The sequence below is a fragment of the Prunus avium genome, chromosome 3, assembly GCF_965620075.1.
Source record: "Prunus avium chromosome 3, drPruAviu1.hap1.1, whole genome shotgun sequence".
Classification (NCBI taxonomy): domain Eukaryota; kingdom Viridiplantae; phylum Streptophyta; class Magnoliopsida; order Rosales; family Rosaceae; genus Prunus; species Prunus avium.
The window spans coordinates 13,464,056-13,599,863 of NC_142286.1; the positions used below are offsets into that span (position 1 = coordinate 13,464,056).

The 135,808-nt window shown below is 37.5% G+C and overlaps 4 protein-coding genes, 1 long non-coding RNA gene and 3 pseudogenes across 8 annotated transcripts; 3 read left to right on the top strand and 5 right to left on the bottom strand.

Moving 5' to 3' along the window:
* The first annotated feature begins 4,745 nt into the window (after positions 1 to 4,745).
* On the top strand, positions 4,746 to 6,002 carry LOC110769180 (putative O-methyltransferase 3). Its single transcript, XM_021973110.2, has 2 exons — positions 4,746 to 5,508; positions 5,700 to 6,002. Exons 1-2 carry the CDS (start codon positions 4,747 to 4,749, stop codon positions 6,000 to 6,002), a joined length of 1,065 nt encoding a protein of 354 aa, XP_021828802.2. The 5' UTR covers position 4,746.
* A 9,029-nt stretch (positions 6,003 to 15,031) lies between these two features.
* LOC110769177 (protein RRP6-like 2) lies at positions 15,032 to 24,955 on the bottom strand (annotated as a pseudogene). The gene is made up of 12 exons (XR_015834568.1): positions 23,680 to 24,955; positions 22,222 to 22,377; positions 21,202 to 21,360; positions 21,037 to 21,120; positions 20,762 to 20,841; positions 20,554 to 20,604; positions 19,797 to 19,905; positions 18,474 to 18,556; positions 17,083 to 17,128; positions 16,621 to 16,708; positions 16,345 to 16,514; positions 15,032 to 15,608 (listed from the first exon to the last, which is right to left on the bottom strand). The product of XR_015834568.1 is annotated as a protein RRP6-like 2 (transcript).
* A 7,143-nt stretch (positions 24,956 to 32,098) lies between these two features.
* Positions 32,099 to 35,113, bottom strand: LOC110769175 (protein SINE1 pseudogene; annotated as a pseudogene). Its single transcript, XR_015834347.1, has 2 exons — positions 34,796 to 35,113; positions 32,099 to 34,324 (listed from the first exon to the last, which is right to left on the bottom strand). The product of XR_015834347.1 is annotated as a protein SINE1 pseudogene (transcript).
* Positions 35,114 to 54,306: 19,193 nt separating this feature from the next.
* On the bottom strand, positions 54,307 to 58,304 carry LOC110769176 (uncharacterized). Its single transcript, XM_021973106.1, has 2 exons — positions 58,187 to 58,304; positions 54,307 to 56,729 (listed from the first exon to the last, which is right to left on the bottom strand). The coding sequence occupies exons 1-2, from the start codon at positions 58,302 to 58,304 to the stop codon at positions 54,307 to 54,309; spliced, it is 2,541 nt and encodes an 846-aa protein (XP_021828798.1).
* A 14,641-nt stretch (positions 58,305 to 72,945) lies between these two features.
* On the bottom strand, positions 72,946 to 73,641 carry LOC148295671 (uncharacterized). Its single transcript, XM_088250565.1, has one exon. It carries the CDS (start codon positions 73,639 to 73,641, stop codon positions 72,946 to 72,948), a length of 696 nt encoding a protein of 231 aa, XP_088106691.1.
* Positions 73,642 to 88,614: 14,973 nt separating this feature from the next.
* Positions 88,615 to 89,794, top strand: LOC110769179 (putative O-methyltransferase 3; annotated as a pseudogene). The gene is made up of 2 exons (XR_015834631.1): positions 88,615 to 89,386; positions 89,474 to 89,794. The product of XR_015834631.1 is annotated as a putative O-methyltransferase 3 (transcript).
* Positions 89,795 to 116,531: 26,737 nt separating this feature from the next.
* On the top strand, positions 116,532 to 118,163 carry LOC148295672 (uncharacterized). Its single transcript, XR_015834443.1, has 4 exons — positions 116,532 to 116,565; positions 116,809 to 116,880; positions 117,148 to 117,216; positions 118,052 to 118,163. It is a non-coding gene; the product is annotated as an uncharacterized LOC148295672 (long non-coding RNA).
* Positions 118,164 to 119,681: 1,518 nt separating this feature from the next.
* On the bottom strand, positions 119,682 to 120,441 carry LOC148295673 (uncharacterized). The gene has a single exon (XM_088250044.1). The coding sequence runs from the start codon at positions 120,423 to 120,425 to the stop codon at positions 119,682 to 119,684; it is 744 nt and encodes a 247-aa protein (XP_088106170.1). The 5' UTR covers positions 120,426 to 120,441.
* Positions 120,442 to 135,808: the final 15,367 nt, after the last annotated feature.

Sequence of the window (135,808 nt, forward strand, 5' to 3'; positions counted from 1 at the left end):
TTGCATACGCTAAATGCAATCGAGTTACCTACGAAAGTGGTTTAATTAACTTCTTGTTTGTTTTTATCTTTGTTTTCCTTTTGTTTTGCTCGAGGACTAGCAAAATCTAGGTTTGGGGGTATTTGATCGGTGCATAAATTACATATCATTTTGTACCCTTTTAACTTATGATTTGGTTATGTTTTTGAGTTAAACTTGTGCTTTTAATCCTTTTTGTGTTTATCTTTCAGTTCATTGAGCTTTAGGTAATAATGATGGCTTTAGAGAGCATAATTCATGCAATTCAAGCATGTTAAGGCCTAATTTGGATGAATGGATGAAGAGCTTAAAGACAAACTCATTTTGGCTACAGCCCCCTGCCAGTCCAGTTCCGTAGGTCATATTGCAAGCATTGTTTCAACAACCTACATAGCTCGAATGAGGCCACATTCTTCATGAAAGTTGTTCCAATGGGTGTGTAGTATAACATATCCAAATTTCAGCCGCATTGGATAAATATGGAGTCTGTTACCTAGCAAACACAGAGCCATGCTCAGGATGGATTTTATCAGCGTGCAAAATGAGTTAGCAATTTGTTTTGGCCTTAACTTCCTCCTCCGACCTTGGATTGGCCCAAATAATATATGGCTGGAAAGAAGACATTCTGAACTTCAATTTCGAGTGCTTAAAGTCCTAATTTGATTAAGAGAAGCCCAAGTTGTAAGCCCTTGAAGTTGCTGGTCATGCTGACCTCAGCATGTGCTGGTTGGATGCTTGGTCATGGTGAGCTAGGTATGAGCTATCATTTCTGGTTGGAAGCTTGGTCATGGTGACATGAAGATGAGCTAGGGCTGCTGGTGGGATCTATTGGTGAAGTGCATCAACCAATTCAAGATTTTCTAATACAAGTGCATCACCCAATTTAGATTTTCTAATACAAGTGCATCAACCATTTCAGATTTTATAAAACAAGTGTTGTATGCATTAGCCATATTGAATTCAGATTTTCACTTCCCCTAGGCCTATAAATAGGGAGGTTCTCTAAGCTTGTAAACACACCCCAAGGGGGGGAGCTCTCAAGCACTTCTCTAGACCTCCCTTCCCTTCTCTCCCTCAAATTCTCTTAGTTTCCCTTTGTAGTTCTCAATTGTTGTAATAAGATCATTCTATTAAATTTTCTTTGTACTAAATATCAAACACTTTTCCTTTATCTTCTTCTAAATTCTTCAAATACTCTCTTCTCCAAACACTTCCCAAACACTTCTCCCATTTCCTTCATCAAATTCTCTAAAGCTTTCAAACACATGTTCTTCCAAAATCCTCAAAGTTCTCAAACATCTCTCTACTTCCCTTCTCTTCCAAAAGTCTCCATGTCTCAAACACTTCACAAACACATTTCTCTTCCTTCCCTAAGTTCTCAAATTCTCCAAGTTCACAAACATCCTCCAAGTTCTCAACCACTCTCTTCCAAATTCTCAAAGTTCCTAAACACTCTCTTCCAAAATCCACAAAGCTCTCAAAACACCTCTCTACTTTCTTCTCCAAATCCTCCAATGTCTCAAACACTTCACAAACACATTTCTCTTCCTTCCCTAAGTTCTCAAATTCTCCAAGTTCACAAACATCCTCCAAGTTCTCAACCACTCTCTTCCAAATTCTCAAAGTTCCTAAACACTCTCTTCCAAAATCCACAAAGCTCTCAAAACACCTCTCTACTTTCTTCTCCAAATCCTCCAAGTTCTCAAACACTCTCTTCCAAATTCCCCATGTCTTAAACACATTCCCTTCCAAAATCCTCAAAGCTCTCAAACACATGTTCTTCCAAAATTCTCTAAAGTTCCCAAACACTTTCTTCTCCCTCCTCAAAGTTCTCAAACACTTCCTTTCTTCCTCAAAGTTCTCTTAGTTTCCTTAATGTTTTCTTAGTTGTAATTTATTTTTCTTGTAATGTACATTCTTTCTTCTTGTTTTGTTCCTTTTGTTTTCATTTTTGTTTTGTGTAGGAAAATTGAATTGGATCATTCAATCACCAATCCCTGTGGAATCGACCTCGCACTTACATATGCTAAACTACCAACGGCTCGTGCACTTGCGAGTATCACAAGTTGAGGATGCAGCTGAATCCATTTTGGTGCAGCTGAATCTACGCAACACATACCGGCCGATCATCTCCTCGCCTTCGGCTAGACGGGCTTGCAGTTCATCTAGTTGAGCCGAGTCGAGCAGACCGAGCGCCATGGCCGTATCCAAGCAGGACCTAAACTCCGTAATCGCCCCAGCGGCGGTCATTTGCCGAACATCAAGGAGAAGGAACTCCCGGAGCCGTTCAATAACGGTCTTGGAGTCCTCGTCCAAGGGAGCCGAGGCCGAGCTTCCCCCTTCCTCATGGAGGCTGGCGTATAGCTCCTCAAGATCATCGGAGGAGGTGGCCTCCTAAACATAAGAGGGAGAAGGGGTAAGAGATAATTAACTAGGACATAAAGGGATAAACAAAAAAGAAGATCGAATACTCACAGGGAGCGAAAGGTCGGTCGTCACCGCCGAAGTAGTCCGCAGGAGACTCGGCACACTCACGACCGTGGCTCTAGTCATCGCTGGCTCGGCCACGACCATTGAGTCCTAGAACGACGACATAGGAGGCATGTTCGCGGCAACCATGACCAGCGGCGGCGACGATTGGGGAGGCTAGAGACAAAAATTCGGTCAGAAGTGTAGAACAGATCAAAAGAGAACGATAAAGCCAAGTGTATTGAAGGCGGATTCCTACCGAGCGAAAGGAGATGCCACTTGGGCGACGAGGGTTGGACGGCAAAGGCCCACTTGGCACGTCCGCAGCAGGCTCTTCGGCGGCCTCGTCGGTTGCTTCCTCAGCGGCCTCTTCGTTGGTTTCCTCGCTGCCCTCTTCGGCGACTTCCTCGGCAATCCTTTCGGTCGCCCCTTCCGCAGTCTCCTCGGCAGGCGGCACGTCTGCGGGCGCAATCTCAGCATCCGGCGCCTCAGCCACTTCTTCGGCAGCGGCCGCCCCCTCAACCGTCGCCTCTGCGGCTCCCACCTCCTCGACCACCATGTGGGCAGCGGCCGCTTCCTTTACGGACGACACCTCGACCGTAGCCTCCTCCTCAACTCTTGCCACGTCCTGAGGAAAGAACCAGATTACCAGAATGCACAAAGAGGGAAAAAGGATGCCAAGGAGTGGTACTTACGATCGCATGGGGGGCCTCACTCACGATCACAGGAGGAGCTTCCTCCTCACCTCTGCCCTCCGAGGAGGTAAAAAGGGTCCTCTTCCTCGGTCGCTGCGGGGCCGCCATTTCGGCCGCGGCACTCTGGGCCGGTGCGGCCTCGGTACCCGACACCTCTCGACTCCTCTTGCGATCTGAGGCTGCGTACACAAGGAAAAGAGACAAGAGTGAGATGACCAGAGATAGAACTGGTTTAAAAAGGCCGGTGAAGAATAAATGATAAATGGAAAAATTAGGCGAGGCTTACCCGCAGTAGTGGTCGGTTGAGCTGGCACAGAGGACGGCACGGTCCTATGCGCCAGCGTCTTTCGGGCCCCCACTACAAGCGTCGCCCTGGGAGCTGGGGCCGCGGTCAAAGATGGGGCCGCGGTGGAGGCCACGGCCGCTGATCTAGCCAGGGGAGGGGCCGTCACCCTGGGGGCGGCCACGGCCGGGGCACTTGGTCGAGGCGGCCCAGCTGATACCTTCTTCACTTTGCTGCCCTTGGGGATGAGAGGATCCCAATCTGCATTCGTCAGGGCCGCCCTCGCGGCCTCTTCAACAGGCCGAATAAATCTGGCCGAGATACACTCCTCATACCAGACCCTTCCATCTTCGTCATACGCATTCCGGCGCGACCAAGGCGTCAGAGTCAGGAAGGTCATTCCCTTTTGGAGCTGGAAGGTGATCTCAGCCACATCGTGCTGCTGGGAGACGTCGGCCCTCCAGGACGATAGCCGGTTGGTTGACAGGGGGGGAGTGGGGCCATTTGGATTAGGCCGAACTGCCGTGCCACAAAGTTCCCAGATACACCTCGGCCCCGCCTTTGGACAGGCCGCAATGGAGGTCGCGCGAAACCAGGAAGGAGCCCCAGATCTCCTTCAGATCGTTCTACGTCTCAACATCAGGAACGACGGAGAGGTTGTGAGTCAGGAACAGAGGGAACGGCCGAGCAAGGCAGACTCGGAATTGCGTACCAGACTCTTCCTATAAATACAAGACTCGAGCTACATTCAAAAGGTTCAACACCAAAACAAAGCCTCCCACGGAGCAACTTATTTTTTCCTGTAATGCACTTTCAATATCTTTACTTGCTTTCCTAGGAGTAGTGTTAGATTGTAAGGAAAATCCATTCATCAATATATCATACGACCCTTGATTTTCAAGGCGCCGGAGCACCATCCTTGTTGTTCGTTCACTCACCCCATATATCACACGACCGTCGCTCCCTGAGCAGCGCGCCGGAGCACCGCCCAAAACCCACCACCAACACCATCACTCAACGGCCTTGTAGTTCAGGCCGTGAACCTAACAGCCGAGACCAGTTCCTCTCTCGGCTACAATCGTTTGATTAGGAAGACGAGTTCAAACAGGCGCACCACTTATTCATCCAACACTCATCAACACATCGACGCACGGTAGACCGTGCTGGCACGCCCGCGCACAACCGCACCGTACCCAAAAGCAGGAAACCGCGTGTTAACGCACATCCCCTCGGCCCGGAACTCCAGGCCGTGAGATTTGCGCGGCAGACAAATAGCAAGGCATGGGTAGTGAAGTGAGAGCAAGTCATGAGCTACTCCAAGCACAAGCCCACATTTGGAACCACATTTTCAGCTTCATAAATTCTATGTCCCTCAAATGTGCAGTTCAATTAGGAATCCTAGATGTCATTCAAAAACATGGCCAACCCATGACTCTTTCCGAGCTTGTCTCCGCACTACCAATTTCCCCAACAAAAGCTCATTTCATCCCACGCCTCATGCGAATCTTAGTCCACTCCGGCTTCTTTGCTCAAGAAAGTCTGAGTGGGGGCGAACAAGGTTATGTACTAACAGACGCCTCCGCGCTCCTGCTGAAAGACAATCCCATGAGCGCAAGGCCCTTCTTACTTGCCATGCTCAATCCCATCTTAACCGATCCATGGCAGTCTTTGACCACTTGGTTCCAAAATGACAATCCTACGCCATTTCACGTGGTGCATGGGATGACATTTTGGGATTATGGGAACCAGGACCCATCTCTTGCGCATTTTTTCAATGACGCCATGGCTAGCGATGCCCGGTTGATCTCAAGCTTGGTGATTGATGAGTGCAAGAGGGTGTTTCAAGGAGTGGATTCGTTGGTTGACATCGGCGGTGGGACAGGAACCGTGGCCAAGTCCATTGCTGATGCATTCCCTCATATGAAATGCACTGTACTTACTCTCCCTCATGTAGTTGCTGACCTAAAAGGGAGTAAGAACTTGGAATATGTTGCAGGGGACATGTTTGACGCTGTTCCTGCGGCCGATGCTATTTTTTTGATGGTAAATCATCTCATCCTTAGTGATATTATATTGTTAAATACAGATTTCCATTTGTAGATCAATACAATAAATGTGAAGCAGAGTATGCTTTCCAATTGGACTTTAAAGTATAAATCAAATTGGGTCCATAAGTAATTTGATAATTGTCTTAGTATTGATGATTTTGTTTGGTGATTTTGCATGACAAACAGTGGATATTGCATGACTGGAGTGATGAAGAATGCGTGAAAATACTTGAGCGATGTAAAGAGGCAATTACAAGAGAGGGCAAGAAAGGCAAGGTGATTATCGTAGATATGACGGTGGAGAACAAGAATACAGATAAGGAATCTGGGGAAACACAACTTTTCTTCGATATGCTGATGATGGTTATGACTACAGGAAAAGAAAGGAATAAGAAAGAATGGGCTAAGCTCTTTTCAGACGCAGGTTTCAGCCACTGTAAGATTACTCCATGTTTGGGTTTAAGGTCTCTCATTGAGGTTTATCCTTGATTTATAATGAAGCACACCTGCTTAATATGTTATGTTGGCAGCATGTGGTGTATTGTATAATATTGTTCAGCGAAATTAATGTTACCTTGTTTATTTAGTATTGTATTAAATGCAAGTTTGTCAATTTGGGAGCTGCTCTAGAAATTCTTGGGAACATGTTGGAGTTAATTCTTGTTATTTGGGGACTTTTATCTCTTTGCTTAGAACCAGTAATCAACACGACCTCTTCTAACTATCTAGTTCTCTCTTCGTCATTTGGCAACTGTTCAGATTTCTCAAACTCCTTTTCTATATTAGGCAAAACCTCATTTTTGATCCCTGTGGTTTATCACTTTTACTACTAAAGTCTTGTGGTTTCAATTTGATCATTTTCGGCCATGTGGTGCAATTCAAGAACATTCTCCAATTTTGTTGTCAAATTAGAGTAATTGCGGTTACTTGTTGAGGAGCATCTCGGTCCAAAACAAGAAAGATAAAAAAAAGAAAAAGGAAAAAGGAAAGAAAGAGAAGGGAGAGAGAAATCCTCCGCACCACCACCCTCCCCAACCCAACACAAATCTGCCACCGCCATCTCTCTGCCCAAAGTAGAAGCCACAACCACCCTTCCAGAAGCCCAATGGGAACTTACCATTAGATTCCACTCCCCCAACAACCTTCACATCTCCATTTTCTTCTCTCTTTTCAATTCCTCTCTAAACTTTCCTTTTTTTCTTAATTTTCTTTTCGTTCTGCAATTTTCTCAGGAAAGTTATAGAGAAACAACAACCACCCAATTTCTATTTTCTATTGATTTGTTCGGTGAAATTTCACGTGCTTGGCGAATTTTATTTGTTTGGTAAATTTTTTTTTTTTTTTTTTTTGATAAATCTCAGTTCTTTGTTCATATCACAGTACAACAAATATTAGTTTTGGGGGATTTTCATGGGTTTGGCAAATTCCAAGTTTGTGTCACCGCAAATTTTGGATTCTCTAATGTTATGGAAGGTTGTAATATTTTGCAATGGTTGTTGTTCAATAATTTTAAATGTGGTGGGGGAGGAGGAGGAGGGTTGGTGGTGGTCGTGATGAGAGAGGTGGCTAGGCAACTTGGTGGGAAGGTGGGAATGGGGAGGGAAATGCCCCTCCCTTTCTTCTATTTCCAGCATCTGTTTCTGGACCGAAATTCCCCTTAACAAGTAACGGTAGTTACTCGAGTTTGACACAAATTGGAGACGTTCATGAATTGCTTAAATTCAAAGCCACAAGGGTAATAATGGTCAAATTGAAACAACATGGACCTTAGTGGTAAAAGTGATAAACCACATAGACCCAACAAAGTAACTTTTTGCCTAGTTATTAATGTTATTTTTGATTAATTATATCGTAAAATGAAACCTTCGACAACATTAGACGACGGTTTTATTAAAACTCAGACGTTTAACTAATAAAAGATGACACAAACACAAAAGAACAGACGTTTAAAGAATATTACATGTCAATATTCACAAAGGAATAGCCGTACAGATAATTATCCACGTCCCTAATTGAAGGAAAAAAGATTTGTATAAACTAGAAACCGTCGTGGTTAACATACCCTACGTTAACTAAATAAACAAACCGACGTTTAACTTGTAAAAAATGACGTATATACAAAAGAGCAGCCATTTAAATCATATTACATGTCATTAATCACACAAGCCCGAACGTAAAATGGTGTAACCACGACATACAGGTGGAAAAACGTCGCTTATATGATTATCCACGTCGGACTGTAGAGAAAAAGGCCTTTTTAAAAATATTCCACGTTCATCTCTTAAGAGAATCGTCGTTTGACTTATACAAAGAAGTCCCTTGGACAGAGTTATACGACTCTTTTTCTACAAAGCAGACGTCTGAATATTTTAAAATGACACAATATTACTGAATACCGCCGTAAAAAGAAATGACGTGGATTATATTTTGAACGTCGGTTTTTGTAAAATAGAGGACGTGGTTAATTCTTCACTACGTCACGAGGATTCAATCGTATGATGTTGTAATTCTCTACCATGGTGGTTTCTAATACATATTGACGTGGTTGGGTTTTTAAAAGTCGCTTGTGTTACCCTCCTTGACGTATGTATTCTTTGAGACTTCAGATGTTTTAGAATAACCGACGTGTAGAAAATCTATCACGGTGTTGGGCTGTGCAAATCTCACGGCCTGGTGGTCCGGGGCGAGGGGATGTGCATTAACACGTGACGTCCTTCTTTTGGATGCGATGCGTTTGTGCGCGGGCGTGCCAGCACGGTCTACCGTGCGTTGAGAGGGTGATGTGTTTGGGTGAATGGTTAAGTGGTGCGCCTATTTGAGTTCGACTCATAATCAAACGATTGTGGCCGAGAGAAGAACTGATCTCGGCCGTCAGGTTCACGGCTTGAGCTACAAGGCCGTTTGGTGGTGGTGTTGATGGTGGGTTTTGGGCGGTGCTCCGGCGCGTTGCTCAGAGAGCGACGGTCGTATGATATATGGGGTGGATGAAAAAGTAACAGAGATGGTGCTCCGGCGCCTTGAAGATCAAGGGTTGTATGATATATCGATGAATGGATTTTCCTTACAATCTATCACTACTCCTAGGAAAACAAGTAAAGGTATTGAAAGTGCATTACAGGAAATGAAAGACAGGAAAATATAATTTACTCCGTGGGAGGCTTTTGGTTTGGTGTTTGAACCCTTGGAATGTAGTTTGAGCTTGGTACTTATAGGAGGAGCTCTTGGAGGAGTAATCGAGGCTGAAAATCTACATGATGGGCCTTATTAGAGCAAGTGGGTGGTCAAATCGGCATTTGGGATCGTGAAGCATGGTGGTGTGACCCCATAAATCCCGGCCGCCGCCCTGATCGTAGGTCCTGCCTTTGGCCGTGGGGACGCATTTAATGCTTTGTTCTGATGGTTGGTGAACTAACCCTTCAAGTGGTAAGGACGTTTGCGCCTAAACACCCTGATTTCCATCACCTTGACTCCAATCACTTCCCCCTTTTCTTGGCTCATTAATGCCCTTACGTGAATCATGGGTTTTCTACTGTGATCAGAGGCACTACTTCATTAAATGGAGCGTAGGACCCTGACGCCACGTGGCGACGTTGCTCGACCTTTTACCTCGGCCATTGGTTTGAGGAGTAATCGCTCTATTCGACCTCGGCCTTAAATGCCGAGGCCGTGGGAGTTCCCTCCTTATCTTGGTTGCGAAAAACGAACGCCACCCTGCCACTTTTGTCTTTCTTGGGTAGGTGCTAAGGTTGAGAGAGAGTTCCCTCGGTCGGCCCTCGTGGCCGAGATTTATTAGGCACAAACACACGGCAGTTAATAGAACAGAGATGTCTTTATTTCTTCCTTAGACGACGGTAGATTTTAATCGTGGAAGTAGTGTTTTACAAATTCGTCGGTTGGAGTACTGCAACGTCGTGTTATAGTGAAATATACGTCGTGCGTTGTTTTGTAGGCCGTCATTGATGTTTATTACACCCGCTTGTGATTTAATTTTTAACAAACCGACGTGTTTTCGTTTTCAGATGACGATTTTTATTTCTTTATGGTCTTTTGCATTTTCTTTCCACGACGTTGATTTTATTTTAGACGTCTGTTTTTCCAGGTTTTTAACTGGACCGTCTTATTTCCCACCTTTAATCCAGTATTTTAAATTTTTGATTTGTCGTGCCCAAAACTTGCATGATGAAAATGTGATCAGAATTAAAATGATATATAGAGCTATTAATTAATGTCATACAATTAACTGCATAACTATAATGTCATACATTACAACAATCAATCAATCCATATATCTTCACACCCATCTCTAATATTCTCACTCCCAAACTCACCCACTAGGTCATCAAATGTGTCAACATTTGGTATCCCTCTAGTAAATGGCTCACACTCAATTCTAATATCACCTAGCACATCATCACCAATAACATCATTATATTCTCTTTTAGGCATTGATAACACTACCGGCCAACCACGATGCATTGGGTCGTCAACATAAAATACTTGTTTGACTTGAGAAGCCATAACAAATTGGTCATTCCTATGTCCAATTTTACTCATATCTACAAGGGTAAATCCAAGTTCGTTGACTACAAGGCCCGAAGTGTTATCTATCCAATCACACCTCAAGACTGGGATTCTAAACTTTTGGTAGTCAAGGTCCCAAATTTCTTGAATAACCCCATAAAAACCCATATTGGAGACAATAGGGTTTTTATCCTTGGCACTAGCAACTTGCATAGTATGTGCAAGTAAATAAACTCCACTATTTTGGACAGTTCGCACATCATCTTGTGCCTTGGGGTTAAATTTAACACCATGAATAAGATAGCTCCTATATGATGGCATTGCCATGCTTGGACTAGCTGCTAGCCACCTCAAATTTTCTGATACGCCATTATTCTCTTCTCCATTAAGTTCACTTTGAACCTGCAAATTAATAATATATCTTAATTCAATCTAACATATAGAAAGAAAGAAAATTGAAAGTTCAATATGTCATTCAATAACATATATACCTTAAAGCGTAGCCATTGAATGAAAGTGCTATTGTGCTTATCTTGTAGCCACTTTGTTCTCTTTCTAAATTTTGGATAAGTGGCCTTGATGTGGATCATATGTTGTTCCCTACAATTGAGAAGAAAAAATCAAGCATTACAGTCCCTTGTATATAAGATAAACATAAGGAATAATAATATTTAAAATGGCTACATATGAAAAATTACTCATATGTACTCGATATAAGGTAGGACTTCCTCCGTATTCTCCAAGACATATAGATGTGCCTGGTTCAACAAGTCCAGATCAACTAAGCTCTCTGTGCAACCTGATAATGGCTTTGAAACTCCCATCTTCTGGCTTGAAGGCACTCCAACCGTACTAACATCAGATAAATGCTCGGTACAAAACTCTACAGCTTCTTCAGCTATATACTGCTCAGTAATTCTGTAAAACAAACATCACTCATCCCATGTTTTGCTTCAAGAAGGCACTCCAACCGTATTTCCTTCTGGAAGCAAATCTCCTTGAAGTATCAATAATTTTGTAAAACAAACATCACTCATCTCATGTTTTGCTTTCAAATTATATAACTTCACCAAAGCCGACAACTTCATGTACTTACTGCAACCAGGGTATAAGGGTTGATCTCCATCCCCAATCACATTGGCAAACTCATAAGGATCATATCCAATATCGCCTAAATCATTAGCATCCATCCCTAATTCTTCAGAAAGAAAACTGAACCTACTTTGCTTATCTTCTTCCACATTTCTACTAGCATTAGTAGTCCATTCCCAAGGTTCTCCGTGCCATGTCCAAATCTTATTGCTTTGGTCAATTCCATTAAAGTATAAGTGTTCCCTTATAATTCCAACCCCAAACAATCGAATATTCCCACATTTAACACATGGACAATGAATATGAGTTGTATTTCCAAGATTTTCTACAGCAAAATTCAAAAATCCTTCCACCCCTAACTCATATGCCTTCGATCTTCTATCCGCATGCATCCATGACTTATCCATCTCACACACTATAAAATCATATATATAATAAAGTGAAAAGACCAGCAATGAAACACTATTATATTCAAGGGTAAATTACAGTTTAGTACCCTGTACTTACACCGTTAAGGCATGTTAGTCCCCGTATTTTTAATTTTTACAATCGCATACCCCGAGCTTGTAAATTTTTTACAATCCGATTCCACCGTTAGCATTTGCGTCATTTGTTCGGTTAGCTGCTGATCTGGCACTTGTGAGGCCCACTTTTTGCTAGTTTCGAAGTCCTTCCAAGGGCATTTTCGTACTTCCATTTTTGGCTCTCCCGCCCTCACGCCCTCACGCCCTCCAACACCCTCCAACTCGTAAACCAAAATCACGCACCAGAACCAGATAACGAAAAAAATCTTCCACACTTGCAAATCTTCCACTTGATTTCGTTCAATCGTTGGAGAGGACGACGACACAGAGTCGATTGAGAGAAGGCTACGATGAGTTGGGAGCCACGACCACCTGGAGAGGACGACCCAGTTTATGGTATGTGGGGATTGAGGTTTGATTTGAATTTTTTTTTGTAGATAAAGGTTTCCAAGTTGACATATTTGGATATTAGGGTTTTAATATTGATTTATTTGGGGGTTAGGGTTCTGAGTTCGATTTTGTGGGGAAATGGTTTAAAAGGTCGCATATTTGGGGAACAGGGTTTGAATATGGGGTTTTTTTTTGGGTTAGGCTTCTGAGTTCAAAGTTTTGGGGATAAGGGTTTCCCAATTCGCATATTTGGGGTTTTCTGGTTGTTGTCAGTGGCTTTTATGTAAGTAAAGTTGGTTTGTGGTCCGACTGTAGCCCATGTGGGTGTTTGGCTTTTGGTCTGGAAAGTGACTTTACTGTATTGAATAATTCAAAACGTGGTGATATAGTAAACTGCATTGTAAAAGTGTTTTCTTGGATTTTTGTTAGTGGTTATTGTGTAGTTGGTGGTTTCTGTGTATGTCTATAAATCCATGCAAGGTTTAACAGTACCCTAATGTTGGATCATCTATGTATGCAGACGATGATTGCTTATTTAGCATCCGAATGCACCATGGTGGAAGACTAATACACAAGTACTATTTAGATGGAAATGTTACGTACTTTGATTATGTGGATAAAGACAAGATGTCTTTAACTGAAATAGACTGCATGGCTATTTATTTGGGCCACATAGGTATGATTGATTACTGGTATAGGGTATTACATGTTACCACGTCTTCATTTTATGCATAACCGGCGTTGTCGGTTTTAAAAGTCAATGGCCTTAGTTTACGAAAATGACGTGGTTATTTATATTTATACGTCTCCAATTATTACCCACGGACGTCTATTATTTCAATTTGACGTCGCTACATGTAATAGAACCGACGTGGATATTGAAGATAATTTGTATAAATATGATTTTTTTGCGCGTTCTTTAACTTTCAGTTTTCAATTAGGGTTCCAACTTCATCTTGCCCTTGGCTCTGTCTCACCTCTTTGGAGACAAACACGCACACATCATCAACTTCTAAAAAATTGTCTTTCTGAAAGCAAATGTGGACACTTTAGCTTCTTATACATTTCAGATTTCAATTGGATAGAAGCTAAAGTGTCACTAGAAACCATTTGAAGGGGAATTTGGGGCCTTCAAATTCAACAACTCCTTCCGACGTCACTTTGGTGGTTCAATTATGATCAAGATCCAAAGATCTCACTGGTAAGATTCCATACCTCTTGGAATCTCATTTTAATTTTCATGTGACGAAGGTTTTCTATATAAGCCGTCGTGATTTTTCTTGGAAGCAATAAAAATTAATTGTCTTGGAAGTGGGTTTTGCTGCTACTTTCTCGAAAGGGGTATTTGAGCTTGTGATTACTTCTGTAAGTGGGCAGCCAACAGAAAAGGTTTTTGTTCCCCCTTTGACAAAGAAATAAAAGAGAAGTGTTCAAGACAAGAAAAGCTAAGTGCAAGAAAGGAGAAGGCAAGAAAGAAAAGGGAGAATGTAGCAAAGAGATTATGGTTCACATACATGTTTCTGTTTGATGATCTTTTGTGGTTTTCTTATTGTTTGTTTTTGGCTGCTGAGAAAATGTCAGAAAAATAAGAGATAAGTGGTAGTGTTCCCAGTCTATGCAGAAATGCAATAGACGTTTCCCTTATTTGTATTTCTTTTTGTGTTCCTTATTTCCTTGTTTAGTTGTTTTGGAGACGGGGTTTAATTTTGATCTAATTGATTTTTCTTTTCTCTTTACTGAAGGTTTGAAATGTCTTACAGTACTTCAGAAGATATTAAGAAAGATATTAGCAAAGTGTTAGAGCGTAGGCTACCAAAATTAAAAAAATAAATAAATCTTAAAAAGCAATAAAAATTAAGACGGTGGTTGACAGAGAAGGCAGACATATAAATTGAATAAATACGACGGTAATTTGAACTTCATGATGTGGTAAATAAATATTATACGTCGCTAATTGAACAAACCGACGTGGTTATTACTAAATATTATACGTCGTATAAGAAATAGACATCGGCAAATTACGACGTGGAATCTTATTTTAACGTCCCTATAACTAAAAAACCGACGTGGTTTTTGAATAAATAACCGCCGTGGTTTTGTACAATTAGACGGTGTTGGTCCGCAAATCTCACGGCCTGGTGCTCTGGGCCGAGAGGATCTGTGTCAACACAGGTCGTCCTTCTTTGGTGCGGTGCGGTTATGCACAGGCGTGCCAGCACGGTCTACCGTGCGTTCAAGGATGAGGCGATTGGGTGAATAGATGAGTTGTGCGCCTGTTTGAGTTTGACTTTCTAACCAGAGCGATTGTGGTTTCTGCAATAGACAGTTCACGATTGCACTCCATAGATGTTCCTGAGGCCTCGTTTGGTTCACGGAATGGATTTGAGGGGAAATCACTTCCCATGTCATTTCCTAAGGAATGGGAATGAAAGATTCATTTCCCACGTTTGGTAATGTTGGGAAAGTAACCGGGAGATTTCATTTTGTTTCCTTTCCCATGTTTGTTTTGATTTGAGTAGAAATGGAAAACGAAGTTTGTATAATTTTCTAATTATACCCACATTAAATCAAATAGAAAAAAAAATGCATTTAATGATACGTTGTATTGGAGAAAGAGGAAGGTTCAGATGTAACTTTCAAGTTTCATGCTCTTCACGAGTGGTAATACCGCTATATATTGTAATTGGAAAGAGGAAGGTTCAGATGTAACTTTCAAGTTTCATGCTCTTCACGAGTGGTAATACCGCTATATATTGTAATTGGACTCTAGCAGGTGCAAAAAGTTCGGACTTTTGCCTCTTGCGGTTCTAGAATTATAGTGAACTGGCATAACTTAATTTAACCCGTGTTTTACGCAGATTAGAATTAGATGAACCCTAAAAATATTAATTTCATAATTTGGAGAGTTGAATATTTTACGGTCAATTTTAGGCAGCTTTACCAAATAACCTCCTATTAACCCCGTTCTCACCATTCTGAAAATTGAAGCTCTTTAAAGACACTTATAATTTTCTTTTTCTTCTTTCAATTTCATTCCATTTCTTTTGACAACTAAAAACATTCTGTCACTTGTGTAATACAGAACAAATCTATGCCCGAAACTTAACGAAACGTTGCAATTCTATTTCCACTTGCTGGAAAAGCTTGTCGTCGTCCACCTTGTGCTAGTTCTTTTGACCCATCATCATTTGAGACTATACCGCCTAAAGATTTTTTCTTCCCTCCTGAATTCAGGCTCCTTACACCTTTCCCCAGCTCCGGCATCTTTAACTGACTTAGCTCCAAAAATGACCCCTCTCTTTGCTGCTTCATAGTCAAAAGGCTTCACCTGCAAACCACAGGATTCTAGGGATTTCTTCACTTCTCTGGGTTTCCTGTTTCGCTTACGTGACTGAAAACAATTTTGGAAGCTCGAGGACAAATCAGAGAGAGGCCCTTCAGAGTGGGGAATTTCGGAACTTGTAGCTGGTGCTTTGATGATTGGCTTTGATTGCTCACTGCTTCCCGTAAATGAGGGGAAAGGAAAGTTCATTGACGACCTAATTTGCTCCAACTTGTCTTCCTTGTTCTATAAAGAAAATCATGTAGCAAACGAGTTAGCAAAGTACAGGTTACTAAAGAAGATTACATTAAATAACATGTAAAAATTTTCACCAATAATATATTATTCAATTACAGTTTAGACAAGAGGAGGAATATGTATTTTGCAGCACTTAGCAACCTGAATTGCACAGGACCCATAGAGCCAGTATATCTTTGTAAACATTTATTTCTTTTCATGGAATGCCACAAATTGGTAGCCCCATGATCTCAAAGGTCAATTGAAAAAAACCAATGCAGATTATTAACTGACAATGGAATACAAATGTTTTATTTTTTATTTTTAATAAAATTTATGAAAATGCACAGTTTAATTTCCCAGTTCTAATCAGATTCAACAGTTCAGCACAAGGAATTTGGCATGAAGTATTTAACAAAGCATAATTTATAGCTAATCATTTGGTAAAGTATATTTAATGACTTTAAAGTGCTTCAGTTATTAACTTTGCAGCTGAATTCCTTACAAAGTTTTCTTCCTCCCCCACCAATCTTTCCTAAAAACCGCAGTCATCATGATAACATAGTCAATGCAATCCAATATCTGCAATAGTCATAATTTTTTATCCATCTCACCCCATAGGAGGGATGGCTTGTCCTATGATCCAAAAATATACGGGTCACCAATGAATGCAAGCCTAATAGAGAAAAGCAAACAACGATGCCCAGTCACCATGATCATCAGACTACTAAACATAAGGCCTTACCATACCCACACGTCCCAATTTCAGATGTTCGACCGCAGGCTCTAAAAAAGCAGCATTTTGCATAGAAAGCCCAATGATACTAACCACAGAAGCAAGATTGTGCTCAATGTACGGGTGCTTTGATTTCACCAATCGCTTTAACTTGCTAGTAGTGACAGGCATCTGTTTAGCTATTACCAATAAATAAATAAATAAATGAGTTGAATGTCTACCGTTTAAACATGTTGAAAAAAGAGAGACATATTGAGATGCAACTTTGTGCAAGTTTCCCATTACCAATTTCAAGAAGAGTTTTGTTTGGTAATATATAGCCAGTACTTTCATCCTCAAAACGAGCAACAACATCCCGCCACTCACAAAGACCCTGAAAAATTATTTTTAAAGTACATCTAGAATTAGTAGCATACAACCATTAATATTACACATCTACACATTACTTAAGAATACAAGTGCCTCTCGTAAAATATAGTAGATATTACATTACTCAATAAGGAAACAACAGATTAATGCAAATGAATGTGACAAAGCATTTAACAATTCTCCTTCATGCAATCATTTTAACATTTAAACTAGTCTTCCTACATGAAAAATCATTAATGATAAACGGATCAGGGGTACCACACAATGAAAATCGTATTGGAATAGCAGAGGGGGTATCTTCAGTGTTTTACAGTTCAAGTGAATCAACAAATGTTAAAATTTGAATGATACAAAGAAGAAAATAAGAAGGCAACTTACGGAAACAATTGCAAGCTGCTGAGCATTGAAACCAGCACCTTGCAACCTGGATCAAAACAGAAAAGAATATATCTTAGTCATTATAATATGTTATAATATATACTAGCCAGTTGGCACCCTCCCCCATGTGACATTTTTTTTTTCCTTTTTTATTATTTTAGCTTTTTCAAATTAAATTCTTCTGTTGAACATTTTGGTTAACCAAGGGCATTCACTAACCTTGTGAGGTCCCCTACGGGTTCAATGATACAAAATCAAATTTCATTTAAAGATCATCCTTGAAAAAACAATTAGACAAACTGGAAACCAAGAAAACATCTTAGTTGTGACCAAAAAATAGAAGAATGCAGTGTTTCAAGAAAACATTAAAATTAGAGCCAAGTAATTGAGTGGTTAAATGGTATTGAGTTTGAGCAAGTTTTGCAGCGATGATCTTTGAGAGAAGACCTAAAACTAGACGGTTCGGATCATTGAAGTACAACAAAAAGGGGGCCCTACAAATGTGTCCCTCAAATAAGCTCCCTTATGGGAAGGAATGAAGATAGAGATGCTAAATGCTAAGGCGATTTTTATGGTAAAAGAACCGGACTCCTGTCATTTTCATATATTATACTCCCTCAATTACCACACGTAGTTGGATAAAGGTCATGTCACCAATTTTACTTGAAGGCTCAAGACCCATAGGGTACTCCTGACGGAGTTAGAACTGCAAACTTCCCTCCCTGACAGATCCAGTAATCATCTACTCACACATATTAATCTCTAGTAGGTTTTCAGTTTCAATCTGGTCTAACGGTTCAATTTTCTCGCAAAAACCTCAACCAATTAATGGTAATCAATTAATTTGATTGAAAAAGTTTTTCACTGTATGGCAGTTTAGGTCCGAGTTGTGGACCTGAAGAGGACGCACATAACATATTACATTGTTTTGGCGTTTTACAGATATGGTTTTGTTAACTGGGTTGGTAAAGGTTTAATTTTTGAAGGTGGTACCACACAACTTGATGTTGGATGTTAAGCAACAAGATTTCTGTTTCTAGTTTAGGTATTTTTGATCTGTTTGGATTAAAAAATTGTAACGGGGATAAGGAAGAGACAGCGACTTGGGCTTTATTGGCTTACCCCAGTTTTGAACGTTTGATAATGGGATCCAGGGGATAGGGTGGTGGAGGGTTTGGGCAATAGCAACTGGAAAAGATGTAAACTCGCTGGAATTCAGAGGTGATCTACCATCCCAGAAGAAAATGAAAGGAAAGAAGGGAATTCACAGGTGATCTACCATCCAAGACAAAACCCCAAAAAAAAAAAAAAAAAGATAAGATAAGATAAACAAAGAAAATAAATAAGGTACACAGTATGCTAGCCTTTTAACCTGAAATAGAGAAACACACCCATATATATGGAGATAGGAATTTTCTGTCCAAAGCTCTTTCTCATACAGATGCATGCATATATCATAACTCCGCTTGTAAACCTGTCAGGAAATTTTTTTTAAAGGGTCTTCAATAAAATTAATAAATGGAAAACAATGTGTGTGTGTGTGTATATATATATACAAGATAATGTAATTTAAAGAACCATTTTCTAAGCTGTATCAACTAATTTACCATGAAGACATATTTACTTCATATGAAAGAATACTCAGCTCAAATCATACTAGAAGGGTTACCTACACAAATAATAAAAACACCAACTCGAACAATCATCCATCTGCATATGTTATAAACAACTCAATTTTAACATACTTTTTTCGCTCAAGGGACTAGAAAAAGCACTAAGAACGCCATCTTTTTAATCTTAAAAGATCAAACAAATTTCCTTTTAAAAAGAAACAAATTTCCTTTTAAAAAGAAACAAATATGCCATTCCATCATCAGAACCACAAGCCAATTGGCTAAGGCCTAGATCAAATCAGCTACAGAGAAAAAAAAATAACCACACCTGCAGAAAAATTATTCCAAACTAATAACACTTGATGAAAACAATACAAAAATTTTAATAGCTCCACTAGATGGACCCAAAAGACGCTTCAAAAATAACCCTCTGCTATCTTTCCCTTAGACTTTAGATCATTCGTAACTACAATGCAAGGTAATAGAGTGCTAAGACAACCAAAGACAACATCTAGCAGAATATTTCAACCTTCACACGACCACAAATTATCAAAAATTACATGATGCCATAAATCATCTCCTCAACAAATACATTGGAATGAACAATTAATTAACAGGGTGGCTTTCTTGATTACTTGTTAATCTTTGGTGAGACATCGCTGATGCATTTCATGAGCATTTTCACAGAGCTCATAAACGTCCACGCATAGACATTAAATCAAATTTGACCAGATCCCACAAGCATTCAGAAAAAGGAATAAAAATAGAATTTCAACATCCCATATGGTCAACTTCAACGCTAGAAATGGAACAACAAGGATCATTGCATTAACCACCAAAAGTATGCAAATTAAATAATGAAATTGCACTCATATAAAAGCAAAACAATGACTTGGGAACAAGTCACAGTCTTGCAGGAACAATGAGCACTCTAATGGAAATTAAAAGTATACTCATCCATAAGCCATAAATCAAAACTAGCAGTTAGCTACAAAAGTTTACAATACATAAAAGCATTAAGAATGTGTATAACACAAAAGATTAAAAACATATAATTCCATGAGAGTAGAGAGAAGCATGGGATCCTCATATGTGCTATACCTCTACTAAAGGAGTGTCCAAGTTTTCTGATTCCTTTGGCATCAAACATAACATTGTTCTCATTAAATCATACATGTGCAACAGATAGTGTGTATCTTCTCTGGCATATCTGTCAAGATAACAAAACTGCTTTAGGTAATTGGGGACCTTAAACTTCATCACCTCAAAGTAATCTAAAAAGAATGGTCCCAAAAAAAAGGCAAAAATAAAATAAATACATAAGAATAAAAGAAATTTAAAATTTCTAAAGCGGGATCTTGTTATAGTATGAGTTGAGGACCTTAACGTATATGGATAGATCTTATAACGGGGTCTCGAAAAACAAGTCATTTCTGCTGGGCCTTTATCCTTTTTTTAGGTTCATTAGGGTTTTTATTGGTTGGAACGTCCATGTGTGCAGACTTCGTGTAATAAGTTGTCCAATCCAATTTTTTCAATTTGGAGGCAATCTTAATCATAAAACTAACTGCTATCCACAAGCCATATTATCCTTAACAATCAATCAGTCGTAACTGGGACAAACATTTTAACATCAAACACCAAGCAAAGTATATTAAAATGATATTAGGAAGAAACCACCTAACTAGATTTTGGAATTTTCAGTTTCAAATCACTCTCATATATAAAGGCAGAAAGTTAAAGTTGCATTGAACAAAATTGAGAAAGAACAATGATTTACAGACTTGTAATATATAATTGACTAAACTAATACTAGCTATATTACCCAGTAAACATATGCCATAATCCACATTTTTACCTGACCATCTCCTCAGGAAGAGGGCGTAATCTCCAATCTGCATTCTGGTATCTGCAAAGAGTTCACTAGTCAAGCTTGAAAAATATGAGCTGGAGAAATAGGTGACAGTCAAGGCAGCAACAAGCAAATTTTTTGAAAATATAAATAATAACAAGTATTTAGAACACTTAGAAGATTGAAGAAATTAAAGTAAAAATAAAACACTTACTCTTTGTTAGCAGTAACACCACATAACTGATGTAAAAGATATTCCAAACTATTTCTCTCCATTTTCAATACCCTTGAGGCCTGAAGATTAAGACAACCCCATTGTCCTTGGTTAGCAGCACATTATGAAGATTAAAATATATTTTGAGTAAAAGGGCTAAATTATAGAAAAAAATAGTACAGCTATGATACTTTTTCCAAATTAAGGAAACAGAATTAAGTATTCCTTTACATGATAAGTGAATCCATTTGTTCAGTGGTTTCAAAGTAAATCACCTGGTTAGTATCAAACAAATTGCAGATATAAATGCCAAAATCACGTTGGAGCCACATGATATCTCGATCTGCTCCATGCATCACCTAATGAATTATAAATTTTATCAGAAAAAAAATTAGCTGATATGTTACGAACTGAGAAATGCATATGAGCATGATACAAACCTTTCTCTTGGCAGGGTCCTTGAAAACTTCCCTAAGATATGGACCAACAAGAATTCTAAGCTTCAAAGTATCTACTATAAAATCTTCAGTTCTAGTACAAATTTGCATCAAGCAAGTCATTCCTTGAAAGGATCGATATTGATTGTGTTCCAAATCAACCTACACAGCAAAGGATAGAGGTTTAAAATGCATGGAAATGAATGCCACATTGAAATGTCTAAAGTAAATGAAGTAACCACAATATTGAGATGCCAACTTAAGCAATTTCATGGCAGGTACCAGTGAATACATTGTGGAAACTCAGTTTTGTCACACACCTTAGAAGCAATATTACAGAGATCGAAGGGAAAAGGCTAAATGAAAGTAACTTCATGCAAAACTTAAAGAACAGCCAAAGAATATATATGTGCATATATATATATATATATATCTTATGTTATTAAAGAGCAAACTTTTATGAAAGAAAAGTCCCTAACAATACATATAAAATAAATAAATAAATAAAAGTTGAAGGGAAAGAAACAAATAGTTATTACATTTAGATCTGTGGTCTTTACAACTTTCCAAATTGCATGTGGACACAAAAAAGGGCTAACTACATTTTATCACACCATCGAGGTTTGGGGTGATTCTCAAAATGGACCTTCATTTTTGAACTTTGTCACATCACACCCCCAGATTTTGAGATTGTATTGCTGTTGCAAGTATAATTTGTATGCTAGTGCCTATGACTATAATTGCAACAAACTTCCCCAAACATTAATGACTTTGATATACAATCTAGCAATGATGATAAAATTAATATAGTGTAAATGACCATGAAATTCAGATCGACTGACAATAAAAATTAAATCATTGCACTCATGATTATCACGGTAACTGCAAGTGCAACAAACTTCCCCAAACATTAATGACTTTGATATACAATCTAGCAATGATGATAAAATTAATATAGTGTAAATGACCATGAAATTCAAATCGACTGACAATAAAAATTAAATCATTGCAGTCCAATTTTACCGCAAATTCATTAACACCACGCAGCTTAGCTGCCAGCTCTTTCAGATCTTTGACCTCCTCCACGAGCTTGAATGGTGTAGACTCTAATGAGGGTGGTTTTACAGGCTCAACATCCCCAACGTCAGTGTCAACAAAATCCAGAACAGAAAGCTTCTCCTATATTCATTCAAGAAAACAAAAATTAGAAGATGAAAGGGAAAACAGGTATTTTAATTTTAGCAAGCAAACCTAATTATGCAAGGTAAAGATAAAGTTCCATTATCCAATGAGCATAAATAAAATATAAAATCTATCACTTCATGCAACCAAAAAAGTAGTTCAGATTAATACATCAAATGACAAAAAACTTCAAACACACTATTCCATACAACTATGTCGAAAAGAACATAAAAATTTAATAATGCTCAACAAATCCATGGTCAGAAGAAGATAACCATGTAGTGAAACTAGAATAAAAGTTAACAAAAAGAATGGACAAACTAGCATCTAGTGTGCAACTCAATGCTTCTTTTGCCATTTTGCAATAACAAAACCTAACTAAATAACAAACTAAGAGCTTCAAAAATTATCAATGTATACTCCTTTCCATACAGACAGCTATTGGCTTTCCAGGTGTTTTTATTCAGGCCAGATTTGTTTCGCCGTCTGTTAGCTAATGTACGTTTGTGTTTGTAACAAAAAAAGGTACATGAGCTTTCTTAGCTAAGTCATGAGTCTACAACTGGTGGTCTTGAGTAATTATAGAAGGAATACTATTTGGTTGAATAAATGTGTTTATACACTCCTCTACGGACACATAAAAGTTTTTTGTCTTGATTTAAAAGACGCTTGTAATGGTGTGTCAGATTGAAGAAGATGGAGAACACACTCTAGAAAATGAAATAAATGGCAGGCCCAGAGTTCTTGCCTCGAGCAGTACCATGTAAATAATAAATAAAGGATATTTTATAGATGGAAAATGGTAAATTCCAAATTTTTCACTCAGTTATCATTTTTAGACCAGCCATGCCTTTGGAAAACCCCTTAGGATAGAGAAATGTCGGAAATATTTGTAACTCAAATTTATATTGGTAAAGCCTGCATATAGTTCCCAACACTCCATCCATCCTCCCTCATGACTTTAAACATTAAGGGAAGGGAACATAACATGATAAACTTGGTGCAGGGCACCCCATTAGTGTATAGCTTCCCACACTGTCAAAAATACATCTTTCTCTCAAGACCCATTTTTTGACAGAATAGCCCCAAAATGATTTGACATGTATTCTAAAAAATGTAACCATTTTCAAAACCATATTGAGTAATGGCACATCTACCAACACAAATCATGTTTTATTTTCCAATTCAAAGAATTTAATTGCAGTAAAGAATCATAAAGAATTCCTACACCACTGGCTCCATGGGCACAGAAAACACCATAATGTTTGAACAGACTAAAAACATCAATTAATGACTTACAAGGGGATGAAGAAAACGCTGATCGTCCTCACTTCTCTGCAACCAAGCATGCTCAAACGGCTGGTTTGAATTATTAAAATAAATGTTGAACTCCTCCTGAGGCCTCCGAATTGTCGGTATATGAAACGGTACCTTGGGCTTCGTCCCCACAGTCTTCTTGTCCTTGGTAGCCACCTTCACGCTCGAGACCTGAGTCGAATCACCATTGGCACTCGCCGAGCCACTGGGCCCCTTCTTCTTCTTCTTCCCACAGACCAATTCAAACACATTTTCCGAGTCAAAATCCGCAATCATCGGCCGCTTGGGCTCCTCTGCCTCATTCCTGATTCTCTTGAACTCCTCCACCGACGAGTCAAACCTCTCGAGCACCTCGTCGTTGACGTTAACCAGCCAATCGTACTCGTGGTCCAAGTCTTGGGGTACAGCCATCTTTTTGCCCCAAATAGGCGCCGAAGAGCCAACGGAGCCGAGCATTGACTGCGACTGTTCTGTGATTTGTTCGATCGGTGCCTTGAATTCGTCGAAGTTGCGGTAGAAATAGAAGTCTAGGTTGGAAGGTATGCCTCGCGATGAGCCTGAGAGCTTGGATATCGACGAGGAGAGAGGACCTTCGGTTAGGGTTTGGAGGGCTTCGGTCCTCGGTGGCTGAGGTTGGTCCACCTTCATGGCTTCTTCGCTCATGGTGGTTGTCAATGGCAATTTCATGGTTAGGGTTTTGCTAGGGTTTCATTTACAGATAATTGCCTCCCTGGTGATCACCAATGTTTCGTTAATATGCCGTTGTTTGTAACTATCCCAGGATCTCACGTGACGTGCGCACGGATCTGCTTGATTTGACAAGTTGGACGCATACATTGATAATGAATTTCTGTTTTGGTGAGGATCAAGGGATATACAGCAAGGGGGGAGGTGGTCACTACCCCTCCTTCCCTCCCCCCTGATACGCCTTTCATTTTCCAATTTCCATCTTCCATCTTCCTCTTCATTCCATCTATGTTACCATCCATCTTCCATCTTCCTCTTCACTCCATCTCTGTTATCTTCCTTTCTTTTTTTAAATTTCCCAGCTCCCTTTAAATTCCTCCCTTCTATATGGCTTCTTCAAGGACTCTACCTCCCTCTTGGATCTATCGACCCCCTTGGGCTGTAGCGACTAATCCCAAACACGATTTTTCGTGTCTCCTTCGGAAGATGTGTAGAGCTCTCGCTTGGGTGCTTGCACCACCTCCTTCCATTCTTGGTTGTTACCACCTCCTTCCTTATTTAAAATCACCACAATGGCTTAGAAGAAATCACCGCAATGGGCTTCTTATTTAAAATAACATAAGGGCATCGTTAAAGTAAAATGTGTCACCCAACATAATTTCACTACCACTACCTAAGTAATGGGGCATTATTATTTTTAGGTTCGTCTCATTCGACACAAAGTGTCTCTTAATTGCAATCCCTTCATATAAGGAAATACCCTTTGATTCCACAAAAGAAATAAACATAAATAAAAAATGTGTTTGATTTTGTGGTTGGTCTTAAGTAGAATCCTAGGTTGCCTACGTATCCGTTTCAGTAATCAAGCCACTGATAATTTAAGGAATTACAATGAGTGAATGACTTATTGAAAAAGAAATTTGAGGTGGATTTGCTTGAAAAAGTGTTTTCGTAAACTTGGGTGGAGAAACCAAAGAATTGATTTAGGATTGCGATTGCATCTAGAATCCCTAGTAACCATAACGAATCAAACCAATATAGTTCAAAAGATTTGGAAATTAATGAGTAAAGGACCCATTAATTGAGAATTTGTGTCTTTGAGACATTTGAAAAGGGTTTAAAATCCTTTGAAATAAGTTTGAAAATTTACTCGGAGATTTTGAACTGAATTTTATCTTATTGAAATTTGCATGAGTAGATTACCCATGAGGAAAATTTAGGATTTTTTTTTACCATTTGAGAACATTGGAATTTGGAGGTGAGAACATTGGAATTTGGAGGTTAACGAGATTTTTTTGTCCATGTTAAGAGTGGTGTCAATTACTTATCAATTTACACTTGGCACTTTGGACCAACCAATCCTATTTTAAGGAGAGGTCCATTGGGCTTTATTGGACTTTCTTTCTCAAATAACATGCTTTAGCCTTTTAATCGTTACAACCAAAAGTTGTAGACACAAGGACAAAAGAAACGCTATGATATACAATGCTTTATGGTCAAGCAATTAAAACTGTATTCTTTAGCTCATTTAAATTTATACTTAACATAAAAGGGAGCATTTCACCAGTCGGTGACACCCACATAGAACCGTATGCATCAAAAGGTGCATGTATGGTTTCTAAGGGATACAACTTTATCCCAGTCAACTAACTTTATCGAGAAAGATTTACTAAACTTTCATTTAGGCTTATTATGATCGAAAGACAAAGGTTTCTTTGAATTTTTAGTCATTATATTTATTCATTGAATAAGTGATGATACTTATAACATAATTAAAATTGTCGCATACTTATCATATTATTTCCAAACTTATAAACACAAAAGGAAAAGGAAAGGTAAAAGCAGTGGGAAAAACATTATAAATCTAGAAAGCACACTTTGTACAAGCAAGTGTGTCTTTGTTCATGTTATGCCTTTGGCATTGTTATTATATTGAATTTGAAGTTTTCCATTGAGAAGTCTTATGCAATTCCTCAGACTTCTTCTTGAATTGTACACCGCTGTTATATGATTATTGTTTCGCTCTTGTGCTTCATTGTTTTTGGGAGATTAGTGTATATGTTAGATTTGCTTGCTGATTCTCTCTCTTTTCCATTTCTTGTTTTCTCAAACAATCTCAAGCACAAATAGTTTACCGTCTACCCAGGGACTCTGATTTGTAGCTAGATGAGCAAAACAGCTTCTATGCATTTTTCAGAGGAGAATCATAAAGAAATTTAGTTGTAAATGAATGATGTTTATAGCAGATTCCTCTATTATACTACAAGCCCAAAATAGATGAGCAAAACAGATGCCATCTACAATCTGCTAAAAGAATTGTTTTGCCTGTGATCTGTATGTTGATCACTAAGTTAAGAAAAAAATTAACTGCACTAACAGAATCTCAACCCTCTAGTGTACTTTATACATGAATACTGGTACAAAAGTTGAGCCCAGCATGTGAAAAAAGTAGTCTCCCATGTTTGTGATGTGTACTCAGTCCCCATGGATGGTATAACGCTCCCATTTCATCGTTGGATCATATATCTGCCATTAAAATGGACAAAACGGGTAAGTAAAGAAAACTGAAGGAATCATTACACAATTGCACTTCATAAGCAGCACAAATGCCTAATGCAGTAGAGATTAGCTGACATAGTCAAATTGTTGTCGCACCCAATGTGTTTGAGTTTGAGTATTGGCCTAAAAATACGGAAAAATTGATATTGGAAAATTTGGAGCATAATTTTGAATGACACATCATGTCAGGTTTGTTTAATCAATTATCAACTATTTTGATTAAAGAATTCGGAAAACTTCGACGCATAAAAGATGTATACGCTTCTAAGGTGAATATACCATGCGCCAACAACTGTGTACGTACTAAAAAACTGCTCCATTCTTATTGAAAGTTGATTGAATATACCTCCAAAGTAATGTATAATGATTTAATACAGTTATTTATGCCAGAAACAACGTAGTACCACATAGAGTTCCTAAGAGGTTCAAACACTTGATCGCACACATATCTCATTCACCGATTAGTATATAAAATCATCTAAAAAAATTCATTCCTTAGTTTATATAAATTTATAAAACAATCATTACAAAATAACAATATTAATAAATTAAGTAATTAGCAAATCGTAAGTTACTTTAAGAGATTAAGTAATCAACAATGATACAGTAACAAAATAATGCATATAAAAACAAAAACCAAAAAACGAACATCACATATCTCCAAGCATCAAATACCACCTGCAAGTCTATGTTTGTTTTTGGCTATTAAGTATAATAAACATCTTCTATATACTCGGATGAAGTAGCCAAGATGGTAGGCAATCATCCCATTGAAAGAGAGAAGTTAGAGTTTTGAAACCCCAACCCTACTCAAACTTATTTAGCTCGCATGCTGGTGCACACAATATATCATCCCACTTAAAAACAAGGATTTATAAGTGATACTCGGACATTGGTCACGCAATATATACAGAAATTGTGTACTCAAGAGCACTGTAGTTAATATTTCAAGAAACCCTCAGTTGAATGGCAATCAGTATGACAAAATATCAAGCCTGACTGGAGTGACACGTGAAAGGACCGCTATGTGGTTACTTAGAAATTTTTATTAAATATACCTATTATATATAACAAAAATATATTGAGACAGAGACAGCGAGAGACCGAGAGAGCATGATGCAGGACGCGTAGGACCTAAATTTATTAGTTTCTTAATGTATTTGTTAGTTTCCTAGATTCTCTAGTTTTCCAAGTTTTAGTAGTATTTCTACTTTTCCAGATTTCCAGATTTCTAGTTTTAAGTTTCCTATTTTATTTGGGTTAGGATTTCTGTTTAAACAATGGATTTTTATCCTATTATGTCTAGGTTTTAGTTTGCTATAAATACCCCCATGTAGTTCTTTAAAATGGAGATTTGAATGTTGAGTAAACCTTTTCCTAGAACTATCTGATTTCGTCCCTTCGATCTATATTTTCTTCTCCTCGACCTCCGATATTCTTCTTTGTTCTACTGTTTCTACCCTTTGTCTCGTCTTTTAAATCTATATTTCTTCTCCTCAATCTCTTATATTCTTCTCTGTTCGATTGTTAAGTGATTAATTTAATACCTAGGGGCTGTACTACGTCAGAGCACCTCCCATCTAGAAGTAGGGAAGATATGCTTATTCTTCTCATACAAATGCCTCTCAACAACCTTCCCAGCATGAGACTGCCACAAAAAAAAAATCAGAGTATTAAGAACATCGTTAGCCATGGCATTACCAGAAATAGAAACCCGAATGACATGCTCAAGCCTACAGTCGGTTTCTTATGAGGAACCACACTAAGGGCTACACTGGACTGTAGCCCAGTGTGGTTTTTTAAGAAAAAAAAAACCCTATATATTTAATTTATTTTCAATATTAGCCCAGTCAGTGGCGCTGTACAGATTACCTTATTTCCATTTTCAACATTTAAGTAAATGGAGTAATATAAAAATAAATAAAAGTAAAATGACCATTTACTTAAGTTTACACTGTAAATAAGGAAGTACCTCCCATTTGAATTCAAATAAAAATACTAGAAAATCAAATTCCCACCAAATCAAAATGTGAAAAATCGATTTTAGGGCTAGTTTGGTATTGCTGTGCTTTTTTTAAAAACTGCTTCTGCTGTGCTGTGACAATAAACAGCTGTGAAAAAAAATAACTAGGCGGTTGGTAAACTATATTAGAAAAAGTGCTGTGAAGAGTCGAAGTGTTTGGTAAATTTTTATTAGAAGTGCTTTTAGTATGTATAATGACCAATAAGGACGTGATGATGAAATTTTTACTTATTTTGCCGCAAATTCTAGAATTTTAAAGTAACAAAATTAGTTCCAATTCTAAATATTGTGACCAAAAATATATAAAAAATAAATAAATAATAAAAAAAGAAAAGTAACCTAAAAAAACCCCATCCCACGGTACCCACCTGTATCTCTCTCTCTCCATTGCCCCAAAACACCAAGAGAAAAAACCCAGATCAAGAATTTCAAGAACCAAAAACTCAACCCAAACCCAAATAAAAACTGTGTCGTCATCAAAGAAAACAACAAGAAGGAAATCAAATCCAAATGAAAATTTTGTTTTCCTGTGGTTTTGATTTGAGTTTCAACTTTCCCTTGATTTTGGTTTCCAAGAGAAGGTCAACGAATTGTTGATGGGTTCAAGAATCCATTTTTTGTGAAAATCATTGATGAAGGAGGGTAGATGCTTGTGTTGCTATCGATTTTGGTCCTCCACAATTAGCATACAGATGTTTGAAGATATATTTGGGGTTTGGATCTTTTGTGGTTGGAGTGGATATCACAAACTGGGGGGCTGGGGTTGAGTTTTTTTTAAGATGTGGTTTGGATTTTTGTGGCTGGAGTGGAGAGCTAGGGGCTGGGTTTTTTTTTTTGGTCGGAGGGGAAGAAGATGAATCGAGTTGCAGACAGAAGTCGAGTTGCCAGAGAGAAGAAGAAGAATCGAGTTGTAGTACCTTAACGTAGAATAGAAAGTGAGGATAACGGATGTCATTTGCTAAAATAAATGGGGGTATTATAGGTATTTTGAATGTTTCATTAATTGCTCCGCCTGCTTCCATCTGCAGCAGTTTTGAGAAGCACCTCTTGAGCTGCTTCTGAAATCTGCTGTGAGTCACAGCAATTTTTTAAAGAAGCAGCCTTATCTTGATTTACCAAACACTTTTTCATTCAAAACTTAAAAAATAAGCTGCTTCTTTTAAAAGTTAAGCAACCCCAAACTAAGCCTTAGTGCAAAATACGATTTAGGCTAAAAATGATGGCTCATTAAGTCAATATATACTTCATACTAAAATCCCATAAAATCAAGTTTTCATATTTGATGTGTGAGGAATAAAAGCCACCAAAAATTATCTTGAGAAAATGATTATTCCGAAAACCCATTTTTCATACTTAGTCAATATTTTTACATAAAACAACTTTTCATGTATGATATGAATGCATGAAGGAACCTAAGGTCAATCTAAGTAAAAAGCCTTAGATGTTCAATCTACTATGGTGTTAAACCCTATTTGGTTTATGTTAAAACTTAATGAAAATTAGTCTATGGAGCTATGAACTAGCTTGGTTTATATGATTTAATGTTTACTTTTATTTCTAGAAAGACTATAAAAATTGTAAGTAAAAAAAAAAAATCATTAAATTTTAAGTTAATAACTTTAGCTAGCCCACCCGTTAAAAAATTCCTGGTTCCGTCCTTGCTTATGATAATATGTAGCATGTATCTTCCAGATAAAAGGTATAATACTTGAATGCAGGGAAGTTCAAAGCACATGTCTGTAATTTGATAATAGATTCATACGGCAGGAAATTTCTGTTCACTAAAATAAGATGGCTCATCAAGTAAGGTCAACATATTACGGGTGATTAAAATCTTCATTGCTAACAATTTCCCACCTCTTTCTGTCTGTATCCCTGTGCTTTTTGTTTTTGGAGGGGAGGGATGGGGGTGGGTAAGTCAAAAAACTTTATGGGATATAGAATGAGGCATGAGGCCCTGGGCTTCTTTATGACCATTTGTTTCTGCAGTTTTCAGAGACATTCCTTTTAATATTCTTCATTTGGATTCTAGGGAAACTGTGAGTTGATCTTAGTTCTAGTCATTTGTAGTTATACACAAGCAGAGGGGTTTTTCTTTTTCTTTCTTGTTTCACCGGTTTGGCCTAGATTGTAGACTAGTCCACGGGCAGGAAACTCAGTTATTTCTAACTTTGGACATTTAACATTAAAGTTGTTGTGCTCTATCAAAATAATAACATATTTCCACAGCAAATAATCCCAAGTTGGAGATCCTGAAGTTGTATTGAAAAGTGGCACATGTTGAAGCTTTAAGATATAATTTAAATCGCCAAAAAAAGAGAGAGATAATTTCAATGCTCAAGCAATAGAGATTATCTTTTTTAATTCTAAAATAAATTTAATATTTTTTTAAAAAGCCTCTCACAAGCGTGAAAGCGCATGCAGAGAGGCTAGTGAGAATAAAATAAACAATGAAGTGTCATTTCTTTTCAACTTTTATTTTTTCATTAATATTTTAATGTTCATTTAAAAAAAAAACCTAAAATTATCTGAAACTAATGTTTAATTAAAACAAGATTATCCCAAAATATATATATATATATATATATTGTTAGCACACTTTTCCTTCCACCTTCTTCTTGACTTTTCTTCTCCCAACTCACAGACTCCCCACCGCCCACGTCCCCTTCTTTTTCACTCTCTCATCTCTCTTCATACATCCTCTCCTCCATGAGTGCTGGTGTTGCTTGGGTTTATATAACCCATGTGAAAACAGCAACAAAATCACACTAAAACACATAATTCAAACCACCACAATAACTATCACCCTCGATTTGTTCAATTAGGTCAGTGGTGGCTGTTACGGTTCGAGTGATTGGGTGGTGACGGTGAAGGGAGACTGTGGTGAAGGCTATGGCGTTGAGGAGTTTGATTCAAGCCAAGGATCTAACTATGGTGAAGGCTGTGGCCTTGGAGTCAGAGTGGGTCTCACAAAACAATGCAAAGAGAGAGGAATAGACAGTGGGGTGTTTGATTTTTGGGTGTGGGATTTGAGAAAGGTGAGAATGGAACAAAGCATGATGATGTCTTGTTCCACCTGAAACTATTTCCACTGTTTTCACTTCCCTCTGAAAATGATGAAAACATCTCAAAGTTGTTTTCTCATTTTATAAAGAAAGTTGAGATCGTTTTCAATTCTTTCCGTGTTTTCAAACTTAACAGCACCAAACTTGGTTGTTTTCATTCTTGGAAAATAGAAGAAGGGGTTAGAAAATGATAACGAACGGGCCCAACATTTCCTCAAGAACACAAATTCTTTTGATTCTCTACAGTACATTGAACATCCACGCCTAGTTGTGATGGTAAAATTCTAGCGTTACAGAAGATACAGAGAGATTCTCGTGTCTAACATTGCCTACTTTATACATCAAAATGAGTGACCACGTTGGAACAAGAGAACGAGCACATTAAGTTGGAACAGGATAATAACCTTCATGCCCTTCACCTTGATCATTAATCCAAAGTAGTGCCATAGCCACTGCAATTAGTGCGAACGTAAGTCCACACAGCAATTTCACAGCAACCTTTGGACGGGCACTTTTTATGGTAGACATTTGAATTTCTGCTTCATTTTCTGGCACCACCTCGTAAGAAACCTGCAAATCAGCATCCACGGGAATGACATCTGTTGATGATACCGATTCAGGTCCACCTTTGTCGCTGAAGGATAACCTTCTATATCTTCTGGCTCGTTTCTCATAGGACTTAGAGTAGACATTACTTGGATCCTGAAGAGAACGAACACGCTTCCTCAGAGTGTTAGAGTAGACATTACCTGCAAATTCCTCTGTGCAATCTCCTTCACATTTCATGAATTCAAGTTTTGAACCTTTATCTGCGCCTATTCTTCTTGCAGTTTGCAGAACTTCAAAGGCAGCCCCTTTAACATAAGCCATCTGATCAGATTGACACTTCTCCATTTCTTCAATTATCAACTCAAGCTCAGAGAGAATGCTCAAAGGATCTAAGCATCTCATCAAGAAATTCACCATTTGAATAGCTGACAACCGCTTCTGAGAATTCCCCTCCACTACACCAGCATTCAATATCCGCAGTCCTGCTTGTATCCACAACCTAGCATATGGTTCAACAATTGTAGCATTACGTTTTGCAAGAGCCATAACCAGACCCATGTGTGCATTTGTCTGAGTGGACTTCTCCTCCAAAGCACCAGAAACATTCTGGCATACCCTATTAACCATCTCATCTGCAGCAAAACGCCAATTATCTGAATCAATAAGAGCCTTTAAGCAAAGTGCAGCTCCAGAAGTCAAGCTCTCATGAGAACCCAAGAGAGAATCCGACAGAGGTTTGCAGAGTGAATGAATAATGTTCCTTTTCTTGTCTTCAGGGGTGGTTGGGTAGACATTACCTGCAAATTCCTCTGTGCAATCTCCTTCGCATTTCATGAATTCAAGTTTTGAGCCTTTATCTGCGCCTATTCTTCTTGCAGTTTGCAGAACTTCAAAGGCAGCCCCTTTAACATAAGCCATCTGATCAGATCGACACTTCTCCATTTCTTCAATTATCAACTCAAGCTCAGAGAGAATGCTCAAAGGATCTAAGCATCTCATCAAGAAATTCGCCATTTGAATAGCTGACAACTGCTTCTGAGAATTCCCCTCCACTACACCAGCATTCAATATCCGCAGTCCTTCTTGTATCCACAACCTAGCATATGGTTCAACAATTTTAGCATTACGTTTTGCAAGAGCCATAACCAGACCCATGTGTGCATTTGTCTGAGTGGACTTCTCCTCCAAAGCCCCAGAAACATTCTGGCATACCCTATTAACCATCTCATCTGCAGCAAAACGCCAATGATCTGAATCAATAAGAGCCTTTAAGCAAAGTGCAGCTCCAGAAGTCAAGCTCTCATGAGAACCCAAGAGAGAATCCGACAGAGGTTTGCAGAGTGAATGAATAATGTTCCTTTTCTTGTCTTCAGGGGTGGTTGGGTGAATCCCATATCTAGCAATAGCTGGGACCACCTTTGAGCAGGCTTGTTGAAGAGGGAAAGACCCTGCACTTGAAGCCAAGGTCTTGATTATGGTGGCCATGATGCTGTTTATCTGAGGTACTATCTTGACACCATGAACACGAGCAAGAACTTCATATAGTGAAATAGTGCATTCTCCCGACAAAGAACCAGTTTCTTTAGTTTGAGAAACTTGGGCAAGAAACATTGGGATTGGCTTGGAATCCAATTCTTTCATATAGGATTTCAGTGCTTTCATTGCTGATCTACGACTATGAGCATCTTTATCAAGATTTTCCATTTCACGCCTTAGTATTGGGCTTAAACTCCTCCCCATTGACCTGCATCCAATTCAAGAAAAGGGTTTATTGAAAATGGTTTCGTGAGTTGGGTATTTCAAGTTTTGCAAGACCAACACAGAATGAAACATACAATCCATGAAAGTCCAAGACTTCGAGATGTATTGAACTTCCCCAAATCCCAAACAATGAAGAAATATGAGGTTTTGAGCTTTAGCAAGGCAACAACAACATCAAACCTAAATGTCGAAAATCAAATATTGAACACGAAATTTCGTTTCTTTCCTCACTTTTACATAGAAACCAAACACTCATTTGATGCGAAAAACGAAAAAAGATACATCTTTCTATATATTTTCTAGGCCAAAGCAGAACAATAACTCAAAATAGAAAATGGGTATCATTTCAGAATTCACATTACTCAACATTAAACATCAAAATACAAAATAGAAAAACGAAGAGCAAAAATTCAAGAACAAAGGACTGCTTTTAACATCAAGAACTGAGAAATACCAGTAGTATGGACTATGGAAGACCTTCAGAGCTCTCTCCTGCTCCTAGGGTTAGAGCTGTGCTTTTTGATCCTGCGCTGAAACAAAGGCTTTTGAAGGCCAGAGATGGCAACTCAGAGGAGAGAGAGAGAGAGAGAGAGAGAGAGTTGGTATTTGTACTTGGGTTAGTGCGTTGAATTCATAATGAGCGTGTATTTAGGGCTGTCTTAATGAGCTTTCTTTTTCTAGCAGTACCCAGAGTTTGAAATCTTCCTTGTAAATTCCACCGCTCTCCCTTTGGTATCCTCTTGGACGAAAATGCCCCTCTTCCTGTTAGTCATTCTTCACGATGCCTTGGGAATTGGGACAGAACAAAACTATTTATACTATCTATCCATGAGACCATAGTAAGTAAATATATGGAATGGAAAAAGTATGAATAAAATAAGTACGTTTTTAATCGATAATTCTGAAAAATATGAATGAAAATTTTAGCCATTATTTAATATTTATTTTTATTTAATAATATGTGAAAAATACATGTATAATATGTGAATTTTTTTTGTATTATTGAAAATTTTGTAAACATAAAGGGTAGATGACATGGATAGATAGTATTCATACTTACTATGGTATTCATACTTACTATAGTAAGTAAATACATGTATAATTCTGAAAGTATGATCCATTCCGTTAAAATTGCCATTAAATAAACATAAATGATTTCTTTTCTATTTTTTTGAAAACCTATAAACTTATTTGAAATTGAATTTAAAATTTTAATTAATTTAAAAATATATTGAACTTCATTAAAACCAAAACATAACATTAGGAAAAAAAGAAGAGGATGGGCATAATCAAGGAGGGAGGATAGGCCCGGGTGGGGGGAGGAGTGGGGGCAACGACCAGAGTGGGCTAGAGGATCTAGACGGTGTGGTTGGGGATGGGACAAATGGCCAGGGAATGGTGAGGGAAGATCTTGCTGGGACATGGTAGGGCAGTAGGGGTTGTTTGAGAGAGAGAGAGAGAGAGAGAGAGAGAGAGCTCAAGGGTGGGGAGGATTCGTGTTCAGGAGGTGGGTGTGTGTAGGGGAGTTGGGGCCTTTGGGTCTGGCTGCGGAAAGTAGCTGCATGGGTTGTTGATGGGAGAAAGAGAGAAGAGATAAGGGTGGTGGGGGTGGGGGCTAGATTGGATGGTGGTATCATCCTTTGATTTTAATTTCTTTTAGTTTTGATCTTTCGATTTTTTTTTTTTTTTTTTTTGGGTAACAAAAGAGCCCATAACAAAATTTTAGATCTTATTTAATTATCTATTTTTTAATTGAATTCCAATTTTTTATATATTAATATTTAAATAGTTTTTAAATTTTTTAAACATATATTTAACGGATTGGATCACATTGGTTAACGGCCCTAACACACAGGGATCAAATTGACCAAATTAAAAACATAGGGTTTAAATTAGCCAACATATAAAACACAAGGACTATTTTAACATTTAACCCTTAAGATAGTTGTTAGGGGTAAGTTTGGAATGAAGATGTCTAATTTTTCAACACATTAAGGGCTAGTTTGGCATTGCTGTGCTTTTAAAAAAAACTGCTTCTGCTGTGCTTTTAAAAAAAACTGCTTCTGAAAAAAAGCAGTTAGGCGTTTGGTAAACTAGTTTTGAAAAACTGTTGTGAGTAGTCAAAGTGTTTGGTAAATTTTTATCAGAAGCGCTTTTAGTGTGTATAATGACCGAAAAAGGCATGATGATAAATCTGTTTGTTTTTTCCTTCATTTTTTTTTTTTTTTTTTAAGAAACCCAACTTCACTACATAATTTTTTTTCTTTTTTTAATTTACACTTTTTTATCAAAAAATTTAATCTAAAAAATATTGTTATATATATATATATATATATATACTTGTTATATGAATAAAATATAAAAATATATATACAAAATTAAAATTAAAAACAAACAAACCCATCACCGTACCCACCCTATCTCTCTTTCTCTCTCTCTCTCTCTCTCTCCTCTTCTCTTCTCTTCTCCATCGCCTCAAAACACCGATTAAAAAACAACCCAGATCAAGAATTTTAGAACCCAAAACTCAATCCAAACCCAGATCAAGAGAGGTTTGAGTTCATGGTCCTTTGCTCTATGTATGTGAGTGGGATTGTAAGATTGGATTTTATTTTGGTGAGAGTCTGCTGCTTGCGAATTTCCTCATCTGGGTCTGTTTTTATACGCAAAGCAGTGAGATTTTATACTTGTGAAGATATCACAGATGTGATATGATGCAAAGGGCAAGTAATTTTCTGGGCACAATCTTCAACAGAAGCCCACAACTTGGTTGTTTGGTGTTAGGTGTTTACTTGTCCACGCTTTGACTTCGCTTGAGTATGAATTCTTCCTTGATTGAGACTGGAATTTTGAGATAGGGGAGGAAGAAGAAGAAAAGTGAGAAGAGCAGAGAGTGAAGGTCTCAGAGAGAGTGAAGGTCGCGAGATCTATTTTGTGAGAGGGACAAACGTTGTCCTTTCGTAAAATGTTTAGGGGCATTATAGGAATAATGAAACTTTCATTAATCCAAAAACCGGCTCTTTTTTTAAGCAGCTTTTGAAAGCTGGGTATTGGCGACTTTGAGTTTTTGCTTTTTATGATGGGTGTTTTTAAAATAAGCGTGTTTTTTTGGGTTTACCAAACACCCAACTCATGCCAAATTTTTATTAAAGCCACTTTTTTTAAAATTTAAGCGGGGCCAAACGCTACCTAAGTACTTAGTTTTTTTTTTAGAAGAAGATTTCATCCATAAGCCAAAATAGTTATACAAAGCCTGTTGGGCTCGCAAATCTCACGTCCTAGTGCTCCGGACTGAGGGGATGTGCGTTGACACGTGGCATCCTTCTTTTGGTGCGGTGCGGTTGTGCGCAGGCATGCTAGCACGGTCTACCGTGCGTTTGAGGGTGATGTGTTTGGATGAATGGTTAAATGGTGCGCCTGTTTGAGTTTGACTTCCAATCAAACGATTATGGCCGAGAGAGGAACTGATCTCGGCCGTAAGGTTCACGGCCTGAGCTACAAGGCCGTTTAGTGGTGGTGTTACTGGTGGATTTTAGGTGGTGCTCCGGCGCGTTGCTTAGAGGGCAACGGTCGTATGATATATGGAATGAACGAAAGGGTAACAGAGATGGTGCTCCGGCGCCTTAAAGATCAAGGATCGTATGATATATTGGTGAATGGATTTTCCTTACAAACTATCACTACTCCTAAGAAAGTGAGTAAAGGTATTGAAAGTGCATTACAAGAAGATAAATGACAGGAAAATATAAGTTGCTCTGTGGGAGGCTTGTGTTTGGTGTTTGAACCCTTTGAATGTAGTCGGAGCTTGGAATTTATAGGAGAAGCTCTTGAGAGATTGTCGAGGCTGAAAATCTGCATGGTGGGCCTGATCAGAGCAAGTGGGTAGTCAAATGGGCATTTGGGAGTGTGAAGCATGGTGGTGTAACCCCATAAATCCAGGCCGCCACCCTAATCGTGGGTTCTGCGCCATTGGCCGTGGGGACGCATTTAATGCACTCGACTGATGGTTGGTGACTTAACCTTTCAAGTCATAAGACTTTTACGCCTAATCACCCTGATTTTTCTCACCATACCCTGACTTCAATCACTTCCCTCTTTCTCTCGTGCATTAAATGCTCTTTTGCGGCTAGTGGGTTTGCTGCAGTAGTCAGAGGCGTTACTTCATTAAATGGGGCGTGGGTCCCTGACGTCAGGTGGCGATGCCACTTGGCCCTCTACCTCGGCCGTCTCCTTGAGGAAATATCACTCCCTTCGGCCACTGCCTATAATGCCGAGGCCATGAGGGTTTGTCTTCATACCTCATCTTGGTTCTATGAGAGAAAGCGAACAACGCCCTGCCATGTTTGGTTCTCTTGGGCAAGTACAAAGGCCGAGAGGGAGTCCCTTCGGTCGGCTTTCTCGGCCGAGATTTATTAGGCACAAACAAAGCCATGGACTAACAAGAAGGTTCGACCCAGACCACAAAAGACTGTTACAAGAATAGAAAATAAAACCAACTAAACACCAACACAGTAGACTGTAGCATCCCACATCGACCAACGAAGAGGGGGTGATGTGCCTTATATGTACATGCCCACCTCCATCTAGCACGAGGCTTTTGGGAGCTCACTGACTTCGGATTCCATAGAAACTCCGAAGTTAAGCGAGTTTGGGCTAGAGCAATCCCAAGATGAGTGACTCACTAGGAAGTTACTAGTAAGTTCCCAAAAACAAAACCGTAAGGGCAGGGGGGGCCCAAAGCGGACAATATCGGAGCACTCTCAAACCAATTAATGCAAAAAATAGCAAAAACCAATTAATACAGTGATAATAAGAACGCAATAGGAGGCTATATAGTAGCAATACTAAGGCAATATGAGGCTATACAGTAGCAATACAAAAACTGTAATAGTCCATCTTATGCGGGAAATGCTAGGCAAAACACATTGTATATAATGTTCTCTCTTCAATGTATAATATAAGTAAAGGTATTTTTTTCAAAAGCAAAATATCTAGGTCCAATCGTTATGAAAAAAAAAAAATTGAACCCTGCAAAAGAGATGGCAAAACAAAAAAAATTCCAAGTCCTCTTTGTTGTGCAACAACAATTTCATCAACAAATATGCAAGGTGCATTTTCCATGGCCTTCTTAAAAAGATAGCAAACTCATGAATCACCAACACCAACAACAACCAAAGGTTAAGTCAATAAGCCTAGTAATAACTCATAGGTAAGCCTAAATCTAAAACACTGAATGATGATGGTTGTCATACTACAATGCCTCTGTACACTCTTCTCGGTCATCAAAGAACTCTTTTTTCTCACCTTATAACTGATATGGCAAAACAAAAAAAATTCCAGGTCCTCATTGTTGTGCAACAACAATTTCATCAACAAATATGCAAGGTGCATTTTCCATGGCCTTCTTAAAAAGATAGCAAACTCATGAATCACCAACACCAACAACAACCAAAGGTTAAGTCAATAAGCCTAGCAATAACTCATAGGTAAGCCTAAATCTAAAACACTGAATGATGATGGTTGTCATACTACAATTCCTCTGTACACTCTTCCCGGTCATCAAAGAACTCTTTTTTCTCGCCTTATAACTGATATGGTTTATGGCATCTGCCTGCAACAACCTACAACAATGAAACATAATTTTAGAAAGAGAAACAAGGAAGGTTATATGAATTGGAGAGCAATTCCAGAGTGGACTGTGGAATGAACAAAGCAGTCTTGTAATTGGTGAACCCATTATCCATTATCCAATTCCTCTACAAGCACAATCTAACTTTGCAAAAAGTGTTCTACATTGTACAGGAGTGTAATTAAAGTAAGTGGTGGACATCAAGCACAATCTAACTTTGCACAATTTAACTTCGATTATTATCTTACTGGATATCAAGCGTTTGCTTCTTCTTAAGCTCACCATTGCTGATTCAAAATTATGGATGCAGAGAGCTCACTTAGTACTTCATCATATCAATTTATGTAGTTCATTCAAAAATCACATCCCAAAACATAACAAAACAAATTCAGATCATAACAGATTCTTGAAGATGCAGAACACTTTCTAGTGCCCCGAATGTTTCCTTAATATTAGATCACACAACTCCTATGAAATCGAGAGACCATTGAACTAAATAATTGTGGTTCTTCAATTGTTTTTTTGTCAGAATAAAAACCTAACTCAGTAATAAAATTCAATCAGCAAAAGAAAAACTTCAAAATCATTGTAGACTGGACAAGCTTCAAGCTTCAAGCATAATATTCCTTACAACAAACGGAGAAATATTTGTTGCACAATCCCAAAATTTTGGTTCAACAAGTTTTTGTATAATCCTACTTAAATAACATTCTCTACACAAGCTGAAAATATTAATTTAAAAAAAGAGAGATAAAATTTTAAATTAAACCCACAATTGTGTTTAAACAAATTTCTGTACAATCTCACTCAAATTTGACTTGGAGGGACTTGAAGTGACATTAAGCACCAAAAATTCCAACCCATATATGAAATTGAAACAAGCAGAAGAAAACCCAAATAACATATGGGTATGAAAGTAAAGCAAAAAGGCTGAGTACCAGAGATGCCATGGATTTTAGGAAAGCTGAGAAAAATTGAGAAATTTGTTGAATCGGAGGGGAAGAACGGCAGTCGAAAGAGGTGACAGAGAGTGAGAGATGGAGGTGGAGAAGGGCGGCCGAAAGAGAGAGGGTGAGGTCGCCATTGCCGATGTGGGTTAAGGTTTCTGAGGAGGTGACAGTTGCCATCATCGTGGGCAGGAGAGAGAGAGAGAGAAGAAAAGAAAAGATAGGAGATGGAAGATATAACTAAGAGGATATGGAGTTAGGTGAGATTCGCGGAGGTGGATTTTCTGCGAGGTTTGAAGAAGAGGAAGAGGAAGAGGAATAGGAAGAGCAACGACTGAGAAGAAAAAAAAACTAAGTGAAGGATGGGCAATAGACTGTCAATAGGGAGTTTTTATAGAGGTATTTGTGATTAGGTTTCAAAATGGGAATATTATTGAATAAATTAGTTGTGCCGGGGGAAAGCCGCCAATTTCCCTATTTTTGCTACAAGACAATTCATATGCTTCATCATGGTTCCAAGGGAGTGGTTACGTCCAGTATGTCCCTCCTTATTCCCGACATGCTATAGTGCCCCGGGGTGGGTAGGAGCGGGTCGAGTCCGTATCGTCGCGGAGCAATAGCCGCGTCCGGATTTGATCTATCTACCAGGCAATTCATTCGGTGACTTCACGATCGCCAAAGAAGCCCCAAGAAGCATCAAACATTTCCGATGAGATCCATGGAGCAATTCTTAGATAGCAAGCACTAGCTCCCGGTGTGACTTCATAAAAAGCAATCAGAGATAAGATCGAAGAGAATGAAATGCACGTAGTGGTCATTATAGCGGTTCCTTCTGATCCTAGAAAACGTCCGAAAAAACCTGCCCAGCCGTACGTCCTACTGCTTACCTTAGCCCAACCCTATAGGTCATACAGCTTCGATGGCAGAATGATTGATCGAGCCCCTTGGCCCACTTGAACAAGCAGCCCTACCTGCTGCCATACTTGTTCACCATATGTATTTCCCAAAGGGAAAGGGGAAGACCATAATTATGCAGTCAATTATATGGCAAAGGTAGCTCTTTGCTTTATTTCAGCAACCTTGATTGAAGCTGTAGGTTTAGGCCAAGCTATCAGAGTGTTGGTTTTGCAAATCTCACGGCCTGGTGCTCCGGGCCGAGGGGATCTGCGTCAACACGTGTTGTCCTTCTTTGATGCGGTGCGGTTGTGCGCGGGCGTGCCAGCACGGTTTACCGTGCGTTTGAGGATGATGCGATTGGGTGGATAGATGAGTTATGCGCCTATTTGAGTTTAACTTTCTAATCAGAGCGATTGTGGCCAAGAGAGAAACTGATCTAGGCCGTCAGGTTCACGGCCTGAGCTACAAGGCCATTGAATGATGGTGTTGATGGTGGGTTTTTAGGTGGTGCTCCGACGCCTTGAGAAACAAGGGTCGTATAATATATTGATGAATGGATTTTCCTACAAGCTGTCACTATTCCTAAGAAAGCAAGTAAAGGTATTGAAAGTGCATTACAGGAAGATAAATGACAGAAGGTAAATGACAGGAAAATATAATATGCTCCGTGGGAAGCTTGTGTTTGGTGTTGAACCCTTTAAACGTAGTTGGAGCTTGGTATTTATAGGAGAAGTCCTGAAGAGACAGCAAGGCTGAAAATCTGCATGATGAGGTTGATCATAGCTAGTGGGGAGCCTGGTATTTTTGCACCTAATCACCCTGATTTTACTCACCATACCTTGACTTCAATCACTTCCCCTTTTCCCTTGCACATTAAATGCTCTTACGTGGATCATGGGCCCCCTGCTGTAGTCAGAGGTGTTACTTCATTAAATGACGTGTGGGACCTTGACGCCACTTGGCTTTCCTATTTTGGCCGTTTATCTGAGGAGTCATAACTCCCTTCGTCCTCATCCGAGATTACCGAGGCCGTGATGGCTTTGCCTTCACAGCTCACCTTTGTCTTACGAGAGAAAGCAAATAACGACTTGCCACGTTCGGCCTATTAGCAGGCGCTAGGGCCGAGAGGAAGTTCCCCTGGTCAGTTTTATCGGCCGAGATTTATTAGGCACAAACACAGAGCAGCAAGTGGTAGGCTGTAAGCCGAATGAGAGAGTTGTTTGGTGGGTACTGTAGAATTTATTAGTTTAATTCAATGTGTATTTGGTGCTAAAAAATGAATGTGAATAGGATAAAAAATGAGATTTTCTATTTAAACCCCGCACTTCTCTTTGTTCACCCCAATACTTAAATCATTAAGCTGTAAGTTTTATTATTGTGTAAAAAGACAAAAAAGGTCATCCAACTTAATAATTAACCCTAGTACATCTATACACACCCCACCACTCTTCATATTAAGTTTTAGAAAAATACAAACTCCTCTACATCCTATTGACAGATTACTCTTCTCTTTTAAAGACGTAGAAAATTGACGAGCCTACCTCTTTAAATATGCGTGGGAGTTGATGGAAAGGCTTGTTGATTATCAACTCAACAATACCCAAGTGTTGGAATTCCAGTTACAGTTCTTGGAGAGAGATAAAATTGTTCTCTTTCTCTAGAAAGTATTAAATTTCGGGTTTGGGGTTCTATTTGTTTGTTATTTTTTTTGCTGGGAACAAAGAAAATTGTGGGGTTTAAATAGAAAATCTCTTTTATTTCTTATTTTTTCAGTTTGGGGTGTATTTAAGGGTAGTTTGGGAAGATAGTGGGGTTTTCTTAGAAATTGTGAAAATTTAAATTAAAAGATGGGGTGAACTTAGAACATGGAGTGAACTAAGAGAAGTGTGAGGTTTAAATAGAAAATCTCTAAAAAATAATCCCACTATAATCCTATTATGTGTATTTTTTTTTAAGAAAACTTATCTACAAAAAAAGTGGGCTACATAATCCCACTACTCCAACCCTTTGACTTGAACTCAAAATGTTGAAGCCGAAATATGAACACGGGACACAAATAATGTCAATGAAGGATACCTATCATTTCTGATCCAATCCTACCTCCTAATCCAATCTCCTAGCCACCAAATATATGGTCAACTATCATATTGTCCTTCAGAAGTCAAAATAACCCAACTTGCCCTTGATATTTTGCGTCTCACTTTAACCCCCACCATCACATCCATATAAACATATGTTAGAAAAGCTGATACAGCTCCCACCCATCAGCCCCTACTCCCCCTCGCCCTTCTCCTCCTGACCAACCCATCCTTAGCACATTTGATCACCATATTATTTTGTTTAAAACAAAAAATTATCAATGTGTTTGATCATACCTTGAACTCCCCTTGCAATAAAAATTGAAAATAAACTTAAAAAGGAAGAAAAAGTTTGTGCATCAAGGTCACATGTAAAGACTGAAAGTGAAAAGTACAAGCTACCACCACATTATGAGAACTTCACCGCCCTTCGTCCCCACACATAGGAGAGATTCTATGAACTATACAAATATTCAGGGGGGAAATGAAGAAACTCTACCAATATAGAAACACATTGGTTTTCTCAAACAAATTAGTAATGTTCTCAATTTTCAAATTTTTATTTTTAAAAGTATAAAAATCCCAGTAATTTTCATTACTTCACTCCGAAGGTGAAACTTATACTTCCCTCAAAACTTTTGCAGCATCCTCTGGGAAGCCTGGGTTTATGTAACACCCAGTTCCGATTTCAAACCCAGCAACAACACTTAATTGAGGAACTATATCTGCAAGAACCAATGGGCTTAAGGTAACTGTGAAGCATTATCCCCAAGTGGAGAAGTCTGAACCATGAAATTAAATGGTGGATTGTTCAACTGCAAAGACATCTTCCGAAGCACGAGTTTTAGGAGCCCTCCAAGTTCAACTGCCTGCAAAGTCGCATCTAAAGTCTCAGGCAAGCAATCATAGGTATCTAAATGGGTGCATATTTGCATCAGATAAGCTGAATGTGCCATCTATGACACTGAAATAAATATTTAGAAACTTGTTTTTGAGTGTGATATTTATTCTTATGATTCGACACACAAGTTAAGCATACAAGCTAAGAATATTTTGTCAAAAATACAGTACCACAATACTCGATATGCAGAATTCTCTGTGCTATTTTCAACCACGCGAGCTAAAAATCTGTAGATGATAACCCTATGGCATATGAAGAGCTAATTTCTTAGGCTGCCATAAAATCATTATTTCTCAGTTTTTCTTGTCAAAGACAGAGTCGTTAACCCTAAAGATTCATGCTTTATATAAGCCCCTATTAAAGTCTACCATAATACTGGAAGCAACTCCCAATGGTGTTTTTCAATTCCTACTCACACTGTATGTTTCTTTTTCATAATTTGGCCATATTGTGCATATAAATTTTGCAAACAAAATCCTACCTAAAAAGTCATTCACATTGGGAAATGAAAATAGCATATTTTAAGTGATCATCACACAAAACTTATACTCTAATTTTCCTGTTTTACAAAAAAGAAAACCAATGTATTTCATTAATCCAAATATTGAAATTAATTACGTATGTTTCAAGTAGCGTTTCAAAATAAACAACATAATATCTTACCAAAGTAGAAGCAAAATCAGTTCATACATCAACATGTCAGTTTCTATAACATAGACAATTACCTTCTCACTATCTAGCTCATGGAAATGAGAAGAGTGATCCAGCGGAATGATCCACATCTCAAATGGAAATGTAGCAGCAAAAGGTACATTTGCAAGAAACATTTAAATAAATATGGAAATACAAGAAATATTAACAAAATATACAAATTGCAAGAAACATTTAAATAAGTATGGAAATACAAGAAATATTAACAAAATATACAAATTGCAAGAAACATTTAAATTAAAATTAATAGGACATTAAAATTAATAAAATGAAAATTACAAATAATTTACCTCATCGCTAAGATTTTCCCCACTTCTTTGGTTATCCATCGCTTTTGTGAGGGCATCTCTCCATTTCCCCAACTCTTTGTTGAGAATTTTTCACCGACTAGACAATGCCATTTCCATACGGGTGGAACCCGATCTTTCAACAAATTTTTGATGAATTTTTTTCCACATTTGGCTGAATTTCATCTCTTTACCAGATATGGGATCATGACTAATTTGGACCCAACACTCACATGACAAGACATCTTCCATGATACTCCTTGCCCCTCCGGTTTCTTGAGAAAAAGCCATAATATGATAGAGAAAAATTAAACTTGAAAGTGAAAAAAATATGGAGTAGAAAGTGAATAATAGTTGGAGGAGGAGAAGATGTATGAGGATTTGTTGTTAAAAATGAAGAGTATTGATTGGTATTTATAGAAAAAAAAGTCAGTATTTTTTTTAAAAAATTTCGAATTTTTTTCATAATTTTTTTGCTCATAAAATTCCCTGCCTTTGGATTGGAGGACAAAAACAATCGGACAGCCCAGGGAGCCACCACGTGGCTTATAGCTATTGGCGGAAAGCTGCAGGCGCGCACGCGCCAACGTTAAAAAAAATTTGAATTGTCTTGCTGACACCAGCATGGCGTTAGCGCTTGCATCATCCAACTAGCAGGCTCTCGCTCAGGCCCCCTCCCCCTTTGGGCTACAGTAGGCCCCCAACCCTTGCCTTCAGGCTCTGCTGGAAGTGGCCTAAAGGCTAAGTTTAGGGTAAGGTCAAGCAAGGGCTGCCACTATACATGTGAATAGTGTCAGCCTTGCCATTTGTGGTTCCACCCATGAGGGTTAAGTCTAGGGCAAGTCTAAGGCAAATACTATTCATTGTACTTTATTTCATATTTTTTTATACTTAAATCATTAATTTTGATAAGCTTTTTAGATAATATTTTCCATTGTCACGTGTCACTATTTATTATAAAATTCTCACTTAAAATTTAAGATAACATTTTTAGGATAAAATTTTCAAATAAAATTTTCGGATAAAATTTTTGGATAAAATGTTCGGTTGCCACGTGTCCATATTTATTATAAAATTCACATCTCACTCATCATACAATTGAAATACCTACTCACTCATCATACAATTGAAATATTCTCGGTCCTCATAGTTCGACACAATGGAGTACAAGAACGACTCAATCATTGGCGGAGGCGGTTCCACAGGATCACGACGTGGGGGAGTATTTTCCTTCGGAGGACATAATAGTGCCATTATTTCAGACACGGAACGCACCACTGGAACCGACTGCGGGCATTGTTCACTTGAGGAGCCATGTGTAATGGTTTTCCTCTTTTTTGTTTTGCCTTGACTAATCTATTAAAAAAATGAAATTGGAAATGTAAGAAATATATATATATATATATATAAAGACATTAAATTGAATAAAACGGAAATTAATTTTTTTTTTTACCTCGTTGCCAAGATTTTAACTTCTTCGAACATTTGTCCACGACCCTCCGGCTTCGATGGAAGAGGTCATTTGTATTTTTGCACAAATGAAATTTTGTAGTAGAAAATTTGGTGTGGAAAGTGAAAAATATTTGAAGGAGATGAGTTTGTATGAAGATTTGGTGTGGAAAGTGAATAAAATTGTTAGGTATTTATAGGGAAAAAATCCATAATTTTTTGGTATTTTTTTGCAATTTTTTCAGCCAAAAAAACGAGGATCGTCGGATTTCTGGAAAAAAACCAATCGGAGAGTCTATCAGGGGCTGACATCAGCGCGTGGAAGTCAAATTTTTTTACCGTTGGAGTCTGTCAAGGGCTGACATCAACGCCAACGGTAAAAAAAAATTAAAATTCCTGCGCGATGACGTCAGCGTGACGTCAGCGCTGACGTCATCGCCCTCGGGCGGAAGCCCAGGCGAAACCTGCCCTTGGGCTTGCCCGGGCTGGTGGGACCCAGGGCTTGCCCGGGCTTGAGGCTGCGCGCTGGAGCTCCTTTGGCTTGCGAGGGGGGCCTTTCGCCCTGGTTTGAAGCAGCGCTGGAGCGCCTCTGAGGAGTTGAAGAGTCTGATGAAGAAGATGATGCCATTCTCTTCTTTAATCAATTAGACGTATTATTATTATAGGCAAGAATGCACACAGAGCATGCCACAATGTACCTGCAACACTAGAAAAGTACTAGTGACAACCTAGGCACTCAGAAGGACCCATCAATCTAGGCATCTCCTGTGCTAGCAACAACTATGGTGGAAGTGTGTGAAAACATTATAATCAAGTAAATACCAAACAGCAGATAATGATGACTAGTCAACTACCAAGAACACAAACCCAGAAAAATTACAGATATGCAAACCAGATTTTGTTCACCCAGAAACCCACCATTGGGAAAAACTGGAGGTCATCAATCGATCAGGCAATCCAGTAAGTAGAAAAAGATTCTTACAAAGGAATACACGCGAGCTCAAGCAACACCTAGATCAATTTAGGAAGATGAGCTCTACCTCCTTCGTACAATCTTCTTCTCCAACTTAGCAAAGCTTGAAGCTCAATTCTTCATGGCAATGGCAGCTCCTTCTCCAGCTCGTTCATCTCATGGCACTAGCTTGCAAGCTCCAACTCAAACCGAAACCAAAATTTGGATTCAAGGGAGAATGACCAATTTCTTCAAGAAACCATACTCTTGAAGAAATCAGTCTTGAATCTGACCTAGATATAAATGAGAGAGTGATTTAAGTAGCTAGATGCAGATTCGAGTTTCAAATGCAGTTTTTCAAGAAGAAATCAATTGGAAAAACTCATAGATGAAATATATAGTTCTCTCTTGAGGAAGAAGAAGAGAAAGATAGCAAGCCAATCTTTCCAAAACTTCCACCCAAAAGAGACGGCTGCCAAAAGAGGAATTCACTAGCCTTTACAGACAAAAAATTCCCTTAGGTCAGAATGACACATGGCAGCAGAGAGAGAAAAGAGAATAGGACAAAACAGTTGGTTAACCAGCTGGAAATCCTACAGAGCAAGGATGACTAGTCATCATTTATGAAAACAGTTTAATGCAATGATATGCAATGCATGATTTACCTTTGTCAATTTGCTTGATCCTCCATATGATAGATGATAGTTAAGAACACCTAGAGATGCTATTCTTAATCTAAACTTGAGCTTGATAAATACAATAAAAATCCTATTACAAAATTGTCAAGGGAAGCCAAAAGAATTAATCAAAATTCATACATTAACAATCTCCCCCTTTTTGGCTTTCCTTCACAACACACTCTCTCAAAAACACTCAACCCAAAACCAAACCTAAGGAGATGATGAAATGAAGTACCTGCAAAACAGCAACCAAACTTCCAGGCACAAGACAAGCATATTATATCACATAAATTTTAATTTTAAGCAATATGCAATATGTGCAATAAGGGGGTTGAGAGTGTTCTCCCCCTTGTTGATAAGGAAAGTGCAAAAAGGCAAGGAAGCAGAAACAGAACATAGAGGGATTAAACACAGGGCAGAAAATTTGATTTGAACAAAGGTAAAAACACAAGGCATAGATTGGTTACAAAGCACATAACATCTGTTCAAATCAGTACAACACAACTCCCCCTAACAAGATGCACAGACTATCCAAGCAAAAACAAAGAAACCCACAATGTGATTACAAAAATATACCTCCAACTTGCCAAAACAGACTCCCCCTATCTAGGACACTTCCTATAAGAACATTGCAGCTAGAAAATAAGAGAATCAATAGAGGCATCAGAATCAACAAAAGCATCAGAGTCCTTAGGGGCAGGAGCAAGCTGAGTATCTACGTCAGCAGCAGCATCAGATGAAGAGGATGGAATGAGGCTCAAAAGGTGCTGAATGTGTTTCTCCTTGGCAGCAAGCTGAGCTCTGAGAGAGGCATTTTCAGAAGTGGATGACACAGAGGTGTGAAAGGTTCTTGAAACCTTTTGGCTAAGGGCAACAGAGGCCTTGCCAAATGGAGCAATGGGAGGATTCCACTGATCAGAATCAAGAAAGGACACCTGGTTGCGCTCACAGAGAAGCTGGATAAGACAGGGGAAGACAAGAGTCCCCTTGTGTTTTGTACCATGACCTATGGTTTTGCCAAGAATAGCATGATAGAGAATATCCCCAAAGGGAATTTTATCATGATTCACCATTGAAATCATTAGTTGACAGGCAACCAGAGTGGGATTTGAATTATTTCCAGTGGGCAGAACATTATGATGGATAAAATCCCATAGAAATTTGTAGAATGGTGACAAATAGACTTAATAGGAAGGCCTTTAGAAGTCAGAGGCATAGACTGATCAGTATAAGCCATGGTTTTAAACAAATCAATATTATACTGAGAAGAAACACCAGGAAACTTCTCAGAATCAAAACCAGGGCAAGACCTAAAACCTAAAACCCGATTGATGACAGATGGTCTCAGAGTAATGGGCACAGACCTAACAACAATCTGATAGTTTGACCCCTTAGGATCAGCAGGAAAATTTGAGTAAAACTCCTTAATTACAGAAGAGTTAAACTTACCAGAGAGAGCATTGAGAGAATGAAGACGGTAGTGCTAAAAAATCTGAGTGGCTGAGGCTTGGGCTGCCAAGGGGAGAACATCAATTTGGTAAGACCTCTTAGGCACAAACCTCCTTTTAGAGATAACACCATCAAAGAACGAGGCTGCCTCAGGGGACACAAATGGAGAGGATTCTCCAACAGGAATAGAGGAAGAGGAACGGGTCCTAGGAGCCCTAGGAATGGAGGGAATGAAATCCACTCTGTCATGGGATTTCGATTTGGAGCGACAATTGTAAGAGAGGAAGGGCTTTGAGGACGACATGGCAGGCAGGGAGAAGAATTGGGGAAGAGAAAACAGAGGAAAACAAAGAGAAGAACGAAGACGGCAGAGAGAAAAAAAATGCAGAAAGAGGGAAAGAAACAAACAGGAGGAAGAATTTTAGGGACCCAACGAGGTAGGCTGCTCGATTTTGTTTCTGAAGGACACAGAATGGGAAAAAGAGGGAAAAGAGCCCTAAAAGAAAAAGAAGAAGAAGAAGATTCGTGGACCCAAAGGGGTTTGTTTCTGATTTTAGTGGTTGAAAAAGACAAACTGAAAAGAAAGACAAAAAGAAGAGGGAAAAAAGACCTAAAAACTAAATGAAAAGAGAAACCAAATAAAAAGGAACCGCTAAAAACCAAAAGAAAAAAAAAACGCTAAAAAAAAAAAAAAAAAAACCGCTAAGCTGGAAAAAGAAGAAGAAGAGGACCAGATGACTAGTCAACCACAATTAGCATGAACATATGTTGACTAGGCAACTAAAGCAACATCATAAAAGGCATCAAATATTGTATCGACCTTGTGAAAGACATGGTTTTGGCTTTAAAAACACAAGCATGAACTAGCAAATATCTCAAGGGATCAAAGATGCATTAGCACAATATCCTAGACCAAGTCTTCAAGCACATGAAAGAAAATGAATTAAAGGATAGATCCATATGCAGTGCACATTGATAGACAACTCAGAGAGATAGAATATGAAGTGCATTTCATGCTTAAAGACAAGGCATATTCAGGAATAAGGAGGTTTAGAGCCAAGGGACACAAGAGATGAAACCTTATCTCTCTTGGAGAGGCACTTATGCAATGCAATTTTATGACATGATCAGAGTAAGGGCTCAAAGTTAAAATATCATCACTCTCTATTGACAAAATATTTGATGATTTACTTTGTGGTACTTGCACATCCCAGACATAAGTGCTTGAATGGCCCAATTTTACAGCTCTTTGCTCTAGATGCTTCAATCATATCACCTTATACCTTCCTAGAGCCGTGACTACATTGGTCACACTTCCCTTTTTTGTTTTTTTGTTTTATTTTAAATAGATTGGCTAAGAGAGTGAGATAAGCTAAGAGACAATAACAAAGACAGTCCAAAATGAAGCATGGATACTTGGCTCACCAAGAGGACAAGATAGCACGATTGAAGTCTCATCTAACAGCTCTTAAACAAGAAAAAGGATTATGCACAAGTCAGACAAAGCACAAAAGCATTCAATCTTCACACCATCAGAGAGGAGAGATATGAACAGTGGCATATCAATTTCAAGAATGTGCTGAAGACAAGGAACAGACACGCTAATCAATCAATTGAGCAAACGAAAATTGACTGTCTAAGTGTGACATGTTTCTGAAAGTCCAAGGCCTTGGTGAGTATGTCTGCAAGTTGTTTCTCAGAAGGAACAAACTCTAAGGTTAAAATTTTGTCTTCCACAAGATCTCTAATAAAATGATGCCTAATGTCTATATGCTTAGTCCTAGAGTGTTGAACAGGATTTTTAGAAATATCTATGGCACTCATGTTGTCACAATAGATTAGAAAGCTTGATTGAGCAAGACCATAGTCATCCAACATTTGTCTCATTCAAAGGAGTTGAGTGCAGCAACTCCCAGCTGCAACATACTCTGCTTCAGCAGTGGATAAGGAGACAGAGTTCTGTTTTTTACTATGCCAAGCAACCAGGTTGTTGCCTACATAAAAGACCCCCTCGGAAGTGCTTTTCCTATCATCTCTACAACTTGCCCAATCGGCATCACTATACCCAACAAGAGTGGCACAAGTGTCATAGGTATACCACAATCCAAACTTAACAGTCCCACTCACATATTTTATGATTCTCTTAACAGCAAACAAGTGAGACTTTTTTGGGTCACTTTGAAACCTAGCACACACCCCAACACTAAAAGAAATGTCTGGTCTACTAGCAGTCAAGTAGAGAAGACTTCCTATCATGCTCTATAGAGAGTTTGATCCACACTTTTACCATGTAAGTCTTTATGAATTTTAGCACTAGTGCTCATTGGAGTTCTTGCAGATTTTGCAGCATCCAAACCAAATTTTTTCACAAGCTTTTTTGCATATTTTGATTGAGATATAAAGATCCCATCATGGCTTTGTTTGATTTGAAGACCTAAGAAATAGTTAAGCTCACCTACAAGACTCATTTCAAATTCACTAGTCATGACATGAATAAACTCTTGAACATGCAAGTCAGAGGTAGAACCAACCACAATATCATCAACATACACTTGAGCAATCAAGATATCTCTTTTGTACCTTTTTACAAACAAAGTTTTGTCAACTGACCCTCTAACATAGCCATTTCCTAGAAGATGAGAGGATAACCTCTCATACCATGCTCTAGGCGCTTGTTTCAAACCATAGAGGGCCTTTTTTAACCGAAACACATCATTTGGATGATATGGATCTTCAAAACCCTTTGGTTGCTCAACATAGACTTCTTCATTTAGGATACCATTCAAAAAGGCAGTTTTGACATCCATTTGATAAAGTTTGAATTTCAAGTGACAAGCAATGGCAAGAAGTAATCTAACAGATTCTAATCTTGCAACAGGGGCAAAAGTTTCATCAAAGTCAATGCCTTCCATTTGAGTGTATCCTTGAGCAACCAATCTAGCCTTGTTTCTTACCACATTACCTTGTTCATCAGTTTTATTTTTGAAAATCCACTTAGTACCTATAACATTAGTGTTGACTGGTCTAGGGACAAGGTACCAAACATCATTTCTGACAAATTGATTTAATTCCTCCTGCATTGCAAGAAACCACTCACCATGGTGCAAGGCTTCTTTCACATTTTTCGGCTCTTCCTTTGAGACATAACACACATGGCTAATTTCTTGAGCTATTTGTTTCCTAGTTCTCACTCCTTGATTAAGAGGACCAATAATGACACTCTCAGTTCGAGTGAGAGGACTGTGATCAGCATGGGAGCTGGCAACCTGGACAGATGAGATGGAACTAGAGGTTGAAGGAGTTGACAGGTCAACCACAAGATCCAGACCTGGAGATCTTGCATGAGAGGAGGAGGAGGAAAAAGACCATCCTCATCTAATGCCATCTCAGTAGAGGCAGCAAAATCATCAATATTGACATTTATGGACTCAATGATAGTTCTGGTCTTGCAGTTGTACACTCTATAGGCTCGGCTTGAAGTGGAATAGCCAAGAAATATTCCCTTATCACACTTAGAATCAAACTTAGCAAGATGCTCCCTATCTCTCAGAATATAGCATGTGCTACCAAAGAATCTAAAATATGAAACATTAGGCTTCTTTCCTTTCCAAATCTCATAGGGTGTTTGTTTGGTACCAGACCTCAAAAATACCCTATTTGAGATGTAACAAGCTGTATTTACAGCTTCAGCCCAAAAGTGTTTAGCAAGATTTTTGCTGTTGAGCATCACCCTAGCCATCTCAACAAGGACTCTATTCTTTCTCTCCACAACACCATTTTGCTGAGGTGTAATAGGTGCAGAGAACTCATGCTTAATTCCCATCTCTTCACAAAATTTCAGAAATTGAGAATTCTCAAATTCAGAACCATGGTCTGTTCTAATTCTAACAAGAGGCAGATGACTAGTCATCTTCTCTTTTTGCAAAAGATGACAGACAGATTTAAACCTTTGAAATGTGTCAGATTTCTCACGTAAGAATGAGACCTAAGTGTACCTAGAGAAATCATCAACAATGACCAGAATATATTTCTTGCCACCAATGGACAAGGTTTGAATGGGGCCAACAAGATCCATGTGAACAAGTTCTAGACATACTTTGGTTTGAATGTGTTTGACCTTTTTGTGTGACACTCTAATTTGTTTGCCCAATTGACATCCTTCACAAATATGTTGATCAGTTTTGTCAAGCTTTGGTAGACCACTCACTAATTCTTTCTTGGACAATTTATGCAAGTCTCTAAAGTTCATATGTCCAAGCCTTTGATGCCACAAGACACTTGTTTTATTCACAACCTTATTGCAAACTACTTTTGCATCATTGACCCCATCAATGCAATAGCAATTGTCTCTAGACCTTGCCACGCTCACAATCTCATTGCCACCTTTTCCAATGATTTTGCAGCCATGCTTGGAGAATCTAACTTCTACTACTCCATCATCACACAGCTGACTCACACTAATGAGATTTGATATGAGACCCTCAACAAATCTAACATTCTTAAGCTCAGGTAATCCAGGGATACAAACAGTACCTTTTCCAACAACTTGAGACTTGTGACCTCCATCAAAAGTCACAGTGCCTCCATCAAAAGGGGTGAGGGATGAGAAGACACTCTTATCACCAGACATATGTTTGGAACAACCACTATCAAAGTACCAAGAGTTGGTGTTTGAAGCAGCAAAAGCATTTAGCACAACAAGACATTTGGTATGACCTTTTGCAATCCAAGTAGACTTAGGCACAATGGGTGAACTCATTTTAAGGGAGACAAGTTTGGCAATCTTAGTGACTTCATTTAGCAAATGATCAACCTGATCTTGCAAAGATCTGGGATTCCTTTTAGATTTTGAAGACAATTTTCTGGTCTTATCCTTTTGGTACATATGACAGACTGGTCGAATATGACCAGTCAACCCACACCTGTAACAAGTTGGAACAAACTTAGGTTTCTTGACTACCTGCTGAACATCAAGAGGAGCAATGGCTGGAGTTTTTGACTTGACAAACTTAGAGGTAGAGCTAGACGACCTAGAATCAAAAAGATCAAATCCAAGACCACCTTTGTCCCCTCGAAGTTTTCCCATATTCAACATTTTGTCAATTTTTGAGGCACCAATGGTCATAGATATAACCTTACTTTTTGCTTCATTCAATTCACCTAGGAGCAGTTTGTTTGAGTTCTGGAACCCGATGTTACTCTCCTTGAGCACATTAACTTGAGTTTCAAGATTACTCCTAATTGACGCAAGTGCAACAATTTCTTTTTCTAGAGACTCAAATTTGTCACTCAACTCCTTTTCGGTTTCTTTTAAGATGAGAATTTCATGTTTAAGTTCTTGGTTATTGGCCTCAAGTTTGAGACTCTCTTCTTTCAAGGAAAAAGTCTCTCTGAACAAGCAATCATATTTTCTTCCTAATGACTCGTATGACAGGTCATCTGACTCAGAAGCAGATTCATCAGACACCAGCTGCACAGAGGCAACAAAGGCAACTTGTTGGTCATCATCATCAGAGGAAGATGAATCCTCTTGAGATACATCACTCTCATTCTCACTCCAGCTCACTTTCATGGCTTTGTCCTTTCCTTTGGAGTATTTTTTCTGATTGTTTGCGCAGTCGGCAGCATAGTGCCCAATGCCTCCACAAGTGAAGCACTTGACAGATTTTCTAAAATCTTTAGTGAAAGGTTTGACATCCTTGTTCCTCTCATTAGACCGATCAGTTGATGGTCTAAATTGTCTCTCACTACCAGAGCTGCCCTCTCTAGCAAACTTTCCTTTATCCTTAAGAATTCTCCTAAATTTTTTGACAAACAAGGCCATCTCATCCTCAAAAATTGAGGGTTTTTCACCACCTTTCAGAGATGAATCATGCACTCCTTGAAGTGCAACATTGTTTGATTTTTTAGTGTCATTTTCTTCCATATTCAACTCCATCTCATATGTTTTCAATTTTCCTACAAGCTTGCCAAGCTTAATTTCATTTAAGTTTTGGACCCCCATGATTGCTGTTTTCTTTGCTCTAAACCTAGATGGTAGAACACGAAGAATTTTCTGAACAACAAGAAGCTCTTCAATAGGTTGACTCATGGCTTCATTAGTGATCATCTCAACTCTCCCATGAAACTCAGAGATAAACTCAGTTTCAGACATCCTAAGTTCTTCAAATTGTGCAAGCACCATATGAAGTTTTAGGGTTCTAACTTGGTCGTCCCCTTCATGAACTACCCTTAGTTTATCCCAAGCCTGTTTAGCATTAGGGATGTGTTGTATATGTGAAAACTGTGTGCTAGACAAGGCTGTAACTAAGGCATTTCTGGCCTTCTTGTTTGAATATGCAGCAAACACCTCAACTTCAGTCCATTCCGACCTGGGCTTGGGCACAACTTCACTCTCAACAGTCTTAACTGGAGCAACCCACTCTTTTGTGAGATACTCACTGTAGGGGTCTTTTTGTTCCAGCAGCTTGACGAATGGGCTTGGGCTGCTGTAAGAAGAAAACAAACAAAACCTCCTGATGCCCGAGTTCAAGAACCAAACTCCCAAAAGAATTTTTAAAAGACTTGCTAAAGCCTTAAAAAAAATACGTTTGGGTTATTTTCACCAACAACCAGAAGAACGTGACGAATTTATTAGTGACTTGGCTTGAGGAGCTTGTGGGATGGGAGCTAAGCCTTCACGAGTTTAGCAATTTGAGAGAGAGAGAGATCAAAGCATGAGTTTCTTCAGCAGAAAAGAAAGGGAAAAATTAGGAGGATTTCTATCTCGGAAAGAGAGAGAAAACGATGGAAATAAAGATGGGGTGTCTAGAGTAAATTCCAGTGCGCTTGACAAAGCTTGGTCGTGCTGTGGAATGGTGTGTTTTGCTGGGTAGAGGGAGCTTTCTTTTATAGGCACTTGGTACCCTAGTTCTATGATCTTCCATCCCCACATTTTCCTTCGCTTCTTTCCATTCATTCCTTTTGGTGAAACCTCCTCCATCAGAGTGCAGGCTCCTTTGAATTCCAAGGTTTTCTATACAGCTGGGCCTCCCCATGGGGGTGAGGCGCCACCTGCTTTCTCCCTCGGTTTTCAAACTAGAGCTCGCAGAGGGAAAGAGAGGATGGGAGAAGTTGTTTGTCCAGTGGGTATTCCTTTGATATACACAGATTTCCTTCGGTCCCTGCCATGGCTCCTCGTTGACCAAATTGGAGTCCTGACAAGAGTGGAACACGGGGCTGGTTTTTTTATAAAGCGTTGGGCTGGGCTTTGGCATGCTATTTCCAGCATCCAATGGGTTTTTGTGAAGCTGCTGGGAACAACCTATTTGTTTTCATTTTGGGCTTTTACTGATGTGGGTTTGCCTAAGTGCTACAGCAGTCTATGGGATGTTCTCCTAAGGCATTGGACCTCATTTTTCTCCTCTCTCATGCTAACCCATGTATTTGGGCCCGGGGAATGGGCTTGAGTTTTAGTGCCTCCTAGGTGGCCTAAAACTTCCATTCCTCGGTCCCTCAATGGGCCTCGTGAGTGCTCGTACCCATCCATGCCACAACCTTCTCAGCAAGCCCCAGGTAATTACGTGGCTTAGGCCCACTTGAGCTCGTAGCATGGCTTGATGGCATGGCGTGTTTATTTATCGTGCTTGCGCTTGAGTTTTATCATGCTATAATAAGCCTGTGATTGGATCAAATAGCATCAAATGAGTGTGAATTATAAAGCCGTTGCATGCTTGCTTGGCGTGACACATAACCCACGGCTTAGGTAGGTGCGTCCTACACTTTCTCTTTATGCCCCGATCGGGTTTCCTTTACGACCAATTATTTGTACCGGGCCAAGAATACGCTTGGGCCTAGCCCTTGGATTTTTGGGCCTCAACACTCACTTGCATACTCATCAAGGGCATCAAGGAATATCTCAATTTTTTTTCTCCATGCAGCGTAGTTGTTTTCGTCAAAGTACGGAGGAGAGTTGCACGATCCAGCAACTCGATCCCTTTCCATAGTGAGCACACCTAAACACCAAAACAAATCCTAGGATCTCTCTATTTGTGTGAAGAGCTGAAGCTCTGATACCAATTGAAAATGGTACTTAGGTGAAGAGGGGTAAATTTAAATCACACAAACACAACCACAATCAAGAATGCACACAGAGCATGCCACAATGTACCTGCAACACTAGAAAAGTACTAGTGACAACCTAGGCACTCAGAAGGACCCATCAATCTAGGCATCCCCTGTGCTAGCAACAACTATGGTGTAAGTGTGTGAAAACATTATAATCAAGTAAATACCAAACAGCAGATAATGATGACTAGTCAATTACCAAGAACACAAACCCAGAAAAATTACAGATATGCAAACCAGATTTTGTTCACCCAGAAACCCACCATTGGGAAAAACTGGAGGTCATCAATCGATCAGGCAATCTAGTAAGTAGAAAAAGATTCTTACAAAGGAATACAAGCAAGCTCAAGCAACACCTAGATCTATTTAGGAAGATGAGCTATACCTCCTTCGTGCAATCTTCTTCTCCAACTTAGCAAAGCTTGAAGCTCAGTTCTTCATGGCAATGGCAGCTCCTTCTCTAGCTCGTTCATCTCATGGCACTAGCTTGCAAGCTCCAACTCAGACCGAAACCAAAATTTGGATTCAAGGGAGAATGACCAATTTCTTCAAGAAACCATACTCTTGAAGAAATCAGTCTTGAATCTGACCTAGATATAAATGAGAGAGTGATTTAAGTAGCTAGATGCAGATTCGAGTTTCAAATGCAGTTTTTCAAGAAGAAATCAATTGGAAAAACTCATAGATGAAATATATAGTTCTCTCTTGAGGAAGAAGAAGAGAAAGATAGCAAGCCAATCTTTCCAAAACTTCCACCCAAAAGAGACGGCTGCCAAAAGAGGAATTCACTAGCCTTTACAGACAAAAAATTCCCTTAGGTCAGAATGACACATGGCAGCAGAGAGAGAAAAGAGAATAGGACAAAACAGTTGGTTAACCAGCTGGAAATCCTACAGAGCAAGGATGACTAGTCATCATTTATGAAAACAGTTTAATGCAATGATATGCAATGCATGATTTACCTTTGTCAATTTGCTTGAACCTCCATATGATAGATGATAGTTAAGAACACCTAGAGATGCTATTCTTAATCTAAACTTGAGCTTGATAAATACAATAAAAATCCTATTACAAAATTGTCAAGGGAAGCCAAAAGAATTAATCAAAATTCATACATTAACAATATTTTCGCAACAAACCATGGTGTTATCGTCAATATATCAACATTTTTATGAATGATTTGGGCAATATATTGCGATATTATCGATAATATCCCGATAATATCATGATACGAAACCCAAAAATATTTATATACATGGTTTTTGTGAAAACCATTTTACTCCTTCAAATGATTTTGCTTATGGACAACGTCAACCAATCTCGGATCCATATGGGTGGCATGTTAACAATTACATGCAAAACTATTTTGGGGATTTATCATTTGATGACTACTCTTCACAATATACTTACTCTACACATAGAGATGATGAAGATAGTGAAAATTTTGAACCTCATAGGAACTCTATGTGGTACTAAGTCACTCATGTATCTTACCATGCAATGTATAAAGTGTAAAATATTGTAGTAATTCATTATATATAAATGATTATGGTGTGTTTAATCTTCTTTCATTAATTACTACATATTTTCTACACTTACAGTGTTTGCCAGCTCTCTATATAATCAACTTAAATCAGTTAAATCCATCATGCAATGCATTTCCTTCCAATTTTTTGTGATAAACTAATAGATAATTGACTAAATAAAAATCCTGCAAAGTTTCAATAAAAATTTCCAAATTTTTCTTACAATTTCCGTGGTTTTTATTCAATTTTTACCGATACCGATAATATCCCGATTTTTCCATCAACATTTCCGTGTTTTTGGACTTCCGATATTTCTGATACCATCGATATTTTAGACCTTGATTATAGGTCACTCTTTCAGGTCACTCCCATCTAAATTAAAATTTTGGGATCATAAACAATTTTTTTTCCCTAACCCTAGCTTTGGAAATTGTCTACAAAATATTTTAACTTAAATTTTTGGGAAATACACGGCTTTGCCCTCGGCTCCAATGTTTTATTCAACAATGCCCTCTTTCTAAAACTCATTCAAAAATATCCTCTATAAAAGCTCCCTATTGGCCCAACATCATTTTTATATATTTTTTTGGTCATGTGAAATTGGTCTCTGCTACTGCTCTCTTTCTCTAAATTTTGCCTTCTTCTTCTTCTTCTATGCTCTACTATCTCTGAGATGACACCCCCAATTGCTTTCTTCTTTGCTTCTTCTTCTTCTCTTCTCTAATATGCTCTACTTGAGATGAAATCCCAATTTTACATATCCTCTCTCTCTCTCTCTCTCTCTCTCTCTCTCTCTCTCTCTCTCACGTACACACACACACACATTGATTCCCAACCATAATTCCCAATTCTCCATGTTCTTCTCAGGGCCGGTCCTGAGTTTTCAAAGGCCCATGGCGAAAATCTAAAATGTGCCCTACACACATTAATGACTAATACTAGTATACTTCTTGTTTTATCAACTAAGCATTGGGTTTTTTGAGAAAGTATTTATTCGAAAATATTTTTAGACTTTGAGCAATGTCTTCCATATTCCTAAATAATGAAAACAAATGTCCAACTATGGATACCATACCAGTGAGTCAAAGAACTTCAAGAATGCAAGTCAAGCCAATATCAAAGAATTTCTTTTATAACTCTCGTCATGGATCCTTTGTTCCAAAATTTCAGATTCATCTCAATATCCTATATACTAAAGTCAATTTCTTTAATTTGACCTCCACGTTTGGTCATTAAAACAAATTCCAAAATCTTAATAAAGTTAGATATCTTGTCATAAACTTGGCTCATTTTTCCTTTACATTATTGTTTGTTTACCAATTATTTGATTATTATTAAATTTCAACTTGTATTATATTTAAATTTCAAATTTTGTTGCTTCATTATTGTTTATTGGAATTGAGATGGATAGTGTAGAGACCAATAGTGTTAAACCTGGAAAATTTAATGGGACAAATTTTAAGAGGTGGCAAAGATAACTTAAATATTGGTTAATTGTTTTCGGGCTAGCTTCTGCCTTAGAAGATCAAACCAAACCTAATCAAACTATTGAAACCACTTCTTAAACTAAGACAAATATGATAAAGAAGAATTAGAATATCATTGCCATAACAAAATCCTTAATCCTATCTCTGATGATCTGTATGATGTTTCTCAAGATAAAAAAAAATGCAAAAGATTTGTGGGAAGAATTAGAGGCTAAATATGGGATAGAAGATCCAGGAATACATCATTTTACAATCTCAAACTTTAATAACTATATCATGGTTGAGAATAAATGTAATAACCCAGACCTTAAAAAAATAAAATAAAATAAATAAAAAAATAAAAAATTTGGCAGATTCATTTCTTCTTCAGCACGACCAGCCCCCCCTCCCCTTATTATTCTCCACCCTTGCAGCCACCTCCAAACCACCATAACCACCACCACACCCCACCCCACCCCAACCCATGGGATCGGCCAAGATAGGACCGCCACCACCCTAGCTACCCACCCCAGCCTCCTCACTCTGCCAGCCACCACGATCTTGCCGGCAAACCACGAAAAATCGGTGGTTTTCATTCGAAACTTCACAGCCATCGATCTCCCTTCTCCTGCCACCAAATCAGTCGATTAAGGTATGGATTTCTAGCTATTTTCCATGATTTAGCTGATGGTTGGGTAGGATTTGAGAGATTTTGAAGTTTGATTGGTTAATTTTTTAATTGAAATTCTGCCAATTTGAGAGCTCGTTTTCAGCTACTTCCAGCCACTCTTTGGCCATAGTCCAAGAACAAAAGTGGTTCCAAATTAGGTGTTTTACCTAGGGTAGGAGTTTGGGTGGGCGGTTTAGAGAATTTCTGGTACACACCCACGCGCTACCGGCGCGTGGGCGGCGCGTGAGCCCAGTGTCGGGGACCACTCTTGGTCCTAGAATGATCCTCGTGTCCTCACGAGCACGTAGGAATTTGCGGATCTTAATTTGGACAACGTTTGAACCCCGAATGGATCTCGCATATTGTGCGATTTCCGGGTTCAATACGTTCGGACCGTTGGATTGAAGTCAAATTGGAATATGTTGATCTAGGTAATTTCATAATCGTGTAGGATTTGACGGATTGTGAATCAGAGTCCCAGATACTCCGAAAAGGCCAACCCTAGGGTTAGGGTTACGGAAACCGTCCGTCCGTCCAGTCGCGCAATCGTGAGCAATCCGACCGTCCGATTGAGACCAAACTCTCGGGGCATGTGTCCTAGGCTATTGGAACCTCTAGGAACTATTGGATCGAAATTTGGAACTTTATCGCTTTCGAGTCCCGAGTTGACTTTTGGGACTTTATCGCTTTCGAGTCCCGAGTTTCTTCTAAACCTTGCCCTTGGAGAGAAAAGCTAATGTGGGCATAGGAACGACCTTAAAATTGATGCACGCACTTTTAGGAGCCGGGAGTCAGGGTTGTTGTTTTAATATTATTTTATTGAGCAAATTTGTTAATAAAATATTATGATGGTTATTCAGGCACCCGGGCACCAGTTGACCTGCAGGAGGGACCTTCAAAGGGTCCAGCTAGCTCAGATCATCAGTGAGTGGACTCTTTGTTTTATAAATGATGTATGCAATTTTATTTGCATTATTTGATCTTGAATAAGTTTTATTCAAAGATTAGTGCTGCATAGTTTTAATATGCGTTCTTAAATATTTTAATCTATATGCTGCCGAGAGTTATATCTTTAATGGATATAGGAAAAAGGAAAAATCTAATTAAATATCAGGTTTAATGGTAGCAGAGTTTTAAGTAAACATGAATTCATTTATTCACTAATCTTTTTAGAATTATATATATTTTTAGAAACCACCATAGGTACCCAAGATTAAATATGTTGCCTTCGGATTTTTAAGGTTGCCTTCGGTTTATATGTGTTGCCTACGGATTAAGTTGTTGCCTTCGGTTTTATCAGTTGCCTTCAGATATGTCAGCATGCTTGACTTACGCTCTGCCAGTCCTAGAGGTACCCGGGACCGTGGGAGCGAGGTACGCGGGTCAGGTCGACTAAATGTCCCCTGAATCCCGTGAGGATTGCAGCTCGGGTTACTTTGTGTTTCTTGAGGTCTGCTAGGACGTGTCACTCCGGTGGCACGAGGATGGAATTGACGGATTATAAAGGAATTGAAGGAAACTATAGGAATTGACGAAAACTAAAGGAATTGGCGGAAATATTAAATGGGTACACCTAGGTGGTAGATTAAAGTGATTTCAATGCTTTCAAGGAATTAATGTTTGATCAAGTGTGTGATTCTATAGATATAAATACGGAATGCATTGATTTCAGTACGAGTATAAATAAGAAATGATTTAGTTTTATTACTGATTTTACAGTGGGGTTAGTATGTTCATATACTATTTTCTAAAACTTTGTTTTTGGTCCACTCTCCCTTTTAATGTTTTGCGCCCCTAGGCAGTAAGCGTGCACAGTGAGCCACCACCGGGCCGAGACTACCTTCTGCCACGTCATTTGACAACGTAGGGTCTTGTATAATTATATTATACTTGTAACCTATTTGGTGTAGAGCTCTGATATTGCCCTAGAACGCATATTTAACTGTTAGAATGTAAATATTTGCATGCTGGCAGTTGGTGTATAATTGTTTGCTTGTTTCACAGGTGTAATTTTGGGAGTGGTCAAATTACAGGGGAGACTCTGCTGAATTTTTGGCAGAAGTCAAACCCTAATTTTTATTGAAATTTGACTAGAAGGGCAATTAGGTCATTTGTGCCTGGCACCTTCCAGGTGTCGGACACGCATAGGGTTCGGCTCGGATTCCAAAGTAGAATTTGGGTCGGGTCGTGTCAATAAAACTATACGTGAACAAATTCATAAGTACCAAGATTTTTTGAGAAAAATAGAACTTAAGGGTACTAAGTTTAGTGAAGAGTTTAAAGTTTCTTGTCTCATTGATAAATCACCCTCAAGTTGGTCAAACTTTGCAAAAACCCTTAGGCACAAACAAGGAGATTTAATGTTAACCCAAGTATTAAACTCCCTTAGGATTGAAGAGAAACATAGATCAACTAACAAGCCTGAGGAAGGAAAGACAAAGGTGAACCTAGTGGAAAGTTCAAAGAATAGGAATCGTTTCCAATCTAGAAGGAAATTTTTCAAGAGGACAAACAAAAATATGAAGGGAATATTGTGGGAATGGTGTTGAGAGTATAAATCACTCTACAACCAAACTTTGAGAGTATAAATCACGTAGCATGCCATATCTAATTTGAAATCAAAGTAAGAGCGGAAGCATTAAATAAACTAGAGATTCATGCAACTCTCATTTGGTCCTAATCTTTATAAGTCTATTAAAGTGTGTACCAAAGATTCTCTAAATCATAGTTGAGAGAAAGATAAGATGTTCATACCCTTGGAGCGAATCTTGAAACCAAGAATGGTGTTCAAGTAGAGGGAGTGGTCCCTTTGTTGTTGGCTCTCCCTTTGATGTTGATTCTCCACCTTGTAGCTCTCCAAATAGGTACAAAGATATGCACCTCCCCAAAGCTCTTTGTCAATGATTGAATGGGATGAGAGAATGAGTAGACAACAAGTTAAGAGTGGTGCTAGCATCTTCACTTGATGTGATAGATTCAAGGGGTTAGGGAGAGAGAGCTTGATGTTTTCTCTCTTCCAATTTCACCAACTTGAAAAACCACTAGGATGATAGGATTCCATAGCTACACACTTATAGGATCAAAAATATCACGAGTGACAAAAATTCCCCCAAGCCCTAGTGTAGCCACACCCCCTTTTTGTGTGTCATCTTTTGTTATCTTGGTCCAACACATTAATCCTATAATGTGTCACATATGTGCCTAAGTCCATATGGTCAAATCCCTTTTGAGTTTCCAAGTCATATGCGACCTTTAATTAAAGTTTCATAACTTTAATTGAATAATTAAATTAATCTAATCAATTTAATATATGCGACCTTTAATTAAAGTTTCATAACTTTAATTGAATAATTAAATTAATCTAATCAATTTAATTACTCTAGTGACTTAACTAATTTAATCACTCACTTGTCTAACGAGGGTTGGTCCTGGTCATCCTTAGTTGATCGTGTCAAGTGTCGGTCAACCATTTGACCTTTGACCTTTGACTTTCACATTGACTTTGACCAAGTCACAAAATCATTCATTCTCTTCATAATTTCCTAATCGATTCTTTTTTAGTGAGTGATCTTATAGGTTCTAATTAGCGAGGCAGTGAGTATGAATGATTCACTCTAAATCAAGTGTTAATTGAATCCTTCCATACAATTCTCCCTATTGGCGAATGCTAATTATAATTAGTCCTTACAGGGCTTCCACAAGCCATGAGTGACACCTAACAATATGTTATGGCTACCCAAGCTAAAAAGAATTCATTTAGAGAACCTAGTTAGTTTGTGATTACAATGCAATTCTATCCTTCTCTAATTCAATACTCTATGTCATATATTCTCGGGATATGGTAAACTTGTGTCAAAATCCCTAATATGACATCTCTTGATTATATGATTCAATTTGATGAAATTGCAAACGTTCTTGTTTCAATTTCCATCCAATATGTTGGCTAAAGATTCACGAATCATATCATTAGAGTATTCTCTTTTCTTACTAAGAGCAGAGATTCCTTGTTGTACATTCACCTGTCTCTGCGTACACGTTGAGAGTCTTAAGGAACACATTTAAGTTACATCATTTTGATACAACCGTATAGTGCTCTCAAAGAGAAACAACATATACACAAGACAACTGTGATGTCTCATGTCTAAGGATTAATTTGCATTATCACAACTTAGAATTCTTTGTTTGACACTTGTGAGTAAGACTTCCATACAAGAATTCTAGAGTTTATCACATTCAGTGGACTCCATCTTCTATAGAGCACCTACACACCTGTCTCTGTGTCTCTGCACGAATGACTTGAGACTAGTTATCCTCCCAATTGAGCAGACAAAATGTGTACCAGTCTTTGCGGGTCACCATTGTCCAATTAATGATCCTATAACCAGGAATATTTTAGGATACGATATTTATATGCATGAAAAAGTCTCGTGCATCTAACTTCTTTAGACCACTTTCCATTTATATCTTAATCCATGGACTTGTTACTTTGTGTACATTATGTATCTAAAGCAACGTTCTTACCCCTTTACTATTATATATTATTTCCTTACAATTATCCATTTTATATTGGCTTCTAGGGCATATATCTAACAAAATAGCCGACCAAATCATAATCAACTCAACCGAAACCAAAATTGCCAGCACAATATACCCCACAATAATTCCAATGACAATATGGATCAACCATGCTTCATTTGTGGGAGACCAAATCATTGGGCCAAAGACTGTCATTATAAGAAGACCGAGCCCTACAAGCCAAAGCTTAAGTGGAACAAAGGAGAAAGGGGTCCAAAAGCCCAAGTGAATGTGTTGGTGGATCAAGATGATCAAAATGAACTTAATCTAAGGTATAGTTTTAAGCCTCTGGTTAATGTCGCATATTTAAGTAATAGTGATTGGTGGTTAGATTCTGGGGCAAACGTACATGTGTGTTTTGACAAACGATTTAAAAAAAATTATCATAACTCAAGTGGAGGAAGTGGAACCCTAGGAAATGACACCGTAACACAAGTATGTGGAATAGGAGAAATGGAATTGAAGATGACATATGGGAAGGCTCTAACTCTCAAAGATGTGCGACATGTTCCTGATGTGAGGAGAAACCTTATCAGTGGACCATCCTTAGTACAACAAGGAAACAAAATTGTAATGGAGTCGAATAGGATTGTTATTACTATAAACAATGTCTTTATTGGAAAATGATATGTTTTTGATGGATTGTTCAAAATAAATGTAGCTTTTTAAGATAATAAAATTTCTCCTCAAGTTTTTAATGTTGAGTCTTGTAATGTATGGCATGGAAGGTTAGGACATGTAAGTTTGAGCAAAATCAAAAGGTTGATGGATCTTGAGCTAATCCCTAAGTCTAACTTAGACCTTAAGCACAAATGTGAAGTGTGTGTCCAAGCCAAACAAATAAGGAATTCTTTCAAACCTATAGAACTGAAATTTTAATCTTAAATATAAAACTAAGACATACCCACCTGCCCAGTAATCCTGTCAAGTTCTTTGATCAAATAAACCATGTTTTGTGAATCATGCCACAACCTACATCCCATAATTAATATCAGAAAATCCCCAGATCAAAGAAAAAGGGAGGGAACCAAAATTTATCATATATGGGTCAAATTTTCTACAAAATCAAATGAAGTGCAAAAGAGAAGATCAGAGAGAAGAGAGTAGAGAACAAACCGGCTAGCAACATAGATGGAAGCAAAGGTGGCGGACATGGAGACCAAGCATTGGAATCTCGGATTGGAAAACATGTACAAAAACTTGATTACGCATGAATTACAACAATTGATTGATATTAAATTGAAATTTAGGGTTATTATAAAAAAGTAACAATTGGGGAAAAAGAAGAGAGTTGTGATAGAATTGGGATACATACTTCTTCAGCAAAGATGGAGATCTCGTTGGCCTTTTCCTCGGCTTCTTGGCGAATCTGGATCTCCTTTGAGACATCTGCATCGCTAGGATTTACGGGCTGGTAAGAGAGGAAAAGAGAAATCTATGACCAAAAAAAGAGAGAGAGGAAAGGGGAAAATGAGAGAGAGAGAGAGAGAGAGAGAGAGAGAGAGAGAGAGAGAGAGAGAGAGTGAGTGAGAGAGAAATCTATTCCATGAACACATGAAATCGTGAGAAAAATAAGGAAAAGGAAGAGGTGGTTGAGAGGGATATGTTGAAAACGAGAGAAAGGGAGAGATCCTTACCCATTTGTTCGATTTGCTGAGAGAGGAGAACATTATTCATCAATTTGCTGGGCAGGGAGAGAATGAGGCTCATAATCGATTGTCTATGGTTCCAACTTTATTGATGGCTTGGTGCATTGATGGTGTCGCTACGTAGCAGTGATGTGAAGATAGGGGGATGAAGACCTCAAAGATGTGATAGAGAGGGAGAGAGAGGGTTTGAATGCAGATAGGGAGAGGGCTTCATTGAGAGGGAAGGAACTTTTCATTGAGTGGGGAATGAAAAATTAGGTTGACAGAGAACTTAAGTTTAGCGTGTTTTTGAACCACGTCATTTTTTTTATAAAACTGACGTGCTTTTGAAACTTAAGTTCAGCATGTTTTTGATCGATGTCATTTTTTATTATTGAGAATTGATGTGCTTTGATACCCTACCATGTCACTTGTATAACAACCGACATGGTTTGTAGCATATTTTACAACCACGTCACTTAAATGAAATTCCGACGTCTTTTAAGTGATGTGGTTTTAAAATATTGGCATAGTTAAAGGGAAGAAGAGAGACCGAGAGAATGAAGAAAATAGAGAGTTGAGAAGGGGCTTCGACACTGTATGGGGGTTCGAACTTGAGACTATTGGTGTGCAAGTCAAACCGTTTTTCAGTGGGCTAGACTTCGTTGACACTACTTGCATATTTTAAATTAGTGTTTTCTTGTGTGATCTGCACTAGCTACTTGCATTCTCCTTACATGATTTTATGTTAATAACCACTTTATATATAGGGGTAGATGGGTCTTTTCAGGTTGGTTTTGAGGGACAAAAAAGACTTTTATTCTTTTAGATTCTCTGAGAGAACCAGGAAAAACCCCTGGGCGAAGACGCCCACTTCATCTGCCATGATGCCCAGACCATCGGAGTGGCAGACGGCGTCAGGTGCTCGGCCAGGAAAGGCATCGACGCCGGTGAGTACACGAGGGGACTCATGAACCACGCCAAGAAAACAGCCACGGACATAACCCAATCCTCCACTGCCGTCATGGATCCAAGAAAGGTGTTGAACGAAGTCTTGGGGTGGTTTTGAAGAAGTTGCTTCAGATATTTAAGGCAGGGTGGATTAGTATACCTCCAGTCGTTTGGTCTAAGGACGTTGAAAAAGAGATCCGGGCAGGGGTCACCGTAAGAGGAGGAAGAAGGAATAAAAGGGCAGATCTAGTTTTTGTTGGCCATGTCAGCGTTGGAGTTGGAAGTAGCCATTAATCTTTTTCTTCTCATGATTGGGATTGGAATTGGTGTGGTTGCAGCTACTACTAATTGCGGTGGTGAAGAAATGAAAATATTGCCACCTAATTTGCCTTTGCCGACGACATTGACAAGGTTTTGAGGAGGCATCTGTAGATCGATTTAACAATTGAAGCTCTGACTCATTAAGCACTAACCTGCGGAAAACTAACTCTGGTACACAAAGATCTTCTACCTTCTGCAAGCTCTGACTCACCAACTCTCAATGGGGCTCGAGTACTGTTTTGGTGCGTGCTCTTGCGAAGGCAGGGACCTCTGTATTAATATTGTTAGCTGGTGGAAATCTGATTGGATTCTCCCATTAGAAACCCAATTAGAATATAACTTGTACACCTAGCATCTGTACACTTATGTCAATATTAATAGGATTAGGATTCCTAAACTCATCAGGATTCTTTATTCACATCTGAATGAGTTTACTGGACGAGTTTGTATTGATCTCTATATTTGCAAACATGAGTTCAAGATTGATTCAATGATTGTGATGTCCTATACAAGCTTACATTCTCCCACTAGGACACACAACATTGAATCATGTATTGAACCATTGTATCCACAGCAAACATACTTTAGGCGCCATGAGATCAAACCAAAACTCAATCCTAATGTCAAGCTTCTGTCAAGAAGAAATATCCATACAGAACTAAAGAAACTCATGCTTTTAAACAATCAAACATGGTTTCCAGAGTTACATGTACAGAATTCCTAAACACATGAAGCACCATCAAGACATAAGTTAACTGATATCCCATATGAACCTAAAATGTGAATCATAAACATATAAGCATATCAGGCCCTCTTTATGCTTCGAAATGAAGCCCTCAATTGTTGCATCTGAAACAAAAACTTTATTTGAAACATACCATAGTCTCAACTGAATATTGCATATCCTTAATAAAACTGCAGCAACTATAAAATGCAATAATAAAAGAACTTACTGTTTGCAAAAACTACCTTAATGTATAGCCATGAACAAAACTTTAAACTGGAGAAAAATAATTAATGAACGAAACTGAATTAAGAGCTCCCACTAGACTTCATCATCAAAACTTGACAGAACTCCCATGCTCTTCACATGCTGCTTGAAAACACCATTTGGAATTGCTTTATTGAGAGGATCTGCTATCATTGAATGTGTGTCTATGTGGTCAATTCTAGTATGACCCTGCTTGATCTTTTCTCTTACTAGAAGAAACTTGATTTCCAAATGCTTAGTGCCAGCTGACCTTTTGTTATTCCTTGAGTAGAAAACTGCACCATTATTATCACAGTAGATTTGTATAGGCCTTGAAATAGAATCCACCACACGTAGACCAGTAATAAAATTCTTCAACCATGATGCTTGAATGGTGGCTTCATAACATGCTACAAATTCAGCTTGCATTGTAGATGCTGCCACAGTACTTTGCTTGACACTTTTCCAAGAAATAGCTCCACCTGCTAGTAGGAAAACAAAACCTGAAGTTGACTTGAGATCGTCTGGACACCCTGCAAAATCAGAATCACAATATCCTACTAGATTCAGTTCACTCCCACTTTTGTACACAAGCATGTGCCCTTTTGTTCTCTGCAAGTAACGCAACACCTTCTTTGCTGCAATCCAATGAGGAGTGCCTGGATTTGACTGAAATCTGCCCAACACACTCAAAACAAAAGCTATGTCTGGTCTGGTGCACACTTGTGCATACATCAAGCTGCCAACAAGTGAGGCATAAGGTTTGTTCTTCATCTCATCTTTTTCTATCTCATTCTTTGGACTTTGTTCTCTATTTAGTTTATCTCCTTTCGAGATAGGTACTTCTCCATTTGCACATTCTGACATATTAAATCTCTTAAGTACCTTCTCTATGTATCCTTTCTGAGATAAACCAAGCATTCTTTTAGCTCTATCTCTGTGAATTTCCACCCCAAGCACATAAGAAGCTTCTCCCATATCCTTCATCTCAAAGTTTGAAGACAAGAACTGTTTTGTATCATATAAAAGGGTTTGACTGTTGCTTGCCAAGAGGATATCATCCACATATAGAACAAGAAAGATAAACTTGCTCCCAATGAACTTCAAATATATGCACTCATCTACTGGATTTTCCACAAAGCCTTGGGATGTGACAACTTGATCAAACTTTAAATACCACTGCCGAGATGCTTGCTTTAAACTGTAAATTGATTTCTTCAATTTACAGACTAAATGCTTTCCTCCTTCTTGGTTAAAGCCCTCTGGTTGTGTCATATAAATTTCCTCAGTTAACTCCCCATTAAGGAAAGCTGTCTTGACGTCCATTTGGTGTAGAAATAAGTCAAAATGAGCTGTCAATGCCATGATCACTCTAAATGCATCCTTGGTTGAGACTGGTGAAAAAGTCTCATTATAATCTATCCCTTCCTTTTGAGTGAATCCTTTAGCCACCAGCCTTGCCTTGTATTTTTCTATGTTTCCCTTTGAATCCTTCTTTGTTTTGAACACCCATTTACAACCTATTGGTTTTATTCCACTTGCAGGTTCTACTAACTCCCAAACGCCATTATCTTTCATTGAACCCAGCTCACTTTGCATTGCATCCATCCACTTATCTGCTTCTGAACTTTGCATTGCTTCTTTGTATGTCAAGGGATCCTCAAAATCTGTTCCCATGAAGTCAGCCTTTTGGAGATAAACTACATAGTCCTGAGATATAGCCGGCCTTTTATTTCTTTGTGATCTTCTTACTTGAACTTGGGCCACTTGTGTTTGAACATTATTTGCTGGATTCATATTGTTGCCTTCATCTTCATTTTCTGGATTTGCACGTTGCTGATCTTCTAATTCATAATCCCAATCCATCCCAATTTCTTCATTGTCTTCTTGGTTATTAACTTGTAGCACATTTATTGGGGCATTAGTTTGAGCTGGTTCTATTGCCACTTCACCTAACTCTTCAAACACAAAATCTGATTCTTTGTCTGATGCATCTACTTGCTCCAAAAATACTGCCCTTCCAGTCTCAATAATTCTTGTAGTATAATCTGGACAGTAAAACCTATACCCCTTTGATCTCTCTGGATAGCCAATAAAATAGCAGCTAATTGTTTTGGGATCTAACTTCTTTTCTTGAGGATTGTATACCTTAGCTTCTGCCTTGCATCCCCAAATATGCATGTGTCTCAGACTTGGCTTTCTTGTAGTCCACAACTCATAAGGTGTTTTGGGGACTGCCTTGCTAGGAACTCGATTCAAGATGTAGTTTGCTGTCTTGAGTGCATCTCCCCATAGGTATGTAGGCAAGTTTGAGTTACATATCATGCTCCTAACCATATCCTTGAGAGTTCGATTCCTTCTTTCTGCTACACCATTTTGTTCCGGTGTTCCTGGTGTCGTATATTGAGCCACTATGCCACAATCTTGGAGGAACTTTGCAAAGGGGCCGGGATGTCTACCTGTTTGATCATATTTTCCATAGTACTCACCAAGTTAACAACACTCACAGATTTGTCACGCTTGATTCTGGCTTCTTGTTGAACACATATAGCTATGAGTTCATTCAGACTCCACTTCTCTCTTTGAGTAATATAATTATCTCTCATATTGGTAAATTCAGCAGGTAAAGATTCAAGAGCAAGATGCACCAGAAAAGTATCAGTGATAGGTACCTCAAGATTTTTCAGTTTGCTGGCCAGATCTATCATGGTTAAAATATGCTCACGTATACTTCCATTGCCATCGAACCTTATAGTTGTCAATGAATGCATTAACACTCCTGTTTCAGCCTTCTCAGACTCAAGGTATCTGTCTTCTATGGCTGCCAGATATTCTTTAGCAGTCTTGCAATCTGGAATGCCTCCACGCACAGCATCTGTTATGGCTCTTTTGATGATCATCAGAGAAATCCTATTTGCCTTTTGCCACTTCTCATATTTAGACCTTTGAGAAGCGCTTGCTCCCTCTGCAGGTCTGGCGGGTTCATCATCCCTTAGTGCTAGATCCAAGTCCATGACTCCCAGCACAATTTCAACATCTTGCTTCCACTTCTTGTAGTTGATCCCAGTTAGAGGATCGATTGCATGTGAGTTATAAGAATTGCTCATGACTGCGGAAAAATACACATTTATTAAATATAACTTTATCCCCTTTCTATATGCACACCAAATATCCTCCTTTGGGTGGATTTTTGATATGCATATCTTGATCATGAAACTAAAACACAAGATTATGAAAATTGCCTTTATCAAAACTTTCAGACCTTTAGGTAAGATAAGATTTGTCAAATTTTCATAACACCATGTATTATTCCATGCCATCATAAGCCAAAAACATAGCATAGAATTCCTTTGGGATGAGCTTATGCCATGTGTTCCAACTCATGATGCCACCTACTATCGATTTACTTTGATCGTTCAAGATGTAACAGCCATCAAAACTGCTTTGGCTGTTTTGGTGGTTGTAACATCTTCTTTATGAACTGTATCGATAGAGCCTTTAATTTTAGGGCCTGCAGAAAATAGTTATAACAACAGAAAATTCTATGCAACATATAACAATTTAATTTTAGTTGTTAGGCATTAAAGAGTTTGAGCAACGAGGCTCTGATACCACATGTAGATCGATTTAACAATTGAAGCTCTGACTCATTAAGCACTAACCTGCAGAAAACTGACTCTGGTACACAAAGATCTTCTACCTTCTGCAAGCTCTGACTCACCAACTCTCAATGGGGCTCGAGTACTGTTTTGGTGCGTGCTCTTGCGAAGGCAGGGACCTCTGTATTAATATTGTTAGCTGGTGGAAATCTGATTGGATTCTCCCATTAGAAACCCAATTAGAATATAACTTGTACACCTAGCATCTGTACACTTATGTCAATATTAATAGGATTAGGATTCCTAAACTCATCAGGATTCTTTATTCACATCTGAATGAGTTTACTGGACGAGTTTGTATTGATCTCTATATTTGCAAACATGAGTTCAAGATTGATTCAATGATTGTGATGTCCTATACAAGCTTACAGCATCCTCCTAGTGCTGCTTTGTTCGAATTGGGAACAACCCTCGCACTCGTCAAACACACTTGCGCTGCCACCACTGGGTTATTCATCTCAATCATCATCTCTCTATATATTTGCTATAATTTCAATTTGAAAACTGAACAGTGGTTGGTTGTTTGGTGCTCTCTCTCGTCAGCTGGGAGGACTGAATGTTTTTCTTGGCTAGATTTGTTGGAGAAAATGATTCTAGAATTGATTATGGATTCTGGTAGTGACTTGGGCGTTGACGCCGGAGAGTAATCTGCTCTCCAAGCTTCCAAACTTGACGATTCCAACTTTTACTCAACCAATATGCGAGTTGCAGAAGCAGATTGCAATTTTTGATTCTTTAGGTTTTTGGCGTCAGGCTCTCCAAGGTCTATTTTAGATGGAAGACAAGTTGCAAAAGGGGGATAATAAAACAAACATGAAAAGACCCATATACCCTTAAATTTAACGAAAAAAATTGACAGAAGTAACGGTGGGACTAGTTGTTCAAACAAAACTAAAGTTAAAGGACCAGGGGTACCATTTTGGAAATTGAAGTACTCAAATGCAAATCCGGTCAAAGTTGGGGGACTAATAAAATGATTAACCCTTATATATATATAGTCCCCTTCAGTTGAGGGATCCCACAAATAGTGTTATTTGAGGGATGGGGCGCTCAGCCGTTGGATGTATTTTAATGAGATTGTGCGGCTGTGATTGTTTTAAAAGTTTTAACCCGTTTCACTCAAATGACCGTCAAAAGACCGAAGTCAAGCATGCACGCAGAAGGGGAAATGAAGGAAGAGGAAGAGGAAGAGCCAGCCCTCGCAAGTTGAAGGGCAGATCAACGATCGCTAGCTGAAGAGCGGACCCGACAATCAGGTATGGGTATCGATGTCATTGGTTAATTTTTTCTCTCTTTTATCCATCTGGGTTGTGGTTTTAGATTTGGGCTTCTGTGATAGGTTTTTTAATATGGGTTTGAAAATTTCTGCTCAAGGTTGAGATTACACTTGATTTCTCGTGGGTTTCTTGATTTTGAGTATCATGTATATGTGTTATCTGAGTTGGGTTGTAATGGTTGTGAGAAAACAAGAAACCATTTGATCTTCTGTTAATCAATAAGGAATGCATTCGAATCCTATGGGATTCACACTTTGATTTGTGGATTAATTTTAATTTTTCCACATTCATGTCAATTTCCTCTACTTTCTGTTGATTTCTATTGGGTTTCATTTTTTTTTTAAAGAAAAAAAATGAATTGTTGTGGGTTAGTTCTAGGACTCACTAATATGCAACAAATAGAGAATGAGTTTGTATAAATTCATGTCATTTACTTATTGTTGTTGAGGTAACAGATATAACTATTTGAATTTGTTATGGATCGCATAAAAGTGGTCCAAATAATCCTTCTAAGTCTGCAAATAATCTTTTTTTTTCAAAACCAGAATGCACACTGCTAAACGATAAGTTAGTTAAAATTTGTATGTTATCCAGTGAAAGTAGATGATTTTAGTGAGCCTAAACAATTTCAGCCTAAAGAATTGTAAGCCAAGTACAGAATACTATAAAAGTGGCTTTAGCACCTTAAAAGGAAAAAGGTCACTTTCCTTCCCTGTCTCTCAAGCATATGTTTTTATATGTGCCAGTGAAGCCTAAGGATTTAATATTTTTGTTCTGCAATAAGCCTTGTTGCTTACCATGTTGCTTCCTCTCCAGTTTCCATGATAGTTCTTTTATTGGAACTACATGGTGTTTAAGTTTTTATATATGTCCATTTATAGTTCTAACATCTGATATAGAATTGGATTGGATTGGATTGGATGCAAGAGATAATAGAATTCTGTTCTTTCTTTTTTTCAATAAGAAGATAATACAATTATATTCGGTTCAGGAACTTGCTTCTTTTACTTCAATAAAGATAAATATAATGTCACTTGGGACCTGTAATTATCAACGTTTGATGGTTGAAAGAGGTTCATGGCAGTTTAGAGCTATTCATTTGTTAGCCTTACAACTTCAAATTTCTGCATAATTCACGAAAGCCACACATGCTAATGTTCCTAAGTCAGACTTGAGAGTCACATCACAAATCATCACCGTTCACATATATTTTCTGCAAACAAACTCATCTCATCAACCATAAATTTCTGATCATTATTATTTCCACACTAAATATAGCACTTTCTTCTGGATTACAAACATTGCAATGAAAACAACTAAATCATGTTTGCTCCTTCGAAGCTCTTCTTCTACGGAAATTTGCCACAACCGTACGTGCATTTCAAATCAAAACATTCCGATTCATATATGTGAGAGAGACCTTATCTCCATAAAATTTCTGCATGAACTTCACTGCTACTATTGGACTTTTATCCAACACAAAAAACAATTTCAATTTCAAATGCGTATTAACAATTCATATGCAATCTCATAAGCAAATACAAAAACAATTTTGAATTGTACTATAAACGACTAAAATATATCCGTAATCAGCTAAATAGAGCTCATCATTTAACTATTGAAAGCATCACCAATATAGGTTGTAATTGTAAACATAATATGAGACAAAATTTGGAAAAAAGATGGTTTGCATAAGTGCTCACCTGCTACAGCTTTTTTTTTGTTGTCGAAGTTGCAATTCATTGCAAACCCCCAAAGGGGTAGAGGACAGTACAAACAAAGCCGAGCAAAAGCATCAGCCAGAAAACATACAAGAACAAATCTAGTGTAACAACCCGGTCCTAAATTAATAGTTAAATATTAAATTATTCAGGAAAAGGACAATTTTACCCCAGGAATGATTAAATAATTAAAATAAGAGGAAATAAGTTTAAGCGAGAAAATAAATTTGAAATAAATAATACAATAAAATGGATTGAATTAATTAAGGTGTTTGAAAAGTAAAATATTATTTAATATTAAGAAGGGGTAAAAATGTCATTTTAAGTTTGGGAAGGAATTTGGAAATTTTGATTGGACCGTTGGGTAGAGCATGCCAAAACGAGTCCGTAGACACGTAGTGGACTCGAATCGGAGTTGTAACAAAGAAATGGCGATCAAAAGAAGTTCAGTGGCATAACCATAAATATTTCGAAGTTCAGTTTTTTATAAACCCAGAATTTCTGCAGTTTGGGGGGCTCGACCAGCCGAATTCAAGAGGTGATTTCTCTCAACTCCGACCACCAATTCACACAAGACCGGTCCCGTTGGAACCACCACACTTCCCTTTTCCAGCCCCAGCCCTTCGCTGCCCCGATCCAGCCGTAATCGCCGGAAACAGCCAAGAAACAGGCGGTTGTGGACAGCTTTTTCGTAAACTTTCGGCGGCTCGTTCTCCCTCATCCGGCCACCGTTTCATGCGAGTGAGGTATGCTTTCTCACCTATTTTTCATGATCTAGCTGATGGTTGGGTAGGAATTTATCAATTTTGAGCCTAGGTATTTCGATTTTCGAAGTGGGTTTCAGCCGGTTTTGGGATCGTGATTCTGGCCACTTCCCGCTACTTTTTAGGGTAGGTCCAAGAAGAAAAGTTGTTCCAAATAGGGTGTTTTACCTAGGGTAGGAAGCTGGGTTTCCAGTTTTGAAGATTTCCAGTTGCCGGAATTGGATCAAGCCACCCACGCGCTGCCAATGCGTGTGGCGGCGCGTGGGCAGCATAGTGAAGTCACTTTCAGAACCTAAAATGATCTCTTGGTCCTCATGAGCACGTAGGAATTCGCGGATATTAATTTGGACAACGTTTGAACCCCGAATGGATCTCTCATATTGTGCGATTTCCAGGTTCGATATGTTTGACCCGTTGGATCATAGTCAATTATATATATATATATTGATCTAGATAATTCCAAGATCGTATAGGATTCGACGGATCGTAAATCGGAGCCCCGGATACTCCGAGAATGCCAACCCTAGGTCTAGGTTTACAGTAACCGTACGATTGTACGATCGTGAGTAATCCGACCGTTCGATCGAGACCAAACTCTCGGGACATGTGTCCTAGGTATGTTAGAGACTTTAGAAATGCGGCTCGGATTGAAGTGGTATCTTCGAGACCTGCAAGAAATGCGGCTCAGATTGAAGTGTTATCTCTGAGACCTGCAAGAAGTGCGGCTCGGATTGAAGTGGTATCTCTGAGACCTGTGAGAAATGCGGCTCAGATTGAAGTGTTATCTCTGAGACTTGCGAGAAATGCGGCTTGGTTAACCTTGCGTTTCCGAGACCTGCGAGGATGGAATTGACGGTATTAAAGGAATTGATGGATCAGAAATGGGGGTACGCCTAGGTGGAGAGAATTTAAGCTTTAAAACGCTTTTAAAGTAAAAGTGAGGAACTTTATACAGTTACTATCATTTTCTTAATCGATATATTTATGTCACAAGAGAAAGACGGATATATATATATATATATATATATATATAGAGTCTGGGCCAGTACCGGGTATCAGAGCCAAAAGTCCCTAGAAGAGTTGTTAAGTTTAAGGTTCAAACTAAGTTGTTGGTTTAATCTTCTGGTTTTTCTGTCAAGTTTCGTTTACTCACTAGTCATTGAGTTGTCTAGCTGTCAGATAGGCTCATTAGCCGTTGCCCGATAAGCTAAGGCGTTGAGAGACCTAGGCAGGGACTAGCAACCTTGAATTAGGAGGAGAACAGAAGGAAAGCATAAAATCCAGAATTTTTAAATGGCAAGCCTTAGGAGAATCTTGTCTATCCGTTCTTCTGGAGAAGCAAGCTCTAGTAACAGTCATAGCCATAGAACCCTACGAGTTAAAAACTCTCAAGAAATAATCATGCGGGACGTAGAAAAGGAGTTGTGCAACTGGGATATACCCAGAGTACCCATCACTGATATATACTATAAAGGATCTTTCAAGTTCAGATCTGATTACGCAATAAAAACTGTTGAAAAAACGATATGTCATTGATAAAAAAGATAGTTTTCAGCTATTCACCCAAAGTCAAATCGACCAGCATCTGGAGAGAAATTATAACTATTTGCACATAGGATTGGTGCAGGTAGCGGTGAAACCACTTACCAGAACAGGATTGCCCAGTTCAATCTTGCTTTGTGTAAGAGATGGAAGACATAGAAAGTTCACGGATTCCTTGTTAGGAATAGTTGAGTCAACCTTAGGGGAAGGTCCAATATACTTTAACTGTTTCCCAAACTTTTTTGTTGCACTTTCCGACGTAAATATCTTAAAAGCTTTAACATTGAATATTCAAACTCAGGGTTATGATATGGACCCAGGATCCCAAAATCTAGCGATCATTTATAGGGTTTCATATAAGGTTATGAACACTGTCTGTCCCAAAGATAAAGATCTAGACAGCAAAGGTGAAACTACCTTGTTCCAAACCAACCTTGAAAAATCAAACGTAGCAGTCCCAAAAATGATAAAGTGGAGTGATATAACCCTACCAGAAAAGTGGATTTTGGATGAAGTAGTCCCAAAGAAGCCCCTTGAAAATCAAGAACCTACTCGGATCTCCCAATTCGCTGATGGAGAGGTAGAAATACAATTCTCCAACGCTAGAAAAACTAGGATTGATCTAGCACCCTTTGGATCTAACCTAGAACCACATAGGTCGAGTACCTCTAGGATTGATCTAGCACCCTCTAGATCCAACCTAGAACCCCATAGGTCGAGCACCTCCTCTGATATAGCTTACGATCTAGACCATGACAGGATGATCTTGGCAGGTCTTAGGAGAACCCAGGAACAGATACAAAGGCCAGCCTACAGGTTTGAACAAACCCTTCCAAACCCAGGAATTAGGATAAATCCACCTCAACCCGAGCCTTCCTTCTCGGATGTAGAATTTGAAATAAATATGTTAAAATCCTTTGAAATAGAACATGAAAAGATAAAAGGGAATTATTTGAGTATTGAAAATATTAATAAAAGAATCTGGTTTGAAACAGCCTTTCAGGAGCATAGGCAAAATCATCTCTGGAAAGCCCATACCGCCTTTATGAAAGAAAAGAAATTAAATTGTTTCTTCTTTACGTGGTTAGATTGGTGTGCTCAGAAATATGACATTCCTGAATATAGGAGCCATATAGAAATGATAGGAAGCCCGTTCTCGACTTACACTTCCAAAGATGGGAAATCAGTAAAAGCCGTACATCCACCCGAGATGGTAATTAAACAGAAAGATATGATAGCTGCTCCCTACAAAGAAACCACTTTCCTTGATGATAGCGCCAATAATTTTCGCACAGCTAGTAAAGAGGATATAGGCGCAGTTATTCAGCAAAATAATTACACCAACCTGTTTCTGCAGTCTCTAGGAAAGCAAGTCACTAGGATTGAAACGTCTGTTTCTGCAGAGGAGCAGAAATCCGACCCCGGTCCCTCAGAAACTAAAAGGATCAAGGAAATGAGTAGTCAGGTGTTCTTCAAACCACCTCCCCCTTTAGATAATAAAAACTTTAAGATGGGAAGAACATTGTCAGAAGATGAAAATTTTGTTGACATCCTGGCAAAGAAATTATCAGAAGTAAAATTGTTAGACAAAGGAAAAGGTCCTCAAGTGTCGGTTCTCACTGAAGGAGAAATAGAAGACCTTGAAACGATGTTTAAGGAAGAACGACCTGAAATTAATAGGCTAACAAATGAAAAGAAATTCACTCAAACTGCTAAAACAAGAAATTACTACCCCAGACCCACTCCAGTAGATTTACAGTTTGAGGAAGATGGAATGTGGAATTCCGCTCAGTATGATGGAAGCTCCATAGTAGAATGGAATATTGATGGTCTAACGGAATATCAGATCATTAATGCAATGAAACATATGATGATGTACGCTACAGCCTCTAAGATAAAAGGAAATGGAGATAAGAGGGTGGCTGAAGCTATCATCGCAGGCTTTGTAGGTCAATTAAAAGGATGGTGGGATTTCCACCTAAGTGACTCAGCAAGAGCCCAAATCCTGAACGCCCAGGTGGCTATTGGTCAGCAGAATGTACAAGATCCAATAACTGGGTTAATCAAAAGTGAAAACATTTACCAGGAAGATGCGGTAAATTCACTAATTTACACAATTACTCTACATTTTGTAGGAACTACAGAATTACAGCACGACAGGTCTAGAGAACTCTTAATGAACCTTAAGTGTCCAACCTTGTCCCATTTTAGGTGGTATAAGGACGTGTTTTACTCCAAGGTATTTACTAGGCAAGACTGTAATGTTGACTTTTGGAAAGAGAAATTTCTTTCAGGATTGCCACTTCTATTCGCTGAAAAGGTTAGGAATAGAATTAAAGAGAAAAATGGTGGTGTCATTCCTTATGAGTCTTACACCTATGGGGAATTGTCCTCTGAAATCTGCGCAGAAGGATTAGCTCTTTGCACAGATATGAAATTAAGAAAACAGCTTGATAAGCAAAAGGCCCTAGGCAAAAAGGAATTAGGTGACTTTTGTGAACAATTTGGTTTTGAACCAATAAAATCATATTCACATAAAACATACAAGAAAGGAAAGAAATTTGGGGGGCGTAAGACTAAAAAATACGAGAAATATAAGTCTGAACCTAAGAAGCCATATAGAACTTTCAGAAAAAGGAAATACACAGGAGATACTAGCAAAAAGGCTAGTAAATGAAAGAAAGGAGCTGTCCCAACATGCTATAAGTGTGGAAAAGTAGGACATTATAAATCTGAGTGCAAAATGAAGGATAAAATCAGTAACCTAAGCATTAGTGAAGACCTTAAGCAACAGCTTTGCCAAATAATGCTTAATTCATCTGGTTCTGAACAAGATAGTGATGACGAACTAGCCCAACTAGAGAATGAAGAATTGTTTGAATCAGATACTGAGACTAGCTCAGGTAGCGAGGAAGAGTGCGCCTGTCAATTTAAAGATCTGAGAATATGTGTCTTAACAAAAGAAGAAAGTCTAATAGTAGACTTAATTGATAAAATAGAAGATCCAGAAAAGAAGAGAGAAGCTTTGGAAAGTTATATCTCGCTAGCTAGAACCGGCCATAGCTAATGTAAGACAACCAGTTGAAAACTATAGTTTTAAGACTATAGTAAACAGGATGAATGATAAAATTCATAAAAAGGAACCTACGCTCAACGACCTTCAGTGCGAAGTCCATGATGTGAAAGAAGAACTTAGAGAGTTAAAAAAATAGGGTTAGAGTTTTAGAACTCTATAGTCCTTTTTCAGAAAAAGATACAGAAGAAAAATCTGAGCAATTAGAATTCGAAAACCTAATGGAAGAATTTCAAAAGAAAATAGAACCTGTAACAAGAGAAACCCTACAGGAAGAACAAGTTAATACTATGAGATTCATTAATAGCATAGATAAGGTGATATCACAGAAATGGTATGCAATGATAACTATTGTTATTAATAAAACCTACAAGTTTACTGTTGAAGGGCTGATAGACACTGGAGCCGATCTTAATTGTATAAATGAAGGTGTTGTACCAACAAGGTATTTTCAGAAAACTACCCAAGTCCTACACACAGCAGTCAATAGTCAAAGGATGGGGATTCAGTTTAAATTATCTAACGCTGCTATACTTAATCAGGGAATTTGCTTTGAAACCCCTTTTGTCTTGGTGAAAGGATTAAACCAGTCCCTGATATTAGGAACCCCTTTCATTAATATGCTTTATCCTTTCTCTGTTTCTGAAGAGGGAATAAGAACAGAGGTAGAGGGTCAACCTATAGTTTTTAGGTTCTCTCAACCACCCAAGCATAAGTATATCAATGAAATTCAAGAAAAGATAAAGAAGAAAGAAAGTTATCTATATCACCTGAAAGAAGAATTGCAGCACAAAAGAATAGAGGAACAACTGCAAGACAATAGGGTAAAAGAAAAGGTAGAAGAAGTCCAAAAGATGTTTGAAAATCAAGTTTGTGCCGAAATACCCAATGCTTTTTGGAATAGGAAAAAACACATAGTAGAATTGCCATATGAGCCTGATTTTGATGAAAAGAAAATCCCAACCAAAGCTAGGCCAATTCAGATGAATGCTAGGCTAATGGAAATTTGTAAATCTGAAATTCAAGATTTATTAGGGAAAAAGTTAATTAGGAAAAGCTCATCTCCCTGGAGCTGTTCTGCCTTCTATGTAGAAAACGCAACAGAATTAGAAAGAGGGGTACCTAGATTGGTGATAAACTACAAACCTCTTAATAAAGCCTTAAAATGGGTTAGATATCCAATTCCTAATAAAAAGGACCTTTTGGATAGATTAAATAAGGCAGTAATTTTTTCTAAATTTGATATGAAATCGGGATATTGGCAAATTCAAATTGCGGAAAAAGACAGGTACAAAACAGCTTTTAATGTCCCCTTCGGACATTACAAATGGAATGTTTTACCGTTTGGTCTAAAAAATGCTCCCTCTGAGTTTCAAAATATTATGAATGATATATTTAATCCTTACACAGCTTTCACCATTGTTTATATTGATGATGTTTTGGTTTATTCTAATTCTTTAGAACAACACTTTAAACATCTGAATATCTTTTTGAGAGTTGTGAAGCATGCAGGATTAGTGGTTTCGGCAAAGAAAATGAAATTATTCTCTTCAAAGATTCGTTTTTTGGGACACAATATTAATAAGGGACTGATAGTTCCTATTGATCGAGCAATATCCTTTGCTGAAAAGTTCCCTGATGAGATAAGGGACAAGCAACAGTTACAAAGGTTCTTAGGAAGTCTTAATTATATAAAAGATTTTTATAAAGATTTGGCTCAAGATTCAAAATTGTTATACCAAAGGTTGAAAAAGAACCCAACTCCCTGGTCAGAAGAACACACCAAAGCAGTAAGAAGGTTGAAAATTAAAGTCAAAGAACTTCCTTGCTTAGCCTTAGCCAACCCCGAAGCCTTTAAAATAGTAGAAACAGATGCTTCAGAAATCGGGTATGGAGGAATCCTAAAACAGAAGGTCAATAATTCAGAACAACTGGTTAGATTCACTTCTGGAGTTTGGAAACCGGCTCAAAAGAATTATTCTACTGTTAAGAAAGAAATGCTAGCCATAGTCCATGCTGTTTCTAAATTCGAGAGTGATCTTTTAAATAAAAAATTCCTGATAAGAGTGGATTGCAAGGCTGCAAAAGACATTCTGTTTAAAGATGTAAAAAATTTAGCATCAAAACAAATTTTCGCAAGATGGCAAGGAATACTATCTGCTTTCGATTTTGATATTGAATTTATTAAAGGTGAAACTAATGCGCTCCCTGATTTCTTAACTCGAGAATTTTTGCAGGGTGCGAACCAGGAGTTCCGGACAAATGACTCCAAGTAGGAGCTCTTCAGGAGCTCTTGCTAGGTCTTCCCCGACTGATCCAAAGCCCTTGATGACTTCTTCTCCATATAATAAGGGTAAGGAGAAGCAGATTGCTGAAAATCCATTCCGTGAGTATATGAATATGTCTGTAGCAATTATTGAAATGAATGATCTGGACAAACATCCGAATTTTCTAGCTGAAAAATATTTAAGGGATAACCTTCCTCCCTTGAATAAGCCCCGTCTATTTTATGAAACTCTCCTAATTGAAACTAAATCTGTTAATATAGTTCATCGTCATAGAGGTGAAAATACCAACACAATAGCCTTTTCCAAAATCCAAATTCTAAATGTTATTTCCTTGGAAGAATGGGGTCCTAGCCCTGAAAGGGCTAAAAGATTTATCCATCCTGAAATTAGGCCATATTCATATAATTTCTGGGATTATAAAAAAGCATGGGAATATGTCTTATGTTTTCAAAATCAAAACTATTCTCATACTTGGTTCATCCAATTTAAGCTTCGGGCTCTGAAAGAACTCCCAAATTGGTTCAAGAGCTTTTTCCTTATCTGGGGTCCTACTATGGAATACCTTCCTCCTGAAATTAAGGAGTCTTTTCAAATGAAATTTTGTAAATGAAATAAGAATCATCCTGATCAGAGGACTTTGTTCATGTGGTTCATGATAATGTATGAGTTACCTTGGATATTAAAATGGGAATATGTTATCTCGGAAGACATTGATGAGGAATGGACCTATATTCCTAACTTAGTCCGAAGCATCTTAATTCGTTGGTGGGACAAATTCACAAGAGACCATTTAGTTCCTGTCAAGATTACCCCAGCAATTATTCCCTCCTTTGATCCTGTTGCTGCTCAGCCTTTGGTCACTTCTTCTGCCAGTCTAAGTGTTTCGCAAAGGCTACAGATGCTGATAGATCAGCCAGGCTCTTCTTCATCAAAAGAAGATTTGAAGAAGAAAGTCCTCGAGATCCTGGATTTAGATGACGAGTCGATGGCATCAGCTTTCGCCACTCAACCTGAAGATGAGGTGGACCCTTTTGCTAATGAAGACATGCTTGACCACTTTCATCCGGATCTCTATTCGGATCTTTATGGTGGGCCCAAGTAATATTATGTCTGATAAGAAGACAATTTGTGTTTACTGTATTTTTTGATAAAGCTTTTTACTTTTACGTTTTTCTGGTAAAAGCAAGACGTGCCTGCTTTTACTCTGTTTTTATTTGCTTTTGTAAGAGTCTGCCTTTTTCCTTTTTTGGCCGTTTGCGTGAACGATCGGACAGAATCATTAAAGTGAAGATGCCGCTCTACTGTAGGCTGCTTTGTGATCTTCTGCCTCTAATTGACACGTCAACAGCCAGGAGACTTTAAATGAAGGGCTTCTCCTCCTCTGTGAAGCACCGAAAAAGATCACCTCTCAAGCAGAAAATAAACTTTGTGTTTTGAGTGTTTTGGAGTGTTTTGGAGTGTTTTCAAGTGCTGCTTCTGCGAAGCTTCTGTTAAGCACTAGTGCTTTCCCTGCTGCTATGTAAGTTTGTTGAATATTAATGATACTACGTTTGATATCGTATTTAATTTCTCTATATTATTATCCTTGGTTTTGGCTTTGTATGTTTGAATTCCTCATAATAATTATGTTTATTCTCTACGTCTCTACACTACCTTCCGCTCGAAAGCTTAAAATTGATTGAGAAAAATTTTGCTCTTAAGAGTCTGGGCCAGTACCTGGTATCAGAGCCAAAGTCCCTAGAAGAGTTGTTAAGTTTAAGGTTCAAACTAAGTTGTTGGTTTAATCTTCTGGTTTTTCTATCAAGTTTCCTTTACTCACTAGTCATTGAGTTGTCTAGCTGTCAGATAGGCTCATTAGCCGTTGCCCGATAAGCTAAGGCGTTGAGAGACCTAGGCAGGGACTAGCAACCTTGAATTAGGAGGAGAACAGAAGGAAAGCATAAAATCCAGAATTTTTAAATGGCAAGCCTTAGGAGAATCTTGTCTATCCGTTCTTCTGGAGAAGCAAGCTCTAGTAACAGTCCTAGCCATAGAACCCTACGAGTTAAAAACTCTCAAGAAATAATCATGCGGGACGTAGAAAAGGAGTTGTGCAACTGGGATATACCCAGAGTACCCATCACTGATATATACTATATATATATATATATACATAATTAATTATTTATGAACCTTACATGAGTTTGATATCAGGGTATTCGAAGCTTGTTTATTTTATTTTATTTTATTTTAATCCGTTTTGCTTTAATTTATCTTATTTTATTTTATTTAAGTTGTTTGCCTTGATCTTTTTATTATTGGATATGGTATTATACTCTAGTATTTCTAGCATACTCTGTACCCCGAGTTTTAGTGATACCCGGACCGGGGGAGCGAGGATTGCGGATCAGGTTGACCAAATGTCTTCTGAGTCTAGCAAGGATTACAGGGCAGGACGTGTCACCAATGGTGTCACGAGGAATTAATAGTTATGACTTTCCAAGAATGATTACTTGAATCTAAATGCTTTTATTCCTTCATTTGAAGATAGTTATTGCCATGTGAGTAATGCCAGTAAGCTTGGAACATAAAGCTGAAATGAAATAGAAGAGCTACGTGTGGCTTGATCCCTCAGTAAGGATACGTAGGCAGCCTTTTGTTACAAGGTGCGGCCACGAGTTGGAGTCTTTGAGATTGTTAATGTATTATTGGTATTCTGAGAGCCGAGATGAATTTTACTAGCTGAATGATTTATTTGATTTATTGAGGCCTGAGGCCATAATAATATGATGCTTGATTTTTGATATAATTTGATACATGCTGGCAGTTCGGTTATATTCGTATATGCTTGTTTGACAGGTGGAAGTTTTTGGGGAAATGTTTAGTTTATAGGGGAGACTCTGCCGAATTTTCGGTAGAAGTCGAGCCTGAAATTCTTTGGATTTGGTTTAGAAGGGTATTTTTGGTCGTTGTGCCTGGCACCCGCCAGGTGTCGGACACGCACAGGGTTCGGCTCGGATTCCAAAGTGGAATTTGGGTTGGGTCCTGTCATCTAGCTAAAACCAGTACAGTATAGCATGTAGATCATGTTCCCGAGCCAAAAACTAAACTGTCAAAAGCCAACAAAAAGGCATTTAGCCCACATAAAGGCATATAGCCCACAAAGAGGCATATGCTCACCTGCTACAGCTAACAAAGTCTCTACGGTTTTTTTTTTTAACAAAGCAATAGCTCCAATACTTTCTATGTGAACCTATGCCAAGACGAAGGCAACATCTGCTTTCTGATTCGCACAACCGAACCTACAAGGATGGAGTCAGAAATACCAACAAATATCATCTATAAACACACAGGCCGCATATAGAGACACAAGAGACCGAGATTCTTATTGTGATCTAGTTCTTGCAATTTATATGAATCAAGGCAATCGAGTGTCTATCAACATTGAAGAGGGGGTGAAACAAGGCCACAGCTGCCTTATGGGCAGAGAGCGAAAATGAAACTTACGTGTTGTCCTTGCGTATAAGTGTTCTCCCACAACTTGATACACAGGTGTCAAGGCATTGAACAATTCCAATATGACATGCCAGAGCATAAGAACACGACACGAATGCGACGTGGATTAGTTTGTTCACACATGGAAAACATGGGTATCCCAATTTCCAAATGTCTCTCTCTCTCCTTTATGGCATTAAGCTCCTCTAGCTCCCCTCCACTCCACACACTTTATAAAGAGATGTGCATCAATCTTAATTCTCACCAAATCTTGAGCCAATAGCAAGGCATGGGTAGTGAAGTGAGAGCAAGTCATGAGCTACTCCAAGCACAAGCCCACATTTGGAACCACATTTTCAGCTTCATAAATTCTATGTCCCTCAAATGTGCAGTTCAATTAGATATCCCAGATGTCATCCAAAAACATGGCCAACCCATGACTCTTTCCGAGCTTGTCTCCGCCCTACCAATTTCCCCAACAAAAGCTCATTTCATCCCACGCCTCATGCGAATCTTAGTCCACTCCGGCTTCTTTGCCAGAGAAAGTCTGAGTGGCGGCGGCGAACAAGGTTATGTACTAACAGACGCCTCCGCACTCCTCCTGAAAGACAATCCCATGAGCGCAAGGCCCTTCTTACTTGCCATGCTCAATCCCATCTTAACCGATCCATGGTGGTCTTTGACCACTTGGTTCCAAAATGACAATCCTACGCTGTTTCACGTGGTGCATGGGATGACATTTTGGGATTATGGGAACCAGGACCCGACTCTTGCACATTTTTTCAATGACGCCATGGCTAGCGATGCCCGGTTGATCTCAAGCTTGATGATTGACGACTGCAAGGGGGTGTTTCAAGGAGTGGATTCATTGGTTGATGTGGGCGGTGGGACGGGAACCGTGGCCAAGTCCATTGCTGATGCCTTCCCTCATACGAAATGCACTGTACTTGATCTCCCTCATGTAGTTGCTGACCTAAAAGGGAGTAAGAACTTGGAATATGTTGCAGGGGACATGTTTGAGGCTGTTCCTGCAGCCGACGCTATTTTTTTGAAGGTAAATCATCTCATTCTTAGTGATATTATATTGTTAAATACAGATTTCCATTTATGATTTTGTTTGGTGATTGTGTATGACAAACAGTGGATATTGCATGACTGGACTGATGAAGAATGCGTGAGAATACTTGAGCGATGTAAAGAGGCAATTACAAGAGAGGGCAACAAAGGCAAGGTGATTATCGTAGATATGATGGTGGAGAACAAGAATACAGATAAGGAATCTGGGGAAACACAACTTTTCTTCGATATGCTAATTAATGATGGTCTTGGTTAAAGGAAAAGAAAGGAATGAGAAAGAATGGGCTAAGCTCTTTTCTGACGCAGGTTTCAGCCACTATAAGATTACTCCCTGTTTGGTTTAAGGTCTCTCATTGAGGTTTATCCTTGATTTATAATGAAGCACACCTGCTTAATATATTATGTTGGCAGCATGTAGTGTATTGTAATGTTGTTCAGGGTAAATTAATGTTACATAGTTTATTTAGTATTGTATTATAATTAAATGCAAGTTTGTCAAATTGGGAGCTGCTCTGGAAATTCTGTGGAAAATTTTGGATTTAATTCTTGTTATATATGTATGGAACATGGATAAGTGGGGACTTTTGTCTCTTTGCTTAGAATCTGTAATCAACACGACCTCTTCTAACTATCTAGTTCTCTCTTCGTAGTTCGGCAACTGCTTAGATTTCTCAAACTCCTTTTCCATATTAGGCAAAATCTCACTTTTGATCCCTGTGGTTTATCACTTCTTCTACTGAAGTCTTGTGGTTTCAATTTGATAATTTTCACCCATGTAGTGCAATTCAAGGACATTCTCCAACTTTTGTCAAATTAGAGTAACTGCAATTACTTGTTGAAGAGCATTTTGCTCCAAAACAAGAAAGATAAAATATATATATATATATATATATATATATATATATATATATATATATATATAAAGAAAAGGAAAGAAAGAGAAGGGAGAGAGAAACCCTCCGCACCACCACCCCTGCCAGCCCACACACCAACCACAACACTCGACCCCATGTCCCCAACCCAATACAAATCTACCACCGCCATCTCTCTCTCTCTCTCTCTCTCTCTCTCTCTCTCTCTCTCTCTCTCTTTCATGCCCCCGCCGTGACTGTAACACCAATCCCCCAATTCCCTCATCCAAACCATGTATCTCCTTGCCGATGTTCCCCAGTGCACCCTACCCCTCCTTGATATCTACTCACCACACCGAGTCCCTCCCCCACGCCAGCCCAAAGTAGAAGCCAGGGCCAGCCCTAAGGCATGGGCAAGGAGGGCGACAGCCATGGGCCTCCAATTAAAGGGACCCCAAAATTTTAGGGAGCTTCTATAGTGAGGGGAAAGTTATAAGGGGTGTTTTTGAGGGGTATGTAAGAGCCGTTGGATTTCATCCAACGGTGAGTTTTCAATATTGGCTTTTTGGTAAAACCGGGTTGAAATTACCCATACCAAAGAGATGCAATCCGAAAGTGTAAAGCACGCTCTCTCATCCTGGTTAACCCTCCTTCCTCCCAAGCCACCCACTCTGCAATATGTTTTTCTTCTCTCTCTCTCTCTCTCTCTCTCTCGCCATCTCTGGTTTGTGGTTATCAAAGAACCAAAATCCATTCAGCAAATATCTTGCAACCAACACAGACACAACGGAGGGTTTTGGGTCTTTTTTTTATTATTGACACTTTATCATCTCAAAAATTCATTTTCTAACGCCCAACTTCTCCTAATTCCTCTCCTTTCTCGCACTCTCTCAAATCTTGCCTCAGCTCCAGCTCGCCAGCCATCTCCCTACTGTCCAATCCAGTTCTCCACCCATCAATCGTCATAACCCAGCTCTCCTCAAATTCGGAACCCTAGCTTGACCCTAGCCAAGCCGCCGCAACTCACGACCTCCGTTGTCGACCTCCACCGCGAAGCCACTATCGCGACTCCACAGCCCAGCCACAGTCGCGACCTCCGTTGTCGTTCTCGACAGCGGTGAGTTCTGATATTAGTTTTGTACTCTCTGTCTGTTATAAATTCGTTGATCCCCTTTTCTTATTATTGCAACATTAGGGGCATTCATGGGCTCCATTTTTGGCTACGGTCCTCTATCTCTCTCCATCTCCTTCTCTGTAAGTCCTCTTCTTCTCCGTCTTCAAATTTCAGTAATCCTCTTTACCACTAACCTGAACCACCTACTTCTCTGGTTCTCTTCTTCTTCATGTCATTCAATTTCAATTTTTTTTCTTTCTAAATTCTATTTTAGGGATTTAGGAATTAGGGATTCAGTTGGGTTAATTTTGAAATTCTAATTTAGCGATTCATTCTGTGAAACCCCGTATTTTTTATATTTTCATAAATTTATCTTATTAGTTATTAAAAATAGTAATATTTATATGTATTGTTTTTTTATGACAGCTTTATCTCTTGTTTCTTGCCAACCAAGTTCAATTGCCTAAGTTATTATCCAAAACGTACTTTAGACTCCAAGTGTCATTGTACCTAGATGAGTAAGCTCTTTTTGAGCATGAGGTGTTGGCACTCCAATAATAGCTATCTAAACTTGGAGCCAAACCTTATCAATTGCCATTCATTAGACCAATTGAAGGAAAGTAGTTGCCGCCTATGTAGTAGTATAAATAGGAACCCTTTCCTATTATTGTTCTCATGGCATGCGCAGTAGTCCATGAAGATAGATATAGTTGTCCTCCCAATTTCTTTAAGGGCTCTCATTATCAAGGTGAGTGGTTTATGTAATGTGTTCTAAAAGTTCTTATTTTATGATAAAATATGAAAACCATGAATTATCATGGATTTATTCTATTTACAAATATCTCTCTATTTCAAGTCAAGCATGTCTAATTTGGTGCAATCTTTCACACTATATATATATTGATTGGAATATGAAGTATGTATTATTCATGGAACATGAGAACTTCAATGTTGGAATATCCGAGGGATAGATGTACCACACGGGGACATAGGGCAGTGAAGCCAATATAGGGATCACGTGGTTGGTTACATGCTATGAAGGATAACCGAGATATGAAGGGATGATGTGATATGATCTGGATTGGTGTATCTTTTCATTATATTTTCTAGAGTGTGTAAAACGGCATTGCTTGACTGGCATATTACATAATCTACTCACTGAGCGGTGGTTGCTCATCCCTCACCTTGTTTAATTTTTCAGATGATTTAGTGGGCAAGACAAGGACTAAACCGGTTGAAGTTGAATTAGATGAGAGTGATAGAGCTTTATTTATTATTTGTAAAGTTGTAAGATTTTTGAAACTATTTTTATAACAGAAGTTTATTTTAAACCCTTCTTTGTATTTCTTTTTATTTTTATTTTACTCACGCACCGGGCGCGGGGTTTCCGCCTACCCCCGGGTCCGGGGCGTGACACATTCAATGCCTAATTTATGAGCTGTGGCTTTATGAATTATCAAGTGGACTACTTGTTTTTAATTGATCATTGATAATAGTATTATTGTAATTTTTAATTGATCTTTGCATATTTCATATTTTAGCCTTACAATTTTAGTGGCTGGGCAGCTTGCAATTTTGTGTAGACAGGTTATTAAATTCTTCTAGTATTAATGGAAGTTGTGTTACTAAATTATCAGTAGCTACGCTCTTGGTTGACATGGTTGTTCTGAATTGTAAGATTAGCTTACTATTCGATGAACCCACTTGCTGATATTAGGAAATGGAGTTATTAATTGAAATGAATGGGAATGTGCTTGTTTCTTATGCTATTAGATTTTGTGTGAGTGTGATGCTAATTAGCCTTTGAAATACACATCTTTTGGTGTTAATATTTGAAGTATTGGAACATGGGAAAGTTGAAAACAGGCATCTTCATGAGATGCTTGAGCAAAATTTGAAGTATTTCAAGAGCATTAAGTAGACCTCCCTTGATATGGCTTGCTATAAAATGTAACATATGGATCTGAATTCCTTGTTCTAAAGTTGCCCCTGTAGATTATTTGTTTCAATTCATGATTCTTTTACACCTATATAGAAACATAGGATTGGTTTGTTTTTATTTTATCTGGAATTGTTTGTTTTTTAGAAAATGGAGAATATTGAACAACTTCAGAATATTGCCTTCTTTAGGAAGCTTATATAAAGTACATGTGGAGCTTCTTGAGTCAGACAATTCCACATTGCCCCATTTTTTGCCAAACCATCTGATGATTTTTTAATGGTTCTTTTTGTTCCTAATCATGTTCCCGTACTTTGTACAGGAATAGTTACTTTTCTTCAATCTTATCGGATTGGAATGCAGCTGTTTTTTAGTTTCATTGTTCTGTGTATTTCTATTATGGATGTTGTAGTTGTATCTGGTTCTGTATTGATGTTATGGATGTTGTTTGGTTATATTGATTATTGGTTGGTTGATTAAGTTCACCCCTTGAGGTGTTTTGATGTTTGGTTCTGTCCCTCTTATTTAGTTTAACATTTTCTTTGTGCTTTATGTGTTCCAATTTTTCCGATTTTCTCTTGCTGGTGTTCTAGGTTAGGAAGCTCTTTGCCTATTAGTATGAGTTTCTTAGGTCTTTTAGTTTCTGATTGCGGTTTTCTTGTCTTAGTTTCTATTTTATTTTTTTGGTCTTTGTTTCTCCTTTTTGCTAATTTCTTGTTTTGCCATCTCTTCTGCAGGTTTTTTTTTTTTTTTTTATAATGACAGTTGGACCTAGATTTTTGACTTATGGAAGATTGTTGTTATTGAGAACCATCATCAATTTGGCGTGGGGCAACATTCCATTCTGTCACAGGAAGTGTGCTGTAATTATATGGAGAAAAAAAACATGTAATTGAGGAACTATATTTTAATCATGTAATTTAGTCCTCATTCAATGAAATTGAGTTCAATTTACTTGAGAAAGCTCAGTCTTGAATTTGTTCTTTTTATATTCGCAAGTGTGTGCAATAGAAACATACTTTTTTTTTTCAAAGAACAATGGAAAATTACTTTTACTTATATTATACATTGAAGAGAGAACATTGTATACGTTGTGTATTATGTCCCAGTATTCCCCCCTCCTCCTCCTCTCTCTCTCTCTCTCTCTCTCTCTCTCTCTCTCTCTCTCTCTCTCTCTCTCTCTCAGATGGACTATTGGAGTTTTCGTATTGCCAATGTATAGCCTCCTATTGCCCTAGTATTCCCATTATATAGCCTCCAATTGCCTTCATATTGCCATTGTATTGCCCTAATTACTTTTGTATTGTCATTGTATTGCCCTTAATTGTCTTTGTATTGCCCCAATTGCCTTTGTAATTGAAGATAATGCCATAAAGAGTTTGTAACAATTCTCAATGTATTTTTCTGATTTTTAATTATTTATTTACGAATTTTTTTATAAAAAAACAAAACAAAACAAAACAAGGATCAAAATGGACAGTGGTGCAATCACTGGAGGACAATCAGTCAGCCACACTGACCGCGCCCATTCAGCTTTCGCCATGTGTCACTCCATACCATTTAATAATAATTTCTAGGATTTAACTTACAAAATTCATAATAAATTAAATACAAATCCAAAAAATTCACCGAAAATTGATAGGAACTCCTTGTGACATTCTTTACGCCCCAAAACTCTAAAAATATTATTTTGACTTATAAAATTTGAAAACGATAACAAAAACTCAACTTTGTTTCAAAACAAACCAAAACACTAAATTATGTTCCATAAAAGTAATGTATATTGGTGCGTCTATATTGCATGTCTGTTGCATCAATAAACCTTCAATAAACATTCAATAACATGTGAAATACATGCAGTAAACAATCAATAAACCTTCAATAAACATGTAAACAATCAATAAACCTTCAATAAACATTCAATATCGGAGCAATAACATGCGATATACATGCAGTAAACAATCAATAAACCTTTAATAAATATTCAATATCAGTTCAATAACATGCGAAATAGATGCAGTTAACAATCAATAAACCTTCAATAAACATGTAAACAATCAATATACTTTCAATAAACATTCAATAACATGCGAAATACATGCAGTAAACAATCAATAAACCTTCAATAAACATTCAATAACATGCAAAATACCTGCAGTAAACCATCAATAAACATTCAATATTGGAGCAATAACATGCGAAATACATGCAGTAAACAATCAATAAACCTTCAATAAACATTCAATATCATGCGATATACATGCAGTAAACAATCAATAAACTTTAAGTATACGCAAATAAACAATCTATATACACTGAATAATTGTGCAATTTTCAAAAAAAATGTATTGTCTTAATATTGCATCGTATTGGCCCTGTATTGTGATTTTATCATCTTCGTATGACTTTATTTTTTTAAAGTCAATCTTGGAAAGTTTTTGCTGGGTTTCAGACAAATAAATGCTTTTGTTTCAAACAATAATTTAAACTCAATGCTGATCGGTTCATAATTGTATATCATTTTGTACTCTTCTAGCTTATGATTTGGTTATGTTTTTGAGTTAAACTTGTGCTTTTAATCCTTTTTGTGTTTATCTTTCAGTTCATTGAGCTTTAGGTAATAATGAGGGCTTTGGATAGTAAATGTTGCAATCCATGCATGTTAGGGCCTAATTTGGATGAATGGATGAAGAGCTTAAAGACAAACTCAATTTTGGCTACAGTCCCCTGCCAGCCCAGTTTCGTAGGTCATATTGCAAGCTTTGTTTCAGCAACCTACATAGCTCGGATGAGGCCACATTCTTCATGAAAGTTGTTCCAATGGGTGTATACTATAACATATCCGAAATTCAGCCCCATTGGATAATTGTGGAGTCTGTTACCTAGCAAACACAGAGCCATGCTCAGGATGGATTTTATCAGCGCGCAAAATGAGTTAGCAATTTGTTTTGGCCTTAACTTCCTCCTCCGACCTTGGATTGGCCCAAATGATATATGGCTGGAAAGAAGACATTCTGAACTTCAAGTTTGAGTGCTTAAAGTCTTAATTTGATTAAGGGAAGCCCAATTCGTAAGCCCTTGAAGTTGCTGGTCATGCTGACCTCAGGATGAGCTATTATTTCTGGTTGGAAGCTTGGTCATGGTGACATGAAGATGAGCTAGGGCTGCTGGTGGGATTTATTAGTGAAGTGCATCAACCATTTCAGATTTTATAATGGAAGTGTTGTATGCATTAGTGAAGTGCATCAACCATTTCAGATTTTATAAAACAAGTGTTGTATGCATTAGCCATACTTAATTCAGATTTTCAGCTTCCTTAGGCCTATATATAGTGAGGTTTCCCAAGCTTGTAAACACACCCCAAGGGGGGGAGCTCTCAAACACTTCTCTAGAGCTCCCTTCCCTTCTCTCCCTCAAATTCTCTTAGTTTCTCTTTCTAGTTTTCAATTGTTATAATGAGATCTTTGTGCTGAAATTCTCCTTAAGTTTTTCTTAGTTCCACTTTACTTTTCATTATGTAAATTCTTTTCTTTAGTTTCAAGTTTGATTAGTTTCCAAGTTTCAATTATGGTTTTTGTTCTTATTCATTATGCTTATAAGTTAATATGCTAGTTTGAATGATTGATCACCATTTAGGCTTGCATGTTAGCTATCTTGGTTTGAATTAAGAGTAGACACCATGCTTTAATTCGAATTGAACTATGAATAGGAAGAGTATGTATGGACATTCGACAACAAGGATTAGATACATGCTTGGTTGTTTAAATTGTTCTTCTATGCTTAATGGGTTCCTAATGCTTAATTTTAGGTTAGACAACAAATGATCAAATTAGGGAATTAGGAACACAAGGTTATGACCACACACCATGGCTTAATCATACTTTAGCTAGAACCAATCCATTAATCTAATTGAACTTGGGAACTTATTTGCTTGAGTTAGTTATTTCTTTCTTCCTTGTTTTATTTATTTCCTTTCTTTTTAATTTCTGTTTTGTGTAGGGAAACTAAATTGGATCATTCAATCACCAATCCCTGTGGAATCGACCTCGCACTTCAAATTAGACTTATATAACCATATAAAGTGAGCTTTTGAGCCTTGTACTTCAATTCATGAGTGTTATATACATACTCTTATTTTCTTGTCATCAAAGTTGTTGTTTGATCTCATTATTTATTGATTTGGTTGAACACTTAAAAGTCATTCATTCTTATGCAATTTGACTTCACGACATTTAAGAAGTGATATTATGGCCCTCTTTGGATCGTTTGTGCCTTTCAAGCTAACCTTATGCATGCTTAAGCATGATTTTCCATTGTTAACCATTTTGAGCCTACATGTAAACCTTTTCTTTCATTTAACCAATTTTATTTCCTCGCCTTAGCCCGAAAAACAAATATTTATCTTTCTAAGGAACTCATGAGCTTTAATTGGGATGTGTTTTTCATACTAAGTTTGGGAATGGGTGTTACATTTCGAAGAAAAAAAAAATCACACAATTGGTGAAAGAAAAGAGAAAATTTAAGTGGTGGTTGAATGAAATTTCATTTTTGGGCCTTCAAAATAAATTGGTGGTTGTTCAGGAAAGGAGTGAATCAATGTAAATGAAGGGTATAAGGAGTTTTGATCAGGTAAAAGAAAAAAATCTAATCGTGATGATTCGAAGTCTTGTAAACAATTATTTTATGCTCTTGCATTGCGAGTTCCTTGGACTTTGTATTATCCATATCCTTCATTTCTTACTCACCTTACACCCTTGGCCCCATTACAACCCATGTTGAAGAACTAAATTGATCTTAAATGTCATGTGGTTGAATTGCATTCATTTTTCTACTTTTAAGTGTTTGACATCCTTCTTGAGATCATATTAATGCAAGTTCTTCATATTTCTATTGCGAGTTAAGTCCCTTATGGTTTAACTCTATTCTCATGTTTATAACTGAGTGTGCATTATAGCCCTCTTCTGAGTGATTCATTTGTGAGAGGACAACTTTGGTGAGATTTGAAGTTGAACTTATGCTTTGTATGATTTTTGAAATTGTGTGAAAACTAAAATTGGGGAATTTGTTGCATTTGGCTATCACACTACTACACTTTGAGCATATTGTGTTTAGAACTTTGCCGCTTTGTAAATAATGTCTAAAAATTGAGCTTTTATTGTTAAAACGTTTAAGTCATGTGCATGAGTCATTTCTCTTCAGAAAATGTTCGGAAAAATTGTTTTAAGTTCTTTGTGTTTTTGTGTTTGTTTTTGTTTTTGGTTTTGCTTAAGGACTAACAATCTTGAAGTTTTCTAATTACTTTGTTTTACAGAGTCAGTAAAACGTTTGTGGGTATCGTATCTGTTAAACCCTCAGGAGACACAACTCCTCCTACTAGGGATGCCTAGAGGTTTAAAGGCTTGTTGCATATGCTAAATGCAATCGAGTTACCTACGAAAGTGGTTTAGTTAACTTCTAGTTTTGTTTTTAACTTTGTTTTGTGTTGTTTTGCTCGAGGACTAGCAAAATCTAGGTTTGGGGGTATTTGATCGGTTCATAATTGTATATTATTTCTTACCCTTCTAGCTTATGATTTGGTTATGTTTTTGAGTTAAACTTGTGCTTTTAATCCTTTTTGTGTTTATCTTTCAGTTAATTGAGCTTTAGGTAACAATGATGGCTTTGGAGAACATAATTCATGCAATTCAAGCATGTTAAGGCCTAATTTGGATGAATTGATGAAGAGCTTAAAGACAAATTCATTATGGCTACAGCCCCCTGCCAGTCCAGTTCCGTAGGTCATATTGCAAGCTTTGTTTCAGCAACCTACATAGCTCGGATGAGGCCACATTCTTCATGAAAGTTGCTCCAATTGGTGTGTACTATAACATATCCAAAATTCAGCCCCATTGGATAAATCTGGAGTCCGTTACCTAGCAAACACAGAACCATGCTCAGGATGGATCTTATCAGCGCGGAAAATGAGTTAGCAATTTGTTTCGGCCTTAACTTCTTCCTCCGACCTTGGATTGGCCCAAATAACATATGGCTGGAAAGAAGACATTCTGAACTTCAATTTAGAGTGCTTAAAGTCCTAATTTGATTAAGAGAAGCCCAAGTTGTAAGCCCTTGAAGTTGCTGGTCATGCTGACCTCAGCATGTGCTGGTTGGATGCTTGGTCATGGTGAGCTAGGTATGAGCTATCATTTCTGGTTGGAAGCTTGGTCATGGTGACATGATGATGAGCTAGGGCTGCTGGTGGGATTTAGTGGTGAAGTGCATCAACCAATTCAAGATTTTCTAATACAAGTGCATCACCCATTTCAGATTTTCTAATACAAGTGCATCAACCATTTCAGATTTTATAATTCAAGTGTTGTATGCATTAGTCTTATTGAATTCTGATTTTCACTTCCCCTAGGCCTATAAATAGGGAAGTTCTCTAAGCTTGTAAAAACACCCCAAGGGGGGGGAGCTCTCAAGCACTTCTCTAGAGCTCCCTTTCCTTATCTCCCTCAAATTCTCTTAATTTCCCTTTGTAGTTCTCAATTGTTGTAATATGATCCTTTTACTAAATCTTCAAACACTTCCCAAACACTTCTCTATTCTCTTCCAAGCATTCTCCAATTCCTCAAACACATGTCTCTTCCCTTCCAAAGTTCTCAAAGTTCTCCAATTTTCCAAACACTCTCTCTTCCAAAATCCACAAAGTTCCCAAACACAATTCCCATTCTCTTCCAAATTCCCCATGTTCTCAAACACTTCTCCCATTCCTTCATCAAATTCTCTAAACTTCTCAAACACCCTTCTCTCCCTTCCCTAAGTTCTCAAATTCTCCAAGTTCATAAACATTCTCCAAACTTCTCAAACACTTTCTCCTCCCGTCTCTACGTTCTCAAATTTTCCAAGTTTCCAAAATCCACAAAGTTCCCAAACACCACTTTCCTTTCTTCTCCAAAAAGCCTACATATTCTCAAACACTTTCCAAACACTTCTCCCATTCCTTCATCAAATTCTCAATGTTCCCAAACACTCCTCCCTTCTCTTTCTCAAACACATCTCTCCTCTCTTCCAAAAGTCTCCAAATCTCTCAAACACATGTCTCCACCTTTCCAAAATCCTCAAAGCTCTCAAACACATGTTCTTCCAAAATCCTCCAAGTTCTCAATACTTTCTTCTCCCTCTCAAAGTTCTCAACACTTTCTTCTCTTCCTCAAAGTTCTCTTAATTTCCTTAATGTTTTCGTAGTTGTAATTTATTTTTCTTGTAATGTACATTCTTTCTTCTTGTTTTGTTTCTTTTGTTTTTATTTATGTTTTGTGTAGGAAAACTGAATTGGATCATTCAATCACCAATCCCTGTGGAATCGACCTCGCACTTACATACGCTAAACTATCAACGGTTCGTGCACTTGCGAGTACCAACGGTTCTTTTTTTTACCTTTTATAGACTTAGTTTTTGCTAACCCTAGCCATTGCGGTTCTGAGTTCTGTGCGGCCCTTACGGCTTATCTCTATATGTCGCCGCACCCGTTTCCCAACCCCCTTAATTGCATTTTCACCTTTCACCACCTTCAAGTGAAAAAGTCGTCGCGCCTTCCTACGAGTCTAATAATTCTAGCTTGGGGGATGTGAAAGCGGCCTCTGCACGCCGACACGTCCCTCACCTATTTTCCTCGTGACTTCCCAGGAACCAAGGCATCAAGGACCACACTTTTTCTTTTTCGTAAATACCCGCCTTCGCACTCCCAATTCACGTTTCATTAAATTAAAATAAATAAATAAATAAAATAAATTAATAATAACATGTGGGCTTCGGACTTCATTGTGGGCTTCGGGTTTTCACCGTTGTTAGGTTTCAAAGTGTGTTAACTTCTTTTGGGTTGGGCTTTCAATCGTTTGGGTTTTGGTTTGTGTAAGACTGTTTGTTTTCTGTTTCGAATGTTTTACTGTTTCGTTTTTTTTATTTTTATTTTTTTTGTTTGTTTGTAATTTTTATTTTGTAATTATTTTATTTCAATTCTTGTGTTTTGTGATTTTATATTTACTTTAGTACCTTTCATTTCTTGTTATGACATTGCTTGTTCCTAATTTTTAAACATTGAGGACAATGTTCATATCTAGGTTTGGGGGTATTGGAGTTTACCAAGTAAATTTAGTTTCTCTTATTAAAAAAATATATATATATATTTCTTGCTTGTTTTTTTTCTTTTTCTATATTTTGAGTCTTGTTTTGTTTTGAGTCACTTTCCGAACACATTTGATGAGATTGTGATAAATGTTTGCATGACTTAAATGAAAATTGAATTTTATTTATTTATTTATTTTTGTTCTTTGTAAATTCTTCTTGTAAAATAAAATTTAAAAAAAAAAATTCATTAATTAATTAATTTGGCATCGTTCTAGCATGATATGTTCGAAACCTTCTTTGCACTTGCCATTTGTTTCATAATTCTCCAATTAAAGGATTTGCATGACCCAAAGAATTGTATCAAGCATAAATTAGACTTATATAACCATAAATGTGAGCTTTTGAGCCTTGTGCTTCATTTCATGAGTGTTATACACATACTCTTAATTTCTTGTCATCTAAGTTGTTGTTTGATCTCATTATTCATTGATTTGGTTGAACACTTAAAAGTCATTCATTCTTTTGCAATTCGATTTCATGACATTTAAGAAATGATATTAAGGCCCTCTTTGGATCGTTTGTGCCTTTCAAGCTAACCTTATGCATGCTTAAGCATGATTTTCCATTGTTTACCATTTTGAGCCTACATGTAAACCTTTTCTTTCATTTAACCAATTATATTTCCTCGCCTTAGCCTGAAAAACAAATATTTACCTTTCTAAGGAATTCATGAGCTCTAATTCGGATATGTTTTTCATACTAAGTTTGGGAATGGGTGTTACATTTCGAAAAAAGAAAAAAAAGAAAATCACACAATTGGTGAAAGAAAAGAAAAGAAAAAAGTTATGATTAAATGGTAGTTGAATGAAATTTTGTTTTTGGGTTTCATTGGTGTTTGGAAAGGAGTTTAAATCATTGTAAATGAAGGTATAAGGAGTTTTGATCATGTAAAAGAAAAAAAAATCTAATCGTGATGATTCGAAGTCTTGTAAACAATTTTTTTTACATTGTGAGTTCCTTGGACTTTGTATTATCCATACCTTTCATTTCTCACTCACCTTACACCCTTGGCCCCATTACAACCTATAATAAAGACCTAAATTGATCTTAAATGTCATGTGGTTGAATTGCATTCATTTTTCTACTTTTAAGTGTTTGACATCCTTCTTGAGATCATATTAATGCAAGTTCTTCATCTTTCTATTTCGAGTTAAGTCTTTATGGTTTAACTCTAATCTCATGTTTATAACTGAGTGTTGCATTATAGCCCTCTTCTGAGTGATTCATTTGTGAGAGGACAACTTTGGTGAGATTTGAAGTTGAATTTGTGTTTGGTATGATTTTTGAAATTGTGTGGAAACTAAGATTGGGGAATTTGTTACATTTGGCTATCACACTACCACACTTTGAGCATGTTGTGTTTTGAACTTTGCCGCCTTGTAAATAATGTCTAAAATTGAGTTTTTATTGTTAAAATTTTTGAGTCATGTGCATGAGTAATTTCTCTTCAGAAAATGTTCGGAAAGATTGTTTTGAGTTTTTTTTTTATTTCATTTATTTTTGTTTTTGTTTTTGTAATTATATTTGTTTTGGTTTTTTTGTTTTTGTTTTTGCTTAAGGACTAACAAATCTATTAAATTTTCTAACCATTTTGTTTTGTAGAGTTAGAAAAACGTTTGTGGGTATCGTATCTGTTAAACCCTCAGGAGACACAACTCCTCCTACTAGGGATGCCTAGAGGTTTAAAGGCTTGTTGCATTCGCTCAATGCAATCGAGTTACCTACGAAAGTGGTCTAGTTAACTTCTTGTTTTGTTTTTAACTTTGTTTTGTGTTGTTTTGCTCGAGGACTAGCAAAATCTAGGTTTGGGGGTATTTGATCGGTTCATAATTGTATATCATTTTGTACCCTTCTAGCTTATGATTTGGTTATGTTTTTGAGTTAAACTTGTGCTTTTAATCCTTTTTGTGTTTATCTTTCAGTTCATTGAGCTTTAGGTAATAATGAGGGCTTTGGATAGTAAATGTTGCAATCCATGCATGTTAGGGCCTAATTTGGATGAATGGATGAAGAGCTTAAAGACAAACTCAATTTTGGCTACAGTCCCCTGCCAGCCCAGTTTCGTAGGTCATATTGCAAGCTTTGTTTCAGCAACCTACATAGCTCGGATGAGGCCACATTCTTCATGAAAGTTGTTCCAATGGGTGTATACTATAACATATCCGAAATTCAGCCCCATTGGATAATTGTGGAGTCTGTTACCTAGCAAACACAGAGCCATGCTCAGGATGGATTTTATCAGCGCGCAAAATGAGTTAGCAATTTGTTTTGGCCTTAACTTCCTCCTCCGACCTTGGATTGGCCCAAATGATATATGGCTGGAAAGAAGACATTCTGAACTTCAAGTTTGAGTGCTTAAAGTCTTAATTTGATTAAGGGAAGCCCAATTCGTAAGCCCTTGAAGTTGCTGGTCATGCTGACCTCAGGATGAGCTATTATTTCTGGTTGGAAGCTTGGTCATGGTGACATGAAGATGAGCTAGGGCTGCTGGTGGGATTTATTAGTGAAGTGAATCAACCATTTCAGATTTTATAATGGAAGTGTTGTATGCATTAGTGAAGTGCATCAACCATTTCAGATTTTATAAAACAAGTGTTGTATGCATTAGCCATACTTAATTCAGATTTTCAGCTTCCTTAGGCCTATATATAGTGAGGTTTCCCAAGCTTGTAAACACACCCCAAGGGGGGGAGCTCTCAAACACTTCTCTAGAGCTCCCTTCCCTTCTCTCCCTCAAATTCTCTTAGTTTCTCTTTCTAGTTTTCAATTGTTATAATGAGATCTTTGTGCTGAAATTCTCCTTAAGTTTTTCTTAGTTCCACTTTACTTTTCATTATGTAAATTCTTTTCTTTAGTTTCAAGTTTGATTAGTTTCCAAGTTTCAATTATGGTTTTTGTTCTTATTCATTATGCTTATAAGTTAATATGCTAGTTTGAATGATTGATCACCATTTAGGCTTGCATGTTAGCTATCTTGGTTTGAATTAAGAGTAGACACCATGCTTTAATTCGAATTGAACTATGAATAGGAAGAGTATGTATGGACATTCGACAACAAGGATTAGATACATGCTTGGTTGTTTAAATTGTTCTTCTATGCTTAATGGGTTCCTAATGCTTAATTTTAGGTTAGACAACAAATGATCAAATTAGGGAATTAGGAACACAAGGTTATGACCACACACCATGGCTTAATCATACTTTAGCTAGAACCAATCCATTAATCTAATTGAACTTGGGAACTTATTTGCTTGAGTTAGTTATTTCTTTCTTCCTTGTTTTATTTATTTCCTTTCTTTTTAATTTCTGTTTTGTGTAGGGAAACTAAATTGGATCATTCAATCACCAATCCCTGTGGAATCGACCTCGCACTTACATACGCTAAACTACCAACGGTTCGTGCACTTGCGAGTATCACAAGTTGAGGATGCAACTGAATCCATTTTGGTGCAGCTGTATCTACGCAACAAATGCCAATCCACCTATTTCAAGAACAAAAATTACAAAATGGGTTTGAAACTCATTGGTGGTGCGTGCAACTTGTCTTTTTGGGGAGAACTTTTACAATCCTTGAAACCGTGCACTTAATTGGTCATTAAAAGAACAAATAATATGACAATTGATACAAGTAATAAAACTAATACCAAGCCCTTAATGGACTTTAGCATATTCAGCATTGTAGCATCATACGTGTCATCTTGTTGTTCTGCTTCAGCGAAGGTTACATCAACCCATTCGAATCCATTGCAACTGGTGGCTCCCTAATTGCAGGCATCATATATGCAAAATAATTCTGTCAGAGTTAGACCTAGGTTTTTTTCACCCACATACATATTCTGGAAATGAAAACTTACATAGGAGGTTAGACACTTCCAAAATGGCTTCCCTCGATTTTTATCTGATTTTGAAACTCGAAGCACCATTGCAGCTCCACAATACTAACACCTCTTTGTTTGAGCGGGAGATGAAGACGAAGACATGTTGAATCTTCTCACTTGTACCTCTTCTCACTCAGATCTTCTCACTAAAACCTCTTCGACTCATACCTTCTCACTCATAGTTCTCAGTCATACCCCTTCACTCATAACCCTAAACTTCTCACTCAGCTCTCTCTCATCTCTGCCCAAATCAAATTATATCTTTCTTTTCTGTGTGTGGGTGGGTTGGTCACGATTTGGACACCTGTACCGTCAGAATTGTGACACCTTTTACCCCGAAAAGCAATATAATATTTCACTACCAAAATTTTAATCTGAAAATTGAGGGGACACTGCTTTAAATATATTATTTTATTTATATTTCATTAAGGCAACTAGTTGCATAAGAATCCATCATCATTGGTTCCATTTTAATAACATTACTAGGGGTAGTTTGGTGTGGGAAAATGAAAAAGTATCTGATGGGACCTTCTGTGACTAGTCAGTAATCCATCACATTTGTATCAATGAATTTGATGGCGGGAAAATCCTAAAAATGACTATGCAAATAGGTTATTAATTGATTTTTTGACTGTCTGACTCTCTTTGCATTTCGATGACGTTTTCCCTTCTCTTGTCTTGAGTTTTAGGGTGTTGGGTTCAGTTTCTTTAAAAAGGTTGGCTGGCTACATTGTACAAATGTTGTTTAAATGTTGGGTTTTAATCTATTTTGTCTGGTGTTTGTGCTGTCATAAACCGTTTTATATATAAATGTATAATATATATTATATAGTGGAATGATTACTGACATCATAGACGGCTACAAATGACATTTTCCTGACATAGATATTTTGCACAACTGCAATCTTGATATTTGGTAAACGAAAAGGCATGCATGGAGTGAGTAGGTGTCTTTTCACCGGTGCTTGGGAATGACATTTTCCCACTTAGCATATCCCAAACGATTTGGTTACACGTTTCTTAAGCAAAACTTGAACAATGAATGACTTTTAATAATTTTTTCCTGATGTTGTAGAATGGATGGCTTGTATATTTCCATTTTATTTTTCAAAACATCCCTTAACCCTAAAAAAGAAAAAAAAAATAACAAATTGAAGAAGAGAGAAACTGATTAGCACCAGAAATGGTCTATTCGCACGCAAAATAAAAATAAAAATTTGGAGTAAATATAATTAACAAATGTACAGGCTAAAAAGTAATATAATAATAATAATAATAATTTAGGATAAATAATAATAAAATACTAATGTAGCGTAACCATGAAACAGGGAATTCAATAGGAAGATGAAGTCTCAATGAGTTCGTAGAAATTTTCGGAACATTATTATGATTTTTGTGTATTTAGTTATGAATTTTCTAAGAAAAAGTAATAAATTTGTTGAGACACACTGACTGCGCCCCATTCAGCTTCCGCCATGTGTCGCCCCACATGATTTAATACTATTTTTCTAGGATTTAACTTATAAAATTGATAATAAATTAAATACAAATAAAAAAAATACACCGAAAATTGATACGAACTTCTTGTGACATTCTCTACGCCCTCAAACTCCAAAAATATAATTTTGACTTATAAAATTTGAAATGGATAACCAAAACTCAACTTTGTTTCAAAACAAACCAAAACACTAAATTATGTTCTATAACATAACACTCGTGTTCTTTGATTTTAACGCTTACCAAGAACTCAAATATGTAGAATCATGAGTTTAAACCTTTATAATCAAAGATAATGTTATCAGGAGTTTGTAGCAATTTTCGGTGTATTTTTCTGATATTTAATCAATTTTTTATGAATTTTTAAACATAAATTTGATTAAAGTATCAAACCTGACACGTGGCGCGTTGACAGGAGGACAGCCATCAAACACACTGACTGCGCCCCATTCAGCTTCCGCCATGTGTCGCCCCACACGATTTAATACTATTTTTCTAGGATTTAACTTATAAAATTGATAATAAATTAAATACAAATCCAAAAAATACACCAAAAATTGGTACGAACTTCTTGTGACATTCTCTACACCCTCAAACTCCAAAAATATAATTTTGACTTATAAAATTTGAAAATGAAACAAAAACTCAACTTTGTTTCAAAACAAACCAAAACACTAAATTATGTTCTATAACATAACACTCGTGTTCTTTGATTTTAATGCTTACCAAGAACTCAAATATGTGGAATCATGATTTTAGACCTTTATAATCGAAGATAATGTTATCAGGAGTTTGTATCAATTTTCGGTGTATTTTTCTGATATTTAATCAATTTTTTATTAATTTTTAAACATAAATTTGATAAAAGTATCAAACCTGACACATGGCGCATTGACAGGGGAACAACCATCAGACACACTGACTGTGCCCCATTCCGCTTTCGCCATGTGTCGCACCACACGATTTAATACTATTTTTCTTGGATTTAACTTATAAAATTGATAATAAATTAAATACAAATCCAAAAAATACACCGAAAATTGATACGAACTTCTTGTGACATTCTCTACGACCTCAAACTCCAAAAATATAATTTTGACTTATAAAATTTAAAAATGGTAACAAAAACTCAACTTTGTTTTAAAACAAACCAAAATACTAAAGTATGTTTTATAACATAACACACATGTTCTTTGATTCGACAATTACCGTGAACATAAATATGTGGAATCATGATTTTTGACCCTATAGTCAAAGACAATGTTGTAAGGAGTTTGTATCAATTTTCGGTGTATTTTTTTAATTTTTAATTATTTTTTAATGAATTTTAGAAGTGAAATCCATGAAAAATAATATTAAATTATAGAGAATCACACATGGCTGCAGTTGAAAGGAGAGCAGTCATTGTTTTCAACAGGTGGCGTCGTACGATTGCGCCACATGTCATTTTGTTGATTTTTTCCAAGTTTATCTTTAAAAAATCATAAAAAATTAATTAAAAATCAGAAAAATACACCGAAAATGGTTACAAACTCCTTACGACATTGTCTTTGACTATGGAGGTCTAAAATCATGATTTCACATATTTATGTCCACAGTAAGCCTCGAATCAAAGAACATGAGTGTTATATTATAGAACATCAACTAGTGTTTTAAATCGTTGAGAAATAAATGTGAGTTTTTGTCATCAATTTATATTTTTCTAAGTGAAATTGTATTTTTGTAGCTTGATAGTGTAGAGAATAACACAAGGAGTTCGTAGGACTTTCCGGTATATTTTTTGGTCTTTTAATTTATTTGTTATGAATTTTAGAAGTGAAATCCAAAAAAAAATAAAAATAAATGAATTATAGAGAATCACACCTGGCTGCAGCTAAAAGGAGAGCAGACATTGTTTTCGACAGGTGGTATCTTATGATTGCGCCACATGTCATTTTGTTTACTTTTTCCAAATTTATCTTAAAAAATCATAAATAAAAAATTAAAAATCAGAAAAATATACCGAAAATTACTACAAACTCCTTATAATTATGGAAGCCTAAATTATTCTTATATTATTATTTACCCTAAATTATTATTATATTACTTTTTATCCTAAATTGTTATTATATTGTTATTTACCCTAAAATATTATTATATTACGTTTTACTGTGAATTATTATAATATTATTATTTACCCTAAATGATTATTATATTACCTTTTACCCTAAATTGTTATTATATTGTTATTAATTTTAAATTATTATTATATTATTATTTACCCTAAATTATTATTCTATTACTTTTTATCCTAAATTGTTATTATATTTTTACGTACCCTAAAATATTATTATATTACTTTTTGATAATAATAAATTAAATAAAAATCCATCATGTGTCACTCCATACCATTTAATAATAATTTTCTAGAATTTAACTTACAAAATTCATAATAAATGAAATAAAAATCCAAAAAATACACCGAAAATTAGTAGAAACTCATTGTGACATTCTCTACGCTCTAAAAAAATACACTATGTAAATCTAATGTCTAACTTCAACTTTATAATTTCCAAGAAAGAGTTGAAAATATTGATATGACAACAATAACAGAGCAAAGACAATATAACAGCAATCATATGGCAATACGTAAACCTGATATTCATCTTCAACTTTATAATTGCCAATACAGAGATGAAAAAATTGATATGATAGCAATAAGGGAGCAATAGGAAGACAATATAACGACAATTAGATGACAATACGTACACCTGATGTACAACTTCAACTTTATAATTGCCAATACATAGGTGAAAAAAGTAATATGGCAGCAATAAGAGAACAATCGGAAGACAATATAATGGCAATACATGAAGAGAATACACAATGTATACAATGTTCTCTCTTCAATGTATAATATAAGTAAAAGTATTTTTCCATTGTTCTGTGAAAAAGAAGGATTTTTCTATTGCACACACTTGAGAATATAAAAAGAACAAATTCAAGACTGAAATTTCTCAAGTAAATTGAACTCAATTTCATTGAATGAGGACTAAATTACAAGACTAAAATATATAATTCCTCAGTTACATGTTTTTTTCCATATAATTACAGCACACTTCCTGTGATAAAATGGAATGTTGTCCCACGCCAAATTGATGCTAGTTCTCAATGACAACAATCTTCCATAACTCAAAAATCTAGGTCCAACTGTCATTAAAAAAAAAATAAAGAAGCCTGCAAAAGAGATGGCAAAACAAGAAATTAGCGAAAAGGAGAAACAAAGACCAAAAAAACAAAATAGAAACTGAGACAAGAAAAACGCAATCACTAAAAGACCTAAGAAACTCATACTAATTGGCAAAGAGCTTCCTAACCTAGAACACAAGAAGAGAAAATCGGAAAATGTGGAACACATGAAGCACAAAGAAACTGTTAAACTAAATAAGAGGGACATAACCAAACATCAAAACACCTCAAGGGGTGAACTTAATCAACCAACCAATAATCAATATATCCAAACAACATCCATAACATCAATACAGAACCAGATACAACTACAACATCCATAATAGAAATACATAGAACAATGAAACTAAAAAACAGCTGCATTCCAATCCGATAAGATTGAAGAAAAGTAACTATTCCTGTACAAAGTGATATTACGGGAACATGATTAGGAACAAAAAGAACCATTAAAAAATCATCAGATGGTTTGGCCAAAAATGGGGCAATGTGGAATTGTCTGACTCAAGAAGCTCCACATGTACTTTATATAAGCTTCCTAAAGAAGGCAATAGTGAACAGAACAACCAAAATTTTCTGAAGCAGTCCAATATTCTCCATTTTCTAAAAAACAAACAATTCCTGATAAAATAAAAACCCTAAACCAATCCTATGTTTCTATATAGGTGTAAGAGAATCATGAATTGAAACAAATAATCTACAGGGGCACCTTTAGAACAAGGAATGCAGATCCATATGTTACATTTTATAACAAGCCATACGAAGGGGGGTCTACTTAATGCTCTTGCAATACTTCAAATTTTGCTCAAGCATCTCATGAAGATGCCTGTTTTCAACTTTCCCATGTTCCAATACTTCAAATATTAACACCAAAAGATGTGTATTTCAATGGCTGATTAGCATCACACTCACACAAAATCTAATAGCATAAGAAACAAGCACATTCCCATTCATTTCAATTAATAACTCTATTTCCTAATATCAGCAAGTGGGTCCATCGAATAGTAAGCTAATCTTACAATTCAGAACAACCATGTCAACCAAGAGCGTAGGTACTGGTAATTTAGTAACACAACTTCCATTAATACTAGAAGAATTTAATAACCTGTCTACACACCCAGGCACTAAAATTGTAAGGCTAAAATTTGAAATACGCAAAGATCAATTAAAAACTACAATAATACCATTATCAATGATCAATTAAAAACAAGTAGTCCACTTGATAATTCATAAAGCCACAGCTCATAAATTAGGCATTGAATGAATCCCTAAATTAGAATTTCTAAAATTAACCCCTAAGTTCTAAATGCCCAACTGAATCCCTAATTCCTAAATCCCTAAAGTAGAATTTAGAAAGGAAAAAAAAATTGAAATTGAATGACATGAAGAAGAAGAGAGCCAGAGAAGTAGGTGTTTCAGGTCAGTGGTACGGAGGATTACTGAAATTTGAAGAGGGAGAAGAAGAGGACTTACAGAGAGGGAGAGGGAGAGAGAGAGGACCGTAGCCAAAAATGGAGCCCATGAATGCCCCTACTGTTGCAATAATAAGAAAAGGGGATCAATGAATTTATAACAGACAGAAAGTACAAAACCAATATCAGAACTCACCGTTGTGGAGAACGACGACAGAGGTCGCAACTGTGGCTTGGCTGTGGAGTCGCAATAGTGGCTTCGCGGTGGAGGTCGACAACGAAGGTCGTGAGTTGCGGCGGCTTGGCTAGGTCAAACTAGGGTTCCGAATTTGAGTAGAGCTGGGTTATGACGATGGATGGGTGGAGAATTGGATTGGATAGTAGGGAGATGGCTGGCGAGCTGGAGTTCGGCGTCAGAAAATAAACTTTTGGGGTGATAAAGTGTCAATAATAAAAAAAGACTCAAAACCCTCTATGTCTGTGTTGGTTGCAAGATATTTGCCGAATGGAGTTTGATTCTTTGATAACCTCAAACCAGAGATGGCGAGAGAGAGACAAGAAGCACATATTGCAGAGTGGGTGGCTTTGGAGGAAGGAGGGTCAACCAGGATGAGAGAGCGTGCTTTGCACTTTCGGATTGCATCTTTTGGTATGGGTAATTTCAACCCGATTGTAGCATAACAGTTCAACCATGAGATTGATCTGATGGCTATAAAGTGAACCCTTATAACTTACCACTTATAACTTACCACTCATTATAGTCTGACCTAAAATTATATATATATGTATTATGTATACAAAATATAATATTGGCCCACAGCTATATACTTATGTATATTTAAAAATATAATTCATATTCAATTCCTAAATATCATAAATATAAAAGCAAATTATTATGGCTGACATCTAAAAAAATGAAAGCAAATTTTAAATATAATATTGTAACCTACCACACAAATAGCAAATCTCTCCTCCCGAAGTGGTCACGTGGGTTTGGTGGATTAGCATGATTATTTTACTTCTTCGTTTTTGCCATTTTCTCTACCTAAAGCATCTTGCCCATCACATCTCACGCCTCTGCAGCCCAAAACTTTTTTTCTATGTTTCTCATTTATCTTTGTTCTTCCCTCCTCCCATTTTCTCTCACCGATTTTCTTCCTCTTCTTCTTCCTCTCATCTCCCCTCTCTCCGGTTCTTTCCTTGTCTTTCCTCTTTATTTTTTCTTCTCTTGTTCTCTCTTATTTCTCTCTGTCTCTCTTTCCCCTTCCACTTTCCTTCTTATAGCCTCGATGGCATCATTGCATCAATGTCATGGCTAGTAGGTACATATGAGGAGCATAGAGGTGAGAGAGGGAGTGTTTCAAATAGCTCAGGAGGGTTTCAAGGAGGGAGAGATAAGGTTTTCAAAGACACATGAAAATTTGAATTTCAGGTCGAGGGCGAATTTACTTAAGCGCACCTTTTGTTTAGCTTGTTTTAAAAGACGATGCTTACTAATTGACAAGCGTCGTGTTTTCAAAATAAACCCAACGCAACTCCATTTTTGTAGTGTATAAGATGATATACCACGATGGTTTTGTAAAAACGTCATCTTTTAAAATACAATGACGGTTTTAAGGTGCACCGTTGTCTATTTTGAGTCGTGGTTTAACAAAATTGTAGTAGTGAAAACTCGTTGAGGACAATTTACGATTGTAATGAATAAACACTATGATTTCTTATGTTTTGTTATGTCTTGAGTTTGAATTTTTTATTGTTTATATTTTGAGAGAGGTCCCTACACACATGAAATCTTGGCTTTGCCACAAGGTAGAGGTGACTTCTTTTGGAACCTACTTGAAATGATGTCATTTATTTCTAATCAATGCGTGATTAGGAGTAGATCCCTTTCCCACGTGCGCTTGAGAGCAATTTCCTCCAATTAATAACCTTCGATTTTGTTCACGTGTCATTTCATTAATTGGCTGGTGAAATCTTGCTACCACAACATTTAGACAATGACTGAATGCTTAGCGACCGAATATCATCTAATAAAGTGATAATCGATTTTAACATGTTTTGTGTTTAGCGATATATAATTGATTAAGGGTTAATGACACAAAGAACTTATATTGTCAAACTCGAGATAAGCGTGTGCCATATATTAATGTATAGCTCCCATTATTAATTCCATGCTCACAAATCATTCATCCGATATAGTGCTTTCCCAGTTGTGCAAGAGAAATTTCAAATATCTTTCATAAATATCGCATGTGGAAGTTGTGCGGGGAGTAACAAGAGACCATCACACACTGATTGATTTCTAGTAAAAGCTAATGGAAAAAAGAAAAAGAAAAGAAGAATATAGCTAGATGTTTTGATCCAACACGCCTCATATGCATGTGCATGTTTGTAGCGTTTGCTTGTTTGGCCTGCACTAGCTACTTGCATTCATTCATATCACAGTGATATGATAACGTATTTAATTCTGAATATATATTTTAAGAACGACTTTTTACTAAAAAAACGATTACATGATTGTGCAGTCTTTGTCTGAATTTTATAATTCCTACGCTTTATAGGACGAAACATATGTTTGGATGACTTTCTTTTCAGGACGAAACATCTTTTGGCTATGCCCCCCGCAATTAATATTGGAGTCTTTTAATTATGATCTTCCAGATCAATTAGGTATCAACATTGAATATATATTACAATAATCTTAGTGGTACAACCGCGACCCCGTAAGAATATTACAATAATATTATATTGATAAAATTAATCTTATAGTTATTGGCAGGATCTTATAGTTATCCATAAAACCTTCTTGGTAACCCATCACTCTCATTCGATATTGGAAACATGTATATTGCTTAAAGTGTGCATGAAACAGTAATACGTAAAGAAATCAACTTGGGTATATTTAAAAATCACGCACATAAGCCAAAATACAAACATGCATATAGGGTCAGAATTAGGAGACACTTTTTGACACAAACTATAACCCACTTGATTAGCCGTTAGATGAAACAATTTTGAACGATAATTATGTTAAAAATGTTCAGTATTAATCTCACATCGAAAATTTAAGGGAAATAGTCTTATATGCCACCCATTTCATAATTTTAACTAAAAATACCACCCCTTCCCAATTTTTGTACAACTATTACCTATAAATATAAAATTATTGTCCACTTATTGCTGATTTTTCACAAGTTCAGAAAATTTGTTCTCTCTTAGGTCACTCAGCTCTCTCTCTCTCTCTCTCTCTCTCTCTCTCTCTCTCTCTCTCGCACAGCTCTCTTTCTCTTTGGTTTCTGTCTAACGCAGCTCTCTGTGTCTCTCTTGGCTCTCTCTCTCTCTCTAGCGCAACTCTCTGTCTCTCTCTTTGCTCTCTTTCTCATAGTGCAGCTCTTTCTCTCTCTAGCTTCGTTATGTCTCTTTCTCCCCCTATTTGGTCTCTTGCTCTCTGTTTGGAATCGTGAACCCCTCCCTTTAGGTACGTCTTCTGAATAGCTGCTTGCAACCTTGAAGCTCTAGTGGATTGCTGACCTCGAAAGGTAGTGTTGATGGTTATTTTCTTAATATCAGTGGGATTATGTGAAATGGGTTATATTTTGATTGTTTGGGTTTGTGTTAAATTCGTTTTGGCTTTAATTACTTTGGGTTAGGTTTTGTTGAATATTCATGCTCATTCATCTGGGTTTGTACCAATTGCACTTAGATTGGTCTGGATATGTGAATCTTGAAACTTGGGATTTTCCATTTAATGTAGTAGATCTGTATACTGTGATTCTGATGTGTTACTGGTGTACTGCTGTTGTGTTCCTCTTATTTTACTGTCGTATTGCTGTTATGTTGTTGTTATATTGCTATTATATTGCTGTTATATTGCTATTATATTGCCATTGTATTGTATGGTTATTGTGGTTATTTGTTCTATTTCTAAGTTGATTCAATTCTCTTATGAAAATTTATTTCAAGTCTTATACATAGTTTTTGCTCTAATTTTTCGTTTTGAATTATTCATTAAAGTTTATTTATTTATTCATTTAAAATTTTGGAATTGATGAGATATCTGGTCTGGGCTTGAGATTACCCTGATTTATTGTTCTTTATTGTGATTGTGATTTTAGCTAAGGATTGGGTGATGTGTTTTTGTTTTGGTAATTTGATATGGTTTTGAGATTGGTTTCATATCTATGATTTTGGTTAGTGTTAAAGTAAATAAATGGGTATTTCATTCCTGTGGTTTTTGTGGAGGTACACCATTGTATCATGCTTATCTTCTCTTCTGATGATATGGTTCTATAATGTATTTGTTTGGTCAGGCTGGTTTGATAAGTGCATGAGCTGTGCTGAAAAGTGGCAAAAAAAACTTAAAATGCAGAGCAATAGGCTCCTTAAATACACAGTTTTGCAGAGCAAAAGGTGCTTTTTGGTGTAAAAAAATGCTCGTTTGAATACAATAGTGGGGTAATAAGCTCTTTGAATACAATGATATAATAATAGGCTATTGATAAGTGCTGAGTTTGTTTTGTTTTGTTTTGTTTTTAAAAATATGTGAGCTTAATTATGAATTTGAATGCAATATTTTTGAACAATTGATTTATAATTGAAAAACGACATGCATACATTCTGAACAACGACTCTTTGATCATAGGATATTGGTATTGCTAGTAGCTAGTTATTAGTATTTGTGTCCAAGAAGACCCCATTGTGAGCACAACTTTGACAGAGTGGGTATAGAGATAAGAGGTGCTAAGAAATTTGGTTACAACTTGTGAAACAGGTTGGTGATACGAAAGGAAGTATTGAGGAACTTTACGTTACCGTGACTGAGTTGCAAAGTGCGCTTACTGATTTGGTGAGTTCTGCTTCAATATGTATTGGTGTAGGCCAAATTTGGTATTTTTGGGAATTCCTAGAGTTTTACATTACATGCGCTCTCTAAATTTTTTACTTTCCCCTTATGTACTAATTTTCCTTTACATCACTCTCTCTGAGGCAAATTTTTCTTTGAATTTGTAGCAACTTATCTTACTTTTCCCTTTTGCAGGATTACAAGCTAGGTTCCATTTCAGAAAAGCAGGTAAAACAGCTTTATTTTTGTTCGAATAGAGAAGCCATAATTAATTGATGAAAAAGTGTAGTATTTATTAGAAGCCATACATTACACTGCATATAACTCTGTTCTTTCACCAGTCTCTAACACTTTTGTAAGTAAGATATGTCTTTGCTTTGGAGTACTTGCAGTGGCTGTTGCATTTATTTCGATACACACATCACTTTATTTATCTTCTTAAGGTTGTACTGATGGAAATGCCTCGTGCAGGATGTTTCAAATCTTGGTCTTTTCTACCTCGTCAACTTTGTTGAGGGAAAACAAGTTGAAATGCCTCAGCAGGTTTGTACCTGTCAGTGTATGGATTTAAATGTGTTATTGACTCTTCAACTTTCATAATATTTTTATATTCTGAAAAATGAAAAGATTATGTTCATTGTATCAAAGTTACCTGTAAGTAATAAGATCATGTCGTAGTGAAAGATAAGCCCCTGCCATCATTTAATCTCACTCTGTTCTTTACCTTTTACTGAGGCCCTCAGTATAGTCTCGTATGTAGTGTTTTTTGGTATATATGATCACTGCTCTAATTAATTTTTCTACTTGCAGACGAAACTTAAACTTACTGGGAATCCACGTGGTCGTTTAGTGACATATTCAGAAACTCAGAGTCTGATGGTTTGTTTCTAAGAATCTTTTTCTTCTGGTTGCTGACTTTATCCTGGTTGAAAATATTGAACAGAGGTCTTCGCATTTATTAATTATTATGGACTCATGTAAAGCATCTGTGCCCATTGTTTTTCACAACAAAGAAAGAAAATAACCTATAGATTACACTGCGATTAGATGCTAAAATTAGTAAAGCATTGATGGAGCGTTATGCTTTAGGTTTGCATTCCCTTTGTTTCCCTTTAGGTTTGCATTCCCTTTACACCATGAGAATGGGGGTAGGGAAAGAGGTCAAATAGGGATTCCTTTAGAGCTACTCCCAATTAGTTTTTTCTTTCCAAGATGCAAGCAGGAGGCTTAAGGCTACTGAGAATCATATGCCTGTGATTTCTTTCCCATGCCCTACAAAATATCTTAGATTTATATGGGGGTGGGTTGGGCCATGTTGTGTATGAAGGTTTGTTTGTCTTTAATAATGATTTCTCTCAGGGTGTAATTCCATTCGGAGCTATCTCATTTGCAATATGTGTTTTTTAATTTAGGGTTTCAGATACTATTATTTCAGCAACTGGAATCTTGATAGTTAAATCCTTAATATTTGCTATTTAATTGCAAACGTGGGTTAGGGTAGTTGGCCAAGGCAGGGAGCCCATCCCCTTGCACCCAAGTTCGAGTACCCCTCCCCATAGATTAGATTAGTTTGGAGTAGTTTAGAATCTCGCTTGTATCCCACCCCTTGCACCCAAGTTCGAGTTCCCCTCCCCATAGATTGGATAAATTTAGAGTAGTGTAGACTCTCGCGTGTATCCAAAAAATAAATTTAAGTCATGCCACTTTCTTGTAGGGTCTAAAAGAAATTGCGGAGTCTTTGTCTGGAACTTTGACGAAGTGAACTGATGCTATTGTGCAAGATGATATTGAAGGTCCAGGAATGAAACTGAGAAACCTGCTGAGGTTTGAATAAGAACTCTTTTATCTAGTATTTACATCATTCTTGAACATTGTAATGGAGTCAATCTGCTTGTATGCATATCTGATGCTTTTTGCTGAGGTTCCCATTTATGTCATGCCTCTTTTTTCTTTTTTACTTTGCTTTTTTTCTTTTGCCTTGTCATATCTGTGTGCCAGATAGCTGCATTTGGCACTATGAACTGACTCGATGGCAGTTACAAATTAACATAGGTCTTAATTCTGGAATTGCCATTCATAAACTCTATCTCTGTACTTAACCCAGTTTTTTTTGCAGGTCGGTCTCAACCAAGTGTTGATTGCAATATTCTAAAGAAGATGACCATACACTGTTATTTTATGTAGGCATACGTATGAGATGGCTTAGCTTTAATTGGTGTGGTTGTTCCAAGTTTTATGTACACAGTCTCACAGTCACTGCCGAGTTGTTTTTCATTTCATGTATTTCTCCGTGGTTTTTTTCCCCCAATATTCTGATTATGGAGATGAAGTAAATATTACTGTGGAGCTTATAGCATGTTTAGTTTATTTTATGGGCTTAATTGTGTGAGAGATGCCCTTATAATGTCAAACAAACAGTATTGACATCAATCTTTTGAAATAATTGAAATCACACAGTTTATTATTATTATTATTTTTGTTTCTTCCTCCGAGAACAAGCAAAGTGGTTACAAATATGAAAGATTCCGAATAAGTTTTCTTCTTTAAAATTCCGCATGGACCTACAGTTCTACGGTACCATCCGATGATACTTCACACTAGTGTTGGAAGGACATGTAAAAGGGTTATTGTGCGTTCCATTGTACAAGCTTGAATGGATTTTCTTTTTTGTTGTATTTGGCCCTTCTCTTTTCAAGCATGCCTAAAATCATCCTGGTTTTGTAATATGTGGTTTGTGCCCAATTAATTTACCGTAGATATTGCATTTTTGTACCCAATATTTGATAGTTGCCTTTTTTTGAACGACGATTCATTGAGGGAGAGAATTACTTTCCTTTTGAATATGAATCGATGTGCAACTCCAACTATCATTTGAAAGGTCAACATCAATTCATGGTAATATAAGGATGGATAACAATTGTGGTGTCCGTGATATTTGAATTCAGGATTACTTTGAACGAAGTGGAGACTGTTATTAGACCAAATGTCATTGACATACGATATAATAGCAATATTAGGACAATATACTTGCACTATAGAGGCAATATTAGAGCAATATAAGGATAATATGATAGCAATAGTATTACAATATACATCCAATAGGGTGGCAATATGCATACACTATCTATACAATACAAAGGCAATATTAAGCAATATACATACAATACAACAGCAATATTAAGTGAATCTACATACAATACACACACATCCATTACAGACTATATTTTACACATGCAAAACAAATCGCCACCGAACCTTAACAATACTATCCCGCGAAGGGAAAACGAAGGCAACAAAAGATCCATGTACTCGGGTGAGATGAACTGAAGCAGCACTCACCCTTACTATAGGTCCATCAAAAGATCCATGTCTTTGTCCTTTCTCCTCGCTGAATGCACAAGGCTATGATGAGCCATTCCCTCAGCACCCATATTCAGCACCTCCCAAACACCAGCTACATCAATTTCACTCCAATTGTAGTCTGGTGAGATGACCGAAGCATAATCTCGGAACATTTTGAAGCCGTTGTTGAAACATTCAACCATTTCATGGTCATATTCTTCAGATTTTGTGAATTTTTCGACGGCATCTTTCTTTCTCTCTTCCAATTTCAACTTCAAGGACTCTAACTCTTTGCTCCGACTTTTTGCTTTTAGAGTTTGCTTCACTTCTCCAGCATATGCTTTGTTCAACTTGTTGGCCAAGTTTCCCATAACTTGGCCATGAATATCACATTTACTCTCCCACCAATCTGTTGCCTTAGACAAATGTTGGAGGTCGTGCTTGACGACATAGATTTTCTCAAGCGGATCATTGCTCTCAGCCTCACTTCCAGATGAAGTGGGATCATGATTGGGAGTCAAAGGTGGAGATGGGAATGGCACATGCCACGGTTGGTCACCCGAGTAACTGACATACTCGTTTGGAGGGCGTGCATCCGACATCTTGAAGTATTGCTGGGGACAATTCACAGCTGCCAACTGCAATAAAACAAATAAACGTACATTCAGTCTCCAGTTGTAAACGACAATATGGTTAGCTTTAGTGGAGAATGTTTGCCTTTGAGTAAGACTAATTACCTTTCCCATTAAGAAGCTGCCTATGTTGCAGTTATATATAGGAAGGTTCAGTTATATGTAGGGACTGATATGAAGTATATTGGGTATTTAGTTGGTGAATTCAATTGATGGGATTGCAAACTACACCATTAACTCCTTGGCTGTAATTTACAGCAGTAGAGCATTACATTAACAACAATAAAATTGGCTTACAAACGAAAAAAAGCAAACCTTAATGGGAAATTGGAAATTGTGGATTTCAACCCAAAATAGGACTATGTAACTAAGCATTTATTGCGAATTTTAGAAAAGAAAATTGGAAAATAGCAAAATAGCAAAAGTGCAAACTTGGAAAATGGGAAATAAGGAAACTTGGAAACTTGGAAAATTGGAAAATTGGAAATAGAACAAAAGGAAAATTGGAAAATCGGAAATACGAAAAAATGGAAACTTGGAAATTTGGAAATTTGGAAAATTGAAAAATTGGAAATAAGAAAAAAGGAAAATTGGAAAGAGGAAACTAGGAAATAGGATAAAAGGACACTTGGAAAATTGGAAAAAGGAAAAAAGGACACTTGGAAAATAGGAAAATAGGAAATTGGAAAATTGGGTAATTGGAAAATAAAGCAACTTGGAAAATTGTAAAATAGGAAATTGAACAAAAGGAAACTTGGAAAATAGGAAAATAGGAAAAAGGAAAAAAAGGAAACTCTGAAAACATGAAAATTGGAAAAAAGGAAAATTGGAAAATTGGAAATAGGAAATAGGAAATAAGAAAAAAGGACACTTGGTAAATAGGCAAATTCGTAAATTGGATAATTGGAAAATTGGACTATTGGATAACTGGATAATTGAAAAATAGCAAATAAGGCAACTTGGAAAATAGCAAAATTGGAAATAGAACAAAAGGAAAGTTAGCAAATTGGAAAATTGGAAAATTGGAAATAGGAAAAAAAGGAAACTTAGAAAATAGGCCAATTGGAAAAAAGAAAATCGGATAATAGAAAAATTGGATAATTAGACAAAAACTGAAAATTGGATAAATGGAAATAGGAAACAGGGACACATGGAAAATAGGAAAATTGGAAACGAATTGAAATTGTGGAAATGGGAAATAAGACAATTACCATATTGGACAATTTTAATTACTTTCTCAATTAGACAAAGTAGGCAACTTTTTTTCATTACATAATGGGAAAATAGGAAAATTGAAAATTTGGAAAACTGGAAATAGAACAAAAGGAAACTTGGGAATTTGCAAAATAGGAAAATAGGAAATAGGAAAAAATAGGCACAAATAATGAAAAATTGGATAATTGGATGACACATGGAAAATAGGAAAATATGAATAATGGAAAAATGGAAACGAATTGAGATTGCTGAAATAAGAAATAAGACAATAACCATATTGGTCAATTTGAATGAGTTGGTCAATTAGGCAAATAGGCAAATCCTGCACGAGGCATTTCCATTAGTACAACCTTAAGCAGATAAATAAAGTGATGTGTGTATTGAAATAAATGCAACAGCCACTGCAAGTACTCCAAAGCAAAAACATATCTTACTTACAAAAGTGTTAGAGACTGGTGAAAGAACAGAGTTATATGCAATGTAATGTATGGCTTCTAATAAATACTACACTTTCTCATCAATTAATTATGGCTTCTCTATTCGAACAAAAATAAAGCTGTTTTACCTGCTTTTCTGAAATGGAACCTAGCTTGTAATCCTGCAAAAGGGAAAAGTAAGATAAGTTGCTACAAATTCAAAGAAAAATTTGTCTCAGAGAGAGTGATGTAAAGGAAAATTAGTACATAAGGGGAAAGTAAAAAACTGAGAGAGCGCATGTAATGTAAAACTCTAGGAATGCCCAAAAATACCAAATTTGGCCTACACCAATACATGTTCAAGCAGAACTCACCAAACCAGTAAGCGCACTTTGCAACTCAGTCACGGTAACGTAAAGTTCCTCAATACTTCCTTTCGTATCACCAACCTGTTTCACAAGTTGTAACCAAATTTCTTAGCACCTCTTATCTCTATAACCACTCTGTCAAAGTTGTGCTCACAATGGGGTCTTCTTGGACACAAATACTAATAACTAGCTACTAGCAATACCAATATCCTATGACCAAAGAGTCGTTGTTCAGAATGTATGCATGTCGTTTTTCTATTATAAATCAATTGTTCAAAAATATTGCATTCAAATTCATAATTAAGCTCACATATTTTTAAAAAGAAAAGAAAAGAAAAGAAAACAAACTCAGCACTAATCAATAGCCTATTATTATATCATTGTATTCAAAGAGCCTATTACCCCACTGTTGTATTCAAACGAGCATTTTTTACACCAAAAAGCACCTTTTGCTCTGCAAAATTGTGTATTTAAGGAGTCTATTGCTCTGCATTTAGTTTTTTTGCCACTTTTCAGCACAGCTCATGCACTTATCAAACCAGCTTGACCAAACAAATACATTATAGAACCATATCATCAGAAGAGAAAATAAGCATGATACAATGGTGTACCTCCACAAAAACCACAGGAATGAAATACCCATTTATTTACTTTAACACTAACCAAAATCATAGATATGAAACCAATCTCAAAACCATATCAAATGACCCAAAACAAAAACACATCTCCCAATCCTTAGCTAAAATCACAATCACAATAAAGAACAATAAATCAGGGTAATCTCAAGCCCAGACCAGATATCACATCAATTCCAAAATTTTAAATGAATAAATAAATAAACTTTAACGAAGAATTCAAAACGAAAAATTAGAGCAAAAACTATGTATAAGACTTGAAATAAATTTTCATAAGAGAATTGAATCAACTTAGAAATAGAACAAATAACCACAATAACCATACAATACAATAGCAATATAACAACAATATAACAGCAATATAGTAGCAATATAATAGCAACATAACAGCAATACGACAGTTAAATAAGAGGAACACAACAGCAGTACACCAGTAACACATCAGAATCACAGTGTACAGATCTACTACATCAAATGGAAAATCCCAAGTTTCAAGATTCACATATCCAGACCAATCTAAGTGCAATTGGTACAAACCCAAATGAATGAGCATGAATATTCAACAAAACCTAACCCAAAGCAATTAAAGCCAAAACGAATTTAACACAAACCCAAACAATCAAAATATAACCCATTTCACATAATCCCACTGATATTAAGAAAATAACCATCAACACTACCTTTTCTAGGTCGGCAATCCACTAGAGCTTCAAGGTTGCAAGTAGCTATTCAGAAGACATACCTAAAGGGAGGGGTTCGTGATTCCAAACAGAGAGCAAGAGACCGAATGGGGGGGAGAAAGAGACATAACGAAGCTAGAGAGAGAAAGAGCTACGCTATGAGAAAGAGAGAAAGAGCTGCGCTATGAGAAAGAGAGCAAAGAGAGAGACAGAGAGTTGCACTAGAGAGAGAGAGAGCCAAGAGAGACACAGAGAGCTGCGTTAGACAGAAACCAAAGAGAAAGAGAGCTGTGCGAGAGAGAGAGAGAGAGAGAGAGAGAGAGAGAGAGAGAGAGAGAGAGCTGAGTGACCTAAGAGAGAACAAAATTTCTGAACTTGTGAAAAATCAGCAATAAGTGGACAATAATTTTATATTTATAGGTAATAGTTGTACAAAAATTGGGAAGGGTGGTATTTTTAGTTAAAATTATGAAATGGGTGGCATATAAGGCTATTTCCCAAAATTTAAAGGACCTTGCATGGATCTATAAAGCGTTAGAGGCTACTTCCTTTATTGCCAATTAATTTTAGATTTCGAGGGCAACTACCACATGTTTTGAGTATTTCTCCACTGTCTCTGTCATTAAGTCAACAAACTGTTAACTATTAGCTTTGGATCAATTGAAAGAGTTCTTTTGGTTCCTCAATTTCTAGAAATTGCTATAATTTTATGCCCTATAAACCTTCTTGGTGTGGTGCCATGGAGTTCGGTTTCTAAGTTCTCTTCATAAACCTTCTTAGATTTATATATCTGAATATTTGTGGTTCTTCGTGCTTCCAAATTTGAGAAAGAATAGATGGATAGAGGAGAGAACCGAGAGAGAAGAGTTTTTCTTCTCTCGGTAAGAGCATCCACAGTGGAGGGGTGTATATGGGGGTGTATGTTAAATATACACCCCGAGTCACCGGAATCGTCTCCAATGGTGAGATGTAAATGGATGTAAATATACATCACCCCCTGGGGATGTAAAATAAAATGTATATTTACATCCATTTTTACATCCCTTGCAGGCGGAACCCACCCAAGAAAAGAGAAGAAAAATGAAGAAAAGTCAACATAAAAGGCTGGGACCCACGGCTACACCCCCGAATTTACACCCCCCCACTGGAGCAAAAAACATATTTACACCCCCCAGAGGTGTAAAGGGAATGTAAAAGTGGCTTTACACCCCCCGAATTTACACCCCCCCACTGTGGATGCTCTAAGGAGATAATATAATTACTATTGGACGAAAACATATTATATATATATATAATATTACACATATATAAGGATAAATTGTCGAATATCCCCTTAAATTAATTTTTCAGCCAATTTAGTCCTCGTATTAAATTTATTCGCTAATTTCACCCCTGCCGTTAGTGTTTTCACAATTCCATCTGTAAGGTTTTTATTTGAACCCATGGGCAGAACCAAGGCAAGAGCTGCCCTTGGCTGTAGCCTAGGGAAGGTTTGGGAAAAAAACAAATTAAATATACATATAGCCTAATATTTTAACTAATATATATATAATTTCAATATCAATAGGCATAGTCAGAGGTCTTCTACATTTGTATTTGGTGTCAAAGTCTGTCCCAACATTAATTTTAAAAAATTTATATTAATTTGTCTCCAAAAGAGAAGCATTTTTCTAAATGATATTCACCATTTCGTGAATAATATGACTCTAATTTCTTTTCGTTTTTTCTTCTTGTGTTTATAACTAGCATGATTTATATGATTTAATGTATACTTTTATTTCTAGAAAAACTATAGAAAATGTAAGTACCAAAAAAAAAAAATTATCATTAGATTTTAAGCTAATAACTTTAGCTAGCCCACCCGTTGAAAAATTCCTGGTTCCGCCCTTGTTTGAACCTTTATTGTATTTTGGCTCTTCTCTTAAACCAACAAAACCCTTGTAATATTAATTAGATTCTAGGTTAGAATCAGTGAGGGTTGAAGGGCTTCCAAGTCTCCTCGTTGCAGGTCAAAAGGTAAAACATTTGCATTGTTCACATGGATTAATTCATATTCACTTGGATTGATCCAACGTACATGCTTGCATGCTGCAACATATTTCTCCAGTCTGTCTTTTGTATTAATACTTTCTATGAAAGTATTAATCCATGTTGCGTCAGTATTTTCAAGTTGTTGGCAGATTCCTTTATTCATTCTTTCTTCATTCCTTTTTGAATGTTGGCTCCTTAGCCCAACGGGTGTGTGTGAAGATTGGGAAACATAATATATTATTTTTATAATATATTGTTTTCCATGAGACTTGTTTTCAAAATAATCAATTTTCAATGTCAACATATTTTGAACATGCTTTTCTGACAAATCTTCTTCTTTCTTTATTCTTCCCTTCCTAAAATCTGACAAAAGCATGGGTTGCTTATATTCATTCATTGTGGTTCATGGTTCTTTATTTCAAATGGTTGTTTCATCTTGAGCACACAATATTATTTTATAATATGTTGCTCCATACTCTCAACGGATGGATATGCAGATTGCATATTCCTTCTTTTTTTATTCTCTTGATCAGAGTATTTAATCTTTCCTCTTTGAAACCTGATTTTATCAAAGTCTATTTAAACAAAACTTGTCTCTGATCAAACTTGACTAGGTATGAAAATAGGTGCTGCACTTTCCTTTGAAATATGAAGCAGACCATTCATTCTTGATGGAAAAAAACAGAAACTGCACATACACCTAAAATCTTATGCAGTCATGTTTATAGTTTTTGAAAAACAATTCTAATTTGCTATTGAGCATTCAAAAACAATTTTTATTACTTTAGCCATTGTGATTTAATTGAGAGCATGGTTATGATTGCATAATTCATTGAAAAACTCCAAATTAAATCACGTTGATTTCGGCTGAAGTTTCATTGTTTCATTGTTGTTATTTTGAGTTAAACTATATGCTTCAAGTTCATTACTTCTAGTTTAATCATCACAACAATTAGGTTTCATTTGTCTAGCTCAATCATACTTTGTGATTGAGATAGATGAATCTTTGAAACCATGACTCACTTCATACATCAAACTACATGCAACTTGAGCTTGGTGCTCTTGAGAGGATTTGCTGCTAAGAGATAAATAAAAGGTGCTTGTTGAAAGGTTGGATTGTAGCTGCCTATAGGTGATAGATGAGCTAAGTCTTCTTTTGTTTTTCTTGTATTTCTTAATTGAGTAGATTGGATCACTCTTGGCTTGGTGCCCCCAGTTTTTCACCCTGTTGGGTTTTTTGGGTCAACAATTATCGTGTGTTATTTACATTCTATTGTTACTAGTTTTAATTTATTAACCACGAAATTGTTAGTGTTTGTGCTTGTGTGCTTTTGAAGTTTAATTTAAAAAGGGTAGTCTTTTTCTTCTCGCCTACTTCACCCCCCCTCTATAGGCTTTTAGAGCTTGGGGCCTGGTTTTACACCATCCAAATGCCTGTCAAAAACACCACGTGAATGGCACATGCGGCTACTGTTGAGGGTAATCTCATCCTTCTAATCCTCAAACCCCTTTCCCTCCTTTTCGTAAACTTTCTGTTTCATTTGGTGCCAAAACCCACCCCTTTTTGACAGAACCCACTGTTTATGACATAACCCAACCCCATTTGCAGGCATTCTAACCTTCTCAACTTATGTTCATCAATTTTATGAACAAGACAAGAAATTGCAGTTGAAGATAGGATGCATAGGAACATACCTGCAGCTTTTACCGAATCAATTCCGACCACTTTTACTACGGAGGATGGTATGGTGCATATCTGCTGGTGTGGAATTGAGGTTGAAACGATTGGTTGCTGGTTTGATGATAATCCAGGGAGGAGGTGTTGAGGCCCAAAATCCAGGGTTGGGCCCAAATAAATTCCCGGCCCAATGCGACACCTTATTAAGAAAAGACCTGATTTGGAGCACACAAAAGTTTGTCATACACACTCGCACGAGCCACAGTTCACGTGCCATGCCAAATAAATAATTTGTCATGCTAAGAATTGAGATGAGCCTATAAAATGCACTGGCTCTACGAGCCCATGCTAATTATCCCATCAAGCATCATATCCCTTTCCAAAGGCGATAAAATTCGAGCACGCCAATCGACATGCCATGCCAAGCAGAAAATCATTATTTTACACCTAGCCACGCAACAAGCTCAAGTGGGCCCAAGCCATGCAAATGCTCATGGCTCGCTGAGTGGGTTGTGGTATGGATGGTAACGAGCTTTCATGAGGCCCATTAATGAGCCGAGAAATGGAAGTTTTGGGCTACTTGGGAGGCCCAAAACTCAAGCCCATTTCTTGAGCCCAAATATATGGGTAAGCATAAAAGAGAGAAAAAAGCCCAATACTCTAGAAGAGATAGGCCAATACTTTAGGAAAAATTAGCTCATCATCTCAATAAAATAGCCTATCAAATTAGCCTATTCCTTTATCCACCACTTTAGGAAGGCCCAAGTAACCAAAGAAAATATCTGCAAATCTCCAACACCTAGCTGGAAACAAAGGCCACGATAAAAGCCAAAATGTACATGTATGTAAGCTGCTGCGAGCCTCCAGCACATGGCCAAAGACAAATCCCAACACAAGCCATCCAAAAAACTAAAGGATACTTGAGCAAAACACCCTTCAGACCAGCGCCATTACCCACTCATTTCTCCCACCAGCTCTTGCATGAACTAATGGAGGAAAGAAGGAGAGATGGTAGCCAAAGATAGGAGCTTACCACTGAAACAACTGCAGGAAGGCCTTAGAGCTCCCAAAAATCTTATCTTTGTGTGTTTGGACAGAGGAGGATTTCACAAAATAGGATGAATCGAAGAGAGAGAAGAGAAATGAAAGGGAAGACTTGGCAAAATTGGAGAGAACCCATTAGGGTTTCTTGGGAAGAAGGGGCTTCCAGCGAAAAGAGGCATTTCCTACCCATCAACCAACAACCCACATATGGAGAGCAAGCATTATCTCTCATCCCTGAAGCTCTGCATGAGCCCCATTACTCTATCTCTTCCCATTTTCTCTTATGGTAAATCGTTCTAGAGCTTGGCAGAGTTTTCGTCAACCTGCCGGAAACTACTCAACACACCCATTATACCCCCCATCTCTCTCTCTCTCTCTCTCTCTCTTCAACAAACCTTCTTAGAATCCCTTCCCCCTTTCCTTAGAACCCCTGTTTCTCATAGGAACTCACAACCCTCTCTCTCTTTAATGCTAAATTCATGATTGCTTTGCTCCCACGCGACAAGATTCTCACGCCAAGCTAAGAATTTATCTGTAAGCGACTGTTAGTTTTGTCGGTGAAGGTAACCAAGGTGCTTCTTAAGGCTCAGCTACCCTTTCGAAGCATTCTTGGGGTCTGATTCTTGAACTCAGACACAAGGGGTAGTTTCACACATTTGGCTCTTTATAGCTGCCCAGGCCCGCAGTAGATGCCGGAACGAAAAAGCCCCTACATAAAGTGGCGACTTTGCGGAGGATTAGGCCGCTATTTCACCAATACCTCCGAAGACGAAGACCATAAGCAATAAACCAGAGAAAATAAAGAGATAAGAACATTTCCTCTTTTTTTTTTTTTTTTTTTTTCTTTTGTTAGCTATCTACTTTGCAGAACAAACATAATATAGATTACTCACATGCGCCCTTTGTTTGTGTCTTAGATCTCCATTCTCCAGCAAAACAAGATCTTGTAAGAGGACCGGGGGCTTTGGCAAATCCATCATTCATGCCATTGAGCAAACTACACATGCAAACCCCAAAATACTTGGGGAATTCGTGCCAAGCAATTTTTTTTCAAAAAAAAAAAGAAAAAGAAAAAGCCAGACACAAGCCAAGCATCTAACAAAGAGAATTGAACTTCTTTTTCAGTTTTCTGACTAAGATGTTCTAGTAGTTGAAGAAGCCAAAATATGCTATAAGTATCTTGAAGCACAAAAAGAAAAGCTCCATATCTTGCACAAAACTACACATGCTCTTCAACTCAAAATTGAACAAGTCCTCTCTAGAACACTGCTTGCATCATCTCCATCTTTGGAACTGCCCACAGGATGCCCCGACTCTCTATGCCAATGTCGGTTCCACAATCCACATGCCCTCTGTTGGAGGCCAACAAAAAAGATTAGAAAAACCCTTTTTTCCTACCTTTTTAGATTTCACAATAAAATATATACTATCATGCCATATGCCATTACATTTATACTTGCAAAAACAACACGAGCATGTCATCTATTCAAATGTAAACATGTACTGATAAATTTCCTTCCTTATATATATATATATCATGTTTTAGGCCAATACCAACATAGTGAAGTTGGACTATTCAGCTTTGATAGGAATACAAACGCTAGGCATTTACACACTACCAAAAGCACGAGCATCACCACATGCTTTAATTATTGCCAAAGCATCCCATGCTTGCATATTACTGAAAGCTACCTATATTGGTTTTAATATTGATGTGTGATTCATTCGTTGTTTAATGACGTTGGATGACATCCATTTAAAATCGACAAATATTAATTATATTCATTTGCAAGCTGCAACACATATATTATTTTAACCACCATCTCCTTTGGTCATGCAGAAATTATATATCTGTCAAGCACTTTGTTCTTCCCAAAACGATGAGTACATTTCTCTACACCTCAAGCCTCAAGGAACATGGAACCCTATGTTCCTATACCCATCAGACAAATCTCTCTCTGATGCTGAACTTGTGGGCACTTAGCTCCCACACCACAAGCCAAGCTCGGATTCCCCATGCCAAGCTCTTATAGTCTATGTGTCAACTCATGCAGCCATGTCATAGAAATTCAAAAACCACTGGAAGAGCCGCCGAAAGAGTGGCTGGAAGAAGAACAAAGCCAAGCTTGTCGTAGAAATCCAAACACCATCGTTGGAAGAGCCATTGCCAGAAGCACAGAGAAGAAGCCATGCTATCACCGTATCATGCCAAATTGTCAAAATTGCGACAAAGGGATATCCCAAGTTCATCACACCATGCAATGACCCAAACAAATACTAAGAAGGCCACACTGCAAGAGTTTTTGCAGCTTATGCCAATCAAATCTTTTCCTGATGATTATGGTGCACTTGGGGGCTAAGGAAGGAATTCATTACAATCACCACCAAAAGCAATACCATGGCGTCCCAAGACGAGCCGGACCACAGTGACTAGGAGTCAAGGCAAAGTGCCTCGCATAGTGAAGAAGAACATGCAAGCGAGGGAGCTTTCACCCTCACAGACCTTGTTTCAGCTATCCATGCTATGGGATAAACCCAGAGGGAGATTGTGGAAACCATTAAAGAGCTAAAAAGCTCAGTCTCCAAGCCAAGCGAAGAAAACGAAAGACCACCCCAAGAGGAGTATGCCGCTACCAGAAAGGGTTCTGAACAAAAAGGCCGTCTTTTGTCACCCAAGACGATGTCTTTGCTATGCTAGAGAAGGAACTAAGTCGAAGCCAGGAGGATTGGAAGTATATTCCTCAGCTACCGTATCCATCAAGCCTACTCCAGCAGCCATATCCCAAAGGTTATGAGTCACCAAGTTTCGTTCTTTTTTACGGAAGGAAAGGAAGCCCGAAGGAGCATGTCAATCGCTTCATTGACACTTAGGGACCACATGCTGGAGATCATAATCTCCTTCTCCGGGAGTTTTCAAAAAGTCTTACCGACCGTGCTGTTTGTGCCTAAATCTCGGCCGCAAGAGCCGACTGAGGGGACTTCCTCTCGGCCTTAAACACCTGCCCATGAGGGACAAACATGGCAGGTTGTTGTTCGTTTTCTTTCATGCAACCAAAATGAGGTGTGAAGGCGAAACCCTTACGGCCTCGACATTTCAGGCCGAGGTCAAATAAAACAACTATTCCTTAGACTAACGGCCGAGGTAAAAGCCCAAGTAGCATTGCCATGTGGTGTCATGGCCCCACACTCCATTTAATGAAGTAGTGCCTCTGATCACAGCAGAAAACCCATGATTCACGTAAGGGCATTAATGAGCCAAGAAAGGGGGGAAGTGATTGGAGTCAAGGTATGGTGAGGAAAATCAGAGTGATTAGGCGCAAACGTCCTTACCACTTGAGGGGTTAGTTCACCAACCATCAGACCAGAGCATTAAATGTGTCCCCACGGTCAAAGGTGCAGAACCTATGATCAGGGCGGCGGCCGGGATTTATGGGTTCACACCACCATGCTTCACGATCCCAAATGCCGATTTGACTACCCACTTGTTATAATCAGACCCATCATGCAGATTTTCAGCCTCGATTATCCCTCCAGAGCTCCTCCTATAAATACCAAGCTCAAACTACATTCAAAGGGTTTAAACACCAAACACAAGCCTCCCACGGAGTGAATTATATTTTTGTCATTTACTTCTTGTCATTTTCATTCATGTAATGCCATTTCAATATGTTTACCTGTTTTCTTAGGAGTAGTGGCAATTTGTAGAAAAATCCATTCATCAATATATCATACTGTTGCGTAGATTTAGCTCCACCAAAATGGATTAAGCTGCATCCTCAACTTGTGATACTCGCAAGTGCACGAACCGTTGGTAGTATAGCATATGTAAGTGCGAGGTCGATTCCACAGGGATTGGTGATTGAATGATCCAATTTAGTTTCCCTACACAAAATAGAAACAAAAACAAAGAACATAAAACAAGGAAGAAAGAAATAAGTAACTCAAGCAAATAAGTTCCCAAGTTCAATTTAGATTAATGGATTGATTCTAGCTAAAGTATGATTAAGCCATGGTGTGTGGTCATAACCTTGTGTTCCTAATTCCCTAATTTGATCATTTGTTGTCTAACCTAAAATTAAGCATTAGGAACCCATTAAGCATAGAAGAACATTTTAAACAACCAAGTATGTATCTAATCCCTGTTATCGAATGTCCATACATACTCTTCCTATTCATAGTTCAATTCGAATTAAAGCATGGTGTATACTCTTAATTCAAACCAAGATAGCTAACATGCAAGCCTAAATGGTGATCAATCTTTCAAACTAGCATATTAACTTATAAGCATAATGAATAAGAACAAAAACCATAATTGAAACTTGGAAACTAATTCAACTTGAAAACTTAAGAAAAGAATTTACATAACAAAGAAAAATAAATTACAACTAAGAAAACATTAAGGAAACTAAGAGAACTTTGAGGAAGAAAGGAAGTGTTTGAGAACTTTGAGGAGGGAGAAGAAAGTGTTTGGGAACTTTAGAGAATTTTGGAAGAACATGTGTTTGAGAGCTTTGAGGATTTTGGAAGGGAATGTGTTTAAGACATGGGGAATTTGGAAGAGAGTGTTTAGGAACTTTGAGAATTTGGAAGAGAGTGGTTGAGAACTTGGAGGATGTTTGTGAACTTGGAGAATTTGAGAACTTAGGGAAGGAAGAGAAATGTGTTTGTGAAGTGTTTGAGACATGGAGACTTTTGGAAGAGAAGGGAAGTAGAGAGATGTTTGAGAACTTTGAGGATTTTGGAAGAACATGTGTTTGAAAGCTTTAGAGAATTTGATGAAGGAAATGAGAGAAGTGTTTGGGAAGTGTTTGGAGAAGAGAGTATTTGAAGAATTTAGAAGAAGAGAAAGGAAAAGTGTTTGATATTTAGTACAAAGAAATTTTAATAGAATGATCTTATTACAACAATTGAGAACTACAAAGGGAAACTAAGAGAATTTGAGGGAGAGAAGGGAAGGGAGCTCTAGAGAAGTGCTTGAGAGCTCCCCCCCTTGGGGTGTTATTACAAGCTTAGAGAACTTCCCTATTTATAGGCCTAGGGGAAGTGAAAATCAGAATTCAATAAGACTAATGCATACAACACTTGAATTATAAAATCTGAAATGGTTGATGCACTTGTATTAGAAAATCTGAAATGGGTGATGCACTTGTATTAGAAAATCTTGAATTGGTTGATGCACTTCACCACTAAATCCCACCAGCAGCCCTAGCTCATCTTCATGTCACCATGACCAAGCTTCCAACCAGAAATGACAGCTCATACCTAGCTCACCATGACCAAGCATCCAACCAGCACATGCTGAGGTCAGCATGACCAGAAACTTCAAGGGCTTACAACTTGGGCTTCTATTAATCAAATTAGGACTTTAAGCACTCTAAATTGAAGTTCAGAATGTCTTCTTTCCAGCCATATGTTATTTGGGCCAATCCAAGGTCGGAGGAAGAAGTTAAGGCCGAAACAAATTGCTAACTCATTTTCCGCGCTGATAAGATCCATCCTGAGCATGGTTCTGTGTTTGCTAGGTAACGGACTCCAAAGTTATCCAATGGGGCTGTATTTTGGATATGTTATAGTACACACCAATTGGAGCAACTTTCATGAAGAATGTGGCCTCATCCGAGCTATGTAGGTTGCTGAAACAAAGCTTGCAATATGACCTACGGAACTGGACTGGCAGGGGGCTGTAGCCATAATGAATTTGTCTTTAAGCTCTTCATCAATTCATCCAAATTAGGCCTTAACATGCTTGAATTGCATGAATTATGTTCTCCAAAGCCATCATTGTTACCTAAAGCTCAATTAACTGAAAGATAAACACAAAAAGGATTAAAAGCACAAGTTTAACTAAAAAACATAACCAAATCATAAGCTAGAAGGGTAAGAAATAATATACAATTATGAACCGATCAAATACCCCCAAACCTAGATTTTGCTAGTCCTCGAGCAAAACAACACAAAACAAAGTTAAAAACAAAACTAGAAGTTAACTAAACCACTTTCGTAGGTAACTCGATTGCATTTAGCATATGCAACAAGCCTTTAAACCTCTAGGCATCCCTAGTAGGAGGAGTTGTGTCTCCTGAGGGTTTAACAGATACGATACCCACAAACGTTTTACTGACTCTGTAAAACAAAGTAATTAGAAAACTTAAAGATTGTTAGTCCTTAAGCAAAACCAAAAACAAAAACAAACACAAAAACACAAAGAACTTAAAACAATTTTTCCGAACATTTTCTGAAGAGAAATGACTCATGCACATGACTTAAACGTTTTAACAATAAAAGCTCAATTTTTAGACATTATTTACAAAGCGGCAAAGTTCTAAACACAATATGCTCAAAGTGTAGTACTGTGATAGCCAAATGCAACAAATTCCCCAATCTTAGTTTTCACACAATTTCAAAAATCATACAAAGCATAAGTTCAACTTCAAATCTCACCAAAGTTGTCCTCTCACAAATGAATCACTCAGAAGAGGGCTATAATGCACACTCAGTTATAAACATGAGAATAGAGTTAAACCATAAGGGACTTAACTCGCAATAGAAATATGAAGAACTTGCATTAATATGATCTCAAGAAGGATGTCAAACACTTAAAAGTAGAAAAATGAATGCAATTCAACCACATGACATTTAATATCAATTTAGGTCTTTAACATGGGTTGTAATGGGGCCAAGGGTGTAAGGTGAGTAAGAAATGAAGGATATGGATAATACAAAGTCCAAGGAACTCGCAATGCAAGAGCATAAAATAATTGTTTACAAGACTTCGAATCATCACGATTAGATTTTTTTCTTTTACCTGATCAAAACTCCTTATACCCTTCATTTACATTGATTCACTCCTTTCCTGAACAACCACCAATTTATTTTGAAGGCCCAAAAATGAAATTTCATTCAACCACCACTTAATCACAACTTTTCTCTTTTCTTTCACCAATTGTGTGATTTTTTTTTTTCTTCGAAATTCCCAAACTTAGTATGAAAAACACATCCCAATTAAAGCTCATGAGTTCCTTAGAAAGGTAAATATTTGTTTTTCAGGCTAAGGCGAGGAAATATAATTGGTTAAATGAAAGAAAAGGTTTACATGTAGGCTCAAAATGGTTAACAATGGAAAATCATGCTTAAGCATGCATAAGGTTAGCTTGAAAGGCACAAACGATCCAAATAGGGCCTTAATATCACTTCTTAAATGTCGTGAAGTCAAATTGCATAAGAATGAATGACTTTTAAGTGTTCAACCAAATCAATAAATAATGAGATCAAACAACAACTTTGATGACAAGAAAATAAGAGTATGTATATAACACTCATGAATTGAAGTACAAGGCTCAAAAGCTCACTTTATATGGTTATATAAGTCTAATTTGTGCTTGATACAATTCTTTGGGTCATGCAAATCCTTTAATTGGAAAATTATGAAA

Coding starts and splice junctions, on each gene's coding strand:
- LOC110769180 (XM_021973110.2), top strand. CDS start 4,747: ATGGGTAGTGAAGTGAGAGCAAGTCATGAGCTACTCCAAGCACAAGCC. Junction 5,509..5,699: donor CCGATGCTATTTTTTTGATG/GTAAATCATCTC, acceptor CATGACAAACAG/TGGATATTGCATGACTGGAG.
- LOC110769176 (XM_021973106.1), bottom strand. CDS start 58,304: ATGGAAAGGGATCGAGTTGCTGGATCGTGCAACTCTCCTCCGTACTTT. Junction 56,730..58,186: donor TGCCCTTGATGAGTATGCAA/GTGAGTGTTGAG, acceptor GGGTTGCTCCAG/TTAAGACTGTTGAGAGTGAA.
- LOC148295671 (XM_088250565.1), bottom strand. CDS start 73,641: ATGAGCAATTCTTATAACTCACATGCAATCGATCCTCTAACTGGGATC.
- LOC148295673 (XM_088250044.1), bottom strand. CDS start 120,425: ATGGGAAAGGTAATTAGTCTTACTCAAAGGCAAACATTCTCCACTAAA.